General features: G+C 39.1%; 1 protein-coding gene across 1 annotated transcript; it reads left to right on the forward strand.

The window, feature by feature from the left end:
* Positions 1–2,629: 2,629 nt before the first annotated feature.
* Positions 2,630–71,870, forward strand: LOC144215965 (ephrin-A5b-like). The gene is made up of 5 exons (XM_077745198.1): positions 2,630–3,467; positions 56,680–56,972; positions 67,701–67,766; positions 68,100–68,180; positions 69,439–71,870. Exons 1-5 carry the CDS (start codon positions 3,343–3,345, stop codon positions 69,564–69,566), a joined length of 693 nt encoding a protein of 230 aa, XP_077601324.1. The 5' UTR covers positions 2,630–3,342; the 3' UTR covers positions 69,567–71,870.
* Positions 71,871–116,845: the final 44,975 nt, after the last annotated feature.

A 116,845-nucleotide genomic window follows, 5' to 3' on the forward strand; every position in this document is an offset into this window, starting at 1 on the left:
GAGCGAGTGGGTTTAAATAAGAAATCATGAGGAAAATGTAACTGTTTGATCAGATTTCTTGTTATTCGGGTATTTTATGTTACACAAACGCTGTTTGGTTTCCTTCTCAAAAGTTAAAAATATTTAAATTTGTGGAGTCTGTCTTTAGCTGTTGTCTGCTTGCCATTCGTTTGCTTGTTATGTCGCAAAGGACTCTGGAGAATTTCAACTTCAAAATATAGTGGTATGTATATATTTATGTGTATTTTTGTAAATGTTATTTCCTTTATTTATTTATTTTACTGGAACTTAAAGTGCAAATTTTCAAAGAAGCTTTTTTTAAGCCAGACCATTTGAAAAATACGGCAGTACCAGTACTACTTACATATCTCACTTTTGCTATTTTTGTGAAGTTTAATACATTCTGCTAGGGAGCGCTGGTCTTGATTTAAGTCGATGACAGATGCAGACTCTAACTTGGATTTGGTCCCAGCTGAGTCAGCGATCCCAGCTGGTTGCCACTACGGGGCGTCTTAGTGCTGGAGCAGTGCCTGACCCCCAAAACCCTCCCCAAACGGTCACACAAACACACACATTCACAATACGCAGTTACAGAGACATAATCTACAATATGGTTGCATGCAGTTATTTTAATGTGCAGTTAAAAAGTACATTAAATGCATTAGTTGCTTTAATTTAAGCAATTCAGGCAATTTACAAGTTCTTGTATGAATCTAAATTTTTCACACTTACACGAGGAATGTTTGATAGCAGAAAATAAACCCCTGATTTGAAAAAAATACCTACAACACACTGACAGTACAAAAGATATAAAAATCAAGCTAATTAGAGCCAATATAAGAGCCTCGTCAAAACGTATGCAGATTGCAAAGCTTGGTTTTGATTGACACTGTCAGGGAGGTATTAATTTATAAATAGGTTTACTAGGTGGTTGTAGTTTCCAGTGTTTTAGGAAAGGACTGCATTTCTTTTCCTCTCGTCTAACTCAATAAGGAAAGGAAAATATTACAATGACCTCACTCTGCTACATTTAACGTAATCTAATAATATCCATTTTGTGTGCTGTATCTGGCATTTTACTACAAATATGATTTGTTTAACAAAACAGAAACACTGGAATTGACTCAAAACTATTCTACAGCAGTTGCAAATCATGCTTTTATACTGAGGTTGCAGTGGGTTGCTTTTTTGAACCAACTGCACAAGAAAAATTAACAACTCTACATTTTTTATGAGGCCAGCTTTTACTCTTTGAAAGTTTGCATCTATAATAAATTTGTGCATATCACCAAACAAAATAAGCTTTATATAAATGGATGGCTTTTCTTAAGTATGGCTACAAGAAAAGTTAATTTCCAGTTATTGTCTTCTTTGGAATAAGGAATTTAAATTGTATTAATACATTTTGCATAATTTTTGATAATATATAAATAAATGCATAGACATTGCTTTTGCCTTTCTACTTCTCCCATAAAAAATCATCACAGCAAGTGGCCTACAGTACATCAATTTTTGGACACAATTTAAATACTTCTGCTGCTTCAGGCACAAAATCCCCCTTCTTTTTTTTCCACTCTGGCTTGCAGCGGTAGAGGCTCGACATAGGGGTGCTGGCTGGGGATCATGTACACAGTAAGAGGGTACTGTTAATAAATCCATGCAGTAATCGTGTGTTTTTTTGATCTTTATTGAGCCATAGGATCTATCTATAACAGAGGTGGCCAAGTCTGGTCCTTGAGAGCCCCTATCCTGTCTTTTTTTCCAAATCTCCCTCCTCTACTGCACCTGAATCAGATGATCACTCATCAGCAAGCATTCCAGAAGCTTCCTACCAATCCTGATTATTTGATTCAGGTTTGTTGGTGGAGGGAGACATAGAAAACAGACTGGATAGGTAGGAGATTGACACAAATCACATGAAATCCAAATAAAAACAAATAATAAAATAATGCAAATCTAAACACAATTTAATTCCAAATCGACTTTGTGTATAATTTAGCCATGTTTAATTGAACACAAAACTAATTTGTCAAGGAATCATGGTTTCTTTTGTTTTGTGAAAGGCAACAGGTGCATACACATTTTTATAGCACCTTCTGCCCTCTAATGGAGGTGAATTTAATTCTTCTGATAGCCACATATTATGTGTGACTGGCAGATAAAAAAAATGATGTATTTTTCCTCTTTAAAATAATCCTTTCCAGATTAATTTGCTGAAATCAGATCATCCCCAACAGACTCGCAGTGTGCTCTAATTGCATATTGCGTGCAGCTGCGTCAGTGTTGAGTACCACTGCTGTCCTGGAGCTCTCAATGACTCATATATATTTCATATAAATGAACAAAGGCCACTGATCAGTGTGAAAAATAATAATAATAACAAAAAAAGAAAATATGAATTAAAAGAAAATCCACTTGCTTAATTTATGTACCCATTATATTTCATTGATTAACTATTAGTATAACTCATGAGTTGTATATAAAAAAAATCCCAGTACAACATTGATGAGGAACAACCTGCACTTTTATGTAATTAAATTAGTACTGTGTTTAGGTTTTGATAATCTTACAGGAGAAAAAGGGGACGTTTTGGTTGGTGGGCTGGACTTAATCACCGCTAGCCAATGGAGGCACAGCAAAGCCTCGCCACTCGCTCAGTCGGCATCTGAAGCTGCTGGACGCTACTCGCACTCTCCCGAGGCTGCCCTCACACACACATCGATACTCCCAATACATCCACACACGCACACCCCCAACACACACACGGACATACGAAGAAAAGCCACGCGCCTGGGACATATTGTCTAGCTTTCCCACGCCTTTGCGCAACATGGCTTCCATATTAAGACGACACGGCGGGATGCGCACTTGAACAAGTGTCTCCTCTTGATTCGATCTCCTCAAATTGGACCCCGAAACAGACCTGAGGAGATATCCAGCGCTTTTTTGGGGGGGATCTCTCTCTCTCTCTCTTGTCAATTGGATTGATTGATCTAGTCTGCAAGCTTCCTGTCATTGCCGACTGCGAAGTGTCAAAAGTTGTTTGGACTACATGGATTTCTGAAGTGTCTATCTCTCCCCCGTGTGTGTATGTGTGTACACGTGTTTGTGTGTGTGACTGACTCGTCCCCAAAGCACCCAAGGGTGCGCTCCTCGTCATTCACCTTGTTGACGCACCCCTGAAGATTCAACCCGAGAAAGGGAGGGGGGACATATATCCCCGACTCCGAGGGACAATACGCCACATTGGACCGATCCAACCTGAGTGCCCGTTTCGAGCGAGGGTCTTGAATCAGAGCCCCTCACCTGCCGAGGAATACGTGGCCAACTTTTGCCGTAGTGATGCTGCAAGTGGAAATGATCCTCGCCGTCTGCCTGCTGATGTGGATGTGTGTTTTTAGCCAGGAGCCCAGTTCCAAAGTGGTGGCCGACCGCTACGCCGTCTTCTGGAACCGGACCAATGCCAAGTAAGTCGCCGCCTAGACCAGTCGCGACAACCGGGGGGAGGAACCGCGCTCCGCTTCGCCCAGCGCTCTGGCGAGCAGGTCCGCTTCGGGAAAATAGCTCTTTTCTGCGGCGTGCGTTTGTTGTGGAAGCCCGTGACATCCAGGTGTCAACATTCTTGGACCTTTGACGTTTAAAGTCACTCGAGCAGAGCTAGATCGGGATACAGGGCGTGCGCGTCTCCGTTATGAACCTTATAATATGACGAAAAATCTAATTTCTACATTTAAAAAATATATTATATATTATGTATATCCAATTGTATCCGAGTGTTCGCTTTATTTCGGGGCAAAATTATGTGATTCTCCTTAAAAGAGCCATATTCTGAGAAAAGAAGAGTAATATGTCTGAAAATAAGCAATTGTTTAATTAACTATTGTTTTATTTTGTTTAATTTCTCTCCGAACCAGTGGAAATTTTCACTCATTTTAAAAAAAAGAAGCACAATTGGCTTAATTCAATTGGGAAGTCGTTCTAAAATTTTCTTTATTTGGGGGAGAAGAATAAATAAAATCAGCAATCAATTTCTTGTGCTTAAACACAAACCATATTCACATTCAGACCAGAAAACGCACACTTTCTGAACTTTTTTCTTGACTTTTGTTTTTCAAATATTTGTTTTTTTTAAAAAAACATTTTCCCTATTTTTGACACACAAATAAATAGTGGTTTACCGTTGGCATGAATCCAACTGTATGCAATTCAGTATTGACTGAAGAATGAAAATGTTTTTCACAAATCTACAAAATAGATGACAGATTTTCTAAAACACTGACGGCCGGTCAGAGGATAGAAGCAAAAGTTCTGTAGAAACAAACTTTTTCTATCGAGCCAGCACTATTGCAAATACTCTATTAGTCAGTCCTTTTCTGCAGTTCTACTGATTAGTTTTGTCTCCGACATTTTAAATTGAAACCTTTTTTCACACACCTCTGTTGTCTTTAAAGGAATATGATATTATATTATTTGTTTTGGAGGGAAAAAATCAATAACTTACCCGACATAATTCATATTATGTGATATTTGTCATGTGATTTCCTATATTATTGCTCTTGAAGTTTGGAGAGATGAGGGTCATTTCTTGGTGCAGTTTAGTGGTCAAGTTTTTAAAAGTCCAATGCCGTTTGTAGATGTATTGTCAATGATATTGCTCAAGCATGACGACGGATTGTGGTCTTTAAAGCTGACTTGGTGTTATTTATTTAATTTTTCTTCTCACTGTAATTTTGACCTTCATTCCTGCTTTTGATAGACCTTTTTCAAGGGACCGTATTTTGTTTTCTCCCGTTTCTTCCGCGAGAAAGTTTTGACTCGACTGGACGCTCTGTTAACTTGATGTTTTCCAGATGTTCGGACAGGTTTTCCCACTTTCAGCTCATAAGACCAATTTGAAGTAAAAGTTGCTAACATCAAGAGGAAAGGAATACGAGCCGTTTGCACCAACCAGACTAGGTTCATGTTTTTCTTTCTTCAGAAAGTACATTTGGTCTTATAAAGCCAGCGTCTTGCTTCAAGGAAGGAAATGAACCTTTTTAATTGATATATATTTATTTTATTTTATGTAAATAAGATTTTAATTGGCTACTTATATGGCTCACTCCATATTTGCCAGTTCTCTCACTTTTTTTATAATAATTTTTTACTCCCCGCCCCACCGTATAATATGAATTGATCCCAAAGCAAAAGTTTTATGGTGATAAGTCCTCTCACAAACATCTAACCGGTCACTTTGCGTGTAATTTGTGAAAGCTGCCCCTGCTTTTTGTTCTCAAAGCCCTTCCGATCATTTACGGTGGCAGCTCGGCGCATGGAAAAGTGATCCCGTCTGACTGGGAGTTCAATCTAATGAAGCAAGGCAACCTAATTGATCCAGCAGGTGACTTAAAAAGTGTAAAGCACACATTATTTCAGGCTGACTCTAGGAGATGAAGTTGTTTAGTCGCCACTCGTTTTTCCATCTGACAAAGCCACATATTCTCGTGGCTGGAAAATCACTAGTTTAAGGGAATTAATCACCCCAAATGTGTTTGGTTTCTGATTTATTATGCCTGAGTTGGATATACCGCGTCCTCGTATGTCGTATTGTGTTCCAACTTTCTTCCTAGAGAGAAAGCCACATTGTCCACAAAGTGATTTTATTTACTCACTGTGTTCACAATTAACTCAAAGTTAAATTGTAAGTTTAAAAATGTCAACTTATTAAACACAGGAATGTAAACACTACTTTTATAAAAAAACATATTAAGATGATCAACACTGTGGCTAATCACACAAAGGTTTGACTGTGTTTTGACAGTGTTCCAAAACAATGAAGTGGCGACAATCAAACAAACAAACAAAGAAAACAGCTGAATATTTTGTAAGAAATAAATACAAAAAAAAAAACATAACAAGTTGATATATATTTTTTGAACGGTCATGTAACGCCAAGAAAGAAAAAGTGGCCTCTGAGAATTTTAACAGCGTGGTGGTTGCAATTAAAATTTGAATGGAGAGTCTTGGTTACACAATTTGGGAGCCATATTTCTTTTATGTTGACATTTTTTTGAAAAGTGTGCCGGTTTAAATTTCTCATATTTTTTCATTGCTGCGTGGATTTGGGAATCCAGATTTAGCATATTACCTGGTACTTTGGTTGACTATTTTTCATCTCAGAATTACACATTAGGACCAATCATTTGTAAACGACTTTATTAACATCACATTATTGTTAATTCACTTCTTGATCTGTATTTGGATTTCCTTCATTTAGTATTCTGGCCAATAGAGAAGTGTTTGGAAAAGTCTTAATGCGTGTCCTCACAGGGTTCATTCAGCTTGAAACGTCTTACAAATAAAGGGACATTTCTCTCGGGCAGTGTCTGCCCTCTGCAATTCAGACGGCTGCCTTTCCTTGTGAGTATTTATTCTAATGAGAGGCAGACTAGTGCCCTTTCTATTCCGACATGTCCCTCTAAGCCTTCCTCGCTTGTCGTTTCTCTCTCCCTGTCTGCATCTCCTTGTCCGGTGCTGGAACATGAATGAACACAATTAGAAATTTCTCAGAGGTCAACATGACTTCAGTAGGTCAGTCGAGAGGACGTGGGAAGTTTGTGACTCTCCTTGTCAGTGTGATTTTTGGCCATTACGCATGGTGATTTTTAAGTTTCCATTTGTATTTTGCTGCTCACTTTTTATATTAGCATAGAGTCTGGAAACGTGATTCGTGCTGCATAATAAGTACAGACTGGAAAAGTATGAAGTGTACATTACATGTTTCTATACATATATTTGTCAAGATTAATATACACATTTCTATGTACCAGGCGTAATGTAAAAGGTGGGGATAATGTAATGGAATTGTGAATCTCCCCTGAGTTTTGCTGAATAGTTAGGAAAAAAAAGGCAACCGAATAAGAATTTACCCGGTGCTTTAGATAGATAAAATGTATTTTTTTATATGCTATGTATCTAACTATACTATACCAAATAATGAAACTATTTTATAATTTTTTGGTTGGTTTCAGTATTGGGTGGACTAAAGCCGGCATAATAATGAAATGGTTGCTTAGAATTTGATGTTCAGAATTGTAGAAAGATCACTTTTAGAAGTAATTGAGTCAAAATGCTGCCATTCTATCATCTTAACTGTCATATCCCCACACTATTTTGTTTTATTCATGGCCAAAAATGTACAGTAATGTTAATCTAATGCTGTTGTTAGTTTACTTAGAAAACACAATTTCATCACTATTCTTAATACTGAATAGTGATTTATTGAACAATAATTTTCCAATATAGAATTTAAGAATTTAAACTGTCAGGACTCAATAAAATGAATTAAAAAAATAATAATAGCATGCCCGTAAGAGACCACTACCAATTTGCTCCACGCACTGCTTAAAAAACTAGCAAACGCCTAAATTTTTTCCATCGTATCAAATTTCCTTCTGTCTTGCTCTTGCTCTCTTCCTCTCTCTCGGTCTCTTTATTTGTCTTTCTCCCTTTAAAATTTGCATTGTACGTAAAGAGCCATTTTCCATAAAAAGTGAACAAATTAACAAAACAACACCAGCAGAATCTAAAATTGTTAAACTGCTGGGAATTTGCGTGCTTCAGAAATAGCGGGGGCTTGTTTCCTAGACATAGACGCATGCCAACTCTCTCTATTGAGTTTCTGGTTGTAGACTGATGTGGAATGTACCTGTCCATGTTGCTTGGGAGGACCCCATGGAAATGGATAGAATATTATTATTATAGAGTAATACTATTGTTTTAAAAATCAAGTAGCCTCTAGGTTTAATTACATGAATGAGTATGTTTTTTACTATATTTAGTAATATGTTGATCCATTACTGTACTGGACTCTTTTCCTTGGTCTAAGGACTAATTAGTTCTCGTTAATGACCCCCTGCTTGGTTGTCTTCTTTAGCCTGCGGGACCAACAATGACCGGTTTTGGTGAGAGCTGTGAACTCCGAAAGTGGAGATGACACAGTGCGAAGGCAGGAGGCACAAAAACAGAAACAATGTTTGTGAGGAAGGATGATTTAAATGAGAAAGTCTTTTTTTCTTGGTTTGGTCAAGGTTTGGATGTCACATTGTGTTTTCTCAACAGACCTGTAAAGGCACTTTCCATTTAGATTAGATAGTTTTCCTTTTAAACAAGAAAATGAGGGCAGCAGGCAGCGGTCAATGTGCTTGGCATAGCAGCTGCTCTTTTGGCGCGTGGCGGCAGAGAAGAGCTAGGACTTTTTGGCCGTGACCCTTGGAGAGTTGCTCCAGTGCACACTGAAATACTATTGCCGGTGAGGAATGCCGAAACGTAGAAAAAAGAAAGACAGCTTACAATTTTACAACAAAAATTAAGCTTTTGTATAATAATATTTTTGTTATCATTTTTGGAGGGGCATTTGACCAAGGAAAAACATATCTGCCTGACATTGAAATGTTCCAAAGTAACTTTTAAGAGGTTTTTGGAAAATAACAGCAATTAAAAAATATATTTCATTTATATTGATATTGAGGTAGTTAAAAATGACATGTAATGAAATTGAGAATTTCCGCATTAGATCTTTACATCGATGTGTAGATCTAAAAAGAGCTCCAGCATTCTCACCCCATATTTTTGCAATATGAAAACATGGATTCATACATTCATCAAAGTTCCTCAATAAATATCGATAAAGACATACAGCAGATATACTTTTAAAGAGATATTTTACTGTCATTGTAGTTTTGTTTGTACAGGCAGACCTCGTGCGTAGTTCTTCAGTAGATGGTGCAAGTGTGTTTAATGTCTTCTGAACATGTCTAAATATTCTTGTTTTATGAGCCCTTTTCACTCGGTTGGGTTGTCATTTTAAACTCCAAAAATATGGACGCCATTTACAGTGATAATTTTACAATTGGCACACTGCGAGTCCCAGGGATTCGCTTGTCTGAAAACTGTGCGTCCCAGGAAACTTGTCACGAGTCCCAACATACTACGGATGCAAATAAAACATAAACAACGATATATAAACATTCAGATTTAATTTATTTATTATATGGTTTAGGGTTAGGGTTTATTTATCATTGTACTAGTCTTTCAGCTCGTAGATCCTCCTCTCTTTGCAGCCAAAAGTCTTTTGAAATGTGCGTATTTTTCCTTGCTTCCCCCGTTTTGCTTCATGATCATCGATCGAATCTTCTGCAGTTCTTTTCTTACTAGTTGTATTTTTAACTGCGAAATAACTATCCAGACTGTTTTGCTTTTTCTGAAACATTTTTTATCTTTCTTACACTATTACGAAACTCTTGCTATCGCTTTCTCTCCTTCGTCTGCTAGTGTCTGCTAGTCTCGCGAGAATTATTTCGCAAAGATTATGTAGAATAAATTGGTTTGCTATCGGATATATGTGTTTTGGTTTTTTTTTTGATAAAAATTTCTTTGCGTCCGAAAAAAGCACATTACTTGAAATTGTGCGTCTGGAAGAAAAGCTGTGCGTATCAGACGCAGGACGCAGAGGTAACGAGAACACTGCATTTATACGATGCAGGCTTATTTCACTTTCACGTTCCCTCCTCATTTGACTCGGGCCCAGATCTTAATGCCCCGGTTTTTTGTTTCCACAGTAATCGCTTCGAGGTCAGACAAAGTGCTGAAATGCTACTATCAGAGGAGTAATCTGTCTTGCATTGAACCGTTTTGGAAAGAACTTGGAAGCATTGCTAAGAATTAACTGGCTCATGCAGCAGCCGCATGTCACGACAAAGAAAGATTTCGCCCCGACAATTTTCTTTGGACACTAGTCACTTATTTTAGTTTATTTTTCCGCTTTTACATCCGTGTCTGACACAAGTTATCCATAAAACATCAACGATGTACAAAGTGCTGTGCTATTACTGTTTCCTTAACGTGATTTGCTGCTTTAAGCAAATAAACGTCAACCATTGTTTTCACTCTAAAATGCTTTTGAAGGGCCCACTCAATATTAGCCAAATACTCTTGGATGCACAGGAAGGTTTTTCCGTCTTAATTTAGGCTAATTGACAGTTGCCAAAAGCGATAGGAATGATTAAAATCTGAAACACCATTCATGCATTCTTGTTGTTGTCCTCTGTCTCATAAGATGGTGGCCCGAAGCAGCTGTTCCTGCAGTAATGCTTGGTTGAGCTATCATCCTTGACCAGAGTGTGGTGCTGCTGAGGGAGCCTCTGTAGGACTTCTTCTCTTAACCCGTTCTGCTTTACGTAGATAGTTTTAAATCCATTTGCAGATTTTAACCAGCACTTTCTGTTATGGGTGATTTGTCCTTGTTAAATTCATTTATCGTCCGACTTTAAAAGAAGCACAACCGCTCCTTGTAAAAGGCCAAAATGGCTAATGGTACCCCCCCCCCCTTTTTTTTTTTACTTTCTGTCACTATCCAGCTGGAAAATGTGAGGACAGCTACTGAGATTGACATTTTTTTTAAGACCAGACTTATTTTCCACAGATAATTCCCGTCATGGTTGCCTGCATTCGGACCTTTCTGCACCATTTTCCTTATTTAAGTCGGGGATCTGCGGGGGGAGTAGTGACTGGATGTTTTTCTAGCTGGGCCACGGTGTGGAGAATAGATCCCAGAAGGGAACACATCTCCAGCTTGTGAATAAAGTCCTAATTGATGGGTTTCTGCCAGGTTGTAAATGATTCGTGCGCCTATGCATCATGACTGGCTGGGAAACAGTCAGACGCCATTCTTTAATGTGGTCCATTTAGAAAGGGAACGCAATCTTCTTCCCGTTTTATTTTCTTTTTTCTTCCAGTTACAAAGAGCAAATGTTTTATATCTTGTCATACACATTTTCTCTTTGCCTTGTGAACTATAAAAGAAATGAGTCAAAATTAGGTCGAAAAAAATTGATTAAAATGTGGTCTTGCAAAAATGTTGCATAAAAGCAACTTTTTTTCTATTGTGGTGCCAGACAATACAATTTTTCATTCATTACTTCATCTATTTATTAATTTATTTACCACTTATCTTCACAAGGTTTGCAGCGGTGCTTAGCCTATCGTAGGTATCTATCGACTGGGTCAACACTGAAGGCTAGAACAATCAATAAATAATCAATATAGTCTCTGTATTCCAGTTTTACATTTTTACAATGTATATTCAATATTTTAAGTATTTGAAAATGCATGCCCATCAAACTAGTAAAAATAGTTCAACCAACTTCATTCGTACTTGCCCAAAAATAATCTTGCTGCAATTGCCTGGTTGAGTAGCAAAAACTACAAGCAGCCCCCACCACTTCCATCACCAAAGCTGAGCCGTTCTGCTGAAAGGCAGCCATTGTTCTGTTCTCCCCGTCCACTTTACATGGGCTGAAAGTAATGCATGCACTTTAAATAGAGGCAGAAAAGGGGAGTGAAGGCAGGGAAGAGGGGAAGAATGGAGTGAACAGTTAGGAGAATCTGAAAGCTGGAGTTGTAGCTTCTTTTTGAATGAGGAAAAACAAGATGGGAGGACATGGGTAAAGTCAATTCAAGACATGAGGGAGAGACGCTTGTAGTAGCTGGGGGTGAGAAGGCCAGCTTGAACAGAAAAGAGATGGGAGAGAGGTGGCAGCTTCCCTCATTTGCAACCAGCCGTATCCATCCTCACTCTGCTTCCATCCTTGTCTGTCCTTGGCCAGATTTAAAAGATGCATGTCTCTGGCTGCCTCTCTCGTGGTGGCAGAGGTTGGAAGAGTTTGTGGTTGTCCCTCAGGGGAGGAGACTTGGGTTCCTCACGCATTGGAGATGTCTTCTTTGTGGTTAGTGACCCTCGGGTTATTTTCTGCGGAGACAGGATTAAGCCTCCTCAGGTTCAGTCACCTAGCTTTGTTTCCTTCACACATGCCTTATGTTTTACTGGGGAAGAATGAGTAGCAGTGCTGCGGTACTATAGGTGAATCTTGGTTTGCAGCCACTGTGACACACTGCGTTGTGTCCTTGTGTTTGCCTCTAAAACACAAATGTAACTGCTTGTGTAATGTACCACCTTAACACTAGATGGCTTAGGGCCAAAACACTATATATTTAAATAATCTCACGAGACAGACCGGCACAATAGATGAACTGTTTTTGTCCTCAAAAGAGTCTCTGCGAGTGAAGGTCATAAACAGACTTGTTACAGTCATTGTGATGAATAATGTGGGTAATTATGCATGGTTGTAATTCAAACGGTGTGTGTCTCTTTGGGAATGTCTTACTATCTTGTCTTTTGACTGCACCTTTATTACATTTTGTTCTAGCTTTATTAGTCTCTTGTCGAATTTTCGTGGGAAATTGGTATACGCTTATGGGATCGGTTTGAAAGATGGCTGATAGGAAGTGTAAAAAAAACATACTGTGGAATTGGGTAAAGCTGATGTGATAAGCACTATGTACATATACCACTCATAGTATTAGTAATAGTATTTTTGTTCCACCCAATCTGACACTGGCTGCGGCCTTTAGGACGTCATATATAGAGTTCATCATTCGTAAAGTTGTGAGAATCTACTGTGTTGATCATTCATTGTTTATGTTCAGTGGATTTTCTTTTGAAGTACAGTCATTTTTTTCCTTCTCAAGAGGGAAACGACTGATCCGTGGGATGTGTGAGGAATCTCATTTCCATCCTCTTCTCTCATATGAGCCGTGCTTAGAATGGTCTTAAAATCATCCCCGTATAACTAAATATGACAACCCGACGAACACAAATCAACTTTCCGAACACATAGAGCCATGCACTCGCACACGCAAAAACACAGTCACATCCTCACACACATACTAGTCTGCTTCAGAAGGTACATTTATTTCTTACTTTATTTATTACTTTATTTCTTCAATAATACGTTTAAAATAAAATAAAAGTCTTTTATGTTTCCTGCTTGTTTATTTTTGGGCTGTGACTCAGTGAGCATCAAGCTGGAGAGTGCACAAGGCTTTGAACTGTGCCCTATCCCATGACTGCAGCCCAGGGTATTAACCCACAGCCACTGAGAGGCTTAAAAAGCCATCAGCTCATTGTCCTGAGACATCCACTTAAAACCTTCCCCAAAATATTCCCTGTCCTTCTCTTTTCCTCTTTCTCTTCTTTCTTCAGGATGTTTCAAGCTTTCTCCTGCCAGCATTCATATTAATCAGTTTTTAGGGTCTAATGAGATAAGTGAGACTTAAGGTGTCTCCCTAAAGTGGCCTTAAGCTCTCCAGATAAGCAGATGTGAGGAGTGTTACCTATGTTCACGTCATTGGGTGTGTATCACACTCAAAAAAAAGTCTATTGTTTTTAATCTTGCTCTTGTACTGTTGTTTTTCTTTAACCAAAACCGCTCTTTAATTGGTACATTTCTCAGTAAAATAAATGGAGAAATAAATGTCTGTATTCGTCAACTCATTGATTTTCAAATAAACAACAGCTTCAACAGCAAGAGACAAATTATTCCTTCATTACAGAAAGTGAAAAAAACACTTTGTGAGAGGACACAGCAACTGTGATTTCATTTAATCTATACAATTTACTTTTTTATCATTGTTCTTTCAGGCTAGTTCAATCTAAAATTGTTACTGAGAAAAGGGTTAATAAAAACATTCTCTAACAATATGAGAATTTCATATGGTTATGATCTTGGGTCTGGCATTTAAAAAAAAAAAGAGATTTATCTTGCTCCTTGTATTCTAATCCCGTCTACTCGCTCCTCCAAAAACCTATACAGATCCCTTCACGATTCTGCCAAATATAGGCCATTTGGTTTCCACATGCTTTTTTTGCTACACAGGCCATATTGCCCTCACTCCTGTCTCAAGGATTATCAGCCCCCTAACAGGACTGTCCTTGCCAGTGGCTATGGTGGTCCTGCTGAGTTGACCCAGCATGGCCACTGCAAAGCCTCAGTGTTGTGGCTGTGTGTTGTTACTTAACTCACGTGCTGACTACCTTCTGTTACGTACCCATTTTTGCAACCCGCCCCGAATATTTCTTTCCTAAATAATCTTTGGTCTTATCCAATTACTCCAAGCAAAGCCGCTTGACAGATGTGGATAAAGAAATGGCGGCAGAATTGAGAATATTGAGTGTATTTTAATGCATTTGGTGGAGTTAAATTATATGTATAAAACAGGCAACAGCAATTTAAGTCAACAATAACTGAACCTTTCTTTCTCAGTTAGTTTATAATATTTTTCTTTGAGTAAATGTATAAAATAAAATGAATGAGATGTAAATATGCATTTATTTGAAATATGAATATATTTTTACTGTTAGCAGATATTTCTTGTTCAAGATAAAAAGAAAATTTATTTTTAATGAATTGGCTTCCTTTTATCCCACTTCTTCTACATGCAAATACTTTTCATCTTTCAACTAAAATAAAAAAATATTTATTGACCTTCATCCTACAATGTTTTCTGGCCTACCTTTACTCCGAAGAATGCAAACCAGCTTTCTGCCCCCTGTACTTGTTTGAAAATACTGACAATTTTAAGATGTTTCAGTCACAATATTCTTAATGAGGTGCAGGGTTGATGTTGTTGTTGTTGTTGTTTTTAGCCCATGGGAGAAGAGATGCATCCTATTTGTTGTTCTGGATTATAAAGGGGATATTTGCAGTCTGATGAAATGTTCATTCGTGTTTGTGGTGTTTGTTTCTGAGCATTTGCAAATCTTTGCATGCTATATGTGAAGAATGAAGTCCAGGTTAACTTGTTTTGAGCATTACGGCAGTCTGAATTGATAGTAGAGTTAGATGAGAACTTCAAACTGAGTTTTATTGGGCCCTTTATAAACAAACTAGATGGAATCCGTCAGCAGGTCTGCAATAGCATAAGGAATGAAGTTATTGTTACAAGACTCATCTTTCAATCCCTTTAAGAAGGAGAGCAAGGGAGATATTCCGTATATTAAAATCAAGGCCGGTTTGATATACATTTGTGTGGTGAAGCCATCGTTCCTGTATCACTAGTAGGAGGAACATGGCACGTAGGCAGCTGAATTATTCACACTCATAATCGGCCTTTATGTCCTGCCCCCGAGCCGGGCCCCTCTGTTATTTTAGTGCATAATTGATAGTGCTCAGGAGTGGAAAAGTTAGAAAAGCAGAAGTAATGCGAAGCGAAAGTGTAGTCAGGCAGCAAAAGAAAGGAAGAGGGAGGGGTACTGGTGGAGGTGGGCCTCTATAGGACCTTTTACACCGAGCCTGTGTCGGCCTTTGCGGGACTTTAGCATTTGTAGAGCTGCCAGACAGGAAAAGGGGGGCACAGCGACAGGGATATAAGGGGATAAGATGGGGATGAAAGAGGTGGGAGGGAGATAGAATTCAGAGTAACAAGGCCTGACGCTGAGCCGGCCTAGAATGCGGTCCGTTTCGCTCCCTTCTTTTAAATGCAATGGCCAACCTTTACTATGCATTTGTAGATATTCTCTGTATTTTAAACCAACTGCAAGTTAGTCAAAATGCTCCTCCTTCAATGAACATCTCAGGTGAAGCTGTTAACATGGCCCCAGGTGTAGTCTATTTAACACCTCTCTGACCCTCAACAAAGCCCGACTAACTGCCACTGAGCTCTGCCTTTTGTGTTCCGTAACAAAGCCTTTTGGCTTCTAATAACGGCACAGCACCGGTAGTGCAAAGCGAAACCTGAGACAAGGCCACATCAGACAGTTGGTGGGAACTGTCTAATCCGCTTCACGAAACCAAACCAACACACAACAGGCGAGGATCATGTTAGGCAAAGTGGCCTGCTTTGATGCAAGGATCGGATGGCGCTGGTCACAGGGAAGTAGAACAAGACCATGAATGCTTCCCATCTCTTACAGAACTGTTGAAGTACATGGGTAGGATAATACAGGGAGTGTGCATTATAATCTCCCCAGACAAAGACCAGGAGTATCATGTTTTGGTCCTTTTATGAGCATGTCCTGATTTCACAACAAATTTTTTCCCTAATTTGATAATCACTGTTAAAGTAATTTATTAAGGGTTTAGAAAGGGTTTGAGTGTTAGTCCACATTCACAATAGTTTATAATTCTGACTGACCAGAAGAATGTTTATATAGAAAAATGAAAATGTGTGTTTTATATATAGTAGTAACATAACAAAGCATTTGAGAAAACAAAACAATCCGACAGGCAACCACTGCAGAGATGTTGCAAGTGTAATGGGCCGGGCGTTTTATGCCTCTCCACGACTTGGAAGACTTTGAGATTTGACAAACCAGGGGGAACTGCTTTTTACCAAGAAATCCAGAAGGAGAAGAATCAAGCTTTTGCCTTGGATTGATTGCTTTCATCTCTGCTTTGAAAGGCAGAGCAGAGCTTTCCACTTGGTGCAGCCAAGTAAGGGTGGATCACAGGATAATTTAAGTGGACTGTTGAGGGTGGCCCAACCCATACTAGGTTAAGAGGTGGGGGCAATTACTGTTTCACAAAGGGCAAGGCAGCTTTGGATGGTTCTGAATAGTAGTTAAATACATAAACCACCATTTGGAAAGTTATGTGCAAGCCTAACTATCTTAGGCAATTATTTACATTTGTTTGACAATGTAGACAATAATGTGGCTAAACTATGGAAAATAAGAATATGAAAAGGAGTCAAATATTTTTTTCAATGGTACTTATATATAGTCGTATTTCATATATATTTCTATATATTGCTCTAAGTGTATTTCACTGGAGTTGCTCCAACATGGCTGTGAAGGCGGCGAGTGGAAACATTAACAGCAATGTCTCACCAAGTCATAAAAACAAATTTACGAGCGCACTTAAGGCCTATACACCTACCAGAGCTGCTCTATAAAGATGTAGACAGAAGATTGCACCAAACTCCTTCCAATTACCCACATTTAGAAGTATAAAATGTGGATCGATAAGTGATAGAGGCCCTATTAATCTCAGATTTGACCATTCATTTCTAATTAAACTCTCCTTTTTCCTTTCAAATTTGCAGTATTTTACAAGCTCACCATTGATCTGGGCTATTGTACTCTTCCTGCGGGCTAAATGCGGCATTGAGTTGTTTTCCCTGCCGGCCTCTTGAATATATGTATTTAGCTTTTTTAGGATGTACATTCAAGCCTTTATTAAGTTTATTGAGAGACAACACCCTTGCAAAAACCTTATCATGTTTTGCTTTCTAATGGTAAATGGAGGATAATTATGTTTTTGAAATTATTTCAATTAACGGGGTCCCCTATTCCCAGCACCCAAGTCAGCATTACTGCTTGGAAACAATGTAGGCAGCCTCTTGTGAAATACAAATTTGGTCATCCGCTGTTTGGAGTACACGGCTATGCTCAGTTGAGCTGCTATGTAAATTTGTATACGGCCTAATTTTGCATGCCATTCTCGGTACACTGTCAGTGCCGATAGATGTGGATTGTGTCTCACGAGAAAGTCAATCAAGGGGATTCTTCCACTATAGCAGAAGGGGTGCCTTCTTTAACCTGCATGTGGACCTACAATACCAAAGTTTTTTAATGTCAATCCCAGAGTGATGACCCTGATGAGGTGACACGATCTTTTGCATGCTGACCAAAGCTCTGCTCATTCCAAGTACTATGTCCCAAATTTAATGCGACGTAAGAGCTCATTACTGTGCAACTAACTACAATGTACAGAAATGCCGACTGCATTTAATTGCTTTGCTTTTTAATGCCCATATTAAAACGAAGTTACATACCAGCCACCCATTAAGATAGACAAGCAATGAGTAACAAAAATGTGGGTTCTCTTCTGTAATGAACCCTCACATTTAAGGCTAATTTAGTGCAATTAGCAGTCGTGAGTTTAATCAAGAAATGCCATTGCAGAAGCCTGCAGATGCCAATTAGTTTAACCACCACCAGCTGATGGATGATTGAGGACAATCTACTTTTTTTCCCCCTAATGCAATTATCTGAACAAGTGTTATTTAAAACGAATTTTTAAAATGTCGGCAGCGTTAAATGAATGCCATCACAAAACTTGGAATAGTAATTTAGTGTAAAATTGAACATCCACATTTAAAAAAAAAAAAATCTTATCTAATTGACTGGTTTTCTCTCTGCTTCAGTGGCAGTGAATGAGTTTGGAATTATTTTTGTTTCTTCCTATCCTTTAAACACTGAGAAAATCTTTTTTTTTTAAATGCCCTTCCCATTTGATTGCACAGAATTGTAACTTTTATGCAAATACATATCTGGATTTCAAATAATTTCTCTCCTTCTGGCTTTGTTTACTCGCATTGTTTGGCCTCTTTAATTGGGATTTTTTTTCCCAGTGTTTTACCATGTCGTAATGATTTTATTGCAGCCTGTTTTATACCAGTGTCCAAACTTGTAGCCAAGGGAAGATTTAGTGCGTTGTTTCTGCTCCATACTGAGCTTTAATTGGAAGGTCAGGGGTGCATGTTTTAGAATACCAGGAGATCAGCGTGCACCGCCGATGTAAAGGTTATACAAACCTACCCCTAGACTTAAAGATTTAATTTTTTTTTTTTTTTTTTGTGATGCAAAGGATGTTCCATATTGCACAGACGAATTGTGCCTTTAAAGCGCCGTAAGTGTGGGTTTTACTGAATACACCCGATGTCCATCATTTGCACTCTGCCGTGAGATGCATGTGCTATTTTGAAAATATAAGTAGATGAAAAGGTCATCTTCTCACACCAGGAAAGATTCTTTCCATCCAGCCCAGCCATGCCGTCTCTCTTGAGAACAGCTGCCTCTGGCTGTGCATGGAATGCCGGCAGTTTAACCACACTGCAGGCTAGTCTGAAAGGCTGAGATGTCTGTGTGCTTAACATGCGGCGGGTCTGAGGGGGATCCCTTTCTACATTTCGTGTTGCATTACGTGTCTATCGGCAGCAAGCCCTTCTTTCACGCTTGCCTGGTCTTGTGCTGTTAATGGGCTTTGGGTTAGAGTGAGGAAGAGGAGGAGACCGGCAGCCAGTGCATACGCGATCGATGTCTGGCATACGCCGGCAATGTAGGCTAGGTCATGTGTTAAACTCCATAAAGAAATCTCTCTGGAAGATTCTTGGCATGCAATGCTGTGGATGGTTTATGCAGACTTTTTTGCGGACACTCTGTGGCAAACCAGGTTTCATACAAGAGTTTTTTTTCCATCAACCTCAACACTGGTACAAATATTGACAACAGAAACCAAGGTGAAGGTTCTGTAGACCAATAGGCAGAATGTGCTGACGAGCGCATGCAGTAACAAAAGATGAGGTCTGTGCGCTTAGCAGGAAGCTGCAGAGAGAAAAAAAGATATACCATTTACAAGATGGCAACACACCTCTGTTTTATTCCTCCCTTTCTGTCTACTCTTTTTTTTTTTTCTTCTTTTCTACAGGGAATGGATTTTCTTGGCCACCCAGCACCATTTTGCTTTATTTAATACCCCTCCACCAATGCTGAGTTCTCACAGTAACGATCAATAAAGTATCTGCATGTATGCTGGGATAAAATACAAGTGTACCCAATAGTTCCACAGTTGCAGTCAGCTATACGTAAATATGGGGTAGGACAACATACCAATATTAGGATAATAGACATTACTCGCTGCTCTCTGATCAGTTGCTGTGGAAAAATGTTCTACGGTATGATCTTGAGTCATAAAATAGCTTGCAATCATTCTTTCAACCTTTGAATTTTTTCCCAGAGTTTTTTTCCCCATGCTAAAAAACCCATATAAATATAAATATATATATCGAGTCTAACCTCGTCCGTCACCTTTTGTGAATTTAATCAGTTTACGTGTCCACATGAGCTCGCTCTCATCACGGCAAAGATGTAATGCAGTAAGGTGAGAAAGTTAAGAGATTGAAAATGCATTTACAGTGGCCCACTATCCCCTCTTTGCCTCTTCATCCTTGAGATGGCTTGTAATGAGGCTCGGGAATGTTCTCGTTTGCAATAAGTATCAGTCAGTGGTGCGTATGAGAATCTTGCTCTCTCAAGAATGTCAGATTTAGATTTTTTGTAAATACATTGTTCAATTCTCATGACTTGTCAGCTGATAATGCAGATTTGAGTTGAAATTTGATTTGCTAAACTCTGTCATTGATGTCCACAACAGACACCACCAGGAACCTTTGTGCATGGTAGAAAAATGAAAATCCGTATCGGTCAGCAGCTGTGGTGTCATCAACCTGAACACCTGTTCTCCTTCTATGCCAGGGGTGGCCAACCAGTCAGAGACCAAGAGCCACATTTTTTACCGTGTTACCGCAAAGAGCCACATTTTTTACTGTGTTACCGCAAAGAGCCACATCACACAGATTTATTGTAAATGTCACACACCAGCATAGTAATGACATAAATTGACTCCTACAGTACTAACAGCACAGGCCAGTCATTATCAACAATGAACATTGTGTGTGCACTGTCTCACACAGACAAACTCTCAGTTCAACCAAGTCCACAAACAAAAATATAATAATTTACAATAGCGTTTTTCTTTTTCTATGCATGTTACTTAGTGGGACTTCTGTCATAAAATCAGCGCCTATTTTTGCGCAACATTCGCTCCTTGTGAGCTGTCATTTATTATGAATGGCTTTTCGCTAGTTAAAAGCCATTCATAATAAATGACAGCTCACAAGGAGCGAATGTTGCGCAAAAATAGGCGCTGATTTTATGACAGAAGTCCCACTAAGTAACATGCATAGAAAAAGAAAAACGCTATTGTAAATTATTATATTTTTGTTTGTGGACTTGGTTGAACTGAGAGTTTGTCTGTGTGAGACAGTGCACACACAATGTTCATGCGAGGCAGACCAAGGCGAGAGTGCTCAGCCGGGAGCAGCCAATAGGAGAGCGAGGTGTACACCTCGCTCTCCTATTGGCTGCTCCCGGCTGAGCACTCTCGCCTTGGTCTGCCTCGCAGGGGGTGTGGCTTTTTCAGCCGACGCTCGATCTTTGGGATACTTTTTGTGTGCGCGACGCCGTTCATTGTCGCTTCTGGTTCACGGGAGCTCTCCCACTCTGTTAAAACGTTTACTCAAATGACCTTGCTCCTACTGGGAAACTTTGAGGTATTTTCATCCCGAGCACATGCGCATTGGACGAAAATACCGTATTGAACTCAAGCGAAGCGCACACGCAAAAAAAAATAAAACACAAATACAAACTTTGATATGGACGTAAGAGCCGCATGAAACCGGGCAAAGAGCCGCATGCGGCTCGCGAGCCGCGGGTTGGCCACCCCTGTTCTATGCCATACCGTTTTAGACTGGCCTGCCTGACTCCATTGATTCTTCGTGTGAAGCAGAATGGGGGGCTGTCAGGGGCATTGTTGTTCTCCCATGCTGGGTCCACTATTTCCTTGTGTTTTCTGTAATGACTAATGGCCTGTGTGTTGAGATCAGATGCCAGGGTGTCCCTCGCCTCTGGGCCAGAGTCAGCTGGGATAGGCTTCAGTGCCCCGCTCGACCCTAATGAGGATAAAGCGGTTCAGAAAATGATATGATGAGATTCTATAGAGTTGTGCTATTTGTGAACTCGCCAAGATTTCAATAGGTACATTGAATGTTTTACTCTAGTTAGTTTCATAGTTTCTCAGAGGGCACGACCTGCATGCTCTTTAAAATAGCGAGAGATCGCTGTTATAATGTATCAGTGGGGACATTGTCAACATGGTGGTGTTCAAAAGTTTTTTTTTGTTCGGTGTTCACCTCATTCAGGCTAATTTGACCTTAGAAGGGAGAAACTACTTCTCATTGGGTGACGGATTGGATATGGCAGCAATTTCATGACAAAATGCATTTCACTAATTTGACTTCCTAAGAAAAGTCACCAAAAGCAACTTAATTAAGTCTGGATAGGAGTGATTTAACTACTTGAGGCTTGGCTGTAAAAACACCTCCACCCACCTATCTAATTTCTCACTGCCTCTCACATAAATAATATGTCACGCATACTGTTTTCAGCTTGTTGTTTGGAGACAGTAGTGCTATAAGATATCCGAAATACAAACAGAAAGGATATATGCAATTCAGATAGCCACTTATGTGCAAATGAAAGTCTCTGTGTATTGTTGAGATTGCTTTTAAGAAAATAAAATCATGTTGAATTTTTGTTTGAATTGCATGTGATTTGGTTGGTGGCTTTTCTAAAAAATCATAAATAAAACATGTTTTTTTTTTTATACCTTTCAACAAAATGCAAACAAAGCGTGTATTCTCTTAGTAGACTTGACGTGTGAGTCAAGCCCTGGTCAGACTTGCGTGATATTAGAATACATGTTGTGAGTTGTGCTCACAAATAGCCATTTCAAATCAATGTATGCATTATAAACTACGATACATGAGGGCACTGAATTGTGAATCATTACTTTAAAGTAATACAGCTATTGGTGGTCATTAGTCAAGATTGCCACTAACCAAAATACATGACTGTGTTACTTGGAGTGGTCTGATGTGCTGATGGAAGGTCAGACCAGAGGACATGTTGTTGTTTTAGAAGAAGGAAGTTCATTTGTGCTTATTGAGTGGGTTCTTGGCTCCTGCTGTGCTTTAAGGATATGGAAGAAATAAGACAGGAACTGTTGGGTCGGGGGCTCCTTAGATTAGACACCATCTGTCAGTGAACACTTAACACGCAACCTGTTTGCACACAACATTTTAACACAAACTATAGCAAAACTTTTTTTGGTACCCCCTAATCCCTTTTCCTCACTTCCACCCCAACTTATCAACTGGTCCCACACAAGTGTCAGATGGTAATGTTAAGGCCTATTGTTTAATATTGTCTCAACCCCCCAACCCCTCATACGCTCCTCTCCACCCTCCTGCTGGGTGTAATCAACTCTGAAAGAGAACATATTGTTGATTAATGGTGTGGTGTGTATCTATCTGTCTGAGGACATTGTTATGCCAACATGTCCCATTTTGCTTCCCCCTTGCTCATAAACCACCTCTTTTCATCATGCACTGTTAGTGTGTGAATTTGTACCAAGTTCAGATGTTAATATTTGTGTTTTTGTGTACTAGTGTGAGTTGCATTGTTGATATTGGTTGTTTTCACCTCTGAGGTTCACCTTCAAGTATCGCTTCTGAAGGTCTAAAATGACTCCATAGGAGAGGGTCAGTCATCACCACCTGCCCAACACGTCTCCCCACTCAATCTCGCCATCTATTTCTTTCATGTGGTCCCTTCTCTCTGTTCTGTGTGGCTTATGGTATGTGAACTTTATTAAATTTTCCTGCGGGTGGGTGATGGAGAAGGCAGGATGCGGATCGAGGGGGGCGGTCATCCTCTCTTTCATCCATCTCCTGGTTGTTATTTTGCCCAGGCACTGAGGTTGGATGGTCCTTGTGGGTGGGTGTGGTTTTGCAGGGTTGGCAACCCATGACTCTCCTCTCTCTCTCTTGACCTTTTGCTTTATGACTGGTTCCAGATTCTCAATGGAGGTCAGATAGTTGAGAAGAAATAACAAGATCCCGGTCTCTCTCCTTTATAATATTTAACTGAGGCCGTGGCTTAGCAAACTATGGTTAGAAATGGTGAAACCCAGCAAATTATGCAAGAAAAGCATGCAAGTAGATGGCAAAACGTACAGAACAGTTTAAATTTACAAACAAAAGCTGGAATCTACACTAGAAACCAACTAGGCAAACATATTTCCCATTTGATTTATACTTCATCGAGTCTCATAGTTAGTTTTTGTTGGCAATAAATAGAGAATAGTAAGTCAAAAACGTATGTGAAGTAGGGTAAATCCACAGAAAGCAGAGCTTCTTCGGGACAGCAGAAGCTTGCATACGTTATAAATTCCCACTTCCCTAATTACTGTAATGTAATTGAATAATATATAAAATGTATGGTAAAAGACAAACATTATCATCAAAATCAATAATTGAAAATAATATCAGTGAATGACAAAGCACTAGGTCTCAAATGAAATATTTTGGTGTAATTCTTCCAAAAAGCCGAAGAAAAGGGAACCTAATGCAGCATGCTGATGCTTTGGGTGCCTTGAAGGTAGAAAAGCGCTATATACAAATGTAAGTCCCAAATCCATTTTCTTCACCCCAGCTTTTGTGACGATGCAATGTGTCTTGGTTTTTAGCTACTTTTATTTATTTTTTTGTTGAAAAGTCATGAGGCACATTGCTGTATCCTGGGGCTCTCTGACTCACTCTGTTAGAGTTTGAAATAAAATGAGCTAACTGGTAAAAATGATCCCCTTCCTTTTCTGGCTTGGAGCACTTAAGCCATTGTTAAGTCTACTGACACACACACACATACATTGAAATGTAACTGTTGAATGACTGTCTACTGAGTCAACTGCAGATTTGTGTCAGGAAATATGCAGGTGTTCATTACAGATACTCTGAATAATAAGGTACTCTGCTCCTGTCCCACTCAACTTAATGATGTCATAGACAATCATTAATTTAAAAGGAAAATAAAATGGTGAGTCAAACCTTTCCAACCACAATTTTTCAACCACAGGCTTTTATCACCTGTTCATATTGTGTGTTCTTTGCTCAGCATATTGCGTATGACCTGGCCCTGCATTTGCCTAATGGGATTCTGCAGAGGTCATTTACATCGATATGAGCTGTGTTTGTATTAATCCATTGCATAACTGGGATTTACACTGAGCTTCCACTATTTTTATTTTTAAATTTTATACTTTTTGGTGTTTAAAACTCTTTATATGTTCACAAGTCTGCTTGAATAAATATGAACACGTATACAGAGTGTGGGTGGTTATTTTAAGGCCTAAATAAAATAAAAAAAAAGATGTTATATAACTTTGATATTTTTCACTTTTAATGTTTAAACATTTTAAAAGTGTGAATTTAATTTAGTTGATATAACTTTCTCTATCATGTCACTAGGGCACTTTCGCTGACCGGAGGATTTTGGTACACAATATAATGTGATCCACTGCAACAGATTACAGGCATAGATACAGATGCATAGTGTTCATTCACATTTTTCCTTTTTTTTTACACTTATCGTCACACTCCTTATCAGACCAATGTCTACCTTTTCTTCTACAGCTGAGATGACATTGCATTTCTACTGTAGTCCAATCCTTTAGTGAGAGATGTTCCAAATCACAGCATGAACAGATATGAAACGTAGTAGGAGATCCATCACCACTCGCCTCCTTTGTGCCCACCTCTCATTTTTCAAGCCCCTAGATCGGAGAGGGTGTGCAATGTTTCATGGTGGTATAAATGTGATTTATTCACCAAGATGTTGTTTGGCGGTGGCGGCCATAATGTACATGCTGGTCGGCAAAAGCGTGAGAAGAATTCCTAGTAGCTCCTCAAGATGTAATCACGTGTATTAACAACAAATGTCCAAAGGTATATTTTTTTGTTTGGTTTCAACTGGTAAATGGATGCATAATTTCTGCACAGTTCTGTAGCAACTTTTCACACAATTTAGTTCTGTTTATATCCATATTTCATTATTGAAAGGCTGGCACATGCACATAAGAGAACACAAGACCAGGCTTGTGTGAGTCGCTGTTGGCATCAAAGTCAGATGTTTAGCCTAGCATCATTAGAGGGGATTAGAATAAGATCCAGGGAAGTAGAAATGCATTGCCGGAGCCTATAACCACATTAGGTGTCATTTAACAACAATTAAACAGTTTCACTCTACTACATCGGAGAAATGTGTTCACCAGAGGCTTTTTATGTAGATTCAACCCCTTGCAATGTTGTTGCAATTGTTTTTGTCTTGTCAGATTTATTCTACCCATAAAAATTCCACCGATTCAGTTGTTTACTCTTTGTTTAAAAAAAAAAAAATCAGCTTTGTCTCGAGCCTTTACTTTCTCACCCACAGTGTGTTTTGCTGACGCTCGTTGAGAACAAAGCTTTTTTCATTTTATTTTTTGACCGGGGAGTTAAAGGTTACTGGACTCAGAGGGCCAATACGGTGTAGATTTTAATCTAATATACCCCTGATCTGCTATAGTATGAAAAAATTGAGAAAGAGGGTCATGGCTGGAGGTTAGGTCAAGTTCCCAATGTATACCCACAGCATTCATGGAGTGTGAATGGAGTTTTGGGTTCTGCTTGTCTCCAATTTGCATGCACACTATGTTCTGTGTTTTCTCACGTTATGTCGTCTCAACTTTTATTTCCACGGGTGTGCCTTTGCGTGGGGACCATGGGTCCCTGAGGGCTTTGACTATATACTAAGATCCTCATAAAGGGTCGTGATTATGAAGAATGTGTTTATGTATGTCTGGATGAGGCGCCGACAGGACTCGCTCTCAGGGTGGGTTTTAATTCCAACTGGACGTGTGAGGAAGGCTAGTGTGATAAGTTATGTGTTGTGTAGGCGGGGGTGGTGGACATGGTGAGCGTGTTTTCGAAGGGCTATAGATGCAGCGTGTAAAACGGTTATTGTAGCATAATCAGCATGGCGACCTGACTCAGCTTTTAATATTTAGGAGGGTAACCTTTTTTATGTTGTGGATTTGTATTCCAGAGAGTTGTGTAGAACTTGGCTCAGTGAAATATAGTTTTCCCAATGCTGTAGGTACCCAGTAATTGCCACTGTACAGAAATGGTCACAGCTGTCTATGAATGTATGTTTCATGCAATGGATTTTAATTATTTCTGCCTGTCTGCCTAATGCACATTCAATTTGACAAAGGCCCTCAAAATATTTAGTAACCCAAAACGTATTCATTCAGTTACAAAAATTGAATATTACAACCACAGCTTACAGTAGGTCTTTTATTCCCAAGGCCAACATTTACAGCTGCCTTTGTGACAGTTGCTTACTATTGTAGCATCTGACAGACATTGTGCCCAGTAGTACCATACTATTTTACATGTTCTCTGAAATGGTGCAGTACGTCAACCAAAAAATTGCATTTTCATCGTTATAGGTGTTCATATTACAGATTGTATTTAGGGACCATTGTCCCAATATTTTCGGAAAGGTATAATATGTAACGTGCTGAAGAATCCATTCTTCTCAACCTTAATCAGTTACTCTTATTTGAATATTAGGTATCTTACCCAGTTATCCCTGATTATCCCTCGCTACACTCACCTACTGAATGGTTTTGTTTAGTTTTTCAGTTTTTATTTTGTCTCAAATTAATTGTCTTCAAACTTACCATTAAGTACTCACCTTCCATTAGACCGTAGTGAGATACATAACACTTGGTTGTCGAAGTTTCAGGCGCTTTGACAAGTTAAAAGGTGGGTCTCATGTTATAAATAATACTAGATAATTGACCCCCTTCATTGCCACAGATGCAGCTCTGAGTTTATCAATGTGTGGACACCAAGACCATGCTGTTTTTACACAATAATTCATAGATGCAAAAATGCACATTTTCTATATTTCTAATGTAAACAGTGCACGTGTGCTTCTTACTGTTTGCCCACACAGTATGTTCTCTCTGATATGGTAAATGCCATTCAGTAGCTGCACAATTGCAGCCTGTAATTTTCTCGGCTTTGTTATACAACCGCGGTGTAAACTTTCAGCAATGATGGACAACTCTACAATAGACATACTTTTCCCAACGCTGTTTTGTCAGCTCTGTATTCTCAAGTCTAATGACAGGCTGACAACATGTCTGTGAATGAAGAATACGAATGACTAAATGAATCTGGTTTAAGCACCCTTGTTTCATGGACATAACCTCCACAATCCAGCGAATGTAACTTCAGTAAGGCACTCTTCTAAATAATTTTGAGCCATTGGAAAATTTGCACATAGTTTTATATAGTTTTTATTCCACATCTGTGGCAGATTTTGTGATTGTAGTCTGCAATGTGATGGGTTTGAAATCAGCCGAACACATCTGTTGAAGTTTGTTATCAGTGCCTTTTACCACTGATCCTTGAATGGTATATTTTTATTTGTCAAACCAAGAACATCATTGATTTTATCCATATTTATTACAAGGACGAGGAAGGCTGTGCTGAGTGTGACCACCGAATCAGAATATTTTACTCAATAGAGATACTGATGAAACCTCCGTTGGTCTCCTCACAATAATTTGTCTGATTGACTATTATCTTGCTCTTCTCAACAACAGGAATGATTGTTTTTTGTATGAACAATAAGAGAGAATTTGTTCCTCTTGGTGCTTATCCAAACTGAAATTGATTTTAGTTGTCTTCAGCTGAGGTCAACAAAAAAAGCCATAGATATTGCAACACCTTACTAAGAACGGATTATAACGTCTTCCAAAATAAAATACATGCAATTGACACACAAAGTGGGCCAATAACTTTATAACTAATCTACTAGTGAACATTATTGACAATCCATTAGTAACCCAGTATTATATGACACATTTTTTTCCCCTCCCCAAAGTTTGGAAAACCCTTCAAGGCAAGAAGAGGGTGAAAAAAGAAACATCAGCACTTTCCCCCTTTTTCTGCAGCATTAAATGATTTGTCGCAAACACAATGTAATTCCGTAGTCAATTTTGACCATTGTTGACTTTTTTATTTTAACTGACATAACCATAATTTATTTGATAACTTCTAATAAATAAAAGACAACATTATTACCATCCCTCTCAGGGGGTGTTTGTGCCTCACTTACCAATAGCTCAGTCTCGCTTGCCTGGGTGAGGCTCATCATTCATCTTCAGAGTAGCCAGAGGAGCAGAATCCTCTGTGCTGATTAATATGCTTCATCAATCAGTGCTAATTATCATATTGTTAAACTGCTCATTCCAGTAAATGACTCGGAGGCGGAGCAAGACAGTGTTTGAAAACAAAAACAGTGCTGCTCCCAGTCACACGGCACATGTGCAGTAATGAATATAAAGTAACCTTGTGGCCCTGAATAATATTTACTATTTGACGGCTAATTTGTAACACAATAATCATTCTTTGTTAAATTTTCGTAAATGTTTAATTTGTTAGTAAATTGTTTTGGAGATTCAAATATTACATAAGAAATCTGAATATCTTTTATATATTTTCTTTATCTAATTTTTACATCTGTACCTGTGTTTAGTGGAACAGGAGTAGAAATTCCCTTCATAATTGTATAAAGACTTAATAGGTTTGCATTCATCATATAGAATATACATGTTCCAATGAAACATCATTTGAGTGCCATATGTCGCTCATGTGAGGCTGACATAATATAGTTTCACCGGAAAAATAGTACATACACCTTTCACATACTTAGGAAATATAAATAAATAACTAATGACAGAACAAGAGCCCCTTCTCGTTGCCAAGGGCCTGGGACGAGGGCCTATTGGCCCGTCAGGCCTTTTAATGGACTCCGGGACAGTCTATTTCTATTGTGGAAGCGCAACAAATGCAGTGAAAGCAGCAAATTAATCACATTTGGAACCGGATCAGCCACCACTGTTCAGTGAGAGCCCCCTTGCTAAGGTGTGACAGGTCAGGCGAGCACATAATGGAGAACTGAGTGGAAAACCGGGGAACAGTTTCACTTTAACCTCCATCTGAAAGAAGAACAAGGCTGTCATTTTGTGTTCCACATATCTTGTTGAATATGTCGGCGTGTCTTTGTGCACAGTTTAACATTGGAGCTGTTTTGCTCTGGCAAAGGTCAGGTTGTAGTGCCAGCTGGAGGAGGCCTATGAGGCCCTCTAGATAGGAGGACCTTAAAAACGGCAAATTAATGAAGGCAGCAAGTGGTGGGGTGCCGACTTTGAATGGGGGTGGTGGGAAATGAGACAGTGGTATCTTGCAACACATATTAGCTAACATTAATGAGAAAAAATACTAGAGAAACTACATGAATTGAAATAATTTGATTTTTAAAAAGTTGTAATGTGCCTTTTATGTAAAAGCAGAACAGAGAAGCTGAAAGGGCCTCTCGGCTTTCTAAGTATGCACCCTTTGGCTGAGATGATGGGGCAGCAGTTGAACTCTGTTGTTCCCCGGGTCTTCCTTATCATTAGAATAGAGAGATGGATAGGGGAGAGGAAGAGGCCAGGGCCAACAACAGAGAGAAGGTTAGACTATGGTCCTGACCCCTGACACATCGTGACAGATCGTGACCCTAAGACACCCAACACAATTGAAGCTTTTGTCTGTGGATCGAGCTGCCTGCAACCTCTTCCATGTAATAATCGAAGCCTCTAGATTCCACCCCCACCCCCTGTCAAACTCTTTTGAATGTAACAAGGTCAGGGTTCATCACTGTTGGGGGCCTTGGGTATCCAGATAGAACTGAGAAGCAGCATAATACATACATATGTGACAAGCTTTTGTAGTTGTTAAAAAATACTGGAAATGTTTTAACAGGTACATGATTTGTTTGACGTTTGTACACTCTATTTCATAATTGAAATGATTGGGCTCCAAAGTGCAACAATTTTGTTGCAGTGCTTCTTCTGCCACCATATTTTGTGTTGTTTCTACACAATTATGTGATTTCAATACTACATTCCACATCTTAATTTTTGTTTTAGTCTCTTTTTTACACACACAAAGAATAATGCAAAATAAGTACTGTATTTTCAACTAGTGCAAGGATAGTCCTCATGGACATATGTGCAGTTAGATGAGTATGGCTCCCAATCAACGTTATGTTTCTAGCTTGCTGTTGTGCAGTCCAGTGTAACACAAAATAGTAACTCACTTTCTGTCCATACAGAAAGTCTGCATTTTCCACTTGGCTGCCAAAATGTTGAAAAACAATGTTCATTGTATGGACAGGCCACCTCAGCAGAGGAGGATCTTTTCGAGCACGACTGTGTGTTGGCTGTGGCGTTGTAAATCCACACTGCTACTAAAACTGCTAGAGCCCTACCGCATGGCATGAGTACTACACTTTGTGTGTGAACGAAAACCAGTAATGATGTTTTGTTGTTGTTGATTGGATCAGTACGTCACTGTGTAAGCCAGCCCTTAGTCTTAGAATCAGGCTGTTTTCATTCTTTCACTGTTCGGGTTGGATTGTTGGATAAAATGAAAAGCCACTAAATTTGATGTTTTAGGAACCAATTGCTTGTTATTCTGACCTAATTAGATATTTTGCTTTTCTGTGACAGTCTTCCGCCTTCATGTCTCAATCAGCCCTAACCGTACTTTTTATTTTCTGTTTAGGCTTTAATCACCATGGTTTACAATAATCCAAAATATTGTGGTCCATTGTGAAGCCAGGGGAGTCTGACTGTTTCCATGTGTTGTGTTTTATTGTCACTTTTCTGCTTGTGTAATGTAGGTTTGATCAACTCCGCGTGCGTGATATTGATGTTAGCGGGAAAAAAAAAGGAAAATTTCCTTTTATGATTGAGTTCCACACGGCCCTCCTACATGCATTTGGTGCTTAAGCTTTGGGAATCCTGCGCAGATTCACACCTCTGAATAATAGGCTTTTGGGTAAAATAAATCACTGCACTCTTTGCAGTCAAGTCTTTGGAAAACCATCTAGTGATGTAAATGTATTTCATGGACCCAGGTAGAAGTGACAAAACATTTATGCACACTTTAAACCATACTCCCAGGACTGTAGGGTAGAAGAAGCACAGCTGGTAAAACTTTTTGACAGATGCTTGCAGACTGGGCATTTAAAGCCCTAGGAATGGGAGGGAGGGGCAGACAGTGTGAGAAGAGGGCTAAATGTGGAAAACATGATACTGGTGAAGAAGCAGGCACTTGAGTGCTAGGGTGATCAAGCAATTGGGTAGGTTTGACAGACCTCCGTCAAAATGGTATAATTACTAAACACCCCAAATTACATACCCTCATCTAGTTATACCCTTTAATTTACCATAGAGTTCTTTTTACTCTTCTCCCACGTCCTGCTCCCTTGCGCTTTCACTGTTTTAACTCATCTCTGTCCGCCCTCTTTTCCTTTTTAATATCTGTAGTCTTCATCCATCATTATTTCCCACCTGCAATTCCTTTCAGGCATTCAACTATTATGGTGACGCGTGTTCAAATTTGCTAGGAACATTTCAGTATGTGCACCATTGTTACTCTGTAAGCTATGTGCACAAGCGACCAACTCCATAAAAGCAGAGCCGCAAGATACTCAACAGGCATAGCTCAATCTAGAGGGTTGCTGTCTGAAAAACAGCGAGACCCATGGAAAGTCAAGCCACAGGAACCTCTGCAATTGTACACCTTGTGAAGGCAAAATTAATATGCACGTTACAAGACTGGAATTGAAATGGAACTTTCAAAGACTGATCCTAAAAATGTTGGAAATATTGATTTTTCATTCAACATATGCTTTCTCCAAATGACTGTGTTCAATAAATATAAAATAAATATGTTTAAGTACTGCACAATATTATGATATTGGACCTTTTGTCTGAGCATTAAGAACAGACACTATTTCATTGTGAAATAACCTAATTTGTAAAATATACCAAGTTTTATGATTTTTTTTGTACTATTGGAATGAATTTGATGAGATTGAGTTCTTGTTGTGTGAACGTGTCTTTTCATAAATCCCATGATAGTGCCTCTTTCTTGGGAACTAGCACCAGGTTGGTTTGGTCTCTGTGTATGTTTGTGGATTCCTTTGTTAGTATGTCCAAGTGTCTGTGTGCACATTCGCCTGTATGAATAGTTTGGGCTGCCTCAATAAGCAATTGTATGACTCCCTACATGATTGGCACGTTTAGTCTTAGTTTGCTTGAGTTGGCACGGTAAAGTGGCACAAGTAAGTGGCAGAAGAAACACCAGACAAAACTGCATATACACAGTGTCCCTCTGCCCTCACCGCCATGCACTGTTGGGTTTCCTGTTTGGCTTTCCATGTGTAACTTTCTGATTGAGTTGAAACCACTTCCCTTGCTGCTTGCATTACTGAAGTGAAGTGAAGTGTTTGACATACATGTCCAGCTCCCTACAATTTGCGAGGGCATGCATGGCTCAAGACCTTTTGGGTAATTCGGACAGGACTGAGCTTGGTGGGCAATATCTCAGCAGTGGCAGCTCACTGATGATGTCATAAACCTGCTCCAGCCCCTCTACATCAGGGCTGACATTTTCATGGTTGATGGAACGTAGGGAAGGCTTCGGACCTCGACAGTGGCGGGAGAATCTATTATTGATCTCGTAATTCCTCGGTTAGACAATCTCCCATAGGCCTATTGAATGAAAAGGTAGGGCACAGCTACAGGATGTGTGCCAATTGGACAGCCATAGTCCACATCTTTAGGATACCCCAATGAGCACATTCTTGCTTTTCAGGGTTGAGAAGTGTGTGCTCAGTTGGCCCCAGTGTCGATAATCGGTGGCGTTTCCACTGATATATCGTCCCAGGAATGGCTCACGAAGCCATCAGTGGACTGATGAAGATGAGCAAAGAGGTAACAAGATGAGAAACGACAAGAGCAATTGAAGCGAATGAGACGGGGCTGTGATCAATAAGAGAGAGTGGTGTCCATTTGGGTAATGGACAGGGGCATCATAAGTGGACGAGGACAGAAGCAGATTCATTATCCTCTCCATCCTCATCTCTTACTACCACGTGCATCCATCTGCATGTGTTTGGGTTTAAGAGGCTGTACATCGCTAGATCAATTTATACGCCTTGTATTGCCGTGCCGTGAGTCAGCTCCATTATCTCACCTATCAGCTCTTTTGTCTCATCTCTGCCATGTTAAGTGAATTAAAGCTGAAAGAGAAGATGTGGATTAAATGCCAGTTCCAGCAGCTGACAAAACTAAAGAGTCATCCCCAAACCTAATAATAACAAACTTGATCTGCATGCCCCATTTTATTATTATCACACATGCCATCATACCATACAGTAGCTGCCTTTGTGCACCCCCCACCTCCTATTTGTCTTTTTATCTTTTATGTGCAGCGGACAACCCTACATCATTTCCCAAATAACAAAGATGAGGTATACCTTCTATTTGTTTTCTTCTTTTTCCAAAATCAGACTAGTCCATTGTTCTACACCTTTGGAGCCAGTCTTTGGACGTGTGCATTGTGATGGTTAACCAGCTTCTCTATTTACCTCCTTTGTCCTCAATCTCTTTTCATTTCTTCTCCCTTCTCAGTTTTCTTGCTGCTTCTTTTGCTGCAGACTCACCTTACCATTTAATGGTCAGCTCATTCTTGTGACCTTTTTTCTTACCTGTCTTAGGTACATGCTTTTTGTCACCTGAAAATACACTGAAAGGAATATGTGTTGGGAGCTGACAACACTGCCGTCATATATGCAAAACTTGCAAGAGACTTTTTTCTGAACTTGTGAAGACCTGTTGAGCAGAACCCATGTGACCCCACCCTCTTCTTTATCAGCCTCCTGAGAAATGACTTGACTAAGATTGTGTTCGTGTGATTAGGTGATGTAATGCATCTATCTAATTTCACCAATCCATCTTGGTAAGTTTCATTGTAACATGCTAATGGGTGACTGAACCAAAAAGTGTCTTTTGAGAAGATACACAATGTGAACAAAAGCATTGTGAGACCCGACCCTTATCAAGATACAGGACACCCTGCGCTTGGCTTGGTAGAATGAGATGCATAAGATTGTGGCTGTTTGAGGGAGCTGGTATCCATTCATCATCAATAGGATGAGAGGTCAGAGGTTCCTGTTGTTGGACAAGAGATCCTGGTCAAGCTCAGCTAGGCATTAGATGGTATCAGAAACGATAACTCTAAAATATGAAAATGTCTGTTTGTTGTCAAGGTATCTGTTACCTTTACAGGAGTTGACAAAGAAGAGAAACAGTAAGTTAACCTATTACAATCTAAAGGAAAATGAGGCTAATTGCATGCAACATGTGGTGACTGTGTATCCTACCTAATACGATGCAAAAGTAAAAATATGTTGATCAACTTCTGGCTGGCTTTCACACACACAAAGGTAGGTATAGTTACCATTTGTGTGTGTGTTGACAATCTAAATGTCTGGCATCAGATTGTTATTATGTTCCATCTTTTAAATTTACTTTTACATGTACTCAATTACATGTTCAGTGTCTCTGCCTAGATGGATGTAAATGGCATAGGTGTGTGACACTTGCAAGCTGTCTTTAGGAAACCATTAGGAACATGCAGGGGAAGGACAAAATGACACGCAATGAAACAGGGGAGGGAACATGCAACTTGGCTAATCTCTGATCAGACACTCTACATCATCCTCTTCTTTCTCATCCATCCTTCCAGTCTGTGAAAGATAAGAGATGTATGGCTAATGGCCACCGCGGCGCTCTTTTACTGCCCCACCCTCTTTCCCCCACTATAGCCGCTTGGTGCGGCTGTCAGACAGAATAAAATACAGTGGACAGGAGCTATAGGTGAACAGAGGGGAGGTAAGTGGCGACAGATGAGGAAAGAACCCTGACAATGAAAATAAATACAGAGATTGTAGAAGGAAAAGGAGACTAAAATAAAATCATACTTTCTTAGCTTTTCCTCAGTAGCGCTTAATTTAATTTGACCTTTCTTTTTCTTATGCTGCCCTCTCGTTTCCTTCTCAAATTGCAAGGAATAAAATAATACACAAATAAACGAGTACAGATACTCTGTATGTAATAGGAACTGCTGGCTGTGCAGTGCTTGAACATCAGGTTGCTTAGCAACCACGACCAGCTTCATTTCTTTGATTTTTCTTCCAAGGACAGAATGAGGAAAATAGTGTTTTGGAGAATTTGGTTTCAATCATTATACACAATTTCATTCAGTGAACAGTGGTACTGCCAATGTCAAATAAGCCCATCAGAGACTTTTTTGCCTCTAGAAGAAAATATGAAAAAAAAGTCTCCTGCATAAAGTGTATGAAAAGTATGTACTCCTTCAAAACAAAACTGAATCATATTTTTTGACTATAGGCCTTGCTGAAGAGGAATGGGATATGTCAAGTACTATGGCACGGTATAAACGTGAGCCAAAAACTATCGTAGAACTTTGGAATACAGATGTGGAGTCAAATGATCAGCCGCACTGTGTGAGCCATTTAAAGTACAGATCGACCAAGCCGAGGTCAGACATAATTTCACAGTTAGGATTGTCAAAGAAAGGAGATATAAGTAGGTTTGTCATTTAACAATCTTGCATTTTTAGACCTGTTCATGTGGGAATGGTGAGCTACAGTATGATGCATAAATCGGATAAACAAAAAGCCTCAGAATGCCGTATAATTGGAGTAGGAAGAACACTTTTATATCTGGCCACCTTGTTTGTTCCCTATTCTAATTTCGAATCATAAAGTATTACAAATCTGTATATTACCTTAACAGGTATTCTCTTACTTGACAGGAACAAACCCAAAAGTTTCCTTTTTAAGTGTTTTTTTGAGACAAACATGATCAGCATATCTGTGAGAAATTGTCAACAAATGGCTCAGCATGGATATGAAGTTGTTTGGAGGTGTTTTGCTAGAATAGCTCTTGACATGTCTGGAAACCAAACTGCAAGAGCAAACTTGAGTGGAGTACCACAAGCTCTGAGATCAGAGGAAAACCCATCTTGTATGTATGAGCGGCCTTCTGCAATTCCTCTGTGTGTTTTCCATCTCGTCTAGCCTGAGGGAGCCATTGTGGATAGAAGCTGGACTCCAGCTGCATTGGGACGTTTTACTCTGAAAGCAGCAGTTTATCAACACAAGCACTGATTTTTAGAAGTCACAAAATGGGTTTCACATTCGTCGTGTTGATGAAAATGTGTTGTTGGCGTGCACGAGACAGGATCCTGGTGAAGAAAGCCATCCTAAAAGGCGAGAGATTGGATGCTATCTAAGATATAAGATCCCATCTCCCATCTTTGATGATTTTGACCATTATACGCCACAATAATCTATTAGAATTAGTTTCTCATGAAAAATCATTTGTCGTGATTGGGCATCTGAAGTTTTGATGTTTGATTGTTCATATTTTTAGCCGTGCTTCAATTTTCACTGGGTTTAAATGAAATATTTGACTGGGTAGAAAATAAGTGATTGACTTGATCATCAGTTGCTTTCAAATTTATTTTAGGCTCATCTGTCATCATTTCTTAGCAATCCTGATCAGTGCTCCATGCCCTAGGCAGTGTCTTTGCCAAGTTTTTGAAAGAATCACATTCTCAATGTTTTTATGCATTGTGATTTGCTTTCGTTTACGTCCTCTTCCCTTTCATTGTACCAACATAATTCCCCAAGAACTTTTGCAACGATCATAATTATTCCCTTTTACAGAGGGACAAAGTTATTTTTTAAACTCTCCAGATTACTCTTTATGCATTTGTGCATATAAACCAAGTGCATAACTTCCTCAGATGTCCCATGTGAGTCATTTTAGAGGCTTCTGAATTGTGTGGCCAAAAGACAAATGAAGATGAGAGCAGTGTGCATTCCTGAATAATAGTCTAACAACCCTTGGTCATGTTTACTGAAAACACACTCATGTCAATTACTTCATCTGCCATTCTTCTCTTAGTGGTGTTACATGGAGTGAATGTACTGCTTGAGAACTCCCTAAAACACACATGCAACAGCCCTTTTCAGTGAGTAACCAATCAGCTGCTCAATTGTCCCAACTATTTACCGAAATTACATGCCATCTACGGATGCACCAAAGACTCAACCTTGCTTCCAGTTGGCCTAGCAGGTCTGTTGTGTGTATTTGGATACCATAATACTCATCTTGCCATATTACTCATCTTGGCAATGTGAGGCAGAGCTGAAAGCATGCCGGAGGGCATGACAAAAAGGTGCACATTGTTTGAGGTGAGCATAGCTGGAGTGACTGAAAGATATGGCGAGTCAACATGAAAAGGCAGACGAGCGTGACAGATTTCTTCTGGATTCGGCACATGCAGGCAGCCTGCTCTCCAGGTATCAGGGTGGTACTAGATCCAGCATGATGATGCCCCATGACAGATCCACTAAACAGCAGCCAAAGAGTTGCGCAATATGTGTTTGAGTAAGGTAGCAGAGTAAACAGCCACTGGCTATGAGTCGACACAAAGGAAAGATGGTTAGAAGACTTGAGATATTTGGTTATTTATGTTCTCCTGTATACCATACCCTCTGCAATGCTACTATGACTTGACGCAATGAGGCATATGGTGAATGCTGCATCGACTTACTAAGGACAAGCAGCAAGTTGGTCCTTGAAAGTAGACTGCTCTGACTTCCAGCCTGTCTTGAATCCTAACTGAGAAATGAAAATATTTGGAGTGCTGTTTAGAAAACTCACAAAAATCAAAAACTAAAAAGTTAGGAATTGCATTAGATTCCCGTTTCCACCCTGTGTAATACTTGATTCATTTCAATTTTTTTATGTATTTATTCATTTACTGACATCTCATCCTTGTAGTGAATAATGCTGCCACACTTGCTGCGTTAAACATAACTGCACAGTTTCGCATAATCTGCAATGGCAATACAGTACGGCGTTTTTTAATCCACTCAGGATTAACAATTAACCCCTCAAGTGTGACAGGCTGGTTACATGCATTGCATAATTATTTATATTATCTGTAGCACCTTCATCCCTCTATTCCTGGAACAAGCAGTAACTGAAAGGAGAAGTGCCTTTATTGTTATAGATGGAATGTTTCACAGCCACATAATATAGAGATGTATTATGTTGTATTATATAATAAATGAGAAAACCCTGCAGTGGAGACAAAAGTCTATTGTCTCCTCACATAAAATGTCTATATTTTGTGTGTGTGAAATACACTTTATTGATGAGTTTTTAATTTGGAAAGCAGTTTAAGGAGTAACACAAGTGCAAATGAAATCTGAGTATAGAGTGTCTTTCAGATATGATCTCCGCATCTAATTATTTCCATTCCTTTTTTTTTCATTTAAAGTGTGAATTATATTCTAATTAGACTGTCACTCACTCACCTGTAAAGCAATATGAACATAAATCGAACAGTATTACTCATTGGTAGTGATAGTGTACGCTTTCCCTCATATCCCGAGGGGCGAGATAGAGGTCCCTGGTAATTACTTTGGTTGCACCAGGTACTAAATTGGGAGCAGGAAGGAAGGTGACAAGAACCAATCATGAGTTTTGAGGAAACCCCTTCTACTATTTAAATATACATAAGCATGCAAACGTATCTTTGCTTTGGAGTTTTTTTTGGTTGCTTGTTTATACAGTATATGTAGTTGGAGGTTTGGCAGGTTCAGCATCTGCTCCTAGCCCAAAGTCAGCTGTAGTTTGCTCCAGTCTGCTCCACCAGCCATTCTGATAGTGAAACAAGACCAAGACTTTTAGTGTTGAGATTTAAGACTGCGAGAAAACCAAAACTTTCAAAATGGATCTCTCAAATGAGAGCTTCATGATGACTCTGATGTTTGTGAGGAAGGATGCAAAGTAAGTAGTCCTACATTAAATCCTCTGACTCATTGTCACTTGAGTGGGATACTTTATCCTTATTCCAACACTATAACAGGACCCATTGTTATTCTGTCATTCAGCATCCCATGAGGAGCAGGAGGTCAGTTTATTTGCCATGTCAACGCGTTGTGTGCTTGCATTCTAAATGCAGCACCATGTTTCCCCCACCAAACTCAATTTGAATTAGTTGAATTGCTGTAAAACACTCCAGGAATGACAGTCTCTCCCAGAGAAATAGCTTCTCATTAGAATTACTGCCCAGCAGAGCAGAACAAGCCAAGGTTTCCCCATCAACAACGCTCACGCGGAATGTCAATGTTGCTTACTTCTCATTCGAATCCGAAAACATGCCTCTTGGTTTTAGGGAATGAGCAAAGATTTGTTTAGTTGCTTTTCAGAATTTGCATTTGCCTAGTTGTTCCGTGCCAGCCAGTAAAAGTTTTAATTGGGAAAGGAGGAAAGAAGACCTGTGTTCTTTCTAAATGCCCGTATGTGTGAATCTCAATTTGGTCTGACTGGCAACAAAGACATTCCTGCATAATGCGAACTATGTTGTGTTACCACAAAACATGTGAAAACATGCTATAGCAAATGTTTGAGGGTGCCAACATGATGTAGTGATTTGTTTCTCACATGGAGAAACAATTGCTTTTGGTATCGTTCCTTGACTTGTTCATTCAAAAAATAAACAAAATGCTGTTAGTGTTGTTCCAATTTTAAAAAAATGAATTTTCTGTCAGAGAGAAATACAAACTTAAATGGCAGGTCTCTAAAGCTATCATTTTCTGGATCTTAAACTCTTCTTTGCTGTTTGTGTTTGTTTGTGTCAACATGAGGGTCTCAGTGTGGTTACACATTTCTCTTTGAGGAATCAAATTTTGATCAAATTTGGAGTCCCCCATCAATCATGACCAGATTAGCTGACACCTTTCTCCTTCCCACACTGCTGTGCTGGCTGCCTTCTGGTGCTGACTTACAAGTCCCGAGCTAGAAAAAATCCATGCACATTTGCCCATTTGGGGGGGGGGGGGGGGGAGGGGGGGTAATCAAACAAGCTCTTACTCCTTTCTTTCCGCGTTTCTTTTTCTTAGTTTGTCATTTTTATTAACTTTCTATTTCCTTTTCTGCCTACTCATTGTATCATTCTGTTTTCATGTATATGCTTGACTTTTTTCCATATGTAATCATGCTTTTGCACTGCATGAATTTCACTAATTGCCGTGTCTCCCCTCCCATGGTGGCTTCTTACCCACTGGGATATGTATCAAAGTTGATCAAAAGCTCTGAACCAGTGGAAGAGTGAATCCTTCTCTGGTGACAGCTGCTTTAGATTGATTTACTCTGCTCCAAACTGCTGACCTGCAGCCCAAAAGTAGTACCCACTCAGTAGGGACAATAATAATTGTTATATGCAAGAATGGGCTCTGTGAAGTTTAACTTCTTGGCAAACCGGCAGCCAGGAACAGAGCATTGCCATGGATCTGCCACAATTGCAAAAATGTAAAAAAAATCCTTAAAACTGTTCATAGCGCCTTATTTTTATTTATAAAATACTCTCTCGGATGGGGATTTGAGGCGGCATGGAATACCAAGAAGCCAAAAATTAAAAATGTAATTGAAAAATTTTCAGCATCCAAAAAACACATTATGCCACAGGCCTCGGAAAACTAGACATGCATCGGGGTTGTCCCTAGGACCAAACTTTCCACCGCCTAGAACAATATAACTGAGCCAAATAAATGTTTTTTTTCAGACAAAAATCTGTAAATGAGTCGGTCGGAAACTGCGAAGAAGCGGGGGCATAGCAAGTACAGCATCTAACTACTGCTGCCTCGCTATGTTCTTGAATATATCCTTTTTAATCACTCAGTATAATATTTGATAAAAGCTGGAGAGTTACCTTGACTAACTTGTGATCAAAGTGCCTCTGCATATTTTCATTGGTTTAGTTGCCAGCATTTGTCACCTAATTTGCTCAACTAAGAGAGGATTTGCGCTCAATCAAAGCACATTTACTTTGCTTTGTTGTCAATGTTTCATAACGCGCTCTCAAAAGCCCTTCAAAGCCGATCGGAGCATTGTCCACAAAGCTCAGAAAGCTTTCTTTCACTTTGTTTCTGTTGACCCTGCATGGACTTGGGTGGTCCATGCACAAGAGGCCATTGTGTCTAAACTCACACCTGTTTTTAGGATACAACGTTGGGCGAACATATGATGAGATCATAAAAATTGCCTTACAATTATTTATTTGCTCATTCAACTTTGGAGAGAAAAAAAATATGGATTCCTAATGAGTGTCATGGGTCAGTTAGAACCTATTTCATGACATTTGGCAAGTAGTGGAGTTTCCTATCCTGGCTAGGCTAGCTAGTATTATTTCCCATTAGGAGTAACAACCAATAACATTCTCATTGGCATCCATGGACAGTTTAGACCTTGAAAATCTGCCATATATTCTTTTTATTTGGGAGAAGTGGAAGTATCCGGATATAAAACCCACAGAAGCATTTAAAGATTCTGGAAAGACCAACTGGAAATATGTACAAAACTCCCCATTGTAAAGCACATCTGCTAACCAGTAAGTCTACCGTGGAGTCAAGAGAAATTTTCTAACTGATGCAAAATTGTGCAGTGCACTAAATTTTCAGCTGTTGTTAGAATGTCCCTTTTTGTTTTTAGTTGTAATTTTAGCAGCTTGATTCAATGGATCATCACTTTCTCATCCACAAGAATGGAGCCTAATATAACCTACAACCTCTTGTTTGACCAAATCTTCTTGCATACCAGGCTTGCTGAAAGTTCATACAGTATATTTTAGTGTTTTTTTTTCTAAATCAAAGTGCACCTGGCACATGCTCAAGCTGGAGCAATAGCAGAGTTTTTGAACTCTAATAGGCACCGTGAGGAGTGATGTAGCTGACTCACACTGACTGTTCAGTGTTACACTGCTTCCATAGGGTAAAAAGATGTGTATAATTAGTAATCAAAGGTTTAATTTTTTTTATTAAAATCCTATAGGTGGTCTTCACATTCATGAACACCCCACCAGAGAGGAACCCATCAGATTAGTATGACCACCCACCAAAAATTAGCTCAGAATTGACTTTATTCTGAGCTCCTCACCCTTATCCTGCATGGGCAGATATTTATCCAGTGGCGAAAATACATTTTGCCCACTTGCATAAGTGATCTTGTTCTTTAGTCCATGCCCAAGATTGGGGATATAGAGCCACTGGTAAATAGAGAGCTTCGCCTTTGCCTCAGCTCTTTCTTCACCATGACAGAGTGATAGAGAGTCAGTAATACTCCAGACACTGCACTAATCCACTTGTCAATCTTCCTCGCCATTCTTCCCTCATGAAAAAGACACCAAATTCCTTTAAGTCCTGCACATGAAGCAGATCTTATGCCTCAACCAGAGACGGCAACACTTCACACATTTCAGTACGTTCATCTTCTTTATTTTCTTTTGTAACTTTTTTCTTGTAAAACTATATTTTGGCTTTACCTTGCTGACAGTTATGACAGTAACTCCTCCCTTTATCAGAGCTACCACCTCTTCTTGGTGTGACGTGTCTATTAAACAGCTGATTGTGTCAAGTTTGACAGGTGAGTGAAACAGGACAAGGCAAAATGGACCCAATTGCAGGGAAGCAATGAGATCGGGAGGTAAAGAAAGCAGGTGCAAAATCCACTGAATATCCCCAACCAATTCATTGATGAATTGAAAAGAATATTGGACAAATAACACCATTAAAAATATTAGATGAAACCCCAGGGACATCTTATTAAATAATTGGCCTTTTGTGTAGCTGTTTAAAAAATATTAACATTTAATCCTGGGCCTCCTTGCAAGGTGTTATTTACTCATCTATTTCCACAATAACAGCGGCATTTATACAATCTAGATAAGTATGAAATGTTAAACTGTGATTACCCCTCTATCTTTCTATTTGTAAGAACAGGATTATTTATATTAAATAAAATACATATAATAGCATCAGTACAGGTTTGCGGCTATAATCCGACACAGATAACATTTGTCTCCTAACTGAGCTTTGATGTTTATACTCAAATTGAGTAATAACCAAATAACAACCAATGAAAGTGAAGATAGTCTAAAAAAGAAAATGACATTGCCATGTTTATTAATGAGGAGCTCGCCTCCATTGAGGTCAGGAGCTTGACAAGGTAATTAGACAGGGACGCATCACGCCTGTTGCTGTCATTACACTTAATCAAGACCACACATCCAAAGTACGCTGGCACAGGCACTTGCATCCTTGCATGTATGAACTCCGTTTGGTCTCAAATGTGCTAACTCTTCTAATTCTAAATCGTGCCACCATAATATGCTGTATTTGAGGGATGTATAGATGCTTAATATGTTCCTCAGTATTTTCTTCCCACTTTAATCTTCCTATTATTGATCAAAAGTTATCCGTTGGGATATATTGTGGACCACCAAATAATTTGTTCCGTCTCAGTGAGCCAATTTCTCTTGTAGATGTTCTTAGATGAGTAACTGCCATTAGTTAAAGCTTGAATGGCTGTTTCTGCACTGCATTCTGTTCTTTATGTGCAAGCCCCCCATCGGCTCCCATGCCCTTGCGCATCTGTTTTATTTCCTGTCTTTTGTCTCTGGTGTGGCGCCACACAACCACCTGTGGGGGTTACACAGGAGGAAGCTGGTGGGCGTTTAGTGAACCTAGCGCAGTATAGGTTTTCACCTGCTGTGATGTGACTTCTCAAAGGACCACAGTTGTGACATTTGATACTCTCCGTGTCTAAGATGGTGTACATCTTACACCATCTACAATCCTCTTTCAATTCTTAATTCATTATATTTTTTGTGTAAGCCACTTTCAACCTTTGATTCACTGTTCTGACTTGAGACTCCAACCACTCGCGACCAGCTGTACCCATCTAATTAGGGTGACCTAAATAGGCAGGAAGTAGTTAATCATTTTTCAAATTACACTCCCAATTGGTAGCAAACCCAACTGTAGTTGCTTTAATACAGGTATGTTACTTCACAAATAAGTCACATAAGACTACAACAAATTTTGAGGCATATCATTTCCACTTGTTTAAATTTCACGTAGAAAATACAATAGTTACTGTTTACTGAATTCATCTAAGCTGCCTAGCAAGTTAAGGGGAATCATAGACCTAATTTTTGTTTTGCTTTGTGGGGTGTTTACTGTACTTGAGCAGGTTAACGTTACCGTCATTGTTTTTCTATCTTTTAATTTTTTTGAATAGTGAACAGAATTGCTTTGGTCTCTTAACTCTAATATCGGTTGTTGTTGTGCCTCTGACAGATTTACTGTAGATTTATAGGTAGGGTGCTCCCTTTCTACGAGACCCCAAACACCCACACCCTCTGTCATTTCACTTCAGTTTCTGTTGGTCTTTATTTGCCTTTGCTTTTTACTCCATCTCAACTTCCTCTCTCTCTTTCTCCTCTCTAATACTATTCATGAGAGGTGTGTACTCCATCATTCTGTCTCCCTATATCTCTGTCTGCCCTTCATTTTCTCCACACCTCTCTGCATCCGAAAGAGACAGGGGAGGAGAGGTGCAGTGAGGAAGAACGAAAGAAAGCTGGGGCTAGGGAGAGAGAGATGGGCAGATTATGTGACAGTGATAAGCGATCGATCTCGAGGCCAAAGCGGTCCAGAGAGGATCGTTCTCTTTCCCAATCCCTCTATCTTCCATTCTTACCTTGACTCTCCTTTTTTACTTCCTTTCTTCCTTTTTTTCCGCAACCTTTGTTCTGACAAGGGTTCATTAAGGAAGCACTTTGACTGAACAAGTGCCTGTAAGTGTGTGTATGTGTATGTACAGTTTTGCCTGTCTGCTCAGTTGATGGGTCATGAATGATTGCTCCCTGGGGCATCCCTCAACGGCTTTTAGTGGTTTTCGATCACAAGCAAACACATACACAACAAAAAGCACTTGATTAGCAATGGTAGGCTAGACTTCATGAATGTTTGAACATTGTTTGTGAATTTGTGTATTGTACACTCTCAGGACTGCCATTAGTAAATTTACACATTCTAATGAAAGTCAAAGCAAGTTTGTTTTTGTTGGAAGTATTCATAAAATAGGATATGGTTCATCTAGAAGAGAATTTTGGTCAATCCATCAGACATGATTTCATACATTTTGGGGAATATTTCATAGTCAATCACAAAAATCTAACATATCATATCCACTTCTTGTTTCTAGAAACACAGTTTAATTAACATGGTAGTTTTTGGGTGATTTAATTCAAAGTTATTAATATAACCATATAAGTGCACTTGTCTATATTCATGCTTTCGAGATGCCAATATAATGTCACGCTTGTAATGTCCCCTTTTTCTTAGTTATTTTTTGGTGCCGGATTAAATTAAAATGAAAGTCAGTCAAACCTCACTTCATGTTTTGACTTATTTGTCAATATTTCTATGCAGGTTTTTTACCCTCTCTTCTGTTTATTGTGTGTGTTGCTTTGCTGATTTAATTTATGTCCAACCAACTGTGACCAAGAGATATGTGGGCATATTTCCCCCAATCCCTTTCCCCAAATCCCAGTTGCACCTCCCTCTTGATGATGCTACATTCTCTCCACAAAGTAATCTTCTCCAGCCAATCATGACCCACAATGTTTATTCATAATACCTCCTTCCTAATTAGATTTCATTTTTTCTAGAGATGGATTGTAGAGTTTGCTTGTCCAAAGGGGCTGTATACCTCTCGAGTCGGCGAGCTTCCACATTGGTAGTATTTAAGTGGATGATGATTGGTTCTGGTGACACTTTGATCTGTTGGGTACTGTCGAATTTGCTTAAACAAAACTGCTATCTGTGGTTTGCTTCATTCTGACTCGTTCATATTTTTAAACTTGAGTAACGTTTTAACCTCAACAAGGAACAAAAAAAAAAGAAAACTGATATTGAACTTGAGCCGCCCATGTGCGCATCTAGTGCCACATGCTGACATGCTTAGAGGTGGGCATACCAATATGATTTTCACTCTCTTCCCTCATGGCCCCAACCATTTTTTTTTTTTTTTTGGATCACATACTTGCTTTAATATTAACTATGGTGTTTTGTTTTCATAGCAGCAATACAATGTGTGCCTAGGATAATGTCTGAGTCTAAAGATCACTTCTGAAGTGAAAAAAAAAACACTTCTTGATGTTTCCTTAGCCTGTAAGGAAAGGAAAAAGGTCAGCAGAATTTATGGGAATTGGTATGTTTATCTGGCCGCTTGAAAGCTGAATTTCTCGAGGAGAAACAAGGTGGAGATATGACAGAACTGCTCTGCAGCTGCGCGGTGTTGGAGAGTCTAATGCATGCAGGTGAAAGGGATGAGGAGGGATTATTGAATAGAATTAATTGAGTTTGAACTGACCTAAGACACTGGTAAGGATGGGATGATGCGCATCTATGAATGTAACATCTTACACAAAATGCAATATGTGTCCTCTTGAAAGAGAAGCTGCTGTGTTCTAATAGGGACAGCATTACTTGGCACATTGTCTTCAACACGAGTAGGGGAAGTGATGAGGGGATAATTATTCAAATGATTGGATAGTCGACCCTTAGCCAGCCATTAACGTTAACATATTTCAACAATCCTGTGACAATATTAACAATAAAAATTAAAAATAGGTACCATTTCATTTAAGCTAGTTAGGGTCCAAGTCAAACTTTATATAGGTGACGATGCACTTATAAAGCTTTGTAGAAATAACCATGCTTTGAAGTAAATGCTGCAAGCATTCAGCGCCAGACAGCTCAGAGGATGAGATGTAGACAGCTGCATCCAAGCCAATGTCTGAGGATGGATGAGCTAAAGGATGTACCACATTCTTCAAGGGATCTAACTTTAGTACACATATGTTGGTAAAAGTCCCAAAACCTGTCCAGAGGGTGTCAACACATGCTTTCATAACCCCCAACTCTCAACCTTACCCTGACCCCACATCCCTTTGCGTACAGCTCTCTGTTTGCCCAACGTGGCCAGATCTCATGAATAAACAGCGCAAAAGTGGGTCACAATCATTCGTAGATATAACAAATCCATAATCGTGTTGATATTTCATTTTATTTCCAGGAGTTTCTTGTGTCAATTTCCTCCCCTGTGTGTCAAGTTCAAAAGTTCATGAACTCACAGTTGAATGTGTGACGAGCATGTAACTTGTGTCCCTCACGGATGTGACCTGCAGACCTTGTTTCAGAGCCAGAAAACCTTCTGACTTACCTCTGGGGGGGAAAATATATCCAGGTCATTTATTTGAATGAAGAATTAAGCCAAGCAATTATAAGACATTTGGCGTTATATATTTCATGTAGTAGTAGTGTGTGTGTGTGTGTGTGTGTTTTAATGTTTTCAGCTGAAAAAAATAGATGTATATCTCATTTGCTAATTTTTAAATCCCTTATTATCAAAGCCTGGATTTGCAGTGTTTGCATTCTTTGGTGGTGTTGCCTTGTCGACGTGACACCAAGAACCTCCAAATCTTTTAATCTGGTTATTTCTTAGTCTCAATGTAACCTAATTCAGTTTAAGGTCGACAAAAATATTGTCGACATGGGTGTATTTTGTCAGAGAGCTCCCTTTATTGGGTTAGCATTGAATTTTTGCTACCAACTAACAAATGGTGCAGTAAAAACACTACATTTTCTTGTAATGAAATCTCCATAACCCGAGAAAGCCCTAACAAAGGAAGCATTTTTACTGTTTTGTGAGTAGCGCTGCCTATATGTTGCTCTCATCCAAGGCATGTGAAAAATAAACATAAACATGAACAAGCCCTTGTGCATATATGCCAACCATTGCATGAGCTGCTCAAGGTTAACTTCAAACTGGCTCTGAACCATTCAAATTAACTTTCTTGAAATGCACATGCACGTAATGTAAAACCCTATAAGAATGCATCAAGAATTTTATATATGTGTGTTCTTGAGTACAAGTATGCTCATGTCTATATTATTGAATGGCCTTTGCTGCCCTGTAGAATTAAGGCACTGTCCGCAATAAGACATGCAGCCAAAGTACCCGACACACCACTTAACCCCCTGCTTGGAATCTTGACAGCTTCTCCATGGGAGACTGACCCAGCAGGTCCAGTAAAATCTTTTGTTCATACCATGTGCACATGCACTTACACACATGCATGGTGCAATAATACAGACTTTCATTCGCCACATATGTATTTTACACCAATCGTGCCAGCGACAAAGGCAGACATAACCTTTTGACATGCATCAGTTGTGAGATCACCTTTGACAAAAGCTTTGTTGTCCTGACCAACCTCACTGTCTTCCTGCTTCCATGTAGCTCCTCCACAAAAACAGGTCCATGTGCGCATTAAAAGTCATTTAATATATGCAAACTCCGAGAAGCCTAGTAGACTCAAAGTCATGAAACATTTTCTGAAACATTTCAAACAATTCTCTTTGTCTGTGTGTGCCCTAAAACTGACTCATGACCAGTTTAGGGTGTAGTCCACCTTTCACCCAAAGTCATCTGGGTTGGCTCCAAGGACATTAACAAAGATATGTCGTGTTGAAAATGGAAGAATGTTGGATAACATAATGACACTGAAATATATTTCTCTGATTACCTATTGTATATGATATTTTTTAACAGAATGATGCTGAAAGCAGATGCAGAATATTAGTCACAATAATCTGGTCACTGTAAAATTCAGCATTATTACATTTGTCCTGACAATCCCAGTAATGCTTTCAGTCCTTTCTGCTCAAGTAAAAAATATCTAACTTCACATCTGCCTACTCTGGTGACAGCTGACTGTTATCTTATTGTGATGCCACTCTTGCCATTCTGATGAAATTCTCCAATATTAGTAATTTTGGGGAGGGCCATGTTTCAAAGTTTGAAATCTGGTGGGTGGGTAGCTAACAGGAAATACTACTGTTTTTATGTCATTCGATGGGCATGTCAAGTCTGCCTACCAAGGGGTGTAAACTATGCTCCAACCGAGATGGTGTGCAGTTTAGCAGATAATAGTAGGGTTAGAGTGACATGATGTTGTAAAATACTGTCATCACTTGAAAAGCCAATGGCCCTGGAAAACTAAACTCCAAAGTAATACCTATAGATCTTGCCAGGTAGTCGTTTTGAGCATTCATTCATTCATCTTCCATACCGCTTATCCTCGAAAGGGTCGTGGGGGGTATAGGAGCCTATCCCTGCCAGCCAATCGCAGGGCACAATAAAACGGACAACTACATATGCTCACAATCACACTGCCACTGAGTGGGAATCAAACCCAGGGTGTCCACACCGAAGTCAGGTGGAAACACCACTGCATCATCGGGTGGCCCATTTTGCGCATATGCTCTTATTATATGTTACACTTTGTTGATGCTAGTGTAGTGTCTTGCCAGACAGAAAGCTACACAGATGTGGGGATTTCACCGTTTATTTATTCAATTATTTCAAACTATTACAGTTATTTTTTCTTGCTTTAGTTGATGCTCTGTTAGCGATATCAGAGAAATCCTCTCTGACAAGATGGCCTCTGGTTTGTTACATTGTTGACGGGATTAAGACATCAGTTTTTCTATGAGCTCAGTGTCTTCTGTTCCCTGTGGCATGCAATGCAGATGGTAACCGAAACATTTTAATCTGTTAGTATTATGTAAAGTCTTTGATACACGGCTCCCACACAACCACGCAAACATTAATTTCTTCCACCAAGTATGTTTTAAATGTCTGGCAGCATAAATTGAACTATGAAGAAAGTGTCAACATTTTCGTGTTTCTCGGAATTCAAACTGCATTTTTTTTAATTGTTCATTTTTAATTTGAGTAAAGAATCATAACTACCACATTAAGTTCCAGCTTTTAGATGAATAGATGGATGGTTCGGTGTGTTGAATAACCAGATAGCAGCAGGAATGAATGACCTTTTAAACTGCTATGTGCTGCAACCGACTAAGAAGAGTCTGTCACTGCGGGTGCTCTTCTGGTCTGCCCCTGTCATACAGAGCTTGCCTGGGATTTCCCATGATGCGCTGCATTAGAGCCTGCATCCTCCTCTCCAATACAGCTCCTGCAGAGTCCACCTTCCTCCCTCACACAGACTCACACTTCCTAATCAATTTGTCCAGACGATGATTGTCCCTTGTGGTTACACTGCCACCCCAACAGGCAATACTGAAGAACAGCACCTTTCCACAACAGAGTAACAGATTAATAGAAAATGTACGGCATATCCCTACACATCCAAAGACCTACCTTCTCAATATAAAAAAAAAACCTGCTCAGGCTTTTTGTAAATGACCGCGCTTGCTCAGATGAATGCAGTATATGGTCAAGGTTCACACCTAGATAATTATAAGTGTCTACAACTTCGATGCTCCATTCATGAGAATAGATTGTTTACCTCTCTCTGCGCATGTCTCATCCTTGTATACTGGCAGCAGTTTGTGAACTGTGAAAGGGTCAGTGTTTTATGAAAGCAGTGGCATTATAACATTTTGAAACGCCTCTTTGGCAATCGTCCTTGAAGATCATAGTGTCCTTGTGCATGGACAAGTAAAGTGTATAGTTAAAGTGATGCCAGTGTGGAGCAGTGTAAAGTGTTATTGACCTGCAGAGTTGGTTATTCTCTTCTGTGCTGATGTTTTTGAAGTTTTTAGAAGTGTCTTGGAAAGCATTGTTACAAAAAATAGTTTGGGAAAAACTACTGAGATACTGTTAATAAAAAAATACTTTTGAGATTATCCAAACAAATCTAAAGAGCAAAAACAGTGCAGATTATGTAAGTGTACTTCAATGTGCTTCTGTATTATTAATACAAGTGCACTTCACAATCCGAATACATCAATTCAAAAGACAATGAGTTTGACCACTTTTTCCACTTTGAAAGGGTTATTTTTAAAACGTTTAGAGGAGATGGTACTTAATGCCTAAGAATACATACTCGCAGGTAATTTCAATATGAACAATCTCCAGTATTTTAATAGTGCAAAATGTTATATATTTAAAGTATGTAAGTTTTTTGGGATGGGGGTTGCATGATTAAACATGCCATTATGTTATCAATAATTTAGATAGGTGGAAAGCCATTCAATTGGGCACGTATAAATGAAAGAGCTGCATAAAATTATTAGATGACAATGCTTTTTGACTGAAACTACCAAAGACATTGGGCGGGTGAGCAACCATTTTTTTAGCTACATTATAATTGACCCTTAATAAAAAAAGAACAATTTTAAGATGCACAGAATTGAGAACATGCCTTCTCACATCCCAGTACACACTGTGCAGTATTTACAAAGGCATAAAGTGGGTTTGGGTAGGCTATGATTCACGAGCATGGCCCCTGGGTCTGACAGGATGTTGCAGGGGGGATGTGTCTTTTTTCTCTCTCTCAGACTCCCTTGGTGACAAGCGGAGACATAAAGAAATCCTTTTACATGCACACACCGCCGACACACACTGTTCTATACTGTACACAGTTTCTTCACATCAGTGTTTCACTGCCATAAAAAATGGTTTTTTGGCAGTGCATGAGAGGTCAGAGGAAATCTCTCTCTCTCTCTATTTTTCACTTCTTTTATTTAAGTTTGAGCCACGGCATGCTGATTCGGACTGTATCAAACGCTTGTCAAATGCTGAGAAGAACAGAACAAGAACTAGTCTGTTGCTGCTCTTAATTCATTGTCTCCCTGGGGCAAAATCAGTACTGACAGACATTAATAGCAGAGATGAATATTATTAAGATCACAGTTGAGGGGGACGTTATTGGATAGGGAGATGGTGGATTGTGGTTGCAGGCTGGTGACAAGAAAGAGGGAAGCTTGAGGAGAAGCCCTGATGAGAGTAAGCAGGATGAAAGAATGCATGAGTAGGTGCCTCTCTTTGCTGACAGACACTATATTATGCTGGCTTGACCACCTGCTCTCAGCTTACCCACCCCCAATAAAGCAGCACCACATGTACCTAGTAAAATGCACCGAGATGTGCAAGCATGTCTTTACGATGCATATGTGCAATAACTTAGAAAAGGTGTCCAAATTTAAAAGCATCCGAGACATTTTCCTCCTCTGCGTATGCTGACAATAGCGGTTATATACGATGCAGTCTAAGTCTGTTTGTCGTCTAACCAAACGCCCGCTGAGACCGTAAACCAATCGGCCTGTTAGCCAAGCTGGAATGTGTCTGTCATCTTCGGTAACAAGCAAAGCTCATGCGTGGTAGTCCAATGACTTCAGTACACTTGCCTCAGCTGCTCCGTTCCACTACTTTAATACCTGCCTGATAGCTTTCTGATTTCTCCCTTACTAATTTATGAAGAGACTCAACAACCTGAAATTGTTTAGACTGATTCATTTTTTTGTACCTTTCATACAATTCCATCGTCCATGAAATATCTCTGAAAATTGAATCCAACAATGGTTGGAAATAAATCTTGAGACTTTGCTTGAGCTTATCGGAACAGTTTCAAAGTGAATGTGTAACACAAACTTGCAAAAAAGAAGAAAAAAGATATACATATTTAAGTGTAAGACCTTTTTGGCCGGGCAGTATTTATTTCCAAAATAATAATGACATTTCTGTCGGCATTTTAGCTGTCAATTGACAATATCGCCATTATGTATAAATACAACAATTTGTGTTAACTTGCAGAGAACATTGGCAGGAATCCATATGCCACAGTACCACCACAAATTGGCCTCTCGATATTCGTATCCTGAATCAATGGTCATATACCTCATTGATCCCTCATTTTACCACCACTTACTCTGATTGAGAGAGCTGAATGCAGGGGGAAGTCTGCTCACTGCCTAAATGACAATCGAATGGTACAGATTTCAGGCGCCCAATAAGATATACTGGCTTACAGCATGGTTGGGACACATACCCTTGTTTTATAACTGGATGAATGCACAGCAAGGCCTCCAACTATAGATCTTAAGCGTGTGCTATGTAAAAAATTTACGCATGCACAAGTAGAACTAACATCTAAGCAGAGATAATCCCAACTGGGATTTCCAAACCTTTAGGAAAATGTGTCAACTGCTAACATCTTTCCCAGGGCTGCACAGTTTTTCCTATGGGAAAAAAACAATTTTCAAATTCAATATTTGTAGACCACCATGCTTGTATGGGTTGCTGTGCACACTATGGTATCCCTCCTATTATATCATACTTGTGGTGCGTAATTAGACATCTGCAGAAACGACCACAAACGCGCCTTGCATCTGCTGTATACCAAATGTGTTGAGATTCCACATAGATTTATTCAAGGTCATACAGTTACGCTCTGAGACCTGTTACCTACATATTAGAACAATGTATCACTTCGTCACATGCAGGGACTTAAGGCAGCATGAATTGTTTGCTGCCTAAAATAATACACAGGCCGTTTGTCTGGATGCATTTTTTCCCCATCCACACACAAGGTCAAGTAATCAGCTGTTTGTGGGATTATATCTGCGTATAAGTGTAGCCACTAGTCATGCACTGTCGTTTTTGCAATTTTACAAATGTATTGTACGAGATGATTTTGATCAGCATTGCCAAGAAATAAAAGTGCATGTGATTGAACATCACAGTAAATAGTTAATTGCCTTTACCATAGATCTCTGTTAAATGTTGAGGATTTCTGCAAAAGACAGATATGGTATATTGCCTCCCAAAATCAGTGATATTTCAGGAGTGCCAACAATGACTGTTTATCGGAGGACTACAGCAATCCCCTTTTGACACACCTGCTGTACTGCACCTGTTAGCAAAAAGGTGATGGAATCTCAATTGTTCATCTGATTTCAAGAACTTGGACCACTTTTCACTCTCAAAAGATGCCTGATGGGAGTTCATTCCAGCATGCCAGCAGGAGAAAGCTTATGTGCAGATAGGTGTGCATTTGGCATGCTGCGGTGTCACTGGGGTGTGTAATTGAAATGGAAATGAGCCAATCAGAAAGTGCGATGACCAGTTGGGTCGCCTCTTGCTAATCGCTTTATTTTAATACAGACTCATCGTATCCTTGTGCATGTTAGTTTAGACCTTTCTTGACCCCTTCTGTTGGGGCGTCATTGTTATTTCAGTTGGTGATAGATTTTGGCAGACGTGGAGCAAATTTCATTTTGTGAATAACTGTTGGTGCAAAAAAACATGTTTAATATTTTACACACAAATGTAAGGAATTTATTGAATGACTGATCATTGGTCCATATTTTTAAAAGAACAAAACAATGTGAAGAAATCTCTTATCTAATGGAAAAAAGTGCTACTTTAGGGCTCCGCTCGCTCATATGTGTTACGATGCCATATCCCATGTCTCTCCTATACTCATTTTACCTAACATAGTTCATTTGAATTCTGTTGCAGCATTTCATACGGCTTTCAAAATATACTGGAACATGTCTATTAACTTCTTTAGCTTTATTCTTCTAGTCTTTATTTTCTTCTACATGACTCCAAACATGTCTTAAATGAGATGTTACAATGAGCTCCTTCATGCTTTGCTTGTAAACGCTTCACAACGCTATTTACCATACAAGAGTAAACAGAGGCAGGGGGGGGGGATGACTTGTCAGTTCATGCTCAGAAATATATCCACATACACGCATACTGTAAATGAATATGCAACACAAGGCACCAAAGCATGCAGTAATGGAAAATGGCTGTGTGTACATTTGCCACTTCATTGTGACATTAATCATTCAATTACAGCAATACAAATGGTGTGACAAGCGAAGGGGCTTCAAGCAGATTGCCAGAATTGCTATGCAGGTTTAAAAATGTTCCTCTGATGTGTGTTGTATTTGCTACTGTGTAACACTGTTCTGCAGCAGATGCCGGATCAGCATTCTAGTACATACAGAGCGACTTGATCCGACAAAATCCATTCTGAGTCGGGACTCCAAAATCTACAATGCAATACAACTCAAGAATTGAATAGAAACCATACAAAGTGAGAAATAGCACAACAGGGATTGTAAAGGATAACAACAAAATCTGCATGCTCTTTCTCAGACTTTTTAGCTTTAAAAAATGTTCACCATCAGTTGGATATGTTAATTCTGAGGTGTCCAGGATGTTTTCTCAGACATTGTGGGATATTAGAAAAAAAATCACCTGTAGTCTCCAGTTTTCAATTAAAAGTTTTACTGAGAAGTGTAATCCGGCATGCCAAATGGTTTGTTTCACAAATCTATCAAGGGAAGAGTAAACGGAAACTAATTGGAAAAGGGCAAGAGTTAAAACTGTTTCGATGGATGTTCTCAGGGTCACATCCATTATTGGCCAATCAGATCAAGAAGTAATGGAGTAGACAACTAGCTTGGTCAAAGGCTCTTATTGATAAGTAAAAACATCCATGTAGTAACGAAGCATTTGGTGCACTTCTTTCTTTGGCATTGTACACATCTGGCAGAACTTTTTAAACATGAGGATTTTCCCTCTCCATCTAGATCAGGGATGGTCAATACGTCGATCGCGAGCTACTAGTCAGTCCTCACTATCTGGAGATTGTGTTCTCTCTGGGCTTGTGTGTTTCTCCAGGTACTCTGGTGTCCTGCCACATCCCAAAAACATGCATGATAGGCCAATTGAACACTCTAAATTGTCCTTGGATATGAATGTGAGCATAAATTGTTGTTTGTCTCCTACTGCGCTGCAATTGGCTGGCCACTGATTACTGGTGTCCCCCGCCTGGTGCCCATAGTTGACTGGAATGGGCCATAGCACTACCTATGACCCTTGTGAGGATAAGCAGTTCAGAAAATGAATGAATGTTCAGAGGCCTATGCAGATGTATTTGTGGGAGAAATGAGTCATTGGCACCAACTGTTCAATGAGTGTCCATGTGCAATTTTGTGACTGAATTTGTCACAATGAGAGATTGTTAAAGGGTAGACAAGCATATTTTACAGCGGGTTTCACAGTGACCCTCAAGTCAGGCTGCTGTGGATCGTTGTAGCAATTGCTCTTGGATGTAAAGCATTCCACAGGTGTGGGACTAATTCTGTCATCAGTAGTTGAAATGTGTTGTGTGTCTGTTTAGATTTGTTGTCAACATCTGATAAATCGGTATGTACCAAAGGCTTCTGACCCCCATGTGGCCTCTTCTAGCAGCACCACGAGGGACAGGCACTGTGTTTTTCTCATTTTGATCTTTCTCATCTGTGCCTCCTTGTATTGCCGCACCATGCCTGCGTTTGTCTTTCTGTCACCAAAAATGTAGTGCTTTTCCCCTCAAACTTTTCTTCTCAATGTAAAGCTAGGTGAGCAAGTATGTGCAGTCATGACATATTTATAGATTAAATATATTAAAATTAAAACAAAAAAGTAAAATCTAATGAAAGCACATAGTTCTGAAGCAACAATGACATGAATGCAACAAGTATCAAGCTTACAACTTTGTACCCTCCAGTAATTTGAGGACCCGTCTATGCATCTTTCATCAATGTGTGTGTATGTTTTTGTCTTCTAGATTCCATCGTGGAGACTATCATATCGATGTGTGCATAAATGACTACTTGGATGTGTACTGCCCGCACTACGCGGACTCAGTGCCTGAGGAGCGGACGGAACGCTACGTCCTCTACATGGTCAACTATGATGGCTACAGCACCTGTGACCAGTCCTCTAAGGGCTTCAAGCGCTGGGAGTGCAACCGGCCACATTCCCCAAATGGGCCACTCAAGTTCTCTGAGAAGTTCCAGCTTTTCACCCCATTCTCTTTGGGCTTCGAGTTCAGACCAGGGAGAGAATATTACTACATCTGTGAGTATTCATTTTCTTGTGATGCTTGGCAGCTATGTGATGGAATTTAAGGGTTGCAATTTTCTGGGAGTTTTGAAAATTAGATAACGCTGCAAAAATATAAGAAGAATAAATCTGAAGATAGGTCAACTAAAAGATTAGTCTATGAGCCTCGTTAAGAAGAAATCTAACAAATTTAATTCTGAAAAGTTCCCAATCCAAAGGAATTTGAAACCGTAAAATCTGTACTTTCAGTACTTAGGCTACTGATTTGTTTTTTAACAAATCTAAATACATATGGCCCTATACCTTACCATGATAAGGACTGGACGAACACTGTATCCAAACATTATTATTGCACTATTATTGTACCTGAATAGGAGACCTATGGAAACATACTGCTGCATGCAATGAGCATGGGTAAACTGTCATTTGTACATTGTACACTGTCACTAAAATACCCAGTAGTCAAGCCGTACATTACATACATATAGGCCTCCATTTTTGAAGTAACATCGAAGCAGAAAGGAGCAGACGATGGCTATACCACTAGGTAGTCCTGCCTCAGAATGAATTCCTCTGTATTTTTTCCCACCAATTGTAAACAAGTTACTTCTTATAGCTTGTTTCAAATGCACATTTTAAGAGAGCTTTGTACTGATGGATTTTAATGTTACCTTCAACTTGTTGAAAAGTGATAAATGGCACTGTTGTAAATTTGAGATTACATTGGAAATTTTGCTCACTCCTGCTGTCACTCTTTGTGAGAATGTTTTGCATAGCTTCTACTAAGCCGCATGTTCCTTGCAGCTGTGTTGATCTATTGATATGCAAGTTATTACAAAAATAATACATGTTAGAATTTAACTCACATAGTGCCCTCATGATTTAAGACCCAGTCTGCTCCGGGAATTTTCGGGGGCTGTAGAGAGGAGTTTGAAATTCATTTTTGCCCCTTAATAAATCATGGGAATATAATTACCTAATCTGTTTCACTAGGCCAACCTTCGTCATAATAAAACTACATAAATTCAGGAATTTGGATTTGGATTCACAATTTTAAAGTATTACCTGATGCTGATACTACAACATTTGGAAAAAAACAGAGTACAAGATGTTTTTTATATGGTTATGTTAATACAAGATACATTGTAAAAACAACTGGCACCATGTTTTACTACTGTACTTGCCGGGAGAAGATTTCTTTCACTGTGTTTTATGGCAGTCGGAAATCTCAAAGACTAATTGTGGCAACAGCTCCCTATTTGCTCGTACTTGACAATACAAATGGCAGCATTTGAGGTTTCTTTCGATACGAGTATTGGTACACTTTATTCTTTAATGACCGAATGTTTCGTCAACAGGCAAATGGACCTGGCAGAATGACAAATACCCTTTACGTACTTATTGAGATGCACATGTGCGTACTGTGGGTAGTAACTTTTAACCTAAGAAGCCTTGGTCCTATAAGATTCATTTGAAGGATCTAAAATATGCATTTTTGGGATAAATGAAAAAAGTATGATTGAGGGATGTTAATCCTACCTCTAAAGACTTGTAAGAAGGGGGAGTGGGCGCAGTGCTACCATATGACAAATTTAATACAGGACTAGAAAATTGATGGCACACTTATGTTCTGAAATGGGAGGCCATTAGTTTCATGTGTGGTTTATGCATTATTGATTCAGCTATTGGATGAAAAGTTGAAAGTTGAAAAGGGTTTCTGCAATTCCTGTGCTAATGACAAAGATTATGTTTCTCTTCAGGCAAAATTAAATGAACAATCTGACCTAACATTGATAGAATTCCAGCCCTCTCACACAGATGAACAATGCTATTGCATTATTCCTAGATAATGCAGTAATGAGAAATTAGGGGCAAATAAGCAAGCTATATCTGTCACTAAATAAAATCATTTTTCTTTGGCCTAAATCCTACACATATGCAGCCAAAAACTCCTCGGCAGAGATTAAAATATTAATTTAGTCTCCCGCTGTTGTATCCTGTTTCATCAACAGCTTTCTGCTACATCGCAGAATTCATTGTGGACCCCATGTATCCGTCTGTCGCAAAGATTCGAACTATATCTAAGGTGTTATGGATTTTCACAATACTGGCTTACTGCAATCCCCTTACGTGTGGGAAAGGAGAGCCACAACCAACATTGTGGCTATGAGATGTGAAACACACACACACACACACACACACACACAAATGCACACACACACGCGTAGACATTTTTTTCCAAATAAATTTGCAATATTCACCTTGTCCCTTAGACCTAAATTACAATGAGTATCATGATAATGAAGATGTAGAGATGTCAAGAGCTCATTGGAGGTTAGCCGAGGGTCACACAACTGTTCCACTTATTCATGTTGCCATTTGTAACGTTTATTTTTTATATCTGAGAGATGCTTGTCCTGGGGGCCAGATTAAATTATGCTGTGACAGACTAGGCTTCCATGAAGCACATGCATTCTACTTTTGTACGGTGTATTGGTTTTGTGGCCCACGGCTTCATTGGCTATTGAATGATTCTAGCATACAGCCTGTCTAGCTCGCACGGCGGATATTAAAGTCATCTACCATGAAGTTGTCTGACATGTGATTTCCCGCCACCATAGTGTCCAGCTCCAATGTCCATTAAAAGCAGAAGGGCTGGTGCTGATGGATTGGACTGTCTCTATGGTGGACAGATTGTAGAGCTGAAGGAAAATAGAGAGGTGGTTACATTAAGCCAACTGCACTTGTACTATTCATTCATCTACGATGCCTGTTTCTTTCGCAACTATCATCAGCACTTTTTGGTGAAAAAGGGCCAAACAGCAACATTACTAGACAATTCCGTTTGTGTTATTTAGGTTTCTGAAAGGTTACGTCTTTGTCTACAATGATATATGTGTGTGTGTATATATATATATATATATATATATATATATATATATATATATATATATATATATATATATATATATATATATATATATATATATATATATATATATATATATATATATATATATATATATATATAGAAAAATCACAATATGGTGTCTTTATTTTTTGCAGTAAAACTACAGAACAATTTTCAGGCTGCATCTCTGTATTCTAGTGCAGTCCTCATAATCCAGTAATAAATACAACATTCAACTGAGGCAATTTAATTAAAGAACTAGACTGCGTACCTAATAACTGATATTCTCTCCGGTTACATTTAGGTTTAATATGCCGTTATTGTGACTATTCAGGAGTATAAATGGTGGAAAAACACGTTTGGGGGCAACGGCTCAGACTTGATTACCTCTAATCTTTTATCTTTAATCCTTTTAAAAGAGCAAAACTGAATGCCACAGCTGCAGAAAATCTTTGGCTAATCTTGTTTGTGTGCCACCAGCAGGTTGGCTTCACGTTACGGGCATCTCAGTGTGAAACATTGTTTGAGGACTCTCTCCTTTTCTGTGTGCGCAGTGTACACCGCTTATTTTATAAGTTATAGTGCTTATGCCTGATTCAATATTTTATCACCTTTGAGACAACTGCTGCTACACTGCAATCAACAGTTGATAACAGGTTTATGCACAGGGTGCATTTTTTTTATTTTTTATCCTTCATGAGATAAGCATAAATACCTGGTACAAACTCAAGTAATCTTTTGGCTTGTTTTTCGGTGCTAATACTCTATTTGAGATTGTGGCACTTTATTTGTCAACAAATAGTTCTTGGTGGAGATGCCCTCAATCTATTCTTATCATTGGAAATAAACCCAATCACGTAATTTTATTATAATGAAGTAAAACAACTGTGTTTAAAATATTTGGTCTGTTTTTAAGTCTCTAATGGTTACAGTCCTTAATCCAAAGATACAAAGATATTGATAAAAGAAACAAAAATATATTTGTTTTAAAAGATGCGCATCGTTTGGAGACACCTGAACCAGGAGTAAACATGCCGTAGCTCGGGGGACATTCTGGTAGCTGTTGGTCATGCAAAAGGGAACCCTGGCATCATGCAAGTGGGATAATGTCTCCAGCTGTGTCATTGTTTACATTTTTTTGTTATCATATCCTTTCATATCCTATCCCAACTCATGAAACCAAATAGCACACTTCCAGTTGGAAGTTATTGACAAACGGTGCTTCTAAGCCCAGACGCAGCAATGAGATGGTGACCTTGTAGCACATTTGCGTTCTCTATGCGAGTGCATAGTCTAGTAGTGTACTGTAGCGTGGCTAACAGAGAAAATTGTATGCACCATTAGCTGCCCAAGTAGGCCATATTGCACACCTGCACCAGTCACAAATGTCAATGTGTCCTGAGACAGAGGTCACTGTCCGGAAACATAGGGAATAGCCATTAAGCCGTACTTGCCCAATGTACAAGAGAAGGTGTAGCAGAAAATGTAAAGGAATTCTAGCATAGTGTTTTTTAAAAATTCCCAATGGGAAATTTCCTCAATCAGTATTTCTCCACTGGTACGCATTGATTTATAATTGTTTTCAATGGAATACTTTTAAAATGCATCCATGCATAAACATTTAATAGTTATATCTGCCATTTCTCATTTCTCCTCGTACACACGGGTTGAGGGAAAGTGGGATTAAAAATGAGTCGTCAAGGGTATGATTGATTAGCTTTCTTGTTTGTAGATTAGTATTAAGATGTCACATCATATTTATGTTCAGAAATCACATCTTAATGATGTTTTTGCCCCTTGAGTTTACTGCGGGTCGAGAGGTGATTTTTGTTGCGTCTGAAGAAATTAAATAAGGCAGCATTTTCTGCTCCGATAACCAAAAGAGATTCATCAGCAGAAGCGGGAATGTACTTAGACGGCGGTCGTCATTCTCCAGTTTTGTTTAATATCAGTGCCCCGTCACTTGCAGGTGATGTTATTAGCATAAATCACAAAAACCCAACTAGAATTATTACACATCTGAAATTTTATTAAAGGTTGCTTTAATCATGACATAAGAAAACTGTATGTCAGGCATACACTTATAAGTAAAATACACTTTTTTTTCCTCAAAAGAATTTGCGTTTTTTTGTCCTTGAGATTTAAAAAATAAAAATATATGAGTAGGAAACAGATTGTTCTTAATCAATAAAAATGTGGTTAAATACACAATGAATGAATATGACAACATGGGTTTCTAGAATGTGCAATGCAAAATGGCGTGGGACAGAATTAAATCTCAAATATAAATATCTCCTCATTTGCAAACGTTTTTCCTTAAAAGCATTTCTACAAAATCCCATTTCCACTAAACCTCTCATCTTCTAAAATGCGTGGTTGTCTATGTATGTCAGAATCAACACTGTGATTTAAAAGGTAGCACTGACCGTATACATAAGCAATTCAGCAAAAGATCGCATTAAGAGTGAGCACCGAGTAAGTTTCTTGGACTGACAGGGTAGATAAGCGAGGATGGCAGGAGCACTTTTCAGGTCAGGGATCACAGGGTTGCAGTGGTTTAAGTGAAAACCATCTTCCAGAATGCTGATGCAAGCATGTTATTTTATTTATTTTTTTATATCATAGACAGCAACTTGTTCTTGAGTTATTTTCATCAGAATGCAGAGATATGTGATGTGATAGCTCATTGCAATACATTATGAAGCTGACTTGAGACTTGACTTGGTCATGTTCCAGGGAACCTGCAAAAACTAGTGTTATTGTATGCTCAAAGTAAAAAAGCCAGAGGTTGTGAAAAGAGTCAAATACTGTACCAAGTTTTCTGTTCGTAGACGATAGGACTGCAACAATATATGTATTGAAATAGTGATTCTCGTAGAAAGATCCTGTCCGATGCCCAACTTACTTAGTCAAAATAAAAAAATTAAACTACAACTTTACAACTGCGTAATCGGAGACTGAGACGTTTGTTATTCCATTCTTGCCTCTGTTCCCTGACTGTGATCTGAGAGCACAGGGGAAACAGTTCTCTGTAGTGCGTGTGGCCCCGTCAAAGGACTTGTGCAGCATTGACATTTTATCAGGGCATGCAGTTTAAAGCCTCATCTTGTAGGCAGGCTACTATTACTGAGAAAAATGTTATTAATTAAAACCAACTCCATTGAGGGTTTTGTTGACATTTTCAGGGACACAGGTCAATTTTATTTGAACGCAGTACATTTTGTTTATTATTGTTTCAGAATTGACGTAGAGAAGTGTATTTTCATTTATAACATAATTTTCTGGTAGGTGCACCATTACTATATCAATATTTTTAATATTTACTTATTAATTCGTTTTTTTTTTAATCTAAAACAATGTTCAGGATATTTCTTATGTTAAGATAAATAATTCCAAAAAAATGAAACTTGTTTTGACATTCGCCTGAAATTAAGAAAATTGTTTTGTGTATTCTTTGGGTTGCCACTGTGAATCAAACTAATTTTAAAGGTTGGTGAATAGCGAGTAATGAAAAACATGACCTTATTCCAAATGGTTGAAATCTAATGCACTGTGGTCTCATCTTTGCCCATTGTGATATTCATGCTCCAGCCTGTGGTCCTTTTGAAACTGATTTTATTCACCGTCATGAACACAAAGACCTGCTAATATGGCGCGTTAACCTTTGACCAATATTGATAATTACTTTTTATACCTAATTTGAGATTTTCTATGGATTTGTTGTTCCTCTATCCTTATTTGTGCCCACTGCCAGAGCCTTGCACATTTAGTGTTGGGTCGATACCAAGGCCATGACAACAATATCATGATTCCAGGAGATGGACTAAGTGCAGGAATTAAACATTATGTACCATGATTTATTATAGTGTGGCTGCAATTGGAACAGTGCTTGTCCTCAACTTTCCGAGTCTGGTGACAGTCTGCCACACACTCGCAAGAGCTCCCTACATCTGTGCCATCAATGAACCCGCCCTTGACTAAGGAGGCCAGTATGATTTCATGACCAGTTTATTATGGTCCAGTTTCCTTGCATCTGGCAGGATTAGGTGTAGCATCCTGATTGATTTGTTTCGTTACAACCTGTAAATGCACTGCATTAATCCAATTTGCTGAAAATGAATGCATAGGGTTTGCCTTATCTTATTCGGACAGATTTCATTTCAGTTCTCAATCTGTAATTTCACCAAGATTTCTGGCTTGATTTGTAGTCATCAATGACATTGAGCCTTTGACCTTTTCCTTTTGAGGGCAATAAAGATCACCACTGTCTTTCCATTCAGCTTGACAAAAATTCATTTACTCGAAATGTTCATCTTCCAAATATCTTTGAAAGGAAATGTTGTGATCTTAAGTAATCTTAACCAGAGGAAGCAAATAGATGTTAATTAAAAAAGGTCCAAATAGCCATGGACTGGAGATTATGGATGACACACTCAATAGTCAACTTCATGATAACACTTGTTCTTCAAGCCCAATGTTAATCTAATGATTCACAGGTTAGCAATTAAATTGAATTCCAACCTTGTCTTTCCTCATTGATGTGACTTCTTTAACTTGCAAATGATTGCCAAAGTAAGTCTTTGGATGAATTTGTTTGGAAAAAACATTGCCCTAATTCAAGTCCTTCTATTTCCTTATTTCATCATTGCCTCCCTTAGCGCACTCGCAGCAGTAGCATCTGCTTAACTGTCCTCGTTTCTGTGGATGGTTTTCCATCTTCCTACACTCACACTGCTTGCAGACAAGCACAAGCAGGCGTGTAGATTCTTGGTGTTGATCTATAGTTTTTGCCCATAATCCTTACTATCTGACTGCCATTTTTTGTGGGTGGATTATATAAAAGTCTATATTTTTTAAAAACTGCTCTTTCATTGTTTTTGCGCCCAGGGACAAAGTTTGTAAATGGTATCATTAGCAAATAGAAATGTACAGATAAAAGTCTCTGGAAGCTGAAGTTTTGTGTGTTTATCTATGTTATCCTCTCTCTTGGATACTGCTTTATTTAAACCCAAACTTCTGGAATCTGCAGTTTCCCAACAAAACTGCGTTTTCGCAAAGCCAAAACCAATGTGCCATTCCTTTTTCCAGTGAGATGACACAGCTACTCAGTTCAGAATGTTCTACACGGTAGTCCACACTGTTCCTTTTAACCCACATTAAGCTAAAAGGACATCAAACCTGAGTAAGATCTTATTGACTAGCTGCATGACCTTACTTCAGTTTTAAGGTTATCGGTTATCATGACATTTGGCACAGAGATTTTTGGTTTCACAGAGTCGACAGAGATACAAACATGCTAACTATTACTCCACCGTGATACCCTCGATAATTTTACATGAATCAAACTCTTCCATCATGGTAAAATAAACAAAAGTATTCCGACTACCACAAAACCATGGCTATAAAATTTCGTATTGAATGGTCAAGGAAATGTGTTTTCCAGATAACATTACTGATGCAATAAGATTTGGCTTGCTCTGTGATTGAAACAATACAGCACCTAAGCCGCGTTGAGCCCACCTGTTTGTTTTTCCGTAATTGGATTCTGCTTCATTCCATTTGCCTTAATGCTGATGCATAATGCAATGTACTACAGGGACCAGCCATTACTAGGTATGGGACGGGGCTTGAAAAAGTAACCTGACACATCATCCTGACCCGCCAATACACACCACCTCTCTTTGTGCCCATCTCTCCAACAACATTTTTGAAAGCCGCCCCTCTGCTCATTCTAGATGGATTGATGGTGGGGCTTGCATGCCTGGTGGAAACATGCAGAGCAGGTGTTGATGTTAAAGCATAGAGCAACAATAAGCCGACCCTGTGCAGCATGTTAATCCAAAATAAACAGGCACAGACATGGGCCGCTTGGGCCAGGTTAGAAGATTTCTTATCAGAGATTAAAATTCTGTTAACAAGACAGGCATGTGGAGCCAACATTTCATCTTTCTTTTACAGAAACAACACCACACCAGAATCATGTTGAGCATCCCCAATGTCAACACGTTTGCACTTAACTGTTAGACTTTTCCTACTCTGTTGGAGCCAAATGAAAAGCATTTTAGTTCCATGTAGACAGTGTAAGACTGACTCACCTTCAACAAGATCAGATACATTTCAATGAAAGGTTTTTTATTTGGTATGTATTTAATCACATATTAAATTACTTGATTCAATAAATCATTTTCTGAACCACTTATCCTCACAAGGGGTAGGAGGGTGCCTATCTATAGACGGACAACCATTCATATCCACACTCATAACTAGGGGCAAATTAGAGTGTCCAACCAAGATAGCCTACATATTTTTGGGATAAGGGAAGAAACCGGAGTACCCGGAGAAAACCCATGCAGGCTTAGGTAGAAAATGCAAACTCCCTACAGGAACTCATTCATTAAATGTGTATTGTGAACACATGTCTACATACTATATGTCTCCCAGCAGCTTGACACTGTCATCACGACAGAGAAGCCTCCATTCGCTCTTTGCTTTTTTTCTTAGCAGCTGCACCTCTCTCACAACCAGCTGCTGCCATTAAGTAGCTCATGCCGATGGCCAGGGCTCAGATCAGTGCACAGCCATAGTGATAATGATAAAGATAAGACATCTGGAGGATGTGTGTGTGTGTGTGTGTGTGCGTGCATGTGTGGTGTACTATTGTTTTTGTCTGTTGGATTCACATGTACAACAGTTATTAAAGAAGATATGACAGGCAGAAAGAAAACTGGATTCACTGTAGTACAATTTGTGTGTGCGCGCGTGTGTGGCTCTGTGTGAATGTGTGACTAAGCAGCGATAGCCGAGCTTCATTAGTGTGTGCAGAAATAATAAAACGGGCTCGCTCGCTCTCTCAACTGTGGAAAAGAGCATCTGATCTTCAGTCACCTCCCATGGACATTGACACATGAAGATAAAAAGCTGATGTAGCAGCAACACTAACACTGGAAAGGTAACACATTGGCAATATGGAATCTTGATGAGCTGTAGAATATGGAGAGGATAAATTAGGAAGTGCACATTTGATAGCAAAGTGTCTTTAGGAACATATATATAAATATGCTGCAGTAAGACAGGGGAGTTTTCTTTGGCTGGAAAGAGAGACAGAAAGGAAGGAGGGCTCAGGTGAAAGTTCACCAAGGAGGGGATGACAGATCCCAAATGGTACCTTTTGGAAACACTCTCATAGCCTCATTGCTTCAGCTATGAATTGATGTGAAAACGCAATCAACCGAACCCAGTTCACGGTGGAGAGGCCAGGCTGTAAAAAATAAAATACATGCAGAAGCTTGTTGAAGAGAAAAATTGATGCTTCTTTGGTGGTGAAAAGCCAGGTTTGGACACAAGTCAGGGTTGTGTATTTTTAAAGAACTGACGTGATGGATGTGCACATTGTGCTCCTACTGTGCTGCTCCGAGTGACATGTTTTGGACACCTCCCATCCCGTCTTGTAGCAGGCAACACCTGGTGCCTCACTGCTTGACCATTAGTCCTCAACCAACACACACAAGCGCACGCTTTAGGCACACAAGGAATTTTAAAAGCTCTCTGTTTTCTTGACAGGAGTCATTGTGTGCATGTCGGAAAATACAGTACAATATTTATTAGTATTTTTTTCTTTGTATGTATGTATGTATTTGAGAAAATTGTCATTTAAAAAATAAAGTAGTAATATTTAGAATTTTATTTGTACCCAAAAGGGTCATTGTCATACATTTCCAAGAATATATTAGCAGTAATGGTCAAGAATACATTTTTAATAATAACATTTGTAATTTGTAGTGCATCGTCCACTTTGATCCTCTTATTTATTTGCCATGCGTTTTGTTTTTCAGCCTCCACTGTTGCTGAGAACGGAAAGAAAACCTGCCTGAAGCTGAAAGTTTTCGTCCGACCATCAAGTAAGTGCTTTGTAGATGCAGCCTCTTAAATTGCAGGATGGCTTGTTTAAAAAAAAAAGTGCTCGGTGTCGTTCCTTGCATTTTCTCCCAACCCGCCGCTTTCATCTTTCTGTCTCTGAAGTGCTTCTACTTGTATAGAAAACATTTTATTTAAAAAAACAAACAAACAAACAAAAACACCGGACATCTAGTCTTACTTACTTCATCTGACTGTTGCCATGCGCTTTGTTGCTTGACCTGTTTACTATCTGGGCTGCGGGGGGCTTCAAATGTCTATCTGCTGTAAATACCTGTAATGATGATGATATCATTCTCCCTATCTTCTGTTTATAGACACCTGTGTGAGAACTATAGGTGTACATGACCGTGTTTTTGATGTAAACGACAAAGTAGACAATACGTTAGAACCACGAGGTTAGTATGGCTTCTTGCTTATTTTTATTCACTCCATGCATTTTTCCACATGCCTTGTTCTTGCCACGCTGTCTGATTTTTTTTTTTTTTACACACATTGCATGAACCCTATACAGTCCATCATAGCCACATACAAAATTCCTCTTATGTGACAAATCTATTTATTATGGGTTTGCAATTGTTACTTTTCAAAATAATCCTACATCTTTATTATTTTATTTATATTTTAAAATATAACATCAATAGGCAGTCAGTTTAAGATAGTCAACATTTTAAAATCAATCAAACAAATTACAATATGCCCTTGTTTTAGGGTGCAGTTTCCTCACTATCTCATATTGAGGTAATCCCTTAAACCCGTAACCTTGGTTGATTGACTCTGTTTATTCGACCCCCTATTACACTAAATAACGATAGCAATAGGTACACTTCGAAAACAGATTTGTTCCACAAGCAAATCAGTTTGTGAACCATTTGTGTCGAATTTAGACACCTAATATTTACCAAAGTACTCGAATCTTAATGAATTCTGTCCACTGCATGTCCATAAAGATCACATTCTACAACTCTTGTTGTATTTAAATCTGGAAATTCAAAATATACACTCAAACATTTAATTACATTTCATTAGAATCAGATCAATGATTTTCTACCTATACTCATACCATGGTGCACATGTGCTACAGTTGTTACGACGGGATATTCTGACTTTGTTTCATACTGATAGCTGGAGACAACGTGCAATGGCCTTTGACATTATTGATGCCCTACCTTCCTCTCGTTGCACCTGGCCTCTTGCCCACCAGGCTATAGTATCCACATTCACTGTCTACACTTTGCTTATATCGATCGACTGCTTTCTTCCATAAAACCCCAAGCTTTAGAGTGCCTGACCACCCTTGCAGAACCTAAAGGTGTATGTTTAGTTGCCCCTCTGCATGATTCTGCTCTTTTCACTGCTTATATAACATGCTGGCTTTGGAGAATAACACACTACTCTAGTACTTTGACACACAAATACTTTGATTTGCCTAGAATAATTTTATTTTTTTAATATTATTAGAATTATTATCTTTTTCACTTTCACTCCACAAAGTCTAAAGACGTTTTTCACATGAGCCAGTAGTCCTTATGTAGATTCATTACTGTTAAGTTCAAATGTAAAAAAAAATCGAAACGATTTAGTGCTCCGATATCGATAGATTTAATGTTTTTCATAACCGATTGCAAAATGAATTTCTTTTTCCCCATCATACAGATGACACGAGCCATGAACCGGCCGAGCCTTCGCGAAGTGAAGAGACAAACACTGCATCGCACCTGCCTGGATCCAGCCAATTTGTGACTTCACTTCTTCTTTGCTTGGTATCACACTTTACCTTATAGCGCCCCCACCTGTCCCAGAGCAGCAATTTACACCCAGTGTGGCCTGAATCTGCCCAAGGTTATGGGGGGAAGGGGTGGATTTTGAGGGCAAAGCTTGTTTTGCTTGATCGGGCATCGTTGCAAGCTTCCCAAGGAATCCCTCAATTTTTGTTTTTCCCCAGACAAAGTTTGAAGTGTCTCTCACCAGATATTGGGGAAAAATTGGGGGGGGGGTGACAACCACCCCTTCTTAGATGCCAAATCATTTTTGTCCTGACACTTAGTGATCCTGAATTTCCTGTGGCAGCGCTTTACATCATTTTTAACCATTGAAACATACACAAATGCAGTTATCACACACACATGGACGCAAACACATGCTCCACAAATCTTCAATGTTTTCTTCCGCTTATTATGTTTTGTTCAGTAGCAGCATTTACAAATTAGGAAAGTGAAGACTGTAGACCAGGGGTGTCCAAACTTTTTGCAAAGAGGGCCAGATTTGGTAAGGTGAAAATGTGTGCGGGCCGACTATTTAGCCTGACATTCTTTGAACCATTAACATTAAATACAAATTAACCTTTTGGGATTTTTTTTAATTACAAATGGCATACTTTGACATTTTTTTTTACATTTAGGTTTTTACCGAAATCACAAACCACAAAAAATTAAGAAAACTATCAAGGATATCTAAGTTCATGTGAAACATCACATATTATTCACTATTATATGCTCACTGTAGGAACAGTGCTGAAAACAAATCAATGATCACTGCATATTCAAACTGTGATTTTGACCATCACAAAAAAAATAATGAACTCATGTATTTTATACTGTGGTCAACAGTGCCGGCGGGCCGTGTATTATTGATTTCATGATAGAGGCCACGGGCCGGTAAAAATTTGTCCACGGGCCTTAATTGGCCCGCGGGCCGGACTTTGGACATGTCTGCTGTAGACTCTTAGGAATGACTGTACATAAACGCGTAGGTATCTGTCAGTGGTGTTGGCATCAAGTTCTGCTTGGTGCATAATTTCTAATGTTTAACCTAGTAAGTCGAAAAAAAAATGAAGATGAAGGATAAGAACTGTCAGTTTGGGAGGCCCAGCACTGGAAAAATTCTACACAGCCTGCACCTTAACCTACTGCTGTCCAGTTGTTTCCTAATTATTTAATAGTAACATACAACTTTTTCATAGGACGATAAGATAGTGTATATACATGAATGTGGGGTGTGCATTTGACTAAATACCCATGATTGGCATTGGGGGTGGGGAATTTTAACAATGAATTGAGTTTTTTTCTTTTTAAATACAATTTACGATCAGCATGTTCTAAACCAGGAGTGCCCAAGTCAGGTCCTCGAAAATCCCTATGTGGTGTGTTTTCCATATCTCCCTCTACCAACACACCTGAATCAAATAATCTGGATCGGTATTAAGATTCTGGACAGCTTGCTGATGAGTTGATCATTTGATTCAGCTGTGGTATAGGAGGGAGATATGGAAAATAGACTGGATAAGGGCTCGTGAGAACCAGTCTTGGCCATTCCTGTTCTAAACTCATGTTTCAATGCCTGTGTGGTATTGCACAGGCAAATAGTCCCCACAATAGCAACTCTCAATTGTGTCAAGAAGTGATTAATCAACTATCAATTTCAAACATTGGACAAATTTCTTAGTCATCAATCAAGCGACTAATGGTTTTCCATGCCCATCTCTAGAGAAATTGAAAAAGGTTGTGGTATAACTGAGTGTAAGACAACAGAGAGCTCTTGACTCCTAGCAAGCACTTTGGGGGCTGCTACTAGATGGAGAATCGATGTCTTTTAGGAGTCGCAATTTCACGGCAACAGTCACACCCATTTTGAATTTACTGAGCTGGACAAAGTATGATTCTCTTTGCTCCATCGACTTACATTATAATGTACGCTCATATCCAATCTAAAATTGTTGGAATCTCAAGTACCCCTATACTGTAGCATTTACCTCAATTAGTTGTGGTAACAGCACTGATGCATTGCTCTACTTTATTCAAAATATTGTGCAGTGTTATTTTGGATTAATCTACTTTTATATAGCGCTTACAGTCGATGATAGTTCGGGTGCGCGTTGGTTGACATTAAGCATCATTCGGTCTCATCTGACTTGAAAGACAAACAGGAATAAGAATGTAGATGTCCAACCAGGAATCTTTGTGTTTAAGTGTCTCTTTAATGAGGTTCAAAATGACAGGTATTCGGCCCCTCTGTTATGGAAAAGTGAGGTACGTATTTCTGGTATTAAAAATAGACGGTACAAGACTTGAAGGAAGGATCTGACACAAGAGGAGGGGTGTACATTTCATGGGGGGGGGGGGGGGGGGGTTTAAGGCGGTCACTGCTGTTTGAGAGAAGTGGTGAGTGACGGAAATGGAATTCCAAAGGAGGGGTTACTAAATGAGACTTAGTGCAAGGTAGAAGCACTGATAAGAGTTTTGACATAAAATCAATATAAAAGTACTAATTTATGAAACACTTCCATTGCATATCAGCCATTAATATGTTGGAGACACGGAAGAAGAAAAAAAAACTATAGACAGACAAAATAAGTCATAATTTGGCATGAAAACCTAAAAAAATAAATTGATAAGAAAAAGAAAATATCAATATCTAAAGTGTGCATTTTATGCTAAATCTCCAAGAGTGTACAATTGTTATGGGAATTTTGGCTGATTAACAGTCCCCCCAACCCAAATATAGTATATATATTTTCTCATAATACTTTTTCGGGCGCTGGGCCTAATCATGTAACTCTAGGAACTTTTTACACCATAATGTTTCTACATTCTTTCATAATCCACATTTTGGGAGGTTTGTTTCCTTTGCACTCTGGCCTCTGTAGTTTCTAAGAAGATTATTCATGTTGGGTTCTTTCTATTTTATATTTTGCCCAATTGAAGATGACACTTTTACAGAGCTGCCAACCTCTGTCGACCCCATTACTGGAGTACCCTTGTCCCATTTCCGGAGTTTATCCGGAGTGAATGCGATTCACGCAAAATCCATCAAGACGAATCATTCGTCATACCTTGTGACTCAGATGAATCCCAATGCACTCTTGTTCCCGAATTCTTCAGGTTTACAGTGCAGTTGAATCAAGATGGCCGAAGCCATAGCGGTTGTGTGAATTTAAATTTGAAATTTAAAGAGATTTGCGTTGCATTTCCGGGTAAACTCCTGAAATTCCGGAGTCGTTGGCAGCTCTGCTTTTATTTAACTAAGCTCAATTGTGCTAGCAACCCAGCTGTTCTAGGGCTTCAAGCCAATGAATGATATAATAATGTCACAATGGACATGTTTTTTTTTAATTCAGTAAACCAGCTCCAAGTTGACCCTGTTTTGAAATTACCAATATTACCTTCTGTCATTTTATATTGTTTTTGGTTTGCCTCTATCCTATTTTACGTCATACTTCGGTCTAACATGGGAAATAAGGATCAACTTAATAACTGGATACTGTGTATCCTGAGGTAGTCAACCATCCAACACACATAGTGGTAGGTTATAGCATTTGTTTTGTACTTTCTGGAGGACTAAAGTAAAACAAAAAAATCATTGTTAAAACTGTATGATTATTACTGTTATGATGATGATTTAAACTATTATTATTATTATTATTATGGGAGAATCCTTCTTGTAAATAGTGTTTGATATTAAAGTATTAATTTAGTTCTTATGTCTTTTCTAAAAAAAACAAAAAAAGAAAAAGAACAACAACAAAACAATATGCTAATATCTCTGGGTTTTGCTGAGCGCTTTCAAACAATACATTTGGCACTGCAACGCGATGCCTAATGGAGCTAAAAGCTATGTTATATTGGAGCTTTACATGCCACTTGACAGAAGACAACATTTGCCATCTCTACATGCAAGGATTTTTGGGACTTGACATCCTTGGACTCTTTTTTTTTTTCCTTTGCCTTCAGTGTGGAAAAGCATGAGAGAGAACTGGACAAATTCTGGAAGGAACTTGCCAGTTTCATGATTTGGCATGCGCATGAACTTAACGACGTTAGAAAAAATAGATTTTAAACGTTTGGGGGGTTGACTTGTTTTCCTTACAGTGTGTTAGATTTTCAGCTGAAATTCACCTTGTGCATTTTTATTTGCATCTCCGATCCGAGTGATGTCATGGAGCCTTGTAGTGACAAGATAACAAAAGTGCTGTACAAAACATCAAACATTGTTGTGTAGTTGCAGTGTGGCTCGGCCATGTTGTTGTTGTCTTTTTTCTCTTGAGAAAGCCTCCTTCTGATGACTTAATCCCATGTACTTGCTGCCTGTGACTCTCTGAGGAACACATACATAGGGAGAGCATCCGTGTAAAGGATTGTCAATCTGACAAAAAAATGTTTCAGCGATTCCGATATGGTAAGTGTGTATCTCATGTTGGTGCTGCCGCCATAAATGGGAAGCGAAAACCCTCTTTTTGGCAGCCAGTAGTGTTTCCCATGCCTTAGACGCTGTCCACCATTGTGCTTTGACTCGTCAACAAAACAGAGCCTTTCTCTGCTCCCCCTTTTTACCAAGCTTCACCCCTCTGTCCTTTGTGATGGTCTTGATGTCACTCATGAGTACCATGGAAGAACTACTGCAGCCCCTACCTGCAAACAACAGGGGTGAAAGTATATCGTGGATCCACCTTCTCTGGCCATCTTTCATGTCCGTCTTCTTGTACTTGTCGCAAACATCAGTTCACATGCTGTCCTTCTACTTTGTACCCTGCGCTCACTTTGTCATCAGTGGAGCAAGATTTCCAAACTTGCTTTTTTACAGTATATAAACAATGAAAAAAGCCAACAAAAATGATCTGTATTTGTATATACGCGTGTCTGAGCATCTATGAGTAATACAATAAAACATGAAAAAAATCTGGTTTTGTCTTTCTGTTTCTGTAAAGAATCATTTGATTGTAAATATATCAGTCCATATTTACTATTGTTTTTTAAATGTTTTGTTGTCTAACTATTATTTAATTCATTCATACAACATTTTAAGGGTGTCTAGCATTCACCAATTTGATGATTTGCATTGTTTTTGATTGTGGATGACAAATTCGCCCCCAACAAAAAAGTCCTAACATATTAATAGTTGCATATGGATGATTGGCACTGGGCCAATCTACAGTATATCAGTGGCTCTACTCATTTTTAAGTATATTAAGATGTCATGTATTCTTGATTAGTAGCATGTGTTGGCATTTGTTAGCCATTATATCAAATGCTCATTATCGGAGATTCCGACTAATAAATACAACGCAGAGACTCCTGTGACACTCCATCATTGTTATGTCTCTGCTAGTACCACACAAAGATTGAGAGGTCTCCTAAGACGGACGTAAAAGGACCTCCATCCATCTATCAGGATCAAAATAAGACTTTAAAGCTCCTTTCACTTTGCCTGTCCACTAATGAGGGCACCTAATAACCTTCTGCTGGTCCCCATCAGCGCCATTTAGCGTCACCCTCCATTATCTCTGCTAATTAGACTGAAAGCCAGCAAGCCCACAGGACCAAAATGAGGGCAGTGTGTGTGTGGGGGAGAGGACCCCTTGATAAACCAGTTGGACCCCAGCCTTGTCTTGATGATGTCATGCAATTTGATTTCACGCTAATCTTTTTGGGGAATGCAAGGGAAGGGCTGATCAAAATTAAGAAGAGGATTCAAGTGTTTCTTTTCACAGGCAGGATTACAACTGTTAACAAATGGCACAGGATGCCAGCCTCTTCAATCTTTTTCCTAAAATGCAGCGCCTTCCCTTCAAAACGAGGCTTCATGCACGGAGACACTCGACATGATGATTCCAATTAGCGTCAAGTTGTTCTTCCTGCTGGGAACTGTGGAGATGCAGGTGTGTCTCTGAAGAGAACCCAATGAAAGCAAGCTCCTGCACCCAATCATTACATTGCTGGCATTATATATTTGATGTTAAGTTGTCTGCCACCCAATATTGGCGTTTGCCATTCCTCCTTACAGTTGCAGACAGAAAAGAAGAAAGTTTTACAATTTTATTATTTTTATTTACAGTGTACTGAATCTAATTTTTTGGCAGGATGTATCAAACAGGTGAAGAATGACCACTGATATAGTTTTTAAACACCTTTTGAACACCGAGAGAAGCAGTAAGTATCCTTTCTATATATCAAGTATTTTAAGTATTCCCGGCAGGATTCCCAGTGACAAAAAGGGATTTCTGTATTAGGTTACAGTCATAAGGAAGGAGGTTGTCAACGCAAGTGGTGGCCTTTCTGTCAGGTGCATCGTTTCACCCAACGCCATTCCCCAAAGGACACGTCAAGGTTTTGCTTTGAAGGCGTCGTTCTCAAGTCTTTTTAAAGGCGAGTGCAGTTTTGTTTCCAAGCGATGTGATTGACGGCCCTGAATGACGTCTTCACTTAATCGCTCCAGTGGTGTGAAAAGGTCATAAATCTCACAATTATGCTGCCGTTCTTTATGAATAGATATTTGCGTCGGGATGGGTAAGGGAGGAGGAGGGGGCCTCTTGGCCATATCAACGTTGTCAACCTCATATTTATTGCAGGGCGATGGGCCAGAAATAAGCAATAAGTGAAATATATTTTACACTTTCACTCGCACTTGTCAGAATGGGATTCAAGGTCAGAATGTATGATTAATATTTAGCATGACGCATGTTAGCGGAAGATACATTCTGATGGTGGGAGGGAGGGAGTGCCTGTCATGGGAAGGAAACCAAGAAGAATTTAGTGCAGCAAAAATGAAGCTCTCAGTATTGTTCGCAATATGACGTCTTGGTGACCCTGTAAAGTTTGTACACAAAAACACCCGAAGTGGCAGAGATCCAAGTGGTGCTGGATGGAATAAAGTTTCATAAAATTGGATTTTGGATTGCCTCAGTTGGATACTTTTAAATGGTTCAAGAGCCAACTGTTTGAGAAATTAAATACAAATTGCCAAAAAAAATAACAGACTCCCTTAATCGGGAACTGTGCCAACATAAGGAGAAATGTATCCACATTGTAAACTATTCCACTAACTGGTGTGTTGGCTTCAATTATGAGATTGATTCAAAATTCTACATGTGCAAATGTTAAAAGTTGAAGAACCTCCCCATGTCTTCCAAATCCACCAATTATGTCGTTTAACCTTTTAACAGAAGGTAACATAATCTGCATTAAAATACCATAGTATATTCTTCATCAAAATCTCTAAACTACCTTAACACGAAGTCAAGTTTGAAGATTAACACTGTACTTAACAAGAATTTAAAAAATAAATAATTAAATTAATGTATTGCATCAAAAACAAAGTTTAGGAACAAGCACGTTAATTGAAAATATGTTATACATAAACATTAAATACTACTCAACTGCTCTTGGGCAGTAATTATTTCACACCACAAGAAGCCTGCGTACCCAAACATTGAGAGTCACTACAGTAGTCAATAAGAAAGTGTTCTCTTAATTAGACATGATGTTGGGTGTTTTTTTACTAAATATGCAACCGCAGACTTTGATTTGCTTAAGCACGAGGTGGCTGTGCTGCACACCACGACATTTTACTGATGCCTCTCACATGGTGACCTTCAGGGCTGAGTGATGACAAGCTGCAGCCAATCCAGAGGAGGATTACCAAAGAATGTGACGCCCCTACAAATATCAGATCCACAGCACACCACACACAGTAACTGTAAGAACAGTGAAGGAAAATCATCACTTTAGCAACAAACCTAAAAGAAAAAAATGTCACAGCTTCACGGTGGCATATGTGGTAAAGACGCTGCGAGGCTATAATGGTTGCTCTGCATGTTTTTACACATTTTTTCACAAGTCGGAGGATGTGTTGAGCTGAATATTCAACACATGCACAAATTAGCATTTCATAGTTTGATCTGACAGCTAATTTGCACTCAGGAACTGAGGCATCACAAAGAAGTTTAGTTTTTTTTTAAATCAAGAGCCAAAATGAGCTGAAGCAAACAAAGTAATATACTGATGAACAATTTTAATAAAGCAATGACTCGCCTTCTTTAAATGGCTTCCATGAGTCACAAGCAGTTCACAGTAGATGAATTTAAATTAAGAAGAATTGTACACTAGTCATTTCTCTGTACAGATTCGTCACATTAAGATCTCTTGGTATGAGTTGGAATCAATTACATCTGATTTTGAGTCCTAAATCCTATATGAGAGCACATGGACAGTAAATAGATAATCATTTGCGTTTTCAAAGATCCATCAAAATTTACGTGTCAGGTTCATTAATAATTACCTTCGTCCGTAATTATCAATAACTGCAGGAAGACATCTTATTCAATTATTGACATTTAATTAAATAGAAATGGATACTACAGATAAAAGGCTTCCGGAAGGGAGAGTTACAGCAAGCGTCACCGTACGACTTCCGAACGTCTCCTCGAATAGACATTTTCGTCCTATTCTTATGGTCACAAGTTACAGAGTTGTTGATCATTCCATCACGTATGAGTAAAAACAACATCTGGGACTACAATAACAATCAAGGTATTTTACTAATAACAAAAACAGGGACTAGACCTAACAACATTTAGATTAGAGTAATTATACAACCTCCTTGACCTAAGAATCATATAATATAATAATAATCATATAATCGTTACATACAGAAAAACCCGGGTCTATGTACGGTTACATAACGATAACAATATTCTTGTTATTGTCCGAATAGCCCTGTCCTCGTCACCAAGGGCCCACCAAATCTCAAGGACCGAGATTGGGTGGATTGTTTGTATAACCATCCTGGAACAGGCTGTCTAGGTTAAAGATGACTTGGCGTGACCTTAAGACTTTTGAAAAACAGAAAGAGAATGATTTAACAAAGTAATGAATTAATACAAGGAAAAGAAAGAGATTGATTTAATAAAGAAATGAATTAATATAACTATTATAATAATAAAACAGAATAAACCCAACATTCCCCCGTTTTTATAATATGTATGTTATTAGTCATTTCTTAGTAATCACTAAATGGTAATGTCGGGTTACTGTGATTTTTCCCGCCTACTCCTTACTCCCATGGCTGGTCTGAAAGAGAAAGAACATAATTATATTCGTCCAATTGGTCCTCGGATTTACCGTACTCCTGGACCTCACTGTTTTCCCCAAGCCGTCCCATAAGATACATCTCATGTACTTTAGAATTTGTAGGGGCAATTGCGGTAGCTATAAGTCGGCTTATCAAGGAGCGCAAACAGGGGATAATACAGCACCCACACAATGTTAGGATAGCGGTAATTGTGCCTAAAGTCACCATGAATGATGTAGCCAAATCTTTATATTTTCCAAAGGTCTTATCCCACCAATCTGACAATGCGGACGTATCTACTCCAGAATGCTCTTGCATATTGCGGTTCAGTGTTTGCAGGCCAGTAATGGCCCTGGTGAGAGATCCACTGGGTGACGTGTTGTTCGGTATGAAGGTGCAACATTCTTTTCCAAACATTGCACACACGCCCCCTGTTTCAGCAAGGATCATATCCAGCGCTATGCGATCCTGGAACGCCATCAGACTGGTAGCTGCCAGTTGCTCCTTTATGGCCACAAATCCCTGTTCAGTATAATTTCCAAGTTTTTGGACATTGTAATGTAAGTAATTTATTCTATCCACATTTTTGTTTGGGGTGATTAGAAGGAAGATAGACTCCCAACCTGCTGCGATTTGATTAGCCAGCTTATACTCATCTGGTACGCCCCGGGGGATGCCAATCGCATCAATGTATGTTGGATCTCCTTCCCTCCATGCCTCTCGACGATGTCGGGAGGGTCGACCCTTCAGCATCTCCGAATTTTGAGCCGCCAATTGTATCTCCTCCACTGTGGATGGAAAAACAGACACTGGTAAGAGCAGTGAGACCAAAGCACATAGTCCTGCCGCGTTTTGGCAGGAATCGTATATTTTATCTCCACCACACCACCACCACAGGTCAGATCGTGATATTAGGGGTGCAGTTGTTTTTAGAACGCCGGTACACCACGTCTCATTTATCGCCCCCAGCTTCAGACCATGCCCTGTAAGGTTTAAGCAGGAAAAATGATTAAAGGCAACATGTTTTGAAAATGTGGGTATCTCCTTTTCTCCTTTTGTAACAGAGTATACCTTATTCCACTTCTCACAATTTGGACTTACATCTTTTTTTGTCATTACCTCTATTACACAATCAAAAGTAATCTGCGCGGGTATTATTCGTAAAAGAGGTCGAGGCCCCATACATGCTACACAAGATTGATTTATAGCGCCAACTGTACTTCCCATTAGCAGTAACCAATTATTCCATGTTTGGGAAACCCCTGTCGCAGTAATGAATTCCTCATCCCTGGTCATTTTCCCCTTTAATCTGATTATGGCCGAACCGGGCGTCCCCTTCTCCAAATTTTCTCCCTCAAGATCCATAAGCGTTTTTATTTCTGTTGAGACACAAATGTAGAATTTGAAAAACATGTCTTCCCCACTTGCCCATGGTCTTAGGAAATACATTTGACAAGGCCCTTTTCCACATTTAATTTTTTCCGTCTGGATCACTATCTTTAATCCTTTCAACGTATGGGTTAATTTTATCAGGGGTCTGATGATTTTCGCGCAAGGTTGTGTACTCCACGTTTTCCAATCTTGACCAGTTTCTGCGACAAGGCTCCCCCAATCCTCATACTGAACCGTTATATACCACTCATACCCTCCCCCATAGGCTGATCCCTTGTATGTTGTTTGGGATAATCGTGTTTCTAAAGTTAATTTCTCCCAGAAAAGGTAGATTTCCGCGGTCTTATTTTCTGGAAAACAGAATATTGTGTGTGCGTTTTCCCTTGGAACAATATCTTTGAAACACGTTTGTAAATTTGATTTGGTGGGTGTTATCATGTCGTATAATTTTTTCCCAGGGACAGCTTCCCTTTTTACCCGTTTGTAAGAAGGTGTATCTTCGATTGAAACGCCTCCTCCTCCTTCTCCAATTGTAGAAAGCAGCCCTACTGTGGATGGGAATAGAATCACAAACATCAATCCCATTGCCCTAAGGGCAATGATTGTTTTTGTTTTTAACATGACCTTTTGGTTTCTCTGGGAGAGTTTTCCTTTGGAGCGTTTCAATTGAGATAACCCTCTTACTGTGGGAAAGATGGATCCAGGTAGCTCTCTCAGCTATCTTGATAGCAGTTGGGGTGGTCAGCAACACTTGGTATGGACCTTCCCACTTGGCGTCGCTCCAGTGTTTCTTTTTAATGCTGCGTATCAGCACCCAGTCTCCAGGAACCACTGTTGCTTCGTCTGTTTCCTGTTGAGAAGCAAAATCTCCCTCTGGTAACTTAAGTTCGGTGCGCTTTTCTAAAGATTTTCGCATGTAGTCTGCTAAATTTGCCTCATCATCTAATTCCCATTGTGTAGTGAATAATGGTAATTTGTAGGGTCTACCGAACAGGACTTCATATGGGGTTAATCCATTTGAAGCCGTGATGTTAATATATAATTTTACTAAATCAATGCATTCTGTCCATGGCCTTTTTGTTTCTTCCATGCATTTTTTTAGTCTATTTTTTATGGTTCCATTCATTCTTTCAACAAGGCCAGCTGATTGTGGATGGTATGCGCAATGATTTCGCAGTGAAATATGGAACCTAGTGCCAATTCCTTCAATTATTTTATTAACAAAATGAGTACCATTATCACTATAGATGGTTTCTGGTATTCCATATCTTGGAATTATATCCTTACATAATGCCTTTGCTACTGTTAAAGCATCCGCGGTTTTTGCTGGGAAAATCTCAACCCATTTTGAAAAGGCATCTACAATGACTAAACAATATTTTTTCCCTGCACTCTTACTTAATTCAATAAAATCCATATGTATATTTTGAAATGGATATGTAGCTTTTGGGAATTGTCCGCGTTTTGGCCGTACGGCCCCTTGGGAATTATGCCGAGCACAAATCAAACATGCTCTACAGAAATGTTTTGCGTATAAATTAAAACCGTACGTCTTGTAGTGGCGTTGTACTAAGGCCACCATCCCCCCTGTTGAGACATGTGACTTCCCATGACTCAAAATAGCAGCCCATCTAAACAAGTTTTTTGGTAAGATTGGCTTCCCCTCGATACTGGTATAAACCCCATCTTTTAATTTTGCCCCATTGTCAATCCATTTTTTAAATTCCAATTGTGGACTCTGTATCTGTATTTTTGCCAAAATGTCTTCCGATAGTATATTGTTTTTATATACAGAGTCAATCATTCCAATAAAGGGTCTCCCCGCAGCTTCCTTCGCTGTCTTATCAGCAAAGGCATTTCCCAGGGAAACCTGATCCTTTTTTGAAGTGTGTGCCGCACATTTACAAACAGCGATTTGTTTTGGAAGCTGAACTGCGGCTATCAGTTGTTGCAATAATTTGGCATGAGTCACTGCTTTACCCGTAGACGAAACCATGCCCCTATTTGCCCAATAGCTAGCAAAAACATGGCACGACGAGTACGCATATTGACTATCAGTGTAAATCGTGACAACACCGTTGGTCATCAAAATGCATGCTTCCCTTAACGCAACCAATTCTGCTGCTTGTGCTGAGTAATTTGGCGGCAATGGTTCTGCTTTTAAAACTTTAGTCGCGGTGACAACCGCATACCCTGCCCTTAATTTTCCCATTTCATCTATCCTGGCAGAACCATCAACAAATAGGACTTCACCGCTGTCTAGCGGTTGATCTTTCAAATCTTTCCTACACCTTGTAGCCTCTTCAGCTAATGCTTGGCAATCATGCCGTTCCCCATCCCCTGGAATTGGCAACAAAGTAGCTGGGTTAATTTTGACGCACCTCTCGAGTGTGAGATGCGGTTGTGAAAGTAAAATGGCTATGCAAGACAAATGCCTGGCAGGGGACAAAAATTTCATATTAGTCTGTAATAACAATGCAGCCACTGCATGCGGCACCCTAAGGGTTAAAGAATGAAAAAGTACTATTGTGGCGCTGCTCTCTACTGCCATGGAAGCAGCCACAACTGCTCGCACACAGTGAGGTAGCGCGCAGGCCACCTTATCTAATCTGGTTGAAAAATATGCAACAGGCCTCAATTTCCCTCCGAAATCCTGAGTTAAAACAGACGTCATGTACTCTCCTCTACAGTCCACCATTTGTACAAAGGGTTTATTATAATTTGGTAACGCCAAAATCCCACTAGTAACTAGCATCTGTTTTATTGTACAAAACGCATTCTCAGCCTCTGCCGTCCAATTCAGAGCCGAGTTCATTTTTAACCCCTCTTCATTCATTAATTTAGAAAGGGGGGAAACAATTTCTGCATAATTTGGAACCCACGCCCTGCAGTAATTAGTAAGACCCAAAAATGACATGATTTGTCTTTTAGTTAGCGGCTTGGGTGCTTCCAACACCACCCTCTTTCTGTCATCCAAAATCTTTTTCCCACCTTTCACCAGATTATGTCCCAAATATTTCACTTGTTCTTTACAAAACTGCAATTTATTTCTGCTTATTTTGTGGCCCTCCGACGCCAGGTGCCTTATCAATGTTACAGTGTCCTTTTTACACACTTCCACACTAGGCGACGCCACAAGCACATCATCCACATACACAATAATCTGGCTGCCCCCCGGTGGCTGGAATCTTGCTACACTGCTACTCATTATCTGTGAATATATCGTGGGGCTTTCACAGTATCCTTGTGGTAATCTTGTAAAAGTATATTTTTTCCTACCGAACGTAAACGCAAACCAATATTGACTATCTCGATCTAATGGGATGGAGAAAAAAGCATTACTTATGTCAATTACCGTAAAAAATGCTGCCTCTGGATCCAAATTATTCAGAAGTGTGTGTGGATCTGGCACACACGGCGCGCGTTGAATTACTGCAGAGTTTACCGCTTGTAAATCCTGAACCATTCTCCATCCCACAGAAGGAGCCGCCTTTTTTACTGGAAAAATTGGGGAATTACAAGGTGAATCATCACATTCAATTATCACTCCCGCCTTTAACAAATCTTCAATTACCGGACTTATTCCTTTTAAGGCATCAGGTTTTAGTGGATATTGTCGTATACATGGCCTAAATTCACTTTTTGGTCTAATTACTACAGGTATAACCCCTTTAACGAGCCCTACATCGGAAGGTCCTTTTGACCATATTTCAGGAGGAACTGTTGCTAACAACTCCTCCTCCTCTTCCGATAATAGATATACTTCCCTAGTTGTTTGTGATTGTCAAAGCAGGTAAATTCCCACATTCACATTCACCCCCACCGTCTGAAACACTGCCTTTCTGTATGTTTCCGTACTTTCGCTATACTCAAGACCTGTATCCAACATTATCCAATCACTCGTCTCGCGGGCTGTTTGTATAAAGTCACGTATCACCTTCTTTCCCTGATTATGTGGCTTGCATAATACAATGTGTGGAGTTCCCCACTCGAGAAAAAGAATCTTATATTCCCTTGACAACTCAACCCCTGCCACAACTGTAGAAATTCCGTCCGTGTACATATATTCCAATTTAATTTCAGACGGCGTGACTCGTCTCAATTTGTTTTCATAAATTTCGTCAGGCCCCTCCGTCATTTTGTACCACATTATAACATGGAGGGAGTTTACGCTCGCCACACTCTGCCGCGTCTCAATCAAACTTGCAGCTGTAGATAACAAACTGTTTCCCACACAAGCCGGCGTATTATTAGACACATCCAGAGTATAGTAAAAGAAAGCAGGTTGCTCTACATGCAAAACATTTAATTGGCCACAATTAATTTCCTTTCGCCTTTTAACCACCATATTTCCACTAGCGGAGGGTACTAACGCCAATCCCAATTGTAATAGTCCATCCCTACCCAGTAAATTGACAGGACACTCTTTTACCACTAACACCGACATTTTGCATGTTTCCCCTTCCGGATCCCTTATCCAAACCGGAAACGTCTCTGAAGCAGTAGCAACCTGTCCATCAGCTGTCGCCACATAAACCTTATCTTTCATGAATTTAATTCCCGGAACATCCTGTGTAATTGCAGTTTTACAAGCTCCAGTATCACACAAAAAGGTTAAACGTACCCCATTCACAAACAATGTAATTTCAGGTTTAATTGAATCAAGTGTCAGTATTTCCGCTAAATTTAGCTCCACTCCCCTAGACTGGACCCCACCAGTTGTCCCACTGGGCCCTGGCCCCACGCCAGGCCTTGCTGATTGAGTCCCAGCCCTAGAGGCTCTGTTGTCTGGGCAGTCCCGCGAAATGTGCCCAGTTCTCCCACAAATCCAGCATACATTACTTTTAAGTGTCCGATATTTATTTAACTTACCCCCATCTTTTTTCCAGTTAATTTTGTTAAACTTTTTATGCCCTTCTTCTCTTTCTTGGTAAAACATTTCTTCCCCCGCAGAGGACGGCCCCCCATGTTTTTTTCCTTTTTTCTTTAGCACCCCTTCTGCATGCAACGCTTGATTTACGTATTGGTCAAGCGTACCCGTGGGCCTATCTACCCAATATTTCTCAATCCATTCTCGGAGGGCATGATTCGAATTAGCGTGTAACACATTTTTTAGTTGCTCTTGATAAAGGCTGCCCACCGTGTTATCCTCAGGAATGCCACTGTTGACTTTAAAACAAGCAGACATCCTGATTAAATATTCATCAAAAGCCTCATTATCTTTTTGTTTAGCTCTACCAATCGCAGTATAATTTGCTTTTGTTTTAAATTTTTTCGTGGCACGCTCTATTAGCTCACGCACTCTTATTTCCAATTCACGGCTATCATGAGTTAATGATCCACACTTTGATTTTGGATCCCAATCTCCTCTAATAGCATGCCAATCACCTTTTAACGCGGCCATCCAAATCTGCTGCGTTTCTACTCCATTTAAGTGATATGACCGTCTAATATCTTCCATCTGCACGACAAATTCCCCCACATCTATTTTGTACGACGTGACGCCGTCTACGGCTTTTTTCACGTCGTCCTGAGTCCAGGTTCTATGTACCAAAATAACCCGGGGTTGGTCACTTTCCACATTAGGGTTAGCAACCTCGATCATGGGGAATTGTTCAAGCACCATGTTATTCATTAGCGGCTTTTCAGGCGGTGATAGCGTTTGTCCCAATGTTTTTGACCATTCCCCCACGGATCCCCCCGACCTGGTCAAACGGTCTTGTGCATCTGTTGGAAAGGGTACAAACGGATTTGTTGACCGTACCCCCCCAACCTCCCCCGACAATTGCTCATTGGTTTCCTCTTTTTTCACGTCCCGTTTCTTACCCACCGGGCCCGTCTCAGAATCCTCTTTTCTTTGGAAAAACACAGCCTGTTCTGTGCTTCCAGCCCCACCTTTATCAGCATTTTTGGCATTCCCATCACAACGTTTTTTCGCCATTAAAAACCAAAAATAGGTGTCATTATAACCATCCTTCTCCATTTTCCTTAGGTCCCCTTTATGTTTAGCGCGTATTTTATCTTGTAATTCAAAAATTTTTTGTAAATCAAGCTGGCCAGCAAACCCATAATTTTTTATCCATTTATTTAAATGTTTAACTTTTGAAGCGCTTTGTCTTTCCACAAATTTCCAATCCTTACAAGCTAGACATATTTTTGGATCGTCATCCAAACCCGCCTTGTTACACTTGTTTCCCATATTTTACTTCTATTTTTTGTAGTGAGTTCGTGTGCCTCACACAGTTAACTCTATTATTTATAATTATTATTAATGTTATTATTATCTATTCGACTGTATCGACTGTATCTCCTAGGCCTTTCCTAATTTTACTGCAGAAACCACACAAACACCATACAACGTATATTCGTGCCTACCCTTTAGACACAGGACACTCCCCGGCCCCAATATTGTACCTCGTACAATATATTCGTGCCTACCCCTGAGACACAGGACACTTTCCAGCAAAGTGCCCCACCGTACCTGCCATTGACTAGTATAAACACAGGGTTTTATCGCCGTCACCCAGGACGCGAAACCAGCCCAACAATGGGCCTCACATACAATGTCCCTTTAACGCATTTGTAAACACCTTCACAACATGCAGACATTAATGTGGACTTACCCGAGATCCATCAGATGTCTCCCTCCAGCAGGAAAAGTCTTCAACCGCCGAGAATCCAGGCGCCCCCGTCGAAAAACTCCGGCCCTGGAAAAGGGTATTGAAGACGCCGTGCACGGTCTTAATCCAGATGTCGGTCAGCAGCGCCTGGGTTCCCGCGTCGGTATATTGACCTCCAAAGCTCCGAAGGACCAAATGTCAGGTTCATTAATAATTACCTTCGTCCGTAATTATCAATAACTGCAGGAAGACATCTTATTCAATTATTGACATTTAATTAAATAGAAATGGATACTACAGATAAAAGGCTTCCGGAAGGGAGAGTTACAGCAAGCGTCACCGTACGACTTCCGAACGTCTCCTCGAATAGACATTTTCGTCCTATTCTTATGGTCACAAGTTACAGAGTTGTTGATCATTCCATCACGTATGAGTAAAAACAACATCTGGGACTACAATAACAATCAAGGTATTTTACTAATAACAAAAACAGGGACTAGACCTAACAACATTTAGATTAGAGTAATTATACAACCTCCTTGACCTAAGAATCATATAATATAATAATAATCATATAATCGTTACATACAGAAAAACCCGGGTCTATGTACGGTTACATAACGATAACAATATTCTTGTTATTGTCCGAATAGCCCTGTCCTCGTCACCAAGGGCCCACCAAATCTCAAGGACCGAGATTGGGTGGATTGTTTGTATAACCATCCTGGAACAGGCTGTCTAGGTTAAAGATGACTTGGCGTGACCTTAAGACTTTTGAAAAACAGAAAGAGAATGATTTAACAAAGTAATGAATTAATACAAGGAAAAGAAAGAGATTGATTTAATAAAGAAATGAATTAATATAACTATTATAATAATAAAACAGAATAAACCCAACATTACGTCATCTTTAATACTACATGAGAGATCCATTGAATTTCATTATTTTGAGGGTTTTATCATTAACTAATAGCAATTTCTGCAGATGATAAATTATGTCTGAGTTCATTTGTTTTAAATTGTGTGAAAGGTTTTGACAAGAATTAACATCCACAATGAAAAGATCCTCTGTGTCAGCTGAGTCTTCCATTAATTTTCATTGCTAATCTTACAGATCAACTTTTATGATGAGACAATGAGGACTCACTGTGAGGAAGGCTCACTTCTTCATTTGCACTTTTAAACATTGGTGCATTCATCCAAACTGCGATAAACAAAGCTGACAAAGATGGGAATTCCAGGATTTCAGGTATTTTTTTTAGCATTTATTGTATTTTGAACTTCTGGGGAGAATTTCATTTGATGGTGTTTGACTTTGGAGTTTGTTTCATATTTGATAGATTAATGAACATTACAGTGATATTTTATGTTTTCATCTCAATTCATTGTGCACAGTCACTCTAGGCATGGCTTAAAATGATAGATACAATTACCAGATATTTACTAGCAACACAAAATATAGCCTGTATCCTTCACATAAACCTAGTGCAACACAATGAAATATGACAGTATCAGCAGTAACTTTGTTTTAGCATCCACACAATTGCAGAAATCAAAGCAACTTTGTGAAGTGAGATATCGTCAACAAATGCAAGCCATAACACCAGAAATCAGATTAAAGTTATGGCAAACCTCATGAATTATGTAGCCAACATTTTTTTCCCTTGGAAGTGGAGTGTAAAACACAGAGCTCTCGCTCTCGCTTCCACTCAACTCCACTTTTCATTTTCAGCACTAATGATGAATGGGACTGAACAAAAACTGATTAAAACTAAAAGAGGGATATTAATTGCGACAATATTTCTTTCCATCACCATGATAATGACAAGAGTGTGTCTATTTTTCTGCATTGAAAATATTAAAATCATAAATCAAAGCTCACAAAAGCAAACACAAAAAGAAAAATGTTGTAACAGGATGACACAATATTAAGAATGCAATTGGTAATATCCAGGGCAAAGACTTCACATTGATCTACTGTCATTATGTCATTGTAATAAGCATCTTATTGCTTCTTGGCCTCATTCATTTGATGGCAATTACTTTAAGTTGAATTAGCCACATTTAGTCTGAAGAGAAGAACACACAAAGGACAAGACGAATGGCAAACATGTAGTTTGGCTCTCGAACAGTTAAGACTCGACAACAGGCCAACAAAAAGTTTTTAAAATATATTATTAATGCAGGCTGTTTTCTCCCCAAATGTTATTTATTAATTTTCTTGCTATTTTACCCCGCAAAACTGCACGCCCCAATAGAGTGGACCAAACAAGTATTATAGTCAACCACCAATTGTGCATGTTCTCCTACTTGAAAAGATTAGAGAGGCCTGTAATTGTCAACATGGGTAAACCTCAACCATGAGAGACAGAATGTGGGGAAACTAAAATATTTTTAAAGAATATATTTCCAAATTAGAGTGGAAAATAAGCATTTGGTCACCTACAAACAAGCAATATTTCTTGCTCTCGAAGAGCTTTAACTCCTAACGATGTCTAACGAGGTCACCACTCATTACCTGCATTAGTAGCATCTGTTTCAACTCATTATCTGTATAAGTAACAAAGGCTACAGTAACACAATACAAAGCCAGGTGCTCAAATCCTCCACTGCCAGACATGTCCCCCTGCTGAAGTCAGTATATATCCGGGCCGGGCTGTGGTTTGCCTCACAGCATTTGGATGATCCAGAAGTGGACTGGGAGAATGTGTTATGGTCAGATAAAACCAAAATAGAACTTTTCAGTAGAAACACAGGTTCTCGTGTTTGGAGGAGAAAGAATACTGAATTGCATCCGAAGAACACCATACCCACTGTAAAGCGTGAGTTTGGAAACATCATGCTTAGGGGCTATTTTTCTGCAAAGGGACCAGGTCGACTGATCTGTGTAAAGGAAAGAATGAATGGGGCCATGTATTGAGCGATTTTGAGAGAAAATCTCCTTCCATCAGCAAGGACATTGAAGATGACATATGTCTGGGTCTTTCAGCATGACAATGTTCCAAAACACACAGCCAGGGCAAAAAATGAGTGGTTTTCTAGAAGCATTTCAAGGTCCTGGAGTGGCCTAGCCAGTCTCCAGAGCTCAACCCCATAGAAAATCTGTGGAGGGAGTTGAAAGTCAGTGTTGTCCAACAACAGCCCCAAAACATCACTGCTTTAGAGGAGATCTGCATGGAGGAATGGGCCAAAATATCAGCCACAGTGTGTGAAAAGCTTGTGAAGGGTTACAGAAAACGTTTGGTCCCTGTAATTGCCAACAAAGGCTTCATAACGAAGTATTAAGATGAACTTTTGGTATTGACCAAATACTTATTTTCCACTTTGATTTGCAATTAAATTCAATGTGATTTTCATTTTTTTTCCACATTCTGTGTTTCCCATGTTGACAATTACAGGTCTCTCTAATCTTTTCAAGTAGGATAACTTTTGGGTGGTTGACTAAATACTTATTTGCCTCGCTGCATGTCCTTTTTTTAATGCTAAAATCACGCATGCCTTTGTTACCATGTTTTGGAATGTAGAATGCAAATAAAGGTCTGTGGGGGCACATTATAAAATGATGATAATAATAAAAAGATCATAATCTGAATAGTGATTTTCAGTGCACGTCATCTGGTATTCATTTCTAAATATCAACTCGCCCATTTTACTGCCACTAAAACATAATTAGCGTGTCTCCGCTGTACTCTCCTACAAAATCTAAATTGTTTTATTGAAGCATTGTCTTCACGAGGAGACACATTGAATGCGTAGTTAGCACATTTGCCTAATAATTAGTCCTAAGATTAAGGGGCCTATCATTGGCTCTGGCCTCCCTGGGTGGAGTTTGCATGTTCTTGTGGGTTTTCTCCAGGTACTCTGGTTTCTTCCCACATCCCCCAAAACATGCCTTGTAGGCTGATTAAAAACTTAAAAATTCTTCATAAAAGCGGTTGAGTGTTAAACATCTGTCTGAGAATGAATACACTAGTTTTAATCGCCATTGTTCTTTATACTGGCGCTATTGTGACATGTTCTTTACCACAGCTGTGTGGTGGTGGTGGTGTGTGTGGGTGGGTACGTGTGTTTCCCTTTGAGTTATAAACATGCCAGTCAGGCCGCCCCCCAGTGAGAGGTGACCACCAGTAGCAGCGGGGTCAAGGACATAGAAGACCAGAGCCACTAGAAGCAGAATATTAAATTCACTGACCCACCTGGAATGTAGCTGGGCAATGTGTGTGTGTGTGGGTGTGAGAGAGATAGGGCTCAAGGGTTAGCTAGGAGATGACAGAATGAAGGTGTATGGTCGCATATGCCTTCATCAGGTCCATGGTTAAATCTCAGAGAGGAATGTTCCTTATTAAAGCAAGAAAAGTTTGCGTTGTAAAGGCGTTTTAGTGCACTAAAATTAAAGTGAAATAAAAAAAGAAAATCATTAATACATTTACAACCTTTTCTTTTCATTCATATTTCTTCTAAGTGAGGGGTTGACTCCTTCATAAACTCCAGTCACAATGATTAAGTTGTTATCTGTAAAATTTGTGCCTTACAACTGCAGCCTTTCTTCTTTTACAGCATGGAATACTTTATGGGTCCTAGTTTGTGTGAGTTATGAATGAAAACTAATCATAAATCTATGTTATTGTTTTGTGCATGCTATGATAGTGTATGGATAGACGGTAAGACAAAAACACAGTTTCTGCAAGTGTATGAATGTCGGCCAAAATAGAAACAAATGAAATCATGATTGATGTAATGAGACCTCTGATAATTGTGCAGAAATGCAAATGACAGTCCACAAATGATCTCCTGATGCTGAGGCCAGTGCTCGGATTGGCCGTAATATTATCTGGCTTCAATCCCAAAGGCTGGGTGACTAATGTTATGTCTTGCACTAAATAATGTTCAGTCTCTGCATTTTAATAGTTGTATTGATTTTAACCTTATATTACTCTCAGAAAGTAATGCATCTACCATATTATTTATCTATAATTTGACGGGGTAAAAGAATAAGTGTTATTCAGCGTTACTTCATTTCCATGACTAAGTCCTCTACTTTGTGCTAAGAATGTTTGGCTGATGTATTATCAGCAAGAAAAAAAAAACACATGCACTCATTTTTAATGTGCTAAAATGTTTTTCAAATAAAAGGGCTGATATTTTATGTGCTCTTAAATAATTTCACTGCACTAAAATACAGTGAAAGAGCATTGTCTGGATAGTATTGATCCAACTTACATCACCCTCCTTGTCTCATCATTATATAGCTTTGATTTTTTTTTAATTACACCTTTTACGGTAACATGACCAAATCAGTAAAATGAGCCAACTCTAATAAATATTACAAAGGTCTTTACTCCAAAAATTAGGACCTCCATGGAGCTAATTGTATCAGCTCTTAAAATGGCTACATTTATGTGATTGGTTTATAGGTTGGCATTAAAAAGCCAAAATCACTATATATGATGGGAACCATGGCGTCCTTAGCAACGAACTCTCAGTGAAGTGTTTTAGCATGTGTTGTGGCTGAGCTGACTGCGTGGGGTATAATCACAAACAGTCAAGATCCAGTCTTAGTCCTTAATTCATGGTTTATGTGCACCATTACTGGATGCTTAGTCCAGAAAGTCACATAAAGTGTTCTTTTTATTGCAATAATGGGCCCAACAGCCTTGAAGATTTGAATCTACCACTTTCAATAACGGGGTTTTCAGTTCATTTATTTCTATCTAGTGGTACTTAGTGTAACATAGTCCTGTAGTCCTGGTATAGTGCCAATTAACTATGCTGCATTTCCAGTGAAACAAGTGGAGAGTGTTGCTTAATTGAGACTGATGGCCCAACTAAACTGAGCGGACTGGAGACATTCAAAATACAAGAAGGGGAAACAGTGAAGGTCTTTCGGAAATTGAAAATGGTACTTTGATTCACTCTATATGCTTTGTGAGCTGTTTAATCAAAGGTAGTGCGTGAGGAGGCATTGATTGTCCATTCATATGCGGTATTTTCTCAACCCACTTTATGGTAACAGGCAGAGCATATCAGCACCTGCAAGATTTCTACACGAGAATAGCTTGAATATTGGGACTCTGATTATTAGAAAATCGCACTGGAAAAGACTAACAAATGCCAATCTCAAACAAAACTTGTGAGGTACTATGTTAAAAGACACCTTGCAGTACTGCTTTAGTTGACCTTTTCGCCAGGAACAAATTGGAGTCTCTTGAAGAGACAACATCCTTGGTTTCTAACATGGGTCCTTTATAGCCAAAATTTGTGATCTTTATGCTTCTTGACTGCGCCCCATGTCTTCAAAGACCACATCCCAAAGCTGTGACCTTCAGAAATGATCCAAGATTCAGAACTAATGCCTAAACCAAGAATCTTAAACCAGTGTCATTCCTTGAGTGCAAAGTAAAGCCCAGTAAATTCCTGGAAGTCTCATTTTAAGCATACTGCTTTCAGACAAGAAACCAAACCAATACTGATAAAAACTTCAAATCCCAGTATTTTTGCAAGAAAATGTTGCTCAGTAATAGTGAAAGAAAATGGCTTGGTTCTAAAATCCTCTTGCACATGAGTTCCAATTTCCCAGCAACCAATTTAATGAGGTTCTATAGTTTTGGAGCATATTTTGTAAAAATCACATTCAAATATCTTCAATGGTTAGACAAGATTTAACTTTGGCAAAGATTTTGAATAAAAAATGATCTTACAAGTATTGGCATCCTTATTTTTTTAGAATACTATCATTTTCACTTATGAGAAAATTTGGTTTGAATCTTTTGTGTTATGATATCTTAAATAGTTGTTATTATTTCAACCACTGTGAGTATATCCAATCAATATCTCTATTTAGACTGAGTATAGTCTGTTACATAAGTAATTTTTGCTGAAATAATCATCACTTTGAATGATTAAATTACTTTCTTTTGACAGGAAACATAAACCAAAGGTGTCTTGAATAGCTGTTAAACTTATGACAGACTACATGACACCATCCATATGGAAAATACATTTTCATGATGTGAAAAAGTATAGACTTTGGAAAGAACCTGCTTCGCCCTGTGCTTGGCCGCAAAGGTCGCCGTCGAGGTCGTTGGTTCCAACATTCTTTCCGGAAAAAGCTATAAAAGTTGGCATTCAACATTCCAACGGAAGTCGTTTGAGGTCCATTTGAAGCCTCTCAGTAGACGTGCAAGATGAAAAACATCTCCAAAAACAGCACTGAATTGGAACTAACACAAATGCATAACCACCAAACCCCCCCTCCCCACACACATGTACATGCACACACACACACATTCAGATAATAAACATAATAAACACATCCTGAAATACAGATTTAGCGCGAACACCCACACATGAACTTTTTCACACCAAAGAGCCATTGACCTTTCACCATTTAGACTGTGCTGAAAACTATTGTGAATTAGATTTCACTGAATTTATGTGTCTGTACACGCGTGCGTGTGCAAGTGCGCTCCACCATGGCAAGTGCTCCATGTCATTGAGGGAAAGTGATGTGTCTATATGTGGATAATAAGCTCCTTTGAGGGAGAACTCGCTCTCTCTGTGGGCCACAAACTACTCTTTTACTTCAGATGATACACTTCATCCAGGGAATACTACTTTTCTTTCTAGTGATCTCAATTATACTCCACTTGTATTGTCTTTTCACTGTGTATATGACATTTCTGTTGCCATGGATGTAATGTGGGGCTCGACAGTATTAAATTTCACTGTTCACTTTCAGTTTTATGTAAAAAGCTTTGTAGCCACATCTCTCCTGCCTGTGCCAGATGATAGCCCAATGCACCAAAATGTTAGGAATTTGTCTGTCCTTCTATCTATCAATCACCCATCCATCACTCTGTCCATGCCTGGTCTTTACTGTCTGCAAGAATTGTCTCCCAGTTACTCTGTGAGAAAACAAAAACCCTGTTGTGGAGTTGATTTGAAATCAAAGTGCACCATAAGATTCATTTCGTGCTCTCAGAAAGAGGCCGCAGTATCCCCAGTTCAGGAGAAAAATATGTTTTCTGGCTTTTCTAGGACACTCACCAGGTGCTCAGGGCCATGCATGCAAGATAGTATTTTTTTTTGCACGGCGATGTACAAGAAACACCACTCAGCTCTAACACATTGGCGATCACATTTTTCTTCATCCTTTTCCTACCATTGTATATGTTCTCATTTGTAGCTTGCAGATCTTTGTTTGTCTCATCTTGAAATCCATAGTGTCCGTAGTAGACCTTGTTATCGGGACACTGTGGCCTCATCTGATCAATAAAAATATGCCAATAGAGTTTATTGACAAGGCATTGCATACGAGACAAGGTGGTTATCACAGGTTGTCTGCTCTCTGATGTATAACCCTGACTCATGGTGGGAAAATCATTAATTGTGCTGTAGGGAAATGAAACAGTCGACATTACTTTCACTGCTACAACAGTGAACCCGAATGCGTTTGCGCAATATTGCCTATTTTTGAATAAAACGGGGACTATCAATTTTTAGAAATATATCCAAGACTTTTGTTTCTTTTTTAGATACACACATGATATGTGTGCCACAACTGTGAAAGACAAAACCAATCTAGAAAAAAATGTTTCTCATATTAAGCAGTATACTGAATGCTTGTTGCTAGACAAGGGCACCTTGTTTGCGAGTAAAATCCAGTGACTTGCCGCAGGGAAACGTGGGGGCTTACAGAAAGCGGTCAAAGGTTTTGAGACACTTTCTCATTCTACTGAATGATTAACTGACTCAAAATATTCTACCCGGGGGTAGAAAAGAAGCCATCACTGGCCGCTAAACACCAAGCTCGACATTTCTAATGTGACGCAGTCGCCGAGTACACTGGCAACGGTAATGCTGCGTGCAGTTTGCCTCAGATAATACTGGCAGTCGGCAATGGGGTGTATTTTTCTAAGAAATATTTACACAACTAAATCTATAATTGAACGTATTCTCATTCATTTTTTAATGTTGTTGTTTTTTGTTCACTATGTATGACCCTAAAATTACTTTAAAATCGAATACAACTAAATTTGGCTTCACGCACTAATGACAAAATTCCTAGGCAGTGTTTGATATGCTTACAATGTACTGCTACTTAATTATTTGAAATGCATCTGTCATCCATGGCTGTCGTATAAAATTTTATAATTAGTAATCATGTGCAAAACCCTCCCTATTTATTGCTTTAATTAGTGATCTTAGGTGTTGTTGTACATCTTATTCTCTAATCACCAGGGCATTGTCTAAAAGTGTTATATTCAATGGTGTGGAAATACTCACTACACAAAGTTGGCATACAGGTTAAAATAAACCTGTGCACTTTTATAGACCAACTCAATGGGTCCCTGTTGGACTTCTTCGTTACCAAGGCTGTAAAGATGTAAATATTTTCCCAGTCAAAGTATTTCCTTTCTATGAAGCAGTCAGCATTCAGAGTCTGAAAGAGTGTAACATATTAACTCTGCAATGAATGTGAAATGTTTTTAAGGGATGCTTTAGGTAAGAAAGGGGGTTTCCAGTTCTTCTAGGTGGTCCAGTGTCTGGGAAAGTGGCTAGAGGAGGGTAAGAAAAAAAGATAAGAGCCCTGAATGGTACTAAAAAGAAATCCATAGCACTTTGCCAACCAACCTTACCCTGGATATTAGCCTTGTTTAGGTTTGGTTTCACATGAAAACATAATGAGGAATGTGACAAGCCTACTGCAATTGGCCATCTTTAAATCCACCAAGTAAGATTTCAGAAGCCAAAATAGTTTATTACATGCTGACAGGGCCATCAACCTTGCAACATCTATCATTGAAACGTATGTGCCTTCCTTGTGGGATGTTCAAAAGCCACCCAAAGTGTTTTCCGAAAGTGTTTTCCAATTGGTGATAGATTTGAGGATATATACATAAAATGTTGAGATTCCTCAAGATGTCCACCAATCATGTTCAGGGTGAGGGTAGAATGCAACCACAGCAGTATGACACTAAGCCAAAGTGAGCTGTAGGCTGGGGAACAGAGATGGCTTCAATCCAGTAGACCAGTAATAGAAACACAGTTCTGTTATGAGAACCACTGAAATGGAAACATGTGTTTTCATTTTGTGTGTGTGTGCTCTGTTTATGAATGTACATACACTCAAACAAAAGTCTAGTGTGAAAGAAAAAAAATGAAATATGACCTTTGCAAATACTTACAGAAAGGAGCGAAACGTGGGAAACAAAATTGCAGTCCATCACAATTCATACCTATTTCCAGGCTGATGTGTTGATTTGTTTAAGAGCAACCATAGCAAATGCATTACTGTTTCTGCTTTTCCTGCCAAGGATTAGCAGCCAAAATACCTCATACAAGCCTACAGAACAGCGTATGAATGAGTTCATAAATCCACAAGTTGTAACCCAATAATATTTATCGTGTTTTTGATTTTCTTGTGTTCAGAAAAAGTTCAACATAACATCAACCACCCTTTGAGGTCTGCTTACAGTACCTCACATTTGTGCAATTTAACCTCCTGTATTGAGGGAAACCAGTTTGTCAAGGGAATTCAAAGGTTGACTGTACATAGGCCGCAAATGGAATCAGCAGTATTCAGGGCTTCATCTTTGAGAAATCCCCTTTTTGACACCTACATGCCCAGGGCAATAATGGTCGAGTTTTCACCTATGCTCGACATGAAAATAGAGCCAATAGTCTTACATTGCATGTGCAGATAGATTTCCAAAGCAGAGTGGATTCCAACCCCCAATCAAAATTGTTTAAAGATGTGTGTAGGCATGGAAGTTTGTTTATTGATTGATTGATTGATTTTGCCAAATAAAAACAAAACATGAAATCCAAGTGTTAAACCAAAGCATTTGAATACTCAGAGCGATGCATTTACATAACAAAATGTATTTTATTTTTCTTCGGATAATATAATATAAATACAACACACAGCCGAGTCCCTGCTTTTTATTTTAGTATAGAAACAGTTTATAAATTAAGCTTCTATTACCCATCAAAAATGTCTAATCACCTCCAAATGTCTGTTTGACATCTGAAGACCAATGAATTCTTCCTAACACATGTGTTTGCAGGGAGGTGCTGCCTGTTTCAACTAACCTCAGAAGAAAGGGGACTACACCCTAACCTGCCAGACACCCATAGAGACAGCATCTACAATCAGACTACCACTGAGCTGGGATTCATTCCACACCACATGCACTGAAGTCAGGCGAGTACACCACAAAATCATCATTATCCTCATGTACCTATGTGTACCGTATATTTTAACTGACTCTTATATTAGGTAAAAAAAGTACCAATTAAACATGCATACAAATGAGATTAAATTGACATACATACTCAAGACACTATTATGGTGCCAAGTATTGTAATTGATCTGTGAAGCATCATACAACCCAAATGCATATTCTCGAGTAACTGGAATCATTTTTCTTTCAGTACATTTAGATTTATCATGAATAACACTGAGAATACTAAACAATGCTACAATAAGTAGAACAACATAAAACATTCTTGGGGAAAGCAAATCTTGTTTGGGCATTGTCAGGATACTCCTTCAACATATTAAACCAAACCAGCGACACATTTCAATTTTAATACCTTGTCGGTAACTTAATAGCATAGTGGCGAGATATCTATATTTTTCCTATATTGACTTTGACAGTATAAGTTGTTTATTCCTTGCAGTCTCCATTAAGATGTGAACAGATTTTAAAATGTCGCCTGCCCAACGATTTATCAGAAGCACTCACACCACTTTTACACTTCCCCTCCTTCTTTTCGCTCGTTTTTCCATAAATTGTCAAGGAGATGTCAATGTAAGCCAACTCCCGGCCTTGGAAATGAGCATGTTTTTGCTGGCTCACATACAGTCCAGAAGATATGAGCTGTGTAGGAAGTGTGCAGAATATTCCGGGTTCTGCCATTCCGGGCCAAGAAAGACAGTTGGTGCAAACCTCAGACTGCCGCTCACATGCCATTTCTCAAAATGTCAGTGCTTTTGCGTTCACGTTATATACAGTTGTGTGCTGCACTACAAAATTGGCTGTCCTCCTTTCTGACTCATTGCGGTAATGAAATGTGACTGGGCCCTGCAAGGTCAACTTTGGATGCCCTACCCTAAGGAAAGTTGTAGTCTCATTAGTGGGAGGAAGGCTTAGTAATTTTCTTTATTTGGACTTTTTTGGTCACTCTGTGCGTCACCTTTCCTTTGACAGCAGTTGTTAGATGAATCTATTAATCCACATATGTGAGGGCTCAATGCCACATCATTCATATGTGGTGCAAATGAGCCCTAAAATGGAATTGAGTGGTATTTTAATGGGTTTGTGTAGTTTCCTTAAGTAGGTAGTGCGGCTAATGAGCCAAAGACCACAGCACAATGAGGGTCATTTGTAGCATTGAGTTCACCTGTTTTAGCGTATATTTTGAGCAAGCTTCGAAAATACGGTGTTGCTGACTGAGCCTTTGCATTATATTCAGAGGAGAGAATAAATCCAAACTCATTAAAATAATTTAGCTTTATCCTGTGAGATCATTCAAACAGCCCACCATTTCTCACACAATACAAGTCATTTTTCTGGCTGCAAATGTTGAGCTAAAAACTGTTCTTAACATCAGCACCTCTCACTATTGCTCTATGAATCTGGGAATCTTGAGTACTGCTTGTTTTTATTATTATTAGCAATGATTTACATGATAGTGGTGGGAAAGACTGAGTTACTGGCAAATATGAACACACTACAATACATCATAAATGTGAAACAAGCAATATCTCTATTAAATTGTTGCATTTTTAGTTTACTGCACTGCACCAACAGAGCATCATTTAACAAAGGAAGTAATTGTATATCAATAGGTTGAGCATGCCAAATTCTCTATCAGTGAAAAAGATTTTTTGTACTGGTTGTGCCCTGGTTAATTAAAGACTTGAAACTAGCCATTCTGTTGGTGTGATTAGGTGTCTGTCCATTGTTCTAATGGTTGGAAAGTCAGCTGAGAAATGCTCTGGCTCACACAAGCAATATTGGAACTGTATGAATAGGTGATGGATTGTCAATGATTCTTGAATGAAGGTTGAATATTTCATGTGAGTGGATTTGTGAAGTCTACTTTTCAGTAGAACTGCTTCATTTTTATTGGTGAACATTATCAAATCAGTAAATGAATAATTTTCACTTTAGCTATTGTTTGATATCTGACACGCCAGATCTCAAAACCGACGATGGCCTCTGAACATGTTCTTGGCTGCGAGCGGCACATCTCCTCCTCCATGTTCTCGGCGTGCTTGAGAGATATGAGATTAGACAGCTGCAAGTCACACTCATTGTCCTTCGTTAACAAGTGTAATTTGTGCCTCATTCTGTCATGTGGCTCTTCCAAGAGCACCCAAATTCATTCTGGCTCTCCGTGGAGGTTGGAAGAATCACCACACTGGCATCCTTACTAATACCATCTGTGATGAAGAGCGCACTGAGACGAAACGCACCATGAATATTCCAATATAAAAAGAGTGAAAGGTTCTCCCAGAAGTAACATACAATGAATATTCTTAGGCAGGCCGACACACTTTGTGCATACAATATATCCACCTGCATCCCCATGGCTGCCGTAGATATGATGATTCACATTGTCATTTAATCCCATAATCCCTTCACTAATTACAACTGCAATAAATGAAACCATAGTAGTCCCACATCAACTCTAAATGGATGATTTTTCACACAACTCTTGATAGGTGATTAGTAATACACTCAGATACATGTACTACTGTATAAAGCATAAAACACTCATAGCCAGACCGCCAAGTTTAAACTTGGGTTTGCTATATCAGCAAAGACGACCTCTTTTCTGCCTTTTAAGCATTCACTTGGCTTCTCCGATTCCCTTCTGCACACTTGATTGGCCTGCATTTTTCTGGGTGCAGGATGGAAGATGATCTCTCCAAATGCCAGCCATGACCAGGCACATAAAATGAGGAAATGGATCCTAGAAAGTGTTCAAGGGGATCTTAAAACGATTGAGTATTTTAGTAATCAGTGAAGAATTATCCCTTAGCATTTTTCAAGTCATACCAATATATAACAAAATTCCATACATCAGTAAGATTTGTTCTCATTAGAGTTGCAGGTGATAGAATCAATATCAGAAATCAGATAACATATCCTACCCAAAAATGTTAGTTGCATTCCACATTTTACAATATTAGTGACATTAAATTTACCAGTGAATTTCTCAAAACACTTGCTCTTTTAACGATTGCTGAGTAATTTTTTCTAATGAATATTTGCCATAATTATTTTTTTCCTTTGCCAGATTAAAAAAAAAGATACATTTTATTCATGTTGAGCATGATTTACACTAGGGGGACACCAATGTGATCTGTTGTCATCCTCCAATCAGTGCTAAGAAAATCCCAAGGGTCACGTTTGCACTACTTGAGGAGTCATTTTCAGTAGAAAATCATGATTTATGGTCCCTTTAATGCTAGAATGAGCATAAATATTAGCATCATGACCTTTGTGTCCTCCAAACTCATAGGAAGCAATCACGGCTCAATTTAATGATGATTTAAATTGTCCCAAAGAGCTTCCGACCCATGGATGGTGTCACTTTAAGTCGTGTAAGTTGTAGGATGTACCAGAGGGCTTTAATGAAATATGCAAATTAGTCAGTGAAGCAGAGTGTTACAATTAACCTTAAGATTTTTAAAGATAAACTTGCCTCCTTCATATTTTGGTGACAAAAAATATTTAAGTAATGGAAATAGTTCTCATTATAAGGTCTAATTTGTACAAAAATGCAACTGTAGCGACAATTTATTCTATTCCGTCTTGCTTTGGTTTTCTTTGTCATCCGCTATGTGAAAGTGAAGTGTAATTTTTTTTTTCTTCAAATCTTGTGAATCTAATTATTTTTGGATAGTGTTCTGAGCACCTTGCTGCCGTAGTAGTGGCCCGGGTTTGACTCTCGCACGTTTGAGTTTCGTCAGGATGTGCCTCCAACGTAAAACTGGTGCTCAAAATCTAAGGGGCGATTCTACAATTTCCTCACAGCAAGGGATGATTTTTTTTTTCATTTATTACACTGTTTTACGATCACGGGTCTGAGCTCCAGCTTTCTTTTGTTGTGTTTTTTTGTGCTCTTGTCCTTGCTGGTGTTTGTTTTCCATAGGTACTGTGGTTGCCTCCCACATCCCAGAAACGTGCTTGGGAGGCTGATTGAATGCTGCTTGTAGGTGTGCATGCAAGTGAGAATGGTTGTTTGTCCAGTTCAAAGAGAACATCGCCTGCTTCCCTGTCAGATGTGATAGATTCAAGGCCCATTTTGACCCTGACGATAAGCAGTAAACACAATGGATGGAAAGATTGGTTTTCTGTTTAGACTTGTTTAATGTACTATATTACATTTTAGAGAAAACAAAGTAACCATTAAGATTCATTCATTCTTTTTTTTTGTCCGCTTATCCTCTTGAGTGCCGTGGATGGTCCTGGAGCCTATCCCAGCTAAACATGGGCAACAGGCAGGGGATACCCTGAACTAGTGGCCAGCCAGTCGCAGGGCACAAGGAGACAGACAACCATTCAAGCTCACATTCATACCTAGGGGCAATTTAGTGTTCAACTAACCTACCATGCATGTTTTTTGTGATGTGGGAGGAAACCAGAGAGCCCAGAGAAAACCCAAATAAGCCCAGGAAGAACATGCAAACCGTAACGCTAACCACTTGCCTCATTACTACTATTATAACAAAAATTGAAAGTATACCCAAAGGATGCTCCACTTGTTTGTCTTTTAATATTTCCTTCCATATTCTTTAACCTTCTCTTCTTTACTCTGGTGTTGCTTTTCCTCCTCTCCAATTGTTTGAACACTTCACTTGCCATTTAGGCCACAGAAATATGACATCTTGTGCTCTAATGATTTGAAGACTATAAGTGCAAAAGCCCAGCATGAATCATGTAAATGCATTTTCCATTTCCATTCGAGAGGAGACGACATGCTCCTAGAGAGATTTACACCATCATTCCTTTTTCATCCTCACTTTCACTTTTCCCCCTATAGCACCTCTTGGAGACGTGATGACTGTGCCCACGCCCTGAAATGTACCTTCCTATTTCTCCACATTTACACTTTAAAGCACTTTGGCACATGTTAAATTTAGCTGCACATCACAGAGAAAGTGAACTATCACAAGTCATCTAATTTCATGTGGTCAATTCTTAAATACTTTTTACATTCATTATTTTACCTCACTTGGCAAAACGACTTCAGTGGTTGAATTAAAAAATGAAAGATTACTTAATTTGAGACTTGAATGTAGACTCACTTGACTAAAGCAATTACGTATTTGAAACACGACCCAATCCTATGAGCAAAACACAGGCTTTCTATTTTTTGGTCACTTGAAAGACTGGGTTGGAATATATGACAATAAATTACATAGTATTAATAAATTCTCACTCCAACTTTTGCCTCAAAAAACATCAATGGTTTATCAGGGGTTAATTCAATTTGAATAAACATTTGGATCATTGTTCACACATTGACTAATCTTGTCTAATTACTGCATTGCTCAGAGCAAAACTAAAGACCACAGTAATAATACCCGATTAAAATAGTCAGTTAAATTAGGGGTTTGCCACATATTTTTCCATGAATTCCCTGGCTAAGTGACAAATACATTTATTTTGGGCATTTGGTTCAAAGAGCAACCCAGGTAATGAAGTGCCTTTCCAAAAAAAAAACAAAAAAAAGATGCTTTCTTCTTTGGTCTGTATATGAGGCTGGTTCAAATGGAAGTGTTCAACAGCTGGTCAGGGAAATCCATAAACAGATGATGGTGAGCCTGATTGGAACAGCACGCTGTGCTACGTGCAGCTAAAGTTTCAAACTACTGCCGCAGAGTGTAAATCATACAGCACAAGGTAACACAAGCCAGATGTTTATACACCATTCAGTCTTTATGTGGTTGTGTTTACGAGAGCTTGTATGTATGCACTGTAAATGAGGTTAAAAACATCTTCAAAATGCCAATGTATACAGTACATTATGCATTCATCCTCACTCGCATTTGATTGACACTGTCAGAGAGGTAACCATTTACAAGTAATGTATATCTCATATCATGGTTGTACATTGCAGTTGCAAATACATCCATTTCACATTAATAGGCTTTTACCATAGGTCACAATTTGAGTCAAACAATTTGTGTATTTTAACAATAATTTATAAATTAGATGTTTTGCAGTTTTACAGCACAGCCAAGTACTGGATGACTTTTTTTAATTTATTTTTTTACATTTTAGGAAACATAACATGCCTTCAGAAGGGGTGTATAATTAGTTTCACAGCTAAGCTCCTCAAATTGGTAAATTAGAGTAGTAAATTAAAAAAAATCTAAAATCAGGTCTCCATTAAAATTAATGTATAAATTGGTCTGGTAAAGGGAGAATTGTGCCATTTATTCCTTTTTGTTATTATTAATCTTGTGCAGGGCATCTGTGACCAAAACCTGCCAGAGACCAGAACTCTCCCAGGTTGCTGCCAAAGCAGAGTAATCTCTTTAATATATTTAGGTTTTAATTTACCTACCACTCCCTGCCCTGTGATTTTTCAAGGGGTATCTAAAATATTCATTATCTGTGCTATATTTTTAAGCCAACTCTTTATTATTTGGAAGAAAATCGTGGCACATCTTTATTTTCAAGAAAATTCAAAGCTTTCACAGACTTTTTTTCGTCCAACGTGGTTAAATTTGTAATTCTGAAGTACATTTTAAGTTGTTTTATAGTTATAAAAAATATTCCCCCTAACCAGGACAACTCACCACATTCTAGAGTCCTAAATGTTGCCACTTGAATATGTTGTTTAGCATGTGGTTTCAATGATTAAGTGTTGATGCTGTTCCCCAACAGAATTAATGTGTTCAAATGTCATAAAAGTTGATGGATACAGATATGAACATTCATTGATTGAAACATATTCAATAGAACTAACAAATGATGAGATCTTTAGTGAGGAATTTCTTCAAAAAGTCTAAATTGGAAACTGCGCGCAGGGTAGTTTGATGCATTAAGGCAGACACATTGTGCACAAGAGCTTTGATCCTCACTTTGAAGAAGCTGCCACTCTCTCGACTTTAACAGGACTTTTATTGAACCCTAACGGGCGGAGACAGACTCTGTATTGGACACTATCATGGGCAGCAAGAGGACTAAATGAATATTGAAGGAAAGAGCAGAAGACAACGTCACTGATAGAAGTTATTTCAAAGCTGACAGGACAAAGCCACTGGAGGGAAAACAGACAACTGACAAGACTTCAGTCGGATGAGCGCACCAACTGCTGCACACTGGACTGGAGCACAAATCGATCCTAAGTTAGACTTTGCAAACTTCCAGAGGAGTTTGTTGCTAATAGTAACACTCTGAAATCACCAGAGAGGGGACACAGGGGCTACCTATTTGGCACATGCACTTCACAGTTCAAAGTTTGGGTGGTGGGTTCAAAACTAGACTGTAGCCTTCCTGTCTAGAATGTTTACCCCTTGTGGCCTGGATTTTCCTTGGGTATTTTGGTTTCCTCATACACTCTGAAAAGATACAATGAATTCTGAATATCATTATGCAATGAGATGTGGTAGAAAAAAACCCTTCTCTTCATTTGGTATATTATATAAATGTGTGTTTGGAGAATTTTCTTTCCAATGTGTGCATTCATCAATTTGAGAACATCTCATTGTAGTCCAATTAGATTGAGTATTGTGCAACTTTTGAAGTATCTTTAACTGGATTAGTTGAAAGTTATTATAGTAATAATTGTGCACATATTTTCAAAGACCATTATGAAGAGACAGCCTTGTAAAGTTTATCTTTTTTTACTGTTATATGTAAGGTGTTATTACATGAGATTCATTGATATGCTTTTAATCATATTTTGTCTGTGTTACAGGTGGAAATACACTACACCAATCCCTTAATAACCAGGACCAGAAGCCCCAAAAAGGTGAATAACTACAATGTAGCCCCCCAGCACCCCACCCCTGAAAACAAAATAAATAGAAAAATTGGATCCACCGCCTTTGCTTGTACAAGCATCACTGATAGTTGCAGGATCCATGAGGGGCCTATGAAATATGCATCAATATTTATACTCCGACTGATTAGTGAAACCCTCAAGGCTAAAATATAAATGTTTTACATTTAAAGCAGTTCAGTTACATACTGCCTTGAACAATAAATTTTAAAGACCACATAATATTTTCAATATCACCGCATAATCACTGAAAATGAAAGCTATGCTATTCCAAGGCTACATTCTTAATTCAAGTATTCATTATGTTCCTTCCTTCCTGATCCCAGTAGACTCCCTGTACTTAACTACAAGGACCATTCAGACAATGTGTTTGAGTGACACCTAACAGGATGTCCACATTAACCCATGACTTGTCAAAAATCATCACACCATCTGAGATGTCACATGAATGAGCAACTAGAACAAAAATACCGCCGGCAATGAGTTTGGGAACCTCTTATTCAGAGCATCTACTAAAGGGAATGGTGATTTAAAAAGCGCCTGTCGCTTTTGACTACCCAGAGCACTTGTCAATCACATCACATATCATCTCTGCTTTGATGTAATGCAAAGTGATCGAGACACACCAGGCCTCTCGGAGACAAATAGTTTGGTGTGGTGTTGAATTAATCAGTGTTGACAAGAGCAGACTTCCCTGAGCTGTTTCCGTCACGATGTTTCGTTAGCCTCATCCACTTATTTATTGTGAGGCTGTCATTACCTAAAGGAAAAAAATAAAAGTAAAAGGTAAAAAAACAACAACAAAAAACGTAGTAAGTTCTGAATGCAAACATAATTGTTCAGCTAGGCCCAGAGAATTGTGTATTTTGATTGATGGCACATTGGTTGTTGTTAGTATCTGAAATAAATATAGGCAGCCTAATCATTTAGCTCATCTACATTTTTAATAAACACAATTTATGGCTTTTGCCTTTGACATAGTGTCATTGCTTCGGGCAGAGAGAATTATTTAAAATAATTGGCCGCTGGTTGAGTGGTTAGTAGATCCGCCACTATTAGCCTTTAGATTTGTCGACAACTTCATTGACACCTGTTTTATAATATTTTTCTGAAACCTGAGTGGGAAAGAAGCAAGGTTCTCTGAGCATCTTTTAATTTTGCTCTATGTGGGTGTCAGCCTCCTGACTTCATGCTGTTTATGTACATGAGACACCAAGCGCTTAGAGAAAAACGCAGTGATTCTCAAAATGAAAGGTAATATATCCTGACCTTTGCGATGGAACCTATCTACATTATTCAAGCGAGATTCAAAGACCACATTTGATGTGGAATCGGCTAAATGACACATCAAGTCATCTTTTATTCATGCTGCTGCTCCCCAAGCGGTTGCTACCAAAGACAAATGTTGCAAGGTGTTTGTGGGTACACTGATATAAATGTGCACTTTGAAGTGATAGTCGTTATGGAGCTAATAACAAAAGTATGAATTGTATTTAAAAGTCCTATTAACAGTAAGTTTTGGGTGATTTATATGACACCATTGGTAAATTTATTTGTTTTGAGCTGCTCAATTAGCCGGAGTAATTTACTGGCTCACAGACAAGCTTCATTTTAACAAGTACATTTTAGACTTTGTATACACCTGTCTTATTCATCTGGATGGCCATTCCGAATAATATTAATGGTAGCTATTTATGTTGGAAATCAGAAAGGGAGTTTTAGATCCACTTTGCAGTTGTTTATAGTGTGTTGTTTTTCCTGTTTGTTAAAAAGATTTCAGGGAACAGACAGAGAGACAAAACAGACAAAGTAAATATAGATAAACACCAAAGCAGACGTGTTCTGAATAGATATTATATGGACTGAGATACCTGTCAAGGGATGCAACAAATGAATCAATAGGAATGCAGGAATATGGGGATTAGTGAGGGAGTATTACTGATGTGCTTTGAAAGTTATTTTGTCAAATCAATTGTGGGAAATAACCAAATACTTCATGAAAAGTTGTGTTATTTTAAATTGTTGTAGAACAAGAAACTAAATCATACCATTGAACAGATTTCATGTATTTAAAAGAAAATCGTCCCAAAACATTTGACAGTATCTTTTACTGGTTGCCTGTCAGTCACAGGGCACATACAGAAATTGACAACCATTTGCACCCAGTCAAACCGGTACCAAGTGTGAATTGATTCCACGCTTCCTCCACTGAAGTCAGGCAATCACCATCGGTGACCAAACCTGATTAACCTTCTCAAGCCCGGCGTTGTAAATTTGAAAAAATCTAACTGCTTATCTCCCAATTAATCACATGTTTTTAAACTCAAAAGTGCAGATTTCTTTTAGTTACTTAGAGTTAAAGACTACATGACTTGAAATATTATCATGCTATATGGATGCTTATTGTTGCAAAATGAAACCATCATGTAATTTTCATGTCATGACAGTTTAATGATTTTCATATCAGTTGCTGTCTTCAGTTCTCCCAGGGTTTGGCCTGTGTAACCCTAACCCGTATGCCTCCTGTCAGTCACCCGCTATGGCCTATCCATCATCTGTCTTATAATTGCTCTTTACAGCTCCCTCGTCCTTTCTCAGCCACACACGCTTACCCTGAGATAATTGGTAAAAGTTACTAAAGGTGGACGTGGGCAGGGCGAACATATACAATTCCGGTAAAGAGGTCAAAGTGTAGGCGGTGCTGTGTTTTATTTCAAGCAGTACAAAATAAAGTCAGATATGAACAGAATACCAGAAGAAGGGAATTTTAGAAAAGGGACAGAAAAAAGTCAAAGATTACAATACATTTGCATACATATTAGTGGTGTATGATTAGATTGTATATATTGGTGTGTTTAACAAATGAAATTTGAATGAATTGAGGTTATACTTTGCATCTTTCAATTTTTCTGAAAGCATCCCTTCGGGAAAAAAATTGGCTCTAGAATGTCAAATGAATTGTAATCGTCAAAATTCCAAAATAACAACAACAAAATCTAAAAAACACCCTTAAATTTCCCATAGAAATATTTCAACTTGATATTTCACATTGATATGTTTTTGTTTTCGTTTTTAGACCACATGCAGCACTTGCTGATTAATTTTAATGAGTAATTTTGCGTGTACTTTTCTTCACAGACTTCTGTAATCCTCTTATCTTTTCTTATTAGATCAGCAAGTGTTTATTGTTTACTCCAAAATTAAATGGATTTGTTTTATATGTCAAGGTAAGGACCTATGCGGCCCAGCAGGAATTTATTATTAAATTAGTTTTGCTTCTTTATTAAATAAGATGATACAGCAGCTTAGCACTGGCATGGACCTGGCTAGGGAAGGAAAAAAGTTGCTAAGCATAAAAGTTGGAAGGAAAAATGGTTTAATTGTGCTGATGAGGGATTGCAAAATAGCCAATGAGCTCTTTTAGGAAACAAATTGGCAATTTGTCTGCCATTACGAAATGTGCAACCTGTCTGAAGTATGTTCAGTAAAACACCACCAGCAACCCTCATAAAATACTTTATATCATAATCTTATTAGCGGGGCTAATTTCCTCAAATTGCAACCACCTGATTCTGTGGTGAGCGGCAGGTTTAATAAGGGGACTAAACTGAAAAATGTGGGATCAACATGGAATGTTTTCAGCGTTTCTGGAATATAGCCCAGACTGCATCAGCCGAACGTTCCGAACAGCTCAACTTTCTTACGCCGGAGGGCCCAAACACAAACCTTTCTGCTATTGCTCTTCCATATGTCTGGAAATTACATTTCAATCATTTCCACCGATTGAGTAAGTTTCCCGTAAAGGTTTAAATTAATCATTGGACCTTAATTTTTAAATGTGACCTTTTCACTGCTGCACAGAAGCCCAAACTCACAAGTTAGGTTTGTTGTTTTCAAGCATCTTTTTGTTCTAAAGACACTTTAACCAATGGGGGTTGGGCTGAAATGGGAAGCACCAGATTGCAATCCACTGATCCACTTCTAACATACCACATTTATGGAATGGTATCACACATGACTTACTGCAGGGGTGTTCAAACCTTTTTCTCTCGAAGATCTACTTTGCAAGGAGTTAACCTTTCACCTATCTTTTTCACAGGCCAGTGACAAACCTCAGCAATTGTGTAATGATATACTACCTCGTTGATAGAATACAAAACAAGCGGACATGAATTGTGTCTGTGCACAAGAGACATATGAATCACGCTGGATGTGGTTTGTTGTTAATCTGTATGCTACACATACCGTCACCTTTTGCTTTCAAGGCCTTGGAGGTGGACACTTCCTGGGAGAGGAAGAGGCGGCAGCAGACAGACATTACTAAAGCATAAAGCGGCATGCGGACCACAGGCTATGCATGCTTGAACCTTGTGGTAAGGTTGGGAAATGAGGTTGCCATTCCCCTCAATTTTGCCGACAATGCAAACCACTGCTCATGTGGTCGTGCTTGATTCCACTTCAAAGGGAATAGTCAATTAGACACAGCCATCCATTTTGCCTGCAAAAACTCACTAATACAAACCTGTGACCGGAAAAACATCTGCAGATAGTATTCTTAAATTAACTCTTTCTTTTTTGGTTATCCAGAGTATAAATGCAAAGACACATGTTCACTCATACATTACAAGTTTAAACAGTTATTATATGTTAGTGGATGTGAAGCGGCTCGGTGGGCCAGTGGTTAGCGTGTCAGCCTCACAGTTCTGAGATCGAAGGTTTGATCCCAAGTCAGGACCTAGCTGTAGAGAGTTTGTATGTTCTCCCTGGGCTTATGTGGATTTTCCCGGGGACTCTGGTTTTCACCCACATCCCAAATGCATGCATGGTATGCTAGTTGAAAACTGTAAAATACTCCTAGGTGTGAGTGTGAGCATGAATGGTTATCCATCTCTATTGTGCACTGCGATTGGCTTGGCCACCAATCCAGGGTGTCTCCCCCCTGCTGCCTGTAGTTAGCTGGGATAGTCTAAAGAGCCTGCTGTGACTATTGTGAGGATAAGATGTAGAAAAAATGACTTAATGAATGTTTTTGTCTTTTTCAGTTTGTTTTGATACAATTATTCAATACGTGCATTTGCTGCCAGTCAATGCAAAGGTGGTTCTAGCTCCATATAATAAAAATCCTCATGTGAAATGTTTTATGGTTATAGTAGAATGGTTCTGAATATGTTCCCCTTTTTTTCAATTCTGCAGGCAGTGGAGCTCTGTGAACAAGTGGAAAGTGCCGCATTGCCATTGTCTGGCAAACAGACCTATGAAGCTAACAAGATTATGGGTTTGTACGCTTCAGAACATTCCTTGCCACCACAAGCATGAGGCATATTTAGGATATCAAAAACTGAAATTAGAAGTGTGCCTCTCAGAGTGCAGGGTAGACTAATACAGAAACAGCATGGAAAACCACATTACGTATATATCCATTTTTTGTTAGAGCGCAGGATGAAATTACAATCCGAGCACCGCAGGCTGTCTCTTGTTACTGAAAGAAATTAGGAGGAATGATTCATTATGTGTAATTGTAAAAGATGAAAAAAGACAGAAAATTATGTGTTTTATGACAGCAATTATTTATGTTTAGTTGTGGAACTAGATTTTAGTAAGCATGATCAAGCCAAATTGGATCTCAGCATGTCTCATTTCTCTACCAGCATGAGCCCTTTGAATTTTATCCCTTAGATCAGGCATGTCCAAAGTCCGGCCCGCGGGCCAAATAAGGCCCGAGGACAAATTTTGACCGGCCCACGGCCTCTATCATGAAATCAATAATACACGGCCCGCCAGCACTGTTGACCACAGTATAAAATGAATGTGTACAAAAAGCTATTTTTCACTTCACCAGAAGATGGCAGTAGCCCTGTGGCCGCACTCTGGCCGCCGTGACCCTTGCGTCATTGTTTCAGCCCAGCCCATTTCTAACATGTAAACAAAAAAAGGAAAGTTGACCGGGAGGGCCTCCGCATCCAGGAGAAGTGGAAATTTGAGTATTTTTTCACTGAAATACGAAACAACTGTGTCTGCCTAATTTGCCAAGAGACTGTGGCTGTTTTCAAGGAATTCAACATTAAGAGGCACTACCAGACGAAACATGCTAGCTACGACAAGCTAACTGGGAACGAACGCGGTGAAAAAGTGAAGCAACTGGAAGCTGTTTTAACGGCACAGCAAAGCTTTTTCACAAGAGCCCGTGAGTCAAATGAAAATGCCACAAAGGCAAGCTACGAAGTGGCAACGCTAATTGCAAAGCACTGCAAACCTTTCAGTGACGGTGAATTTATTAAAGACTGTGTAATGAAAATGGTTGAGAAAATTTGTCCCGCGAAGAAGCAAGAGTTTGCCAATATTTGCCTGGCTCGTAATACTGTGGCACGGAGAATTGAAGACGTTTCATTAGATATTAAGAGACAGTTAGAGGCAAAAGGAACTGAGTTTGACTTTTTCTTGTTAGCGTGCGATGAAGACCTGGACTACATACTGCAGTCAAGATCCCAGTATCACCCTTCACATTAGTGCAGGCAAGATATTTGTTAAGTCCTCTGAGTTGAATAAATTCTTAAATCTCAGTTCATTATTTTTTTTGTGATGGTCAAAATCACAGTTTGAATATGCAGTGATCATTGTTTTGTTTTCAGCACTGTTCCTACAGTGAGCATATAATAGTGAATAATATGTGATGTTTCACATGAACTTAGATATCCTTGATAGTTTTCTTAATTTTTTGTGGTTTGTGATTTCGGTAAAAACCTAAATGTAAAAAAAAATGTAAAAGTAAAAGTATGCCATTTGTAATTAAAAAAAATCCCAAAAAGTTAATTTGCATTTAATGTTAATGGTTCAAAGAATGTCAGGCTAAAAGTCGGCCCGCACACATTTTCACCTTACCAAATCTGGCCCTCTTTGCAAAAAGTTTGGACACCCCTGCCTTAGATTATATGTTGGTAGAAAACATTTTCCAAATGTGAAATAGTAAAGAAGGATATATTTCTTCAATCCAAATTGTGTGAAAAGTCTAATGAGGAAAAGCACTAAACTGGACCTAGAAACATAGACAGTTTTTTTAACATATTCATATTTGATTGATTTGGTTATATGTACTTCTTTCCTTCCTTACGTGAGTAAACTTTATTTTTTGTTTTGTTTTACAATACAGTGTGGCATTTGATTATAATTCGTTTTCTGTACCACATATCCTCATGAGAGTTGCAAGGGTTGCTTGAGTCTACACCAGCCAACTTTGAGCACCAGGTAGAGATGGTCCTGACTTGGTGGCCAGCCAATTGCAGGGCACAAGGCGACGGACTACCGTTCATGCTACACTCATACCAAATAGCGATTTAGTGTTCAACCAGCCAAATATGGTATTTTACCAATCATTACTTATCTAATTATAAGTCAAAGGCATAAAAGGTTGAAATTAAATTCATAGTAGTCAACAGGAGTGCTTATTTTTCCAGACTATATACTTTGTCTCTATAAATGATACTAAATCTCTATTAGACTTACTCATATTTTAATTTCAGAAAATTCTTTCATAAAAAAAAATATTAATAATTTAGACAGCTGTAACATGTTGATTTCATGAATAGGATGACATTCAGTTATTTCGAAGTGGCTGCCAGCTTCCCCTGTTGTATGGCCCTTCCCTAGACCTCTAACACAGTTCCATGCCTCTCCAGAATACAATAGTGTGCTGACATGCTCACTGGGCCACAAAGTAACTGACAGTCAATGCCAAGTATTCAGTTTCCTACATAAGAGTTTCTCCTCATCTTCGTTTGGTCACTACACCCTTTACTTGTCCTCTGACCACCCCCTCCTCTTGTCTGTAGGAAAAGGGCTCTTGTAACCTCACAGAGAGACACTGATCCCCGAGCACAGCATCTGCTGACAAGCCAGTCTCCCATTCAAGTCTTGGCTAGAAGCATGGCTGCCGAGAAACCCAATCCAGCTTGGCAGGGTCTCAACAATCGCTTCCTGCCCCGTCCGGGCCCACACAGCTAAGTACTCTTAATTAAAGAGGTTAACTTGTCTAAGATGTGACCAGAGGAAAAAAAGGATGTTAAAAAGTATAGAACAATCACATCACTGTTTCCTGTGGTCTGACAAAAGAGGTTTCCGCTCTGACAAGGTAGGACATGAGCTTTGATACCTAAACAAATACATTAAAGGAGAATTGAGTAAGAGATCCTCTCTAAATGTCTCTTAATAAGCTAGAACTCCCACTATACACTCACACATTTGGCCCAGATGGAAGGGGAGGAGGATGAGGTGTTGTGGGGAGTTCATGATGTGCTCTTGGACAGCTTTTCACTCTCCCTGGTGCACTCAAAGCCCAGGGAAGCTGTAACAGGAGAAGAGCGATTTTAGTCTTCTTTTTCTCTTGGTCACTTGTCAGCATACATATTAATGAAGAGTTAGGTCATTGCCAGAGACATCGGTACTAGCCTGTAGGGCTGCCTACCAAATACCAAAGAAATTAGACATGTAAATTTATACTTAGAGATAGTGTATAAGAGGTGTGTTAATGTTGGTCAAAGATTTAATCTCCCACTTTTCATTCTGTAGAGGCATCCCTGCAGAATTGGATACTTTTTGCAGACCTGCCAGTGAGAAAATGACAAACTGTCTACTGTTGAGTCTGCTCTAGGAAGTATTGTGACTTTATCTAATTTCGGAGTTATGCCTTTCCTTTTTAAATCCTCACATAAAACACATTTATTGACAGTTAAAATTGATCTCACAATGTTGTGGATCCACATCTTCTAGGAATCAGTAACAACACAGCTGTCCTCTATGTAGCTTATTTTATCTTGGTTATGACATAGGTTTCTTTTAAGAGAAAAGAAAGTGTGCAAGAAATTGAAATGAAATGATAGACTCATCAAAAGAGAACATTAGCAACACCTTGTTCTCATTCATAGCCCTGAGTACTCAAATGTTACCTCTCTAAACAATACTGGGTTAAATCAACCGCAAGTTTGGCAGTGCTGAGTCCAGGCAGATAAAGTGCAAAGAAAATGGGCACAAGAAAAGTTCTGTGGAATACTTCTGCAGCGAGAATCACTTTATAATATAGAAGTGTATTCTCAAAAGCTCAGGCCAGGATACCAAGAAAAACCTTTAGAGACACACAGACAAAAAAATCGGCCCTTGCTCTGCCACTAAAGTAGGAAAAGTCCACTGTGGGTAATGTCTGTGCTATTTGGGCTGCAAACACACTCTTCCAGCATATCCAGTGTAAGACAAGATGCTTTTTTAAATGGGTCATCACCATTTTGCAATAGTCGTTCTCTGCTCCTCTCTCGCTTTGTCAATTGACCACTATTTAGTGACAACAACACACAAAGTCTCTGCCAGTAATGCGTTGAAGTGTTGAAATTAGGACTTAAATGCCTGGGGTCCATTTTTCTGCTTCTTCAATTCGCCATATGGTGAGCGTTAAGGAAATATTTTTTAAAGTTAAGGGGGGGATAATAAATGGGATTTCCGAAATATTGTGGTGACTTATCTGGAAGTCGTGTTCGCGTGTTCAAACCACAGTGCAAACCATACAATGTAAACAGTCTGACTTATCGTTTTGTGCTTGCCACTGGTAGTTTTCCTAACCAGTCCAAAGAGCTCCTAATCAATAACAAATCTAACTTGCAATGAAGTATTGATCAAAACAGGCTGTGTAGCCACTTCAATGCCTGCCTCTGTGGAGTCAGGATCTTACATGGTGGGGGAAGTTGGCAAGTCTGACTTATCACATTCTGCAAATAAATTCATTGGCAAAGTAAAATATGTCAGGCTCTCGAGCAGATCCTGACAAGACAAGGGGGGGTGAACTTTATGCTACCATTGACTCTCATAAGTCATCTCGAGGTTCTTACATAAACACAGGATCCTAAACTCCCAGAATATGAATAATCTTGTTTTGTTACCGTAAAACCACACAGACAAAGATCAAGTCAAGCCAAAACTTTGAAGAGTTTGAAAAATGTTTGGACTAAGAAAATATGTAGGATATTTTTTTTAAATCGAGGGAATGTAAGCAAAAGTTTTGAGACATTCATTTATTCATTTTCCGTTTTGCTTATCCTCACAGACTTTATTTTAGAGAAATGGTTATGAGGTTATCCACATCAAAGAGTCCAATAGAAAATTGTGGCATAATTATATATGATATGTTATGACAAACCTTCCTATGAGGATCTAAACTACCACAATTGAAGTTAACAAGTATTTGTCAAACAATGAAAACACAGGATACATAAATAAATAAAATTGCCACAAAATCAATAGTTCCGCTGCCAAAATCCTTGAGAAATGTACGCTTTTTTCCCCAAATGTGTAATGTTTTGTGTACAAAAATCTATTTTTAATTTTCTTAATGAAAACAAGAAACTATTTCACAATTTTCACAAAAAGAGGGGGAAAATCTTTCCGAAACGATTATGGAATTCCTGCTGTGATAGCAGGGCGAGGCACCATGCTGTTCTATTGCTTTTGTTGCTTATTCCCCCATTTCTTTACCCCGTTGGGATCAATGTCCACAAGAAATGGTAATCACCACGACAACATGCAGCCGCACAGCTCATTAGTGTACGTGCATAGCTCACATCAGGATACTTGTCTCCTTTTTAACACAAGCGCATTAGTCTTTGCCACCATGTGATGAAGGACTAGCATTGATCAAAGCACCGAAGAAGAGAGACTGCACACTAGCTTGCAGCAACGGACGGTCCATGATTCCACCAAAAACAGTCACCTCCAAAACATCCACCTCACCGTCGTTTCTCGACTCTCATACTGCGGTCACATAACAAGATGTGATTGCTGCTCAATCATTGTCTTTCTCAGAGCCCATTGAAGATGCCCGAGTTGGCATGTAAATACTCATTACTGGTGTGTGATGGATAGAGCCTTTCCACCCTGTACTGTGCAGTTGTAATAAACAATCAATGAGAAAACGTGTGCGCAAATCATGCAGCACGCCCCCTCGCTGGCATTGATATTCTGTATGAGTAGTGTTGTGTTCCACTTTCAGGGTCAATACTAATAGACCAAAGCAAAGATTGGACATTGGTACTCCACAATCCATGCCAAATAGACAGTTTGGTGTTACCATGTTGGTGAAGAAATGTAAATGATCTGTCACAAATTCTTCATCTTTGTTAATCTAACTGTTTGTT

This window comes from Stigmatopora nigra, chromosome 22, assembly GCF_051989575.1.
Source record: "Stigmatopora nigra isolate UIUO_SnigA chromosome 22, RoL_Snig_1.1, whole genome shotgun sequence".
Classification (NCBI taxonomy): domain Eukaryota; kingdom Metazoa; phylum Chordata; class Actinopteri; order Syngnathiformes; family Syngnathidae; genus Stigmatopora; species Stigmatopora nigra.

Bases quoted from the DNA above. Each gene is read 5' to 3' on its own strand.
- LOC144215965 (XM_077745198.1), top strand. From the start codon at position 3,343: ATGCTGCAAGTGGAAATGATCCTCGCCGTCTGCCTGCTGATGTGGATG. The intron at 3,468-56,679 runs GTAAGTCGCCGC...TTTGTCTTCTAG, and splicing joins TGGAACCGGACCAATGCCAA to ATTCCATCGTGGAGACTATC. The intron at 68,181-69,438 runs GTTAGTATGGCT...CCCATCATACAG, and splicing joins CAATACGTTAGAACCACGAG to ATGACACGAGCCATGAACCG.